Source organism: Schistocerca nitens, chromosome 7 (assembly GCF_023898315.1).
Source record: "Schistocerca nitens isolate TAMUIC-IGC-003100 chromosome 7, iqSchNite1.1, whole genome shotgun sequence".
Lineage (NCBI taxonomy): Eukaryota > Metazoa > Arthropoda > Insecta > Orthoptera > Acrididae > Schistocerca > Schistocerca nitens.
In genome coordinates, this window is record NC_064620.1 from 127,647,510 (window position 1) to 127,791,688 (window position 144,179).

Consider the following 144,179-nt stretch of genomic DNA (forward strand, 5'->3'; position numbering starts at 1 on the left):
TGCACCTCTTCCGGGCCCGTGACGTGCCGTGCGAGAAACCGCGATTCCGCTAATGTTAACAAGAACTCTGCTCTTTTTCTGCTTAATTAGCCATTTCAGTCTTCTAGGGAGACCACCAATGACTGGATTTTTGCAATTTTATATATTTATGGTACGTGTAATTCAGAACTAAAATATCAATAACCCGAAGCAGATCTATGCAGTTCTCAAAGATACTACACTCATGCTCATAAATTAAGCATATTGCAGAATGTGGAGCCACACAACGTGGCACTACATCAAACTGGCGCTAATAGCATAGACACATAGGGAACACACACGACACAGATCTGTAAGGCCACGGTATTAGTGATAAGTTGAGAAAACCGTCCCGAAGCACTTGTACTACAAAACGACACTGTTTCCTGCGCATGTACCCCGACATCAATATGGGATATCATCACCATGCCCACGTACACAGGCCGCACAACGGGTTGGCATACTCTGGATCAGGCAGTCTGGCAGCTGCTGGGGTATAGCCTCCCATTCTTGCACCAGTGCCTGTCGGAGCTCCTGAAGTGTCCTAGGGGTTTGAAGACGTGCAGCGATACGTCGAACGAGAGCATCTCAGGCGTGCTCGATGGGGTTTAGGGCTGGAGAACAGGCGGATCACTCCATTCGCCTGATATCTTCTGTTTCAAGGTACTCCTCCACGATGGCAGCTCGGTGGGGCCGTGCATTATCATCCATCAGGAGGAAGGTGCATACTGGTGCACCTGACCTGTTACAGTTCATCTGTCAAAGACATGCAGGGGTGTACGTGCACCAGTCATAATCCCACCTAACACCATCAAATCACGACCTCCATGTAGGTCGCTTTCAAGGACATTAAGGGCTTGGTATCTGGTTCCTGGTTCACGCCAGATGAAAACCCGTAGAGAATCACTGTTCAGACTATACCTGGCTCATCCGTGAACATAACCTGGGACCACTGTTCCAATGACCATGTAATTAGTTCTTGACACCGGACTTTACAGGCTCTCCTGTGACCAGGGATCAGTGGAATGCACCTTGCAGATCTCTGGGCGAATAAACCATGTCTGTTCATTCGTCTGTAGACTGTGTGTCTGGAGTCAACTGTTCCAGTGGCTGCAGTAAGGTCCCGAGCAATGCTACCTGCAGTACTCCATGGCCGTCTGTGGGCACTGATGGTGAGATATAGGTCTTCTTGTGGTGTTGTACACTGTGGACGTCCCGTACTGTAGCGCCTGGACATGTTTCCTGTCTGCTGGAATCGTTGCAATAATCTTGATATCACACTTTGTGGCACACCGAGGGCCCGTGCTATGACCTGCTGTGTTTGACCAGCCTCCAGTCGCCCTAGTATTCTAACGTCATCAATATGTGTTCTTTGAGCCATTTTCAACACACAGTCACCATTAGCACGTCTGAAAACGTCTGTATACTTACTTGCTGCATCGTACTCTGACATCTACCAACACACCTCTGCATATGTAGACTGCTGCCAGCGCCACCGTGCGACGACCGCATGGTCATACCCTGAGGTGATTTAAATCCGCAAACCGCCCATCACAGCGTTGTTTCACAATGTACCAGCATTATCCTTAATTTATGAGCATGAGTGTAGAAGAAGCCATCGCTGAAGATTTTTGAGTAATTTTCAAGTACAAGAATTTCACAGCGAACCGGTAGCAAATAACTGTTTGGTACAATTGACCTAGGTTTCCACATATACTAAAATAAAATAGGTTCCAGCCTTGTCACGTATGCTTCGCTAGGAACAACATCTGCCAGCTGTTGTTCCTAGCTAGGAATACGTGACTAGGCTGGAACCTATTTTATTTTATTTTTGATTTCAGCATATTTGCTCTAAATTCTGAGCATTGCTTTCTTGCGGTGTAATTTTACGGTTTCTCAAAATTTCATTCTGATGAAGACACCGCAAGTAGGTGCCGAAACATAGGTCACTTGTACCAAACAGTTATTTGCAACCAGTTGACTGTGAAATTTCTGTGTTTGAAAACTGTGTGCGGTTACTGAGAAACAACTACGTTTTCAAACTGTAAGATTTCTGAGCAACTTTGATTCATTAAGAAAATGTCGGTGTTTCGCGAAAGGCCGCTTGACTCACTCTGTAGCGTTGGAGAATGGTGCCTGGGTACTCAAATCTTGCTATCGTCTTTTTTCGTTTTATTTATTTTTCGTTTAGTTCAAATACCAACATCACTTAAATATACAATTCACTGAATACAAGCTCATTGACATATATCTAATCCTCCTTTTTAATGAAAAATATGAATGTTCTTCTTTTACACGTATTCTTAATTATCGATATTTTATAAGTGATTGTTAATAGATTTGAAATGTTTCTTTAACTGAAACATTGTTCTTTAACAATCATTTAAAAATTATCTATAATTAACAATAAAATTAAATTTGCAATGCATGTGAAACTAAAAGACGTGCATTTTCCACAAAAGAAGATGACTAGATATGTGTTAATCACCATACATTTGATGAATTTTATGCTTAAATGATGCAGATATTTTAATAGTAGGAAAAAAAAAATAAGACGAAAAGGAGACGATAGCAAGACTTGAACCAGCGATCCATAGATTAACCAGTTACCATCCTCTAACCTTTCCGACTGAGTCACACGGTCCCTCGTTTAATGAATTAAAGTTACTCAGAAATCTTCAAAGCTGATTTCCTCGAGAACTTTTGAGAATTGCATCGAAATCCTTTGGAATATTGATGTTTGAGTTCTAAACTATTAATTTACTTTGCTTTACATGTGGCAAGGGCCTTATCGACCATACACTTGCTCTATGAGCCTCTTCCACTTCTGTCTGTCCAGTGCGCTATTTGTCCAGTTGCTGCTGCTGTTCATACTAGTTGTGTCCTCACGAATGTTATCCCGCCGTCTGATTCTGGGTCTTCCTCTTCCACTCGTTCCATCTATTGTTCTGCTGAATGCCAATCTAGGTAGTCTGTTCTCTGTCATTATTGCTATATGGCCTGTCTAATTCAATCTTCTCCTCTTGAGCACTTCGACGATGTTACGGTGTTTGTACAGCTCTCTTAATTCTTCATTTCTTCTTATTCTCCCTTCCATGTTATTTTCGTCGTATACAGGTCAAAACATTTTCCTTAGTACTTTTCTTTCGAATATTAACAGTTTTTCTTCATCTTTCTTTCTAAATATTAATGTTTTTACATCCATATAACATCACAGGTATAATGGTCGATTGATATAAGCGGATTTTGAAATTACAGCTAAGTGATCTTTTTCTTAGAATTTTGATGAAACTAAAGTGTCTTGATTGCTGTTGCTAAACGGGCATCTATTTCTATATCTGTTCTGTTGTTATTACTAAAAAGACTTCCTAGGCACTTGAAGTGGTCAACAATCTTGAAATTGAATCCATCTACAGTCTAAGGTGCATCTTTCCTGGCTTTCTTACTTGTGGGCAGATATTCTGTCTTTTCTTCATTGACATATAATCCTGTTTTCTCAGCAATTTTGTAGTAATTTTGCATCATTCTAATTAATTCTGTTGCGGAACTACTTATTAGTGCTACATCATCTGCACAGGCAAGTCTTGTAATGTTCACATCCTGTAGCTGGATCCCTTGTGGACTGGTTTTAGAAAATTCTCTATTGATCTTCTCTAGGACAAGGTTAAATAAAATGGGTGAAATGGTATGCCCTTGTATCAGTCCAGTGTACACATTAAAATTCAGTTTCTCCTACCGGTGTCTTTATGCGACATAAAGTTTAGTCTATACACATTTGAACTAAGCTGATTAATTTTGATGGTATTTTAAATTCCTTCATTATATTTAGGAGTGTCTGTCGGTATATGCTATCACAGGCCTTTTTAAAATCTACTAATATGTGGACATCTACATTGAATTCCCACGTCTTCTCAGCTACTTGTCTTAGGGTGAATATGTGATCTAATGTGGATCTGTTTCTGCGGAAACCGCATTGGTAGTCCCCAATCAGTTCTTCTGTTATTGGAATCAGCCTATTTAATAGGCAACTCGAAGATTTTGTAGGTGACATCCAGTAATGAAATTACTATCAAGCTATCACAAACAAGTGGATCATTCTTCTTAAATATGGGACACACATTTGCAGTTTCTCAATCTGCAGGAAAGGTTTCCGTCTTCCAATTTTTTTTTTGTTTTAACGCCTGTGTTTCTAATTCCATTTGTGGGCCTTCATTCTTTAATATCTCAGCGTATATCTGGTATTCGCCACAAGCCTTGTTATTCTTTAATTCCTTTATTGCTTTCTGTATTTCAGTTACTGTTGGGTTAGTAACTGTATCAGCTGTATCAATTGTATCAGGTTCTTCCAATTTCAAGTAAGAGTTTGGGTTATTGCAGTTGAGAAGTTGTGAAAAGTATGTCTTCCATCTTTTTTGTATGTCACTTTTGTTGGTCCATATTTTCCCACACTGATCCTTTATAAACTGTTGCGTTTTATTGAATTTACCAAAGGATTTTTTTAATATTTTGATACATCTGCCTTGTCCTGTGAAGTTGGAAATCATTCTCTGCTTCTCTGATCATATTGTTATAGTATTCCCTTTTCTCTTGTCTTAGGGTTCTTTGCTTTTCTTGGCGGAGTTTATAGTATCTTTCCTTCAATGTCATATTGTCCCTTTCTTTAATCCACGCGTTCCTCACATTTCTTCTTTCCAGCACTTTTTCAAGACACTTTGTGTTAAACCAAATTTTATTGGGTCGTTTTTTTTACATATGATTTTGGAAGCTGCTTCTTGAATACAGCCCTGCAGGTGTCTCCATCTGCTTTCGACATCCTGTGGTTCTGTAGTGGTCAGTCTCGTTTTTATTAGATTGCTCTCAATTTCTTTTGTAAAATTTTCTTTTGTATTTACTTTCTCTAGGTTTCCTATGTTATATCTTGTAATTTCTTCTCTATTTCTATTTACTTTCCTTTTGAGTTTCACTTTCATTTTTGATATGATTAACATGTGGTCTGTGTCACAATCCGTTCCCCTAAAGGTTCTGACATCTTTAATACTGTTTTGGAATTTTTTTTGGATAGCTACATGATCTATTTGATATCTGAACTATACTTGCTACAAATATAAAAATTACAAAAATCCGTCTGTCTGATAGTGTCTTTGTTAGCCTTTCAATCACTGTTCAGTAAGATGGACAAGCTTCTCGGGAACCTCAAACTCCTTCACTGTCCTAACCAAGCTATAACTAGTCTCTGTATGTCCATCTTTTTAGAGATGGTTGCGGGACTCGGCTGTCGATAGAGGATATCAAATTAAACACCTTACAGCCGTCACGTTTCCAACCTTATTTTATTTGGCAATCCGTTTCAGCGTTTACTATGCCATCTTCAGGCACCTGACCGAGGTGTAGGATCACAACCGAGGTAGATAATTCCTGCACGTCAGTCAGGGGCCTGAAGATGACGTAGTAAAACGCTGAAACTGGCTGCCAAATAAAATAAGGTTGGAAACTTGGCGGCTGTAAGGTGTTTAATTTGATATCCTCTAAACTATAACTATTCTTTTGTATTCTTTTTTATGCTTTCTGGAAGGTTACAAAAAGCCTTTTGCCTCCCCCCAGTAATTTAGAGAGACAGTCGAGGGCATGTATATCTCCCAGGACAGCCAACTGTTGATCACATCTATATCCTAAGACAAATCCTAGAGCAGAGGATAGAATTCGGGATTGGCATGCATCACCTCTTGATAGACTTTGAAGCAGCGTATGACGATATAGATATAGAGCAACATATATCATGCTCTGGCTGAAGTGGGAATCCCTAGAAAGTGGGAAAGTCTAGTGAGAACGACAATGCGCGAGAGATTATGAGCATAAGAACGGGGAAAATGTTGTCTAATACACTAGACATCGAAAACTGGGATAGGCAAGGAGACGCGCTATTCTGCCTCCTTTTTAATGCTGCCGTGGAGCAGATGGTAAGAGATGCAAATCTTTCGAGCAAGGGGACGATCTTGCACAAATCAGTGCAGATACTTGCTTATGCGAATGCCAAAGGTATAGTGGCAAGAATCCGAAAGGCATTGGAAGAGACATGTATCATCCTTGAAAAGTTTACCAGGAATATGGGATTAAACGTCAACCAGCAGAAAACAAAGTATATGGCTGCCCAAAGGCACGCAGGGAGAACGTGCCAGCCTCTGTGATAGTGGTAAACTATACCGGTGCCTTTGGGAGAGTCGAGCAGGGCTCGACAGTCACCTACTCAAACGACGCTTGCTATGAAATCAGAGACTAATAACAGCCAGTAGAGCCTGTTTTAGTCTAATAAGACTCTTATCACGAATGCTCCTGACCCGTACCACCAAGTTACTCGTATGCAAAACACTTACAACACCAGCGCTGACATATGCCTGCGAAACTTGGATCCTAACAGCAAAAGACATCGAAATTCTGCACACATTCGAAAGAAAGATTCTTTGAAGAATCATAAGCCCAGTTTGTGAAAGACGAATAAGAAGTAAATGATGAAATCGTAAGTCGTACATCATTCATAAGGAGCCACCTTTCAGAAGAATAATGAAATTATTTAGACTGAGGTTGCCTGGGCACGTAGCAGGGATGAGTCATACAAAAGTACCCAAAACGATACTTCAAGGAAATCCAGGAGCACCGAGACGGGGTGGTCGGCCGAGAATCATATGGAAGGTTGAAGTCATTGAGGATTTCCAGAGAATGGGTTGTAGAAATTGGAAAGCGCCAGCAATGAACCAAGACTAATGGTGGAAAATTGTGATCAGGTCAAGGAAGAAGACTTGGAATGTCAACCACATGTCTCCTGAAAGGAAAATCTATGGGGCAGTCCAGTAGCCAGGTACTGGTTTTTGGAGAAGAGGGCAAAAATTCAGAGCTGGAACAGCTACACAGAGAACTAAATACTGTGGGACTGATAAAGGCTGGATGAAAAAATGGGTTGACCACGTAAAAAAGATGAGAGATGAAAGGTGACTGAAGACTGCAATGGATGTGGTTCCACCAGAGAGAAGACCAGTACTCAGACCTAGGAATAGATGCCTAGTTCGAATGAGAGACCTACAGCGACTGGGAAAACGGGAAAACGGGTTTAAAATCTCACAGAATATAAAGGTCAAGAAGATACGGGGCAGGCCACAGGCCTAGTACTTTGAAGTGATGATGAAAAAAATGGTTCAAATGGCTCTGAGCACTATGGGACTTAACTTCTAAGGTCATCAGTCCCCTAGAACTTAGAACTACTTAAACCTAACTAACCTAAGGACATCACACACATCCATGCCCGAGGTAGGATTCGAACCTGCGACCGTAGCGGTCGCGCGGTTCCAGACTGTAGCGCCTTTAACCGCTTGGCCACCACGGCCGGCCGAAGTGATGGTGACTAATACAGTAACCGCTGTGCGAGAAGGTGATGTTGACAATAGGATGTAGCGAGCACAATAGTTCAAATGGTTCAAATGGCTCTGAGCACTATGGGACTCAACTGCTGAGGTCATTAGTCCCCTAGAACTTAGAACTAGTTAAACCTAACTAACCTAAGGACATCAAAAACAACCATGCCCGAGGCAGGATTCGAACCTGCGACCGTAGCGGTCTTGCGGTTCCAGACTGCAGCGCCTTTAACCGCACGGCCACTTCGGCCGGCAGCACAATAGTGCTAGCAGAAATGGTTCAAATGGCTCTGAGCACTATGGGACTCAACTGCTGCGGTCATCAGTCCCCTAGAACTTAGAACTACTTAAACCTAACTAACCTAAGGACATCGCACACACCCATGCCCGAGGGAGGATTCGAACCTGCGACCGCAGCAGTCGCACGGTTCCGAACTGCGCGCCTAGAACCGCGAGACCACCGCGGCCGGCTAGTGCTAGCAATGTAAACGTTTTCTGTCTCGGTCACAATTTTTTTTTCAGTAATATATGACCAATTTCAATACCTGTTACGCCATCAAGAAACATAAAATATGAGTCTGCTGGCTTCTTCAAGATTCCACTGGTGTCTCTGGATGGCTGAACTCTGTCTAAAGATAGCGTCGCGTTCGCTTATAAAAGGCTATTTTCCATAGATTTTGCAGAGAAGTGGAGCTAATGGGGAGAAGTCTTCATGCTGCCTTTGGGAGGCCTTCATAATTGGGTAAACACTGAGGGCCGATAGTGAAAGAGAGCAGGAATCCAAAATATTGTTGCTGTTGTCCCGACTCCGTTATTTCCTGGTGGTTGTTTACGTTTCTTGCTTGAGGTGGCTACGTGTTTACTTCCTTGTCTGCGTGTAGCCAGTAAGATGGAAGGCTGTACAGGTCATCTCTACTGAAACTTCACTCACTCTTTGATATTTCAACTGCTTCAGCGGACTTCCCACTTGTAAATGTTACTTTTTTTTGTCCAGCACTCGTGCGTTCTCAAAATCCATAACCTGGTCACATTCTTGCCCGGCTGTGAATAGCACGTCATTGTGAACCACAGTATCACAAGCAGCAGTCCATGCCTTGTGCTGATCACTGCTTTCACTTCCTGCTTGTGGGATCGGATGCGGTCAAGTTTAGCCTCGAGTTCCGATTGCTCTTCATGTTGGCAACCCTTCAGATGGCTGTCAGCTTGTTTGTTGCCCAAATGTAAACAGCAATCCTTGGTCTTGCTCTCTAAAGTGGTTCTTTTGCTGCACCGCCGCGAAATTTTTTGGGCCACCTATAAATGACGTCAGTAAGTTACTTCCATGCCAAACAATGGCTCATAACGGAGTGGTGGGCTCCCATTTTCAAGTTGGCGGGCTCTTACTGATGGCGGTATGCATGAGCAAGTTTCCAAAGCATGTGTAAATCCATCTTAAGAGCAGACAAACTGCATATATATAAAGGTGCAGGTGGTTCACGTTTTTCAAAGCTATCACAGTGGTTCCCAAAACGGAGGTTATTACTCCCAGGGGGGTGAAACGAAATTTTCTAAGGGCTAAAAACAGCAGGGTTCGGTTGTGTTTCGGTCGCTAGACTAAACTATTTGTAAAGATCATTACCATTATTACTATTTTATAAGACTAATACTGATCAGATGAGTTTTCAAGTACTAGCATTAGGCGTGACACAATGTGGTAAAGGTTACATACTCCTCACATAGCCCACCCTCCACACACATACTTTGTAACATGCATGTATGACAGTTATATTGAGATATGTGCATCATATATGCTTACAGATTTCTTGAAATTACTGCAGACAGTCGTCTTTTGTTTTGTACTTGAATTCTTTTACTATCCCATTACCGGTTTCGAACCGCCTAGCGATTCATCATGAGGTGGTATATATTTATTGATCGTCTGCGGCCGTGTGGGAGTCATGTGGAGTCGTTAGTATTCGTTGGTTGGATGTTGGTGTACACAGTATTCTGGAAAACATAATGAACGTTTTCTAGTGACGTGAAAATGGCTCTGAGCACTATGGGACTTAACTGCTGAGGTCATCAGTCCCCTAGAACTTAGAACTACTTAAATTTAACTAACCTAAGGACATCACACACATCCATGCCCGAGGCAGGAGTCGAACCTGCGACCGTAGCGATCGCGCGGCTCCAGACTGTAGCGCCTAGAACCGCTCGACCACTCCGGCCGGCCTAGTGACGTGAACTGTACTGCAGTTTACACCCTTAGCCACAGGTAACACGTTCCACCTGTGGTTAAGTGTGTACAGTGCAGTACAATTCACGTGTTCTCGGCCTTCCAAAAATCATTTCTGTCAGCGAAAAACTTGTGTTCTTCATGAGGAACGTTCCCCACACGTCTCATCCTACTTTTCAGCGGTCACACTCGTAGGTTTAACACAAAACTTGATGGCAAAACGTTGCTCTAAATTCCGCTGTTCCTTTTTCGAAAGACTCAACAAAAAACACAGCTTCACTGATGGCGCTGTCAGCAATCACGTGATAGCTGTACAGTGCTGGGAACTCGGACTGAGGATCTGGAAGAGAAGAACACACCAGTCTATACAACACAGCGTTGCCAGATCGCCTGCAGTGTTGGCAGCTTCATTACTTGTCTCACACACCTTGAATAACAGAAATTGCTAATGTCCTTTGTTATTGTTTCATTCAGTTATGACGTCGAGTGGTACGAAATTGTTGCGGGCTCATGGTGAAGCGTCGAGAGCCTGCGTTTTCGGAATTTCATTCCATTTTGCACTGCTTTTTCCAAAATTAAATAACAGGCTGTAACCATTACCCAAGAAACATCAACACGCACTGTGACTTCGTAGGCTTTCCCGGCGTAATAAGTCTTGAAAGTCTCTTCGGGTTTGCTGCAGGATACTAAAATCAACTCGATTCAATATTTCGACGATCCAACTGCTCGCTGTCTTCAGCAGTGCGCTGCTGCTGCTACTGAGTTCCGCAGTTCTCAGCGGGACTCAGCAACAGTAGCAGCAGCGTTCTGCTGAAGATAGCGAACACTTGGATTGCCGAAATATTTAATCGAGTTGATTTTAGGATCCGCTAGCAATCACCAAGACACTTTCAAGATATTATCACGCAGTGTACCGACGAGCGCTATTTTACCAGACATGTCGATCCCGGGAGGTTCCAGATATCAATTCTTACTGGCTGTATTTACGTACATTACAGCACTTAAATTAAATTGCAAATATTGCACAATAATTGAATGACAAAATACTTAAATAAAAGCCTAGAAAATTTGTTTTTAGACGTATTACAGTATAATTTCCTTTCACGTACAACTTACTAAGTGAGCATCACCTGAATGTCATTCTCTCACACAGAGGCTTAACGACATTCCTTCTTTCCTCGTGCTATTTTTTTAAAAATCTTTATTCTTCAATATATATGATACATAAACAAACCACCATCTTAAACAATTAGTGGGTCCTAATTGATACAATTCAAGTGTTATTACTACAGCTTACTCTATGGTTAGTTCTTCTGCTCACACTATGGGCACTCTTATTATGTCTAGATTATGTTATCCTATTTCTACTTATGCTAATCTACTTCTACCTACAGCATTACAGGTGTGCCAGCGTTGTATAAACCTGCGTTGTTGGCCGTGTTCACCGAGCTAATCCCGGTGAACATGCCCCTGGCACCGGGTTGGCCGGAGTGGTTGATCGCTGCAGTACTATACTAGTGTTGCTATCCTAGCTTATCCTTCATCTAACCTAATGAGATATTCACTTTGCAGCGGAGTGTGCGCTGATATGAAACTTCCTGGCAGTAGAGCTTCTGTAAAGTTTGGAAGGCAGGAGACGAGATACTGGCAGAAGTAAAGCTGTGAGGACGGGGCGTCAGTCGTGCTTGGGTAGCTCAGTTGGTAGAGCACTTGCCTGTGAAAGGCAAAGGTCCCGAGTTCGAGTCTCGGTCTTTCACACAGTTTTAATCTGCCAGAAAGTTTCATCTACCTAATATTTAACCTAGTGTGAGTGTCTGAATCGGTAAGAAAAGCGCATCCTCCCCCTAATCCCAGATGTGGCGGATTCCAGCCGTGAAGCGGCTGGCCAAGTCCACGCCTCGGCGGAACGGGACAAGTGCACGGAGTCAAGTCGGTAGCAATGTGAAGTCTTAATTGTTGTTCCTTAGGAATTCATTTATGACTTTGTGTGAGATCTCGTTTGCCAATTTGTTCAAGATTCAGAAGTGGTCCTCATGCCTGAGCAGGTGGTACGTGTCATGGTTGGGTAACCGATGACGTAATTGTGCCGCTACGTCGTCGAAGAGGTGGCACTCATACACCACATGTTCTGAGGTGCCTGGTGTGGCCCCACAGTCACACGCTGGTGTAGCCCGTTTCCCGAACCGGCATAGGTATGCCGGGTAGGGTCCATGACCCGTAAGAAAGTGCAGCAGTCCTCTTGAAGGTTTGAAATATTTTAATCGTAGTCGCTCCCTGATGTTGGGCGGTAGTTCGTGTGTTCTGCGACCGGTGTCTTCATTGTCCCACTGTTTTCGCCAGAGCTCTTCCCCCCTGCGTTTGATTTCCATTTTGCTTCCCACGTGAATCCCCATTAGTTCGATTATCTTATCCCTGTTTCCCTTTTGTGGTGTGCCTACTGTAAGACCTTTGGTACACACACCATCAGAATATTTGACTTGTCGCTCTAACGAAGTAGACGAGTGTCAGCAATATGTCTCGTGGTCTTATCGTGGTGTGTTTATCTTCTGCCGTTAGGTCAGACGACAGAAATGCCACTTGCACGCTTAGAGTAGCAGATTGACGGTGACCAACTTTAAACAGAACTTGATTAATTTTCACACACATTTATTAAAATAATAAAAATCATAGATATTTCGTAACTTGATTCTGGATGCTGTTTACAATTGACAATCCTAAGTACCTTTGGTCTTGGTACGTTAATCTTATTCTCACATATCTCTGATACCTGACAAATCTTCTATACATTTCTCTTCATGGCTATGTACGGGAATATGATAGTCTTATCAGGCGCAGACTGAAACTTGACTTCAGACTAATGCAGACTAATGCAGACTGAGTAATCGGAGGTCTGTACACTCGTTATAATACCTCGAGCGTTCAGGTATCACTGCGCGAGTGTGATCCGCGAGGAGAAAAGGTTCTACGTTAGCAGCAAACTCATTGGCTGCGTTACATATTAATACGCGGATCGGCGGAAGCAGAATGTGGTCCGTCTCTAATACAGCGCCATCTCGTTGTGCGGAGACGGACGAGCGCTGCGCCTGCGCTGTTGTGCTTAGCGGGGCGCGCTCTAGTTGTGTACGCGCTGACTACGCGGAACTATGTACACAATACCTTTTCAACCCAGTACCACGTCGCTTGTTCTCTGATCTTTATATCGAGCGGACAGAGCCCCATTAGTTCTGTTAGCGCTCCCCCCGGAGTTGTTCTGTATGCCCCTACTGATCTCAGGAGCATATTTCGCTGCACTCTTCTTACAGCCATAGCAGGCATGACCCTCGTGAGCCTGGCTATTTGCGAAAGGGAGAGGAAACAGGTGGACGCGCCACTGGAAGCAGATGCAGAAAGGAACTGAGCAAGTCGTCAGCTACTGCGCATTTCGCTATGTGGCGCAGCCCAAAATGCGGCTGCCAGGTTCCGGGCTGGTGCGCTGGGACAATGCGGGGAGCAGCGGCCGCGGCGACCAACTCTTCCGGCAAAACCTGCCGCGTCGTTTCGGTAATGACGTTACGAGGCGGTGACCAACCGGAATGCTCTCCACGCCGGATGCGGCGCGGGCGGATGTTTAGGCGACACCTTGGGCGCGCCGGCTCGCACGTGGGACGCACGCGGCCGACCACCCACAAAAAGCCTCCAGCCGCCGCGCCGCTGCGGGCGCCACAGCCCGCCGGCGAGCGCTCCCACTAAGACACACACATCTCCCCACACGAGACTGCGCTCTAGAGATGGGTCGTTCGCGAACTAACGGGTCCGAAGGAACTGTTCATCAAGATGAACGGAACGAGCGATGAACGAATTCTAAGGAACGGTTTTTCATAGTTCACTTCGGTTGCGGCTCCAAAGGAACGGTTCATCAAGATGAACAGAACGAGCGATGAACGGATTCTAAGGAACGGTCTTTCATTGCTCACTTCGATTGCGGCTCCAAAGGAACGGTTCATCAAGATAAACGGAACGAGCGATGAACGAATTCTAAGGAACGGTCTTTCATAGTTCACTTCGGTTGCGGCTCCAAAGGAACGGTTCATCAAGATGAACGGAACGAGCGATGAACGAATTCTAAGGAACGGTCTTTCATAGTTCACTTCAGTTGCAGCTCCAAAGGAACGGTTCATCAAGATGAACGGAATGAGCGATGAACGAATTCTAAGGAACGGTCTTTCATAGTTCACTTCGGTTGCGGCTCCAAAGGAACGGTTCATCAAGATGAACGGAACGAGCGATGAACGAATTCTAAGGAACGGTCTTCCATAGTTCACTTCGGTTGCGGCTCCAAAGGAACGGTTCAAAAATGGCTCTGAGCACTATGGGACTCAACTGCTGTGGTTATCAGTCCCCTAGAACTTAGACTACTTAAACCTAACTAACCTAAGGACATCACACACATCCATGCCCGAGGCAGGATTCGAACCTGCGACCGTAGCAGTCGCACGGTTCCGGACTGCGCGCCCAGAACCGCGAGACCACCGCGGCCGGCAGGAACGGTTCATCAAGATGAATGGAACGAGCGATGAACGAATTGTAAGGAACATGTCAGTAGTAAAGCCACTGATGCAGTCGTTTAACTCTGTTGTCTATAATCACTGTTATATAGAAATAAGTGAAAGTCGTTTTGTTTATGGAGGCCCTCATAATAACTCACGAAAGTATAAGAATGCCACAAAGTAGAAATGCCTAGTGAAAGCAGTAAGATATTTGCTTATATGATATTTTTCGTTAGTATTTGCATGGGTAATGGGTGAATTTTAACTTGTAAATTCTTCCAATGCCATACCTGCGCATTATAAACGAGGTTATAAGGAATTGTGGCTGTTTTTGTGTGATTAATGTACTATATACTGTTGCAAACGTCTCAGGAAAATAATCTGTCGTTATTCTTTGTCCTGTCTATTTTTAACCAAAAGATTTATTAATTTCATAAATGTCATTCAAACCATTTTTTTAAAAAAAATAATAATGATGATGTGTATGTTTGTCACAGAGCGGTTATGGAGGAAATAAATTCTGCAGTGTTTCACGGCTTTAAAACGTCGTTCATGCTGTGCTAGCTCTTCTTCCACCCCTAAAACTTTTCAGCAAAACTATTCAGTGAATAACACGCGAAAACAGCCTGGATCGATGTAGCAAGAACAAAGTAATTTTGATGCCCTCTGGAATTATAGTGAACACTGGTTCCTGTTTCGCGTATACTGTCTGAGTTCTGAAACTCGAGTGTCAAGTATACCACGGTTCCTATTTCTCCGAGCAAATTATTCTTTGAGGGTAGGTTTTTCCTGTTTTAGCTTTGGGTGCTTTTTCTCACACAGAAGTATGTTTCTTCATAGGCTATTCATCTGAATACTGATTTCTCGTATTTAAAGAATTCAGTGCTAAATTGTTTTCTCTTTTCTTTGCTGTGGAAGTACGTGGCACAGCTGAGGCCAACTGTGCACGTTTTTTGTAACGTGTCGTTTAACTATGTGGCAAAATTTAAGACCTAGCAAGATATTAATTTAACATTCACTCAGAGCGAGTGCAGCCGCACGCGGTAAATCACGTGGGTCAACTGAAACGATGGCCAGGCGCCGGGTGAAATCCTGGCGCTGATTGCTGGGAACGGGAAAGGGTCGGTCTCGTTCCCGCAACGGCACGTCGGCCGGACTCGTTCCAGACTCGGTCACGTTCCCGTCTGTCTCGCTCGACCGGACTCGCCCTTCTTCCCGTGGCCACTCGTCACGGTTCCACTGCCGACTGCTCATACTAAGTTCAGTATAGAGTTATTCGCTTCGTTCGCTGCGCACGCCCATTCCAGATCTGTTTCAAACCTCTTTTGAACTCTGCACTTCTGGTTCTTTTCGTATTCTATTCAGCGTCCATGACCGGTAATTAAAATTGAAACATCCCCTTAGAAAAATTTTATAAATGGCAGTGCTGGAAAACCTCTACGTTATTTGGTTTTCAAACAGCTGAACAAAACTGAACGTACTCAGACATTACTCTCTTTACTTATTTGATCAACACTAAACTGACACACAATATTTTTAGCAGAACGCAGTCTGACTTTCAAAAATCCCTACAAAAGAATGGCCCTCACTAACAATAACCTATACCTTTCATGAATCACTTACCTCACAAAAATCTTCGTTACTCGAACTACTGCAATACAGCGAGCGCCACTACTGCCAGTTACATAAAAGATTCTAACTACTGAAGTCACTAACTACAGATTGGCATGGTCAGCAAATGAAAGATTTTGATAGAGAACAAACAATGTACTTACCTTAATAGTGTTCATATATATATATATATATATATATATATATATATATATATATATATATCATGATACCCAATGTTACAAATTTACTCTTTCTGGTGGACACACGTCCAGATCGTCCGCTCTTAAAATTCTGCCATCTGTCTCCCCACATCCAACACTGCTGGCGACTCACCTCCAACTGCGCAACGCTACGCGCTGTTCACATCCAACTGCCCAACACTACAATATTCCAACAATGCAAACCTGCCACAGACTGCACACAGCACAGTCAGTGATTTTCATACAGAGCGCTGCGTGGCGTTACCAACATTAAAACCTAAACAGCCTACTTACAAAATGTATTTTATACTTACGTGAATTACATAAAATTACGTTGTAATACATACATCTTTTCAGGTAACGAAACGGCATATCGGCTTACTTCACTACTTCGATATACAGCAGAAGAAATACTTGTAAAAAGGCAAGATTTTTTGTTATTACACATGCGAAGGAAGTCGGCACGGCACATACGAGTGACCATTTTCCGTTTTTTTTTTTTTTTTTGATCCAAGGTAAAAATGCATGTTCATTGTTATGGAAGGCAGACCAACTTACAACCGAATGAAGTCCGCGTTCCATAATGGAGTGTCCGGTGTCACATTTTGTAAAGAGAATATGATAACTTGTACAATATTATTTCAGTGGCGCAGGGTGGCGCACGAAAAATCGGCCCCGAGTACTAGACTGCTTATTGTCGCCTACCAATAGTCATCTATTGTTTCGAAGTCGTTGTTTGCATTAGCTTTATTTGTTATTTCTTCACTCCCTAATTATTACATGTTTATAAAATGGCTCTGAGCACTATGGGACTCAACTGCTGTGGTCATAAGTCCCCTAGAACTTAGAACTACTTAAACCTAACTAACCTAAGGACAGCACACAACTCCCAGCCATCACGAGGCAGAGAAAATCCCTGACCCCGCCGGGAATCGAACCCGGGAACCCGGGCGTGGGAAGCGAGAACGCTACCGCACGACCACGAGATGCGGGCACATGTTTATATATTCTGCTCGTAGCAGTCAACAAATCCTGCGTCACTGAGGAGCAGTCTGTACTCGGGGCCGGTTTCTCGTACGCCACCTTATATTAGTTCACGGCGATCAGCCACATAACGCTATAGTTGACTAAACGAGAGGTTTTGCAGAATCACGAAACTTACAAAAAAAAAAAATCAAAAATGTTCAAATGTGTGTGAAATCTTATGGGACTTAACTGCTAATGTCATCAGTCCCTGAGCTTACACACTACTTAACCTAAATTATCCTAAGGACAAACACACATACCCATGCCCGAGGGAGGACTCGAACCTCCGCCGGGACCAACCGCACAGTCAATGACTGCAGCGCCTTAGACCGCTAAAATTACAAGTGTGTTAGAATTCTTTTATGAATAAAAACTCTGTACTCCAGGGCGGAGGCAAGTGCCTCCTCTTTGCGTCTTCCGTCTTCAGTCACCTACGCTACTGATTTTCAATGTTTCATGAGAAGCGTGTACCAAGCACAAATGAACGGTGAACGAGTAAAAATGAACGGTTCCCAAAAAAGAGCGATCGCCAGTGAACTAGTTCCCAAGGAAGAACGAGTCTGCCCATCTCTACCGCGCTCTATCAATTCTGTCTGCACTGACGTGACAGGAGTCATAGGCTAGCGATATGCACGCATACAGATGACGGTAGTATCGCGGACACAAGGTACACAAGGGCAGCACATTGTCAGAGCTGTCATTTGCACGCAGGAGACTCACGTGGAAAAGTTTCCAACTTGACTAAGGACGCGCGACTGCAATTAACAGACTTTGAACTTGGAATGGTAGTTGGAACTAGACGCATCGGACATTCCATTTCGGAAATCGCTAGGGAACTCAGAATTCCGAGATCCACAGTGTCAAGAGTATGACGAAAATATCGAATTCTATTCATTATATTTCACCACGGACAACGCAGTGGTTCACGGCCTTCACTTAACGACCGAAAGCAGCGGCGTTTGCATAGGGTTGTCAGTGCTAACCGACAAGCAGTGCTGCATCGAGTAGAACAGAAGTGATATCTGGTGTTCCGCAAGGTAGTATCATAGACCCTCTGATGTTTCTGATTTACATAAATGATCTACAGGGTGGCGCACGGAATGTGTTACCAAATGTTTCTTTCACAATTTACGACGCACATTAGATACCCCGCTGGGATCTCTACAGCAGTACCAGCAGAGCTTGGAAAAACGAATGAGTTACGAAATGACGTGTAATTGACGATACTGCCTCTAGGAGACTAGTAAGCAGCAATGGCTGACAGTGGAAGACTGACGACACAGCAACGATCGGCAATTGTGTTACTTTTTCATGAAACGAAAAGCCTTGTTGTGACTCAGAGGCGTTTTCGACAACAGTTTAACACACGATGGGTCCCTTGCAAGAAGACCATCCACAGGTTCTAGATAAATTTGTACAGGAAGGAACAGTATTGGAAGCGAAGCGACCTCGGCCTAAGCCTGTTTGCTCGCCGGAGAATATTGAAGCGGTACGAGTTGCTGTACAGAGAAGTCCCGGGGAATCGCGTAGAAAGGCAGCAGTGCAACTGGGAATATCCAGACGCTTCGTTCAACACATTCTTAAAAGTGACCTCCATATGTACCCATACAAGATGACCTGTGCACAGAAGCTCACTGAAGAACACAAGCAGCACGGGCTGCTGTTTGCTCAGTGGGCGGAGGATAGGGAAGGAACTCTCAACAACATTTGGTTTTCAGACGAGGCGCATTTTCATTTAGACGGTGTGGTTAACAAACAAAATGTACGCTTTTGGGCCACTGAAAACCCACGAGTGCTTCGTGAACGATAACATTATGCTCCGAGGATTACAGCGGGGACAGCAATTTCCAGTCACGGACTTATTGGGCCCTTTTTCTTTGAAGAAACTGTGAACAGCGAGCGTTATTTGAGCATGCTTCGCAATAGCTTCATTCCACAGCTTCTTGCTACTGCCTTGCCCATCAACACTCAGTGGTTCATGCAAGATGGAGCAAGGCCCCATACTGCAAATACTGTATTGGAGTTTTTACGCGAGCATTTCGACATGCGGATCATTTCACTCAGGTTTCCAGGTCTCTACAATGGCCCCCCAATGGTCCAGGCCTGAATCCATGTGACTTTTTTCTTTGGGGGCAAAGGAAAAAATTTTCCCGAAACGTCCGCGTGATTTAATGGAGCTCAGAAGACTTATTCTTCAAGCTTGCAGTGAATTTACGGAAGACATGTGCCGCAGGGTAATTACTAACTTCAGTGTTATTTTGAAGGAAGTTAGGAAACGAAATGGTGGACAAGGCTCTTCATTGTAGTATATGTTGCATTGACAATAAAGTTTATATTCAAAAATAAATGGTAACACATTTCGTGCGCCACCCTGTAGGTGATAATTCGACCAGCCCCCTTAGATTGTTTGCGGATGACGCTGTAATTTACCGTCTAGTAAAATCATCAGACGCCGGCCGGTGTGGCCGTGCGGTTCTAAGCGCTTCAGTTTGGAACCGCGTCACCGCTACGGTCGCAGGTTCGAATCCTGCCTCGGGCATGGATGTGTGTGATGTCCTTAGGTTAGTTAGGTTTAAGTAGTTCTAAGTTCTAGGGGACTGATGACCTCAGTAGTTAAGTCCCATAGTGCTCAGAGCCATTTGAACCAAATCATCAGACGATCAGTTCCAATTACAAAATGATCTAGAGAGAATTTCTGTATGGTGCGAAAAGTGGCAATTGGCACTAAACAAAGAAAAGTGCGAGATCATCCACATGGGTACTAAAAGAAATCCGATAAATTTTGGGTATACGATAAATCGCACAAATCGAAGGGCTGTCAATTCGACTAAATACCTAGGAATTACAATTTCGAGCAACTCAGTGGTTCAAATGGCTCTGAGCACTATGGGACTTAACATCTGAGGTCATCAGTCCCCTAGAACTTAGAACTACATAAACCTAACTAACCTAACATCCATGCCCGAGCAACTTAAATTGGAAAGACCACATAGACAATATTGTGGGGAAGGCGAAACAAAGACTGCGCTTTGTTGGCATAACACTTAGGAGATGCGACAAACCCACTAAAGACACAGCCTACATTACTCTTGTCTGTCCTCTGCTGGAATACTGCTGCGCGGTGTGGGATCCTTACCATGTAGGATTGACGGAGAACACCGAAAAAGTGCAAAGAAGGACAGCTCGTTTCGTGTTATCGCGCAATAGGGGTGAGAGTGTCACTGATATGATACGCGAGTTAGGGTGGCAGTCACTGAAACAAAGACGGTTTTCTTTGCGGCGAGATCTATTTACGAAATTTCAAACTTTCTCTTCCGAATGCGAAAATATTTTGTTGACATTCACCTACGTAGGGAGAAATGATCATCATGATAAGAGGAATCAGAGCTCGAACGGAAAGATTTAGGTGTTCCTTTTTCCCACGCGCCATTCGAGAGTGGAATCGTAGAGAAGTAGTATGAAAATGGTTCGGTGAACCCTCTGTCAGGCAGTTAGGTATGAACTGCAGAGTAACCATGTAGATGTAGGTAGTAGATGTAGAAATCAGTGTGGAACATACGACGAACGTATCCGTTGGGAGAGTGTGGCGAAATTATGCGTGAATGGGCTATGGCAGCAGGCGACCGACGTGAGTGCCTTTGCTAACAGCACGACATCGCCTACAGCGCCTCTCCAGGGCTCGTGATCATATCGGTTGGACTCCAGACACTGGAAAACCGTGGCCTGGTCACACGAGTTTCGATGGTGGTAGGGTTCGAGTGTGGCTCTGACCCCACGAGGCCACGGACCCAAGCTGTCAACAAGGCACTCACTACCCACGCTGGTGAGTCATTCCATAACGGTGTGGGGTGTGTTACCAGGGAACGGAGTGGGTCCTCGGTTATGTTCGGCTACTTGGAGCCCGTTTGCAGCCACTCATGGACTTCATGTTCCCAAACGACGATGGAATTTTTATGGATGACAATGCGCCATGTCATCGGCCGACAATCGTTCGCGATTAGTTTGAATAACATTCTAGACAGTTGGAGCGCATGATCGTGCCACCGAGATCACCAGAGATGAATCCCATCTCGACTACAGGACACAGTCGAGATCTCAGTTCGTGCACAAAATCCTGCACAGGTAACACTTGTGCACTTATTGACGGCTGTTGTTGTTGTTGTTGTGGTCTTCAGTCCTGAGACTGGTTTGATGCAGCTCTCCATGGTACTCTATCCTGTGCAAGCTTCTTCATCTCCCAGTACCTACTGCCCGCATCTCGTGGTCGTGCAGTAGCTTTCTCGCTTCCCACGCCCGGGTTCCCGGGTTCGATTCCCGGCGGGGTCAGGGATTTTCTCTTCCTCGTGATGGCTGGGTGTTGTGTGCTGTCCTTAGGTTAGTTAGGTTTAAGTAGTTCTAAGTTCTAGGGGACTTATGACCGCAGCAGTTGAGTCCCATAGTGCTCAGAGCCATTTGAACCCAGTACCTACTGCAACCTACATCCTTCTGAATCTGCTTAGTGTATGCATCTCTTGGTCTCCCCCTACGATTTTTACCCTCCACGCTGCCCTCCAATACTAAATTGGTGATCCCTTGATGCCTCAGAACATGTCCTACCAACCGATCCCTTCTTCTGGTCAAGTTGTGCCACAAACTCCTCTTCTCCCCAATCCTATTCAGTACCTCCTCATTAGTTATGTGATCTACCCATCTATGACGGCTATGACTCACTATTTCTGCAGGGGATTTCCATCGATTTGTTGAGTCCATGCCACGTCGGTATGCTGCACTACGCTGGGGAAAAGCAGGTTCAACACGATATTACGACGTACCGCATGACGTTTGTCACTTCAGTGCACATCTGTAATTTCAATCATCAAATGGCCAACCTGTTTGAGGTTTTCCGTGGTTTCCCTAAATTAATTATGTAAATGACGGGATGGTTCCTGCTATAAGGCCAAGATCGACTTCCTGTCCCGACCTTCTCACACTAGACCTGTAATTATGGAAATGTATGTACATACATTCTCTAATCAGCGGAATCACGAATGACGGACGCGCCAGCATCAAAAGAGGAAAATGGAAATGAGCGTTTGGCGTCATTGGCCGGGAGGCCCCTTGCAGGGCAGGTCTGGCCGCCTTGGTGAAGGTCTTATTACATACGACGCCACATTGGACAGCCTGCGCACCGGATGGGGATGAAGTCAGTACGACACCCAGTCCCTGAGCGGAGAAAATCCCCGACCCAGCCGGGAATCGAACCCGGGCCTGTAGGATGGCAATCCGTCACGCTGACCACTCAGCAATCGCGGCGGACATCAAAAGAGGAGGGAGTATTGTCAGTAGAGAAACAGTAACTGCAGAATGCGAAGTCATTGGATGTCACCTAAGTAACAAATCCACCAAGCACATTTCAACCATTTTATAGCTGCCAAAGCCGACTGTTAGTGATGTGATTGTGAAGCAAAAACGTGGAGAGGAAACTACGAGGGCCATACTGAAAGTATCGAACTGTCTTTTTTAGGGAAACCAAGTACATCATTGTAATCTAAGGACTTTTCTATTCATTCATTCATTCATTTCATAGTTGCCCTTATGGACAGTGTTTGAACTCGAAAATCACATGATGACACAATTTTCACTTCTTTCCTCTCTTCCTCTTCTCTTCCCAAAATCTCTTCATCCTTTGGCTGTGCTCCTGTTTCCTTTGCTCTGTCCATAATGTTCCTGTCTTCTTTCTCTCCTTTACAATAAATTTTGCACTCCTAACTTTGTTTCTGAAGTATTTCCTGTCTCCTATCATTTGCCTGTTGATCCCTATCTGCCTTAAGTCTTCGTCTATTTCATGATACCAATTTGTTTTCTTGCTTGAGCTGTTTACTACATCAAAAATTTTCTTTGTAAGTCGGTTGTTGTCCATTCTATCTATTACTTTTTAACATAGTCTCCATTTCTGTGCACACATTTTTTTCATCGTTCTGGAAGTTTGAAAATACCCTTTATATAGAACTCCATTCGAGCTGCACAAAGACAGTGACACACTGTTTTCTGAATATCATCCACCGCCTCGTAGTGTTGGCGCCGCATCAGATCTGTAAGTAGGCTGTTTAGGTTCTTATATTGGTAACGCCATCGCCACGTAGCGGTATTGTTGCAATATTTGCCATTGTAGTGTTGGGCAGTTGGCTGTTAACAGCGCGTAGCGTTGCGCAGGTGAGCCGCCAGCAGTGGTGGATGTGGGGAGAGAGATGGTGGAGTTTTGAGAGCAGATGATCTGGGCGTGTGTCCATCAGAGACAGTAAATTTGTAAGACTGGATGTCATGAACTGCTATATATTATGACCTTTGAACACCATTAAGGTAAATACATTGTTTGTTCTCTATCAAAATCTTTCATTTGCTAACTATGCCTATCAGTAGTTAGTGCCTTCAGTAGTTTGAATCTTTTATTTAGCTGGCAGTAGTGGCGCTCGCTGTATTGCAGCAGTTCGAGTAACGAAGATTTTTGTGAGGTAAGTGATTTGTGAAAGGTATAGGCTAATGTTAGTCAGGGCCATTCTCTAGTAGGGATTATTGAAAGTCAGACTGCGTTGCGCTAAAAATATTGGCTATCAGCTTAGTGTTGATCAGAATAGGTAAAGAGCGAAATGTCTGAATACGTTCAGTTTTGCTCAGCTGTTTCAAAATCAAATAACGTAAGAGGTTTACCAGCACAGTAATTCATAAATTTTTGCAAAGGGGATGTTTCAAAGTGTATGGACACGTTTTTCCTAGTGGAGACTATTTGTTGCTATGTAGTTCTAACTTCTAGGGGACTGATGACCATAGATGTTAAGTGCCATAGTGCTCAGAGCTATTTGAACGATTTGACACGTCATCTGCAGTAATGCAGAGGAGGTAAAGGAGGATGATCGTTATTAAAACCAATAATCAATTCATTCTTCCTTTGTTGCCGTAACCTCTATACGTACACTGAAGCCTGGGGTGAATTCTAGCACCAGATTTTTTCTGCTTTAACAACGAATTCAGTGGCAGCACGCTGTCGACACAAAACGTCGATGACCGCCACTTTGGAAGTTCTGCCTATCGTCACGTTACACACGGTAATGGCGCCACAGTTAGGCGTTATGTGGTGGAAATTCTTTAGATTACGATCCTGCAGTCATTTTTGTTACACGGTTTTAATTTGAATTTTAAAGAAGGGTTGCTCACTACTTTCGTACCTCGTACAGCTAAAGAAATCATTCGTGAGTTCCAAAAATGCCACCAACAGTCCAGCTAGGAAGTTAAAACGAATGGAGTACAATGATGGAACAGCTCCTCATAAGCCGCAAGTATTTCTAGTTAGTGCTAAGCAAAGCTGCTGGTGGCGTAAAGAGAAACTCCAGTCGACAGTGGATGACTGGAAACGAGTGATTTGCAGTCATAAATCACACTATAACCTGTGGCAGTCCGATAGAATGGTATAGGTTTGGATGAGTGCATATAGGATCCCACCTGACATCATGTGTAGTACTGACAGTGAGTACACAGGAAGCGGGTGCTTTTTGTGGCTAGCCGGCCGCGGTTATCTAGCGGTTCTGGCGCTGCAGTCCGGGACCGCGGGACTGCTACGGTCGCAGGTTCGAATCCTGCCTCGGACATGGGTGTGTGTGATGTCCTTAGGTTAGTTAGGTTTAAGTAGTTCTAAGTTCTAGGGGACTTATGACCTAAGATGTTGAGTCCCATAGTGCTCAGAGCCATTTGAACCATTTTTTTTTTTTTTTGTGGCTAGGGTGTGGTCCTCTTAGTCCGCGTACGAAAATGCTAACTGCAGAAGGATATGATCACATTTTACAGCATCTGTACCACGCACAGTACAGGAGAAGATCGGAGATGATGAGTGTTAGCGTCAGCGCAACAATGCACCTTGTCGTGAAGCAGAATCTGTGAGCCTATGGGCTGTGAGGATATGGGCGTTGGGCTGGGCTGCCCGAAGACCGAACCTGAACTCAATGGAACACCTTTGGGATGAGTTAGAACCTCGACATTACTCCGGGCTCTATCGTTCAACTGCGCTAGTGTCCAAAATTAAAACAACAAACAGAAATTTTGCAAGGTTAGAAATGTTGGAACACGTGAGGCAATACTGACCTTACGACTTATCTTAGAAGAAAGATTAAGGAAAGGCAAACCTACGTTTCTAGTATTTGTAGACTTAGAGAAAGCTTTTGAAAATGTTGACTGGAATACTCTCTTTCAAATTCTCAAGATTAAAATACAGGGAGCGAAAGGCTATTTACAATTTGTACAGAAACAAGATGGCAGTTATAAGAGTCGAGGGGCATGAAAGGGAAGCAGTGGTTGGGAAGGGAGTGAGACAGGGTTGTAGCCTATCCCCAATGTTATTCAGTCTGTATATTGAGCAAGCAGTAAAGGAAACAAAAGAAAAATTCGGAGTAGGAATTAAAATCTATGGAGAAGAAACAAAAACTTTGAGGTTTGCCGGTGACTTTGTAATTCTGTCAGAGACAGCAAAGAACCTGGAAGAGCAGCTGAATGGAATGGACAGTGTGTTGAAAGGAGGATATAAGATGAACATCAACAAAAGCAAAACGAGGATAATGGAATGTAGTCGAATTAAATCGGGTGATGCTGCGGGAATTAGATCAGGAAATGAGACGCTTAATGTAGTAAATGAGTTTTGTTATTTGGGGAGCAAAATAACTGATGATGGTCGAAGTAGAGAGGATACAAATTGTAGACTGGCAATGGCAAGGAAAGCGTTTCTGATGAAGAGAAATTTGTTAACATCGGGTATAGATTTAAGTGTAGGGAAGTCGTTTCTGAAAGTATTTGTATGGAGTGTAGCCTTGTATGGAAGTGAAACATGGACGATAGATAGCTTGGATAAGAAGAAAATAGAAGCTTTCGAAATGTGGTGCTACAGAAGAATGCTGAAGATTGGATGGGGAGATCACATAACTAATGAGAAGGTACTGAATAGAATTGGGGAGAAGAGGAGTTTGTGGCACAACTTGACAAGGAGAAGGGACCGGTTGGTAGGACATGTTCTGAGACATGAAGGGATCACAAATTTAACATTGGAGGGTAAAAATTGTAGAGCGAGATCAAGAGATGAATACACTAAGCAGATTCAGAAAGATGTAGGTTGCAGTAAGTACTGGGAGATGAAGAAGCTTGCACAGGATAGACTAGCATGGAGAGTTTCATCAAACCAGTCTCAGGACTGAAGACCACAAGAACAACAACGTTTCTTTTGCCACAAAATAGTATAAACAGGTTATAGTAAAATGGAAACAATGTACAGAATACAAACATAATCACTGCAATATGCATAACGGAAGACAAAAATGTTCTTCGGTGTTTTCCAACTTAACGGATTTGCATACACATTCTGAAGACAGGTTAATGTACTGAGTATGGCGTTTGACACCAATACACGCCTGACAACAACGGGGCAGGGTCTAAATGATGTCATCAATCTCATGTTGAGGCAATAATGCCTGTCCTTTCTGCAGAGCCACTCACAAGTCTTTGAGAGTGGTTGGTAGATGATGACGTGATGCAGCTCGTCTCCATAGCGTATCCCAGACATGATCTGAGGGATTCAAATCGGGAGAGCGAGTAGGCCACACTTTGCGTGCAGTATCTTCTTTTTCCATAGGAACATCAACTAACTGTGCTCTATGAGGTCGAGCATTACCGTCCACCAATATGAAGTCTAGGCCCACAGCACCTCGTAAGTCGTGCATGAGATCCCAAGATCTTCTCACGGTACCTGACGGAAGTTAAATCTTGCTCATTCAGCCGCACAGTTTCATGAAGAAGTTTTCGAGTGGTCAACACAATCCCTGCTCACACCACTACGGATCCTCCCCGACATCGGTCTCTTTCCAGAGTATTTGATCCAGAAATCGTGCCCCATGAGCCCTCCAGATGTGAATCCCTCGAGAATCACTCTCCAAACCAAATCACGACTCATCTGTGAAAAGGACGTTGGCCGCCGTTCGACTGTCCAGGTGTCCAGGTACCTTCACTCTAGACAGATAAACAGACAGCAGATCTCCAACAATAAAGGCCACTCTGCTGCAGCCTTCTGTACACCGTTTTCCTCGATACAGCACGTCCAGTGGATGGTTTGAGGTCAGATGCCAGCTGCAGTGCAGTACTAAGGCGGTACCATCGTGCCCTTACAGCCAAAAACGGTCCACTCTTTCTCATGTCACACGTCGTCGGCCCTGTCTGGTCTCTGGGATACAGTTTCGATCTCTAAAAACCGTCGCCTCATACGAGAAACAACAGAACGATTCACATTGAGCCATCGGGACACATCAGTTTCCGACTGTACTGCGTCTGTTCTTCCTATGGCCCTCCATAGCAGAGACTCTGTAGGCGCCTTCTTTGTGCCATACTGCATCATCTGTGACTGTGTACACAGCGATTGTGGATGTGGGACTACCCTGCAAACACTACTACACTTGATAGGTGCCCTGGCGTCATTGCTGGCGTAGTTCTCCATTGATCGGAATGCCATCTTCCTTACAGAGCACGATCGTACGGAGATCAGTTGATAGTGTGTATGACTACATCGTGAATTAGGCACAGGACGGGGAAATGTCAGTTTGTTGCTTTAATTTTGGCTACCGGTGTACACCATTTCCAAAAATGGACGAATGTCTATCAGAGGGATAAGGGAGTAACATCAAAGACTGTACATCCTGGTCAAGTACACTGCTTCCTGCTTCCACCAATCGAAGCAGTGTGTTTGCGTTCCAGTGTAGATGGCAGTATAATCATTGGCCATTCGACAATGGATCATTATGAAACTACTGAGTCTTTACTTATTTTTATCATTTAAACACTGACCTACAGAATTTTCTTTGACAAAGACAACTCAAGCTTAAACTATTCATTTATTACCCACAATATAAAAGCCCAACGCAATCTGTTATACAGTGACAACATGACGTCCAATAACTAACACAAAAGAATGGCCCTGAATTGCAAGAAATCCTAACAATAATAAAATTCCAAAAAATATGAAATTAAAGAAATGTGAAACTACCTCCAACTCTGTTAATTGCCTAAACTCATTTCAATCACGAGTCCCATTTTTTATTATTATAAGTCACTTACCTCACAGAAAATCTTCATAACACGAACTACAGCAATTACAGCAAGCAGCAACTACAGCCAGCTAAATAAAAATATTCCAACTACTATAGGATCTGACTACTAGGAGCTTTATGGTTAGCAAAAGAAAGATTTTGTTGAAGATCAGATAATGTATTTAGAAAATTTTACCTTATTCATGTGACAACCAGTTCTAAAAATTATATGTTGTTGTTTTTGTGTCTCCAGTCCTGAGACTGGTTTGATGCAGCTGTCCATGCTACTCTATCCTGTGCAAGCTTCTTCATCTCCCAGTACCTACTGCAACCTACATCCTTCTGAATCTGCTTGGTGTATTCATCTCATGGCCTCCCTCTACGATTTTTACCCTCCACGCTGCCCTCCAATGCTAAATTGGTGATCCCTTGATGCCTCAGAACATGCCCTACCAACCGGTCCCTTATTATTGTCAACTTGTGCCCAAACACCTCTTCTCCCCAATTCCATTCAATACCCCCTCATGAGTTACATGATCTACCCATCTAATCTTCAGCATTTTTCTGTAGCACCACATTTCTCAAGCTTCTGTTCTCTTCTTGTCTGAACTGTTTATCGTCCATGCTTCACTACCATACATGGCTACACTCCATACAAATACTTTCAGAAACGACTTCCTCACACTCGGTGTTAACAAATTTCTCTTCTTCAGAAACACTTTCCTTGCCATTGCCAGTCTACATTTTATATCCTCTCTACTTCGACCATCATCAGTTATTTTGCTCCCCAAATAGCAAAACTCATTTACTACTTTAAGTGTCTCATTTCCTAATCTAATTCCCTTATCATCACCCGACTTAATTCGGCTACATTCCATGATCCTCGTTTTGCTTTTGTTGATGTTCATCTTATATCCTCCTTTCAAGACACTGTCCATTCCGTTCAACTGCTCTTCCAAGTCCTTTGCTGTCTCTGACAGAATTACAATGTCATCGGCGAACCTCAAAGTTTTTATTTCTTCTCCATGGATTTTAATACCTACTCCAAATTTTTCTTTCGTTTCCTTTACTGCTTGCTCAATATACAGATTGAATAACATCGGGGAGAGGCTACAACCCTGTCTCACTCCCTTCCCAACCACTGCTTCCCTTTCATGCCCCTCGACTCTTATAACTGCCACCTGGTTTCTGTACAAATTGTAAATAGCCTTTCGCTCCCTGTATTTTACCCCTGCTACCTTTTGAATTTGAAAGAGAGTATTCCAGTCAACATTGTCAAAAGCTTTCTCTAAGTCTACAAATGCTAGAAACGTAGGTTTGCCTTTTCTTAATCTTTCTTCTAAGATAAGTCGTAAGGTTAGTATTGCCTCACGTGTTCCAACATTTCTACGGAATCCAAACTGATCTTCCCCGAGGTCCGCTTCTACCAGTTTTTCCATTCGTCTGTAAAGAATTCGCGTTAGTATTTTGCAGCTGTGACTTATTAAACTGATAGTTCGGTAATTTTCACATCTGTCAACACCTGCTTTCTTTGGTATTGGAATTATTATATTCTTCTTGAAGTCTGTGGGTATTTCGCCTGTCTCATACATCTTGCTCACCAGATGGTAGAGTTTTGTCATGACTGGCTCTCCCAAGGCCATCAGTAGTTCTAATGGAATGTTGTCTACTCCCGGGGCCTTGTTTCGAATCAGGTCTTTCAGTGCTCTGTCAAACTCTTCACGCAGTATCTTATCTCCCACTTCATCTTCATCTACATCCTCTTCCATTTCCATAATATTGTCCTCAAGTACATCGCCCTTGTTTAAACCCTCTATATACTCCTTCCAACTTTCTACCTTCCCTTCTTTGCTTAGAACTGGTTTTCCATCTGAGCTCTTGATATTCATACAAGTGGTTCTCTTTTCTCCAAAGGTCTCTTTAATTTTCCTGTAGGCAGTATCTATCTTACCCCTAGTGAGATAAGCCTCTACATCCTTACATTTGTCCTCAAGGCCATCCCTGCTTAGCAGTTTTGCACTTCGTGTCGATCTCATTTTTTAGACGTTTGTATTCCTTTTTGCCTGCTTTATTTACTGCATTTTTATATTTTCTCCTTTCATCAATTAAATTCAATATATCTTCTGTTACCCAAGGATTTCTACTAGCCCTCGTCTTTTTACCTACTTGATCGTCTGCTGCCTTCACTACTTCATCCCTCAAAGCTACCCATTCTTCTTCTATTGTATTTCTTTCCCCCATTCCTGTCAATTGTTCCCTTATGCTCTTCCTGAAACTCTCTACAACCTCTGGTTTAGTCAGTTTATCCAAGTCCCATCTCCTTAAATTCCCTAGTTGTCAATAATTCCACTACCCAAACATTACCAACAACATCCATCCTCATTTCACATTTCCTTTCGTCTCACTTTACAATGCATGTTCTAGCAACAAAGAGTCTCCATTAAGAAAAACGTGTCCATACACTTTGAAACATCTCGTTTGAAAAATTTAATAATTACTGTGCTGGTAAACCTCTTACGTTATTTGATTTTCAAACAGCTGAGCAAAACTGAACGTGCTCCGACATTTCTCTCTTTACTTATTCTGATCATCACTAAACTGACACACAATATTTTTATCGCAACGCAATCTTACTTTCAATAATCCCTTCAAAAGAATGGCCGTGACTAACAATAACCTATACCTTTCATGAATCACTTACCTCACAAAAATCTTCGTTACTCGAACTACTGCAATTCAGCGAGCGCCAATACTGGCAGCTAAATAATAGATTCTAACTACTGTAGGCACTAACTACTGATAGGCATAGTTAGCAAATGAATGATTATGAGAGAACAAACAATATGCTTACCTTAATAGTGTTCAAAAGTCATAATATATATATCAGTTCATGACATCCAGTTTTCAGATTCCCTTTTCTGACGGACACACGTCCAGATAGTCCGCTCTCAAAACTCTGCCATCTCTCTTCCCACATCCACGACTGCTGGCGGCTCACCTCCAACTGCGCAATGCTACGCGCTGTTCATATCCAACTGCCCAACACTACAACAACAAATATTCCAACAATGCAAACAGCCACAGACTGCACACAGCACAGTCAGTGGTTTTCATACAGAGCGCTACGTGGCGTTATCAACATACAAGCCTAAAGAGCCTACTTACACTTTCTTTGAAATTTGGTTTGTTACACTCTTCTTGAATTCTGGGAGTGGGAGTAGATCCCCTAGCTCATACATCTTGCACACCACGTGGAATCAAAGTGGCATAAACGCGACACTAGCTTTCTTAATTTAGTGATATCCGTACATAGTCGCACCATAACGTAAATTATGACAGCTGTACGCTTTCATAAAATTGTCCTGATGAAATCTGAATACAAGTAGAACTGGGGGCAATGTGGGCGTTTATTCTCAAAATCGCCCAGACCTAAATGGTGTTGCTCTAGAGAAGAGTTATTAGACGACAGATAAATTGAGGTTCTCACCCGAGAATAAATCCAAAAATTTTTTGAAAGTTTGATTGATGAGGGAACTGCGCCTCAACACTTCATCACCGGCCGAGTGAGAGAGGGAGGAAGCGAGACGGAGCCGCAAAGTAAATGGTACTAGCGCGGCGGCTGCCGCAGAGGGCCGCTTTTCTTCGTCTTGTTCTTCCACCGGTAAAAGCCCTCGGGAATAAATGGCCGGCCGGTCGATTGGAGGAAGAGTAATGGCTACTTGTTTATTACGGCGGTGTGGGCGCACTGCAGCGCGCGAGGTGACGCCTTGGGAGTGCGGGGCGCATCGGCCGCGCCGCATTAATAAAAGCCGCCGTCGACCACTGTGAACTGTGCGCTGACTGCAGAGCCGAATAGCCGACCAGAGCCACACTTACGTCCCTGTCCGGTTCCCTGCATCCGCGTGGGAGGAAACACCGGTACTCACTCTGACCGCATCGATTTCACCTTTCCGCAGCGCCAAACACTGGTACTTGGATGCACTATATTTGTCCAGAACGGTTACCTGTTACCAAAAGACTTTCTGGTGAGCATTATTTACACTTCTGGCCATTAAAATTGCCACACCAAAAAGATGACGTGCTACAGACGCGAAATTTAATCGACAGGAAGAAGATGCTGTGATATGCAAATGATTAGCTTTTCACAGCATTCACACAAGGTTGGCGCCGGTGGCGACACCTACAACGTGCTGACTTGAGGAAAGTTTCCAACCGATTTCTCATACACAAACAGCAGTTGACCGGCGTTGCCTGCTGAAACGTTGTTGTGATGCCTCGTGTAAGGAGGAGAAATGCGTACCATTACGTTTCCGACTTTGATAAAAGTCGGATTGCAGCCTATCGCGATTGCGGTTTATCGCACCGCGACATTGCTGCTCGCGTTGATCGAGATCCAATGACTGTTAGCAGAAAATGGAATCGGTGGGTTCAGGAGGGTAATACGGAACGCCGTCCTGGATCCCAACGGCCTCGTATCGCTAGCAGTGGAGATGACAGGCATCTTATCCGCATGGCTGTAATGGATCGTGCAGCCACGTCTCGATCCATGAGTCAACAGATGGGGACGTTTGCAAGACAACAACCATCTGCACGAACAGTTCGACGACGTTTGCAGCAGCATGGACTATCAGCTCGGAGATCATGGCTGCGCTTACCCTTGACGCTGCATCACAGACAGGAGCTCCTGCGATGGTGTACTCAACGACGAACCTGGGTGCACGAATGGCAAGATGTCATTTTTCCGGATGAATCCAGGTTCTGTTTACAGCGTCATGATGGTCGCATCCGTGTTTGGTGACATCGCGGTGAACGCACATTGGAAGCGTGTATTCGTCATCGCCATAATGGCGTATCACCCGGCGTGAGGGTATGGGGTGCCATTGGTTACACGTCTCACTCACCTCTTGTTCGCATTGACGGCACTTTGAACAGTGCACGTTACACTTCAGATGTGTTGCGACCCGTGGCTGTACCCTTCATTCGAGCCCTGCGAAACCCTACATTTCAGCACGACCGCATGTTGCAGGTCCTGTACGGACCTTTCTGGATACAGAAAATGTTCGACTGCTGTCCTGGCCACCACATTCTCCGGATCTCTCACCAATGGAAAACGTCTGGTCAATGGTGGCCGAGCAACTGGCTCGTCACAATACGCCAATCACTACTCTTGATGAACTGTGGTATCGTGTTAAAGCTTCATGGGCTGCTGTACCTGTACACGCCATCCAAGCTCTGTTTGACTCAATGCTCAGGCGTATCAAGGCCGTTATTACGGCAAGAGGTGGTTGTTCTGGGTACTGAGTTCTCAGGATCTATGCACCCAAATTGCGAGAAAATGTAATCACATGTCAGTTCCAGTATAATATACTTGTCCAATGAATACCCATTTATCATCTGCATTTCTTCTTGGTGTATTAATTTTAATGGCCAGTAGTGTATAATCCCCGGCAGAGGCGATGGTTCAACGGGGAGGGAAAGCAGACGATGCCGTGACCACAAACAAAGGTTAATTTAAACTGTAGGAGGGGATTTCAAATAGTACGTTAGACGATATTATGGCAGGGCAACTAATTGTTACTGACGCTACACTACACTTTCGAAGTGACACAGATGCATCACCTTGTTTTCCAACATGATCATCAAGAATGAGCGAAAATGTGAAGATCATAGTTTCATGCTTGAAAACATGAGAGGTTCCATGCCCTCTTTTGCATGTCTCCTCTCAATTTCATCAATTTTTTTAATTTTCTATGTCACTGCACGGTAGCAACAGACCGAATACGGTTATTGTAATGATGATATTTGTGCTGAGAGCTAAAAAAATACTTTTCACTTGATTGCTAAACATGTTAGGTTACTTCCCTGGGTGGCCTGTGCGAGGCGAGCATCGGAGGACGCGGCACACTGCGTTTCCGGTTGGGGGCTGCACTTGACTGAATTCTGAGGGGTTCGTACAATAGGCTTAAGCGCCTGGCGGAACTACTGACGTCGGTCGAGTTTCGACTATTGTATGCAGGGCGAATCGACCTGCGAGACGTCTGAGTGTCGCCGCAGTTTATGTGTTTACCGTTCTGGCGCGTCTGGAACGAAGATTCCTGTCAACGAGCGACTGCATTGTCCTCTTGATTCTGAGAATACTTGTGGACCGTGCCCAGCTAGGTGCGACTGTCTGGCGCCGGATGGCCGGTGGTCTAGACAGGTTGTTTTCGTAGCCGGTCAAACGGCAAGTTCAGTGCCTTCAGCTAAATAGCAGAGGCATGATTGGTCAACTTAAACTGAGGCTAGTTGACGTCATAAAGCCCTGCTCGAAATTGGAGGGAACGGTCGCTATTGGCGCGAATGATGTACTGAGACAGTGTGGGGGAATTTTTGAATCAGAACTGAATGCTGATTCACGGTTTTTCGAGGAGAGTAGCGAGTAGAGCAATGTTGACTTCGCTCTTGCGTCGCATCACAGAGGGGGATTCGGGATCTGATCTTCGTCGGATTCGGACGGTCTTGCGACTTGGTCGCTCTTTTTCGGAAGATCTTAGAATTCTCGGACAGCCTTCGAGGCCAGGGGCTGACACAGAGTTGCTGCACAGCAGAAGTCGGCGCCTACATCATCAGGACGCTGCCTACCGACGACGTGCTGCAGATTTCAGTACTGTTACAGTATTTTGCGGCTCCGGCATTGTAGGGTCTTTTCAATTTTATACTGAATCCCTCAGCAGCACGCGCGCTCACTTTGCTACAAGTCCACCTTGCTTGTTTCTCCATGTGATTCCATTTGAACTTTCTTTACTAATTGCGATACTGCTATAAAATCGGGAGATTAATATTCGATTCATTAGGACCTCCAGTCATTATCGTCAATCTATTGCATCACAGGGAGTAGGAGCCCCTTGTTCTCGAGCCAACTCTTATTCTTATAGTATTTCAGTATACCCCATCCTTTAACCTACTGTGTGTGATGACAATCATTGCATTTATGTTCTGATATACAATAAATCTCATTTTATATTTAATCCGCATATCATTTCGTAGATATAGGCAGAATCCCATTTCTTGTTGTTTATTATGATGAAGTTCTCTTTTTTTTGAGTAGATTACGATTTTTATTAAATTATTGTGAGTGTGCATTCCTTATTTTACCAACTAGCATGGTCCACCATCATTTCCTTCCGTTACTATTGTGTGCATAATTAATTAGCTGGTAGGTAAGGAGGGGGGCGAGTGCATGTCTCGTTCTCTTGCAAAATTCGTCTGAATTGAAGAGATACAAACTCTTCTCCACCCCAGCACCTCGCAAATATTTCAGAAAGACGTCCATCAAATGTTATTTGGAAAATGTGATAAATCATTCATGAGATGTAGTTTTGGTTTAGGAAAGGTTTTGCTGCAAGAGAAGCAATAACTGCATTACAAGTTCTAGTTCAAAAATGCTACGTCTGGGTTAAATACGTAGACCTCTGTTCCACTGACAAGTAGCTTTTCCAAGCGACTTCACCTGCGTATGCACTCCACACATTTACTGCTCATATCTCCGCCTCCCATCTCTCTGTGTCCACATGTTCTTATCCCCGCCTCTCTGTCCCCCTCGTCCTTCCACCTCGATCTGTCCTCTCCTCCTCCACTCTTCAACTCGTCCTGCTCCCTCTCTCTGTACCTCTCCAGCACTTCATCTATTCGATCTTCCTCCCCTTCCAGTGATTGTATCTTCCTCCCTCTCTCTCCATCGCCTCATCCTCGTCTTCTGTTTCCACCATTTGCATCTCTCCCCCACCTTCCCCATTTCTCCATCTCCACCTCCCACTCTCTCTGACGATCAGCTCTTTCTTTCTATGCATTTCCTCCATCCCTCTCTGTGTCTGTCTCCTCCTCACCCCACTCTATGTCCCATCTCTTCTGCCCCTCTCTATCTCCACCTCCTCCTCCTTCTCCTTCTCATCCTCCTCCTCCTCCTTCTCCTCAATCTCTGTCCATCTCCTCCTTCCCTCTCTCTCTGTCCATCTTCTGCTCCCCAATCTCTGTCTGTCCATGTGACTCTTCCCCTCTCTTTCTGGCCACCTCTTCCTCCCCTCTCTATCTGTACATCACATCCTCCCTCCTCTGCCAACCTATCCTCTTTCCCCCTCAATGTCTTTCCATCTCCTCCTCCCCATTTCTCTGTACACCTCGTCCCCCCCTCCCAGCTATTGCTACATACCAACCTACCCCACCCCTCCTGTCTCTTCTCAGCCATGCCCATCTATAAGTGTACACCCTGAAAGGTGTGTCTATACTGCTCACACAACATGCCTGTCATGCAGGGCAGCCTAGGTGTCAGAGACTCAAGAAACTTTTTTTGGCTGTATCTCCCCTCGTAACAATGGTTCCAACACCATAATGCTGATTCCTATACAGCAAGCAATATGTCTACCATGTTTGGTTGACTTCGTTCCAGTGGTTTAGGAGGAGATGCTATACATACATACCTAGAAAAATACATCCTATTTTATGTATATAAAGATGAAAAAGCTTGTGATAGAGTACAGCATCATAACTTCTAAAGACTCTCAAAAGAGGGAGTATAGATCAGAAAGACATCTAATGTATAGAGAATTCAATGGTACTGGTTAATATCTGCAGAGGATCCGATAAGGATGCATTCTGTCACCCTTGTGATTTCATTTGTACTCAGAGGAGGCACTTGGTATTATAGTAACAGGTGTAAAGGTTAATAGAGTCTTGATCAACAACAGTCACTATGCTGATGATATAGTCTTGACTCCTATTAACTTAGATGATCTTTCAACAACTTATCAACATACTAACAGAATACAGCAGTAATCTAGGTCTTAATATTAACACCAAAAAGAAACACTTTATGACTGTCTCTCAACTCACCGACTCCTTTACAAATGGAAAGTTATCATTCCATGGCTCCTTAATACAAAGAGTAGATGAGTTGCAGTATCTTTGAAAGTTGCTGTATGAAGATTGGAGATCAGATATGGAGATAAAATCGCGTATGGAGAACGACTGTAAGCTTTAAGTAAGTTCTCACGAGTACAGTTCTAGATCTAAATGTTAGAGTCCGATTTGTAACATGTTACATATAGTTTGTACCTCTGTACGATTCTGAAGGACGGACGCTAAATATGACAACAGAAAAGAAATTCGAAGCCTCTGAAACGTCCGTTTACTGGAGAATGCTTGAAAGGACATGGGCGGCCAGAATAACTAACAATGAAGTATTGCGAAGAATACACAAACAGCGAGAAATGTTAACAACGTTTAAAGGAAGAACGTCGCACCTTGCGGAACACCGACTACATACCTCTACAGTTGATAAGGGAATGGAATATCGAGGTTAAAATAAGAAAAGGACGAACAAGATTAGTTTGGTTAGATAACACAAAGCACTGGACAGGATTACAAAGTGCGGACCAAGAAGTACGTGCTGTGGTTCATAGCATAGAGATGCACGACATCCATTAATGGATAGACAGAAGAAATGGAGTCATCAAGTCTCTGCAAGCGGAGGGTCAGAAAGTTCTGCCAGTCGTTCAGTTCCTTGACGATAGTTATCCGTTCTTTGGAGACGGAGTAATTTGGGAACTGCTGCGTGAATCTCCCCATCATATTCTTTCAGCGCGTCGAATAGATCGAAAGCGCATGGTGTAAGATCTGGACTGCATGACCGATGCTTCTAATCTTTTAATGGGAAAAGGATCCATGCCGAATTCTCCCCAAACGAGTAAAGTGTCTACAGTCAAAATATGGACATTGTCGTGGGCGCCAGGTATCTATTTCGATGCACCACTGCCAGTTTACTGCATCCATCGCACCCTCAAATCGACTAATTAACACAGAAATTGCGTCGCTATTAAATACCTACGGATCCATGCCGACATCTCACCAAGCGAGTAACGCGGCTACAGTCGACTTATGGATCTTCTCCTGGGCGTCAAGTAACTTTTTTTCCGATGGACCATTGCTAGTTTACTGTATCCATCGTACCCTCACATTGATTATTTAACATCGAAATGGCGTCGCTATTAAATAGTAAAGGATCCATGCCGACTTCTCCCCTAGCGAGTAAAGCGACTGCGGTCAAGGTATGGACCTTCTCCTGAAGCGGTGTGGTGCACGTCGTGTGCGTGAAACGTCCCCTTAGAAAAATTATTGAATTACTGTGCTGGTAAACCCCTAACGTTATTTGATTTTCAAACGAGTGAGCAGAACTGAACGTACTCAGACATTTCGCTCTTTACCTATTCTGATCAACACTAAACTGACACACAATATTTTTAGCGCAACGCAATCTGACTTTCAATAATACCTACAAAAGAATGGCCCTGACTAACAATAACCTATACCTTTCATGAATCACTTACCTCACAAAAATCTTCATACTCGAACTACTGCAACACAGCGAGCGCCAATACTGGCAGCTAAATAAAAGATTCTAACTACTGAAGGCACTAACTGCTGACAGGCATAGTTAGCAAATGAAAGGTTATGATAGAGAACAAACAATGTATTTACCTTAACAGTAATCAAAAGTCAAAATAAATATATCAGTTCATGACATCCAGTCTTACAAATTTACTGTCTCTGATGGACACACGTCCAGATCATCCGCTCTCAAAACTCCGCCATCTCTCTCCCCACATCCACGACTGCTGGCGGCTCACCTCCAACTGCGCAACGCTAAGCGCTGTTAACAGCCAACTGCCCAACACTACAATAGCAAATTCCAACTATGAAAACCAGCCACAGGCTGCACACAGCACAGTCAGTGATTTTCATATAGAGCGCTACATGGCGTTACCAACATAAAAAGCTAAACAGTCGACTTACATGCGTTGTTGCATTGTCGCATGGAAGAAAAATGGCTTTGCTTAGTTCTGCACGCCTGCAGGGAGGTCAGTCTTCCTCAGTAAGAATCAGCATTAATGATTGTACCCTATGCCAAAACTCGGTGCACAAAACTCCTTCACAATCGAAGAAAACAGTGGCCATGGCATTCCCTGCAGATGGAGTAACTTGTCCTTTCCTCTGTGAAGACGAGATGTGCATCCCTTCTACTGATGATTTCTTTGCTGCAGCTGTGAAATGAGCAGCCCTTGTCATCGTCCATAACGATGTGTCTTAGGGAGGCGTTGCCGTTCACGGAGTAACGCTCAACGAAGTCCAGAGCCGCCATAAATCTCCCGCCTTGAAACTTAGATGTTTACTTTTTCGTTCCAAAGAGGATTTACAATACTAGAGGCACAAGCCCATCGACACTCACTTTGTGAAGCACTGACAGTAAGTCCGTAGCATTTCCTCCTACCACGACGTTTTATTGAGCTCTACTACATCTGCATCCATCTACATCCATCTACATCCATACTCCGCAAGCCACCTGACGGTGTGTGGCGGAGGGTACCCTGAGTACCTCTATCGGTTCTCCCTTCTATTCCAGTCTCGTGTTGTTCGTGGAAAGAAGGATTCTCGGTATACTTCTGTGTGGGCTCTAATTCTCTGATTTTATCCTCATTGTCTCTTCGCGAGATATACGTAGAAGGGAGCAATATACTGCTTGACTCTTCGGTGAAGGTATGTTCTCGAAACTTTAACAAAAGCCCGTACCGAGCTACTGAGCGTCTCTCCTGCAGAGTCTTCCACTGGAGTTTATCTATCATCTCTGTAATGCTTTCGCGATTACTAAATGATCCTGTAACGAAGCGCGCTGCTCTCCGTTGGATCTTCTCTATCTCTTCTATCAACCCTATCTGGTACGGATCCCACACTGCTGAGCAGTATTCAAGCAGTGGGCGAACAAGCGTACTGTAACCTACTTCCTTTGTTTTCGGATTGCATTTCCTTAGGATTCTTCCAATGAATCTCAGTCTGGCATCTGCTTTACCGACGATCAACTTTATATGATCATTCCATTTTAAATCACTCCTAATGCGTACTCCCAGATATTTTATGGAATTAACTGCTTCCAGTTTCTGACTTGCTAATTTGTTGCTAAATGGTAAAGGATCTATCTTTCTATGTATTCGCAGCACATTACACTTGTCTACATTGAGATTCAATTGCCATTCCCTGCACCATGCGTCAATTCGCTGCAGATTCTCCTGCATTTCAGTACAATTTTCCATTGTTACAACCTCTCGATACACCACAGCATCATCTGCAAAAAGCCTCAGTGAACTTCCGATGTTATCCACCAGGTCATTTATGTATATTGTGAATAGCAACGGTCCTATGACACTCCCCTGCAGCACACCTGAAGTCACTCTTACTTCGGGAGACTTCTCTCGATTGAGAATGACATGCTGCGGTCTGTTATCTAGGAACTCCTCAATCCAATCACACGACAGTCACACTTCTTTTACGCTAGCTGTAGAAGTTTCCGAATACGCGGATAGACTGCTGTTCTTGTAATAGCCTTGAAAAACGTTTTCCTGCAGCTGTAGGCCGCGGCGTTGCAGTAGAAGGGCAGAAGCTGCCGGCACGGTAGCACCGCTGTACCTGGTATCGGCGCGGCTGCCCGGCGATACCATTAACATCGATTAGCGGGCGAGTTATGGAACAGGCCACGCGGCTTTCCTCGCCGTGAATTATTCGCTGTTCCGCAATCGGCGTGGGAAGCAAAGTGTGGCCGGCCGCAGCCGCGAAACCAGGTGGCAGCGGCGGTTTATCTTAATTACGCGCGATCCGATCAACAGCAGTTAGTGATTTTCCTACCGAGACGCGGACCTGTAGAATACACTCCTGTAGAACGAAGGCTGCAAAACCTTGACAAAGACTGCTCTTCATCTTGATCTTTCTGAGCTCCACATCTGACTCTAACATTAATGGTTAATGAAAACAACCACAGCTCTATCGATACTCATTTATTGCAGTACTACAACAATTCATAGTACCTAGGTGTAACTCTGGATACTGACATACGAAACCCACCTCCTGAATGTGACAGCTAAAAATCAAAATTCGGAACAGTTTCCACCAGGAGTTAACCGGAACTGGCAGAGGTGCCGTTGCAACAGTCCTCACTCCATCAGCCTTAACTCTTTCCATCTGGCTAAAATGTGCTCACACGTAAGTAATTGACACACAGCTCTATCAAGTTATGCGTCTCATCGCTCCTGTCAGGATTTCTAGTAAGTTGTTTAAGGCACTGCTTCCTACCACTGTATGCAATTTTGCGACTGCACATTTCCCATGTGTGACACTTTGTAGTCTTCACTAAGTCGGCTATTATTCACCGGCTTAGTCGGCGGTTTCTTTAACAGTAATAATTTAAACTGCTCCGTGCGGGGACTGAATGCAAAGACTTTTGTAAACGTTATGCCTAAACGAACTACGTTTACAATTCGATACAACTTGAGCCCTACAAGCACATTAGTTTTACAGTAGTAAGACCAGGAAAACAAAACTATTTTATTGCTAGATTTATGCTCCTTAAAATTCACAATAATGTAAGGTGAAATTTACGCAAAGGCAAATTTTATAATTTGTAAGTGCTTGACTAAGCCGGTGGCGTAATAATACCCCAGAAAATGAAGACCAAAAAAGGTTGACTTCTTCTTCTTTCTGAAACGTTTCTGCTTCTGCAGACCGTTCGCAGAGCCTCTTTCAAACTTCTCTTTTCTCCGACAGTTTCCTGTTCAGCATTTCGTCCCACTCCAGTCCTCTTCGTTTCCCACGATCCTTCACCTAGTCTCTCAATCTTGTTTGTAGTCTTCCAATTAGTATTCGTCCAGATTCTGTCCATTCTAGGATTGTCATCGGAAGTCCTTTTAGTTCCATTCTTTTGATGAGGCCAAATGATTTGAGCGTATTTCTCTCTATAGTTTCCCTTCTGGGCTTCGTCTGCGGAGTGTTTTGTATTGTCTCATTCCTTGTCCTGTCCCTTCTCGCCTTACCCAGGAGCCCTCACCGAAAGCACATCTCTGTTGCTCGTATTATCCTCAGCTCTTTCTTTTTCCAGTCCAGCATTCTGATCCATAGGTCAAAACTGGCAGATAATGTAACTTGTGCATCGTGATCTTTGCTTTGACAGCTATTTTCCAGTTTCTAATTATGTCCGATACACAATACTAAAACAGTTTTCTATTATTTCTGAAATTTTATCCTTGATGTCTCCTTCCTCTCTTAATTTAGTTCCTAGATAGGTTTTTTCCCTTGCCTATCTGCAGCAGCAGCTATTAAAATGAGTTATTATTGGTTTTTTCCGTCTTGAGCTTCCCGCAGCTCAATTAAAGGGAATTTTAGACCAGACACGTTTCGCTTTTATTTATAATGCATCTTCCCTGGTTATTCTGCAAATTCGATACATATGTTTGTACATGTTTGGTTGTTTTAGATTAAAAACAACTTTTTATTTATGAAGTTGGAGTGCAAATTACGTACTGTGTTTGTTTACATATTCTCCCTCCATGTTAGCAGCGGCTGATGTCGGAAGAATTCGTTTCACATGTACACTTGGCGGTTTTTGTCAAGTGTCTATCTTCGAAAGGATATGCAATATGGACTGGCAGTGGCAAGATAAGCATTTCTGAAGGAGAGAAATTTGTTAACATCGAGTATAGATCTAAGTGTCAGGAAGTGCTTTCTGAAAATATTTGTATGGCGTGTAGCCATGTGTGGAAGTGAAACATGGGTGACAAACAGTGTAGTAGACAAGAAGAGGATAGAAGCTTTTGAAATGTGGAGCTATATCTGTAGAAGAATGCTGAAGATTAGATGGGTAGATTACGTAACTAATAAGGAGGTACTGAATGGAATTGGGGAGATCAGAAATTTGTGGTACAACCTGACTGAAGGAAGGGATCGTTTGGTAGGACACATTCTGAGGCATCAAGGGATCAAAAAAATGGATCAAATGGCTCTGAGCACTATGGGACTTAACATCTGAGGTCATCAGTCCCCTAGAACTTAGAACTACTCAAACCTAACTAACCTAAGGCCATCACACACATCCATGCCCGAAGCAGGATTCGAACCTGCGACCATAGCAGTATCGCGGTTCCAGACTGAAGCGCCTAGAACCGCTCGGCCACCACGGCCGGAATCAAGAGATCACTTATGTAGTACTGGAGGAAAGCATGGGGGGGGGGGTTAAAACTCGTAGAGGGAGACCAAGAGATGAATACAGTAAAGAGATTCAGAGGGATGTAGGCTGAAGTAGTCACTCGGAGATGAAGACGCTTGCGCAGGATAGAGTTGCATGGAGAGCTGCATCAAACCAGTCTTTGGACTGAAGACCACTGGCAGTTGTAGAGCCATTGTTTCATCATATACCAGACAATATGAACAACGTCTTTCAAATGGTAACACTAGGAAACCGATGACTCAAATCGTATAGAACAGCGCGCATAAACTCGTTCCTTCTTTTGATAGGTAATGACAAGGCTTTTTATCAAAATCTGATGATAGCGCCACCATTTCAGATGAATATGTATGTACCGGAGACTGAAGTAAGTGCGAAGGTACTGTTATCACCTCGCCCTAAGGGACGTCGACAAGAACAAGCTGGCGTCGAGTGTCGATAACGAGTGGGTAAATTGCGAAGGTAACCGTCAACCAGTAGACAAGGACGGCGCCTCGGAACTAACTGCTTCGGCGCGAGATAAGAACTTGGGGGGGGGGGGGGGGGAATTCTGCAGCAGCCGGCCAGCCGAGTGCTCCGTCTGTCCCAGTTTCCGAGAATCTACCTACACAGCTGCCTCGGCGCCTACTGCCAAAGGCGCCCGCAACACCACATCTTATGCATTTGCCCTGTCAAGCCAATCACTTCTGACAGGTACATCTCGTTCCTTCTGCGCTTAACGAAGATTACTTATTTGCAAGTTAAGACCTGTCACTTTTACTTTCCTCAGTGCCTCGCCTCCTGGAAGGATGGTAGGAGAGAAGATTGAAGGAGGAATGGATGGAAAGCTAGGGGTGACCTGTCGACAACACGATTAGGGACGGCGAACGAGTTCAGATTGGGAAATGATGCGAAAGTAAATCGGCCATGACCTTTCGAAGGAAAGGCACCATTCGATCATTTGCGTTCCGCGATCTGCTGTAAACACAGGAAACGTATGATAATAATAGGCAATTGTTTGTATGCGTTGATGCAAACATATTTTTTAATTGTCCAAAATAGTCTCGGTAAAATGCCGCCGTCTTCAGTGTGTTTCTCTATTCCAAAGTATGAAAATTAATATTGTTACATTTCAATACGTAAAATTTTATTGTTGTTGTTGTTGTAGTCTTCAGCCCTGGGACTGGTTTGATGCAGCTCTCCGTGCTACTCTTTCCTGTGCAAGCTTCTTCTTCTCCCAGTACCTACTGCAACCTACATCCTTCTGAATCTGCTTAGTGTATTCATCTCTTGGTCTCCCTCTACGATTTTTACCCTCCACGCTGCCCTCCAATGCTAAATTGGTGATCCCTTGATGCCTTAGAACATGTCCTACCAACGGATCCCTTCTTCTAGTCAAGTTGTGCCACAAACTCCTGCCAATTCTATTCAATACCTTCTCATTAGTTATGTGATCTACCCATCTAATCTTCAGCATTCTTCTGTAGCACCACATTTCTAAAGTTTCTATTCTATTTATCGTCCATGTTTCACTTCCATACATGGCTACACTCCGTACAAATACTTTCAGGAAAGACTTCCTGATGCTTAAATCTATACTCGATGTTAACAAATTTCTCTTCTCCAGAAACGCTTTCCTTGCCATTGCCAGTCTACATTTTATATCTTCTCTATTTCGGCCATCATCAGTTAATTTGCTCCCCAAATAGCAAAACTCCTTTACTACTTTAAGCGTCTCATTTCCTAATCTAATTCTCTCAGTATCACCCGACTTAATTCGACTACATTCCATTATCCTCGTTTTGCTTTTGTTGATGTTCATCTTATATCCTCCTTTCAAGACACTGTCCATTCCGTTCAACTGTTCTTCCAAGTCCTTTGATGTCTCTGTCAGAATTACAATGCCATCGGCGAACATCAAAGTCTTTATTTCTTCTCCATGGATTTTAATACCTACTCTTAATTTTATTAAGAGGGTTAATCGGAAACTGCAGTGAAACCTGTAAATTTTATTTAACACAACGTATGCAGCCAACTGATACTGCACACAACAGGTTACTTTTCGGCAGTCTCGATATCCGTTTATGCACTCGTCTCAGCGTGGGTTGAGTTTCTAATATCCTCCTCATAAGCATCCTGTCCTTCCGTGTTCAATCACTCTGTCGAGTGAGCAAGTCGCCTGGATCGAGGTCCGGCCTGATGGGAACGGTGCTCGATGATGCCCGCTGCGATCCACATTGGTGAAATGAAATGAAATGTCGTGTGGCTAGGGCCTCCCGTCGGGTAGACCGTTCGCCTGGTCTTCGGCGACCTGCGCGTCGATGGGGATGAAATGATGATGATTAGGACAACACGACACCCAGTCCCTGAGCCGAGAAAATCTCAGACCCAGACGGGAATCGAACCCGGGCCCTGAGGATTGGACCACTCGTTGAGCAACCATGGACCACATGTTTTCTATCGGCGAAAGATCCGGAGAGCGAGCCGGCCAGGGAAGCAATTCAATCTGGTTATTGACGAAGAACCTTTCGACAATGCGTGCCACGTGTGGTAGCGCATTATCCTGTCGAAATATGGCTGTGGCCGAGCCCTGAAGGTAAGGAAGGACAACTGGCTCCAGCACCTCGGATATGTAGCGCCGGCTATTTAAAGTACCGGCAATGCGTACTAGAGGCGTGCGAGAGTAATATCCAATACCGCCCCATACCATAATACCCGGTGCAAGACCAGTGTTGCGGTGCATAATGCAGCTGTCCAGCATCCTCTCTCCACGGTGTCTCCACACTCGAATCCGACCATCGTGGTGCTGCAGACAGAAGCGTGCCTCGTCAGTAAAGACAACGTCATTCCATTCTGCCGTCCACATCCGTCTGTCATCACACCATTGGCGATGGAGACGTCTGTGGTTCTGCGTCAATGGTAGACGAAGCAGTGGACGTCTTGCGGACAGACCACTCTGCTGTAAACGGCGTCGAATGGTACGCACAGACACTGGATGATGCATTACAGACGCAATGTGCTGTGCTATGGTTCGGGATGTCACTGAGCGATCCGTCACTGCCATGCGCACAATTTGCCGATCAGCACGTGCAGTGGTGCACCGAGGTGAATGCGATCGACCACGTCGGTCCGTCGTACCCTCCTGCATACAACGGTCACATATCCGCATTACAGTTGTTTGGTTTCGTCCAACACGACTAGCGATTTCTCTGTATGATAATCCACAATCTCGGTAAGCCACTATCCTTCCTCTGTCGAACTCGGATACTTGATCAAACGATGTTCGCTGTTGTCTACGAGGCATAACTGATCGTCTTGTGAAACAACCACAAGGTAAACACACGTGCCGAACGTACACTCGTCGAAATCGCCAATCCTTAAATGACGCTATGAGGTGGCGCCACAGGCGCGCGTGATGTGCGTCTGCGCTGAAATTCTAATCACTTGCATATCTCATCGCTGCAAACCCATGGTGTAAATTTCACTTGATTCGGATGCTTCCTTCAGGGTGTTGCATTTACGGTGGCCAGCAGTGTACATGCCAATAATCCTACAGTACTTTTTTAGTTTGTAGTCATGCAAATTTCTATAAATATTATGGCTTTTCGACATATCGCATGTCATCTAAAAAGGCAGCAGCGACTATCTTTAACAAATATAAAAATACGAAATTAAAAACGTCTCTGTTTTAAAAATGAAATTTGCTGTGTATTGTGACACAGTTTTGGTGGGCATTGTGTTATAACGTATTCTTTCGTGTACTTAAGTTAGTTGTCGAGTTAAGTTGCTCCAGAAATCACAGGAAAAACGTAACTTCCGCTTTGGCAACAACTAAAATATTACATCATCTTGCTGTTGGTGTATGTCCTTCCGCTTTGGCAGGAACTAAAATATTACATCATCTTGCTGTTGGTGTATGTCGCGAATCACGACAATTTCAACACTGCAGAGGAATTCTGACGAGTTCAGTTGATACTTGCGTGTGTGTGTGTGTGTGTGTGTGTGTGTGTGTGTGTGTGTGTGTGTATGTGTGTGTGTGATTTATTTCTTTTTGTGTCACTACTTCTAGAACACGGGGTCCCAGATTCGATTTTCGGCCCGATCGAAGATTTTGTTCGCGTCCGGGATTGGATGCTTGTGTTGTTTTTGAGGGGCACCCACATGCCTTGCTCATACTGTGGCATCAAGCAGTCAGGCCTGCAAGATGAGTGGTCTGCTAAGCGAGTGGATTCATTCTTATTTATCGAGTAACATGAACTCTAGTACTCACACTTAAGTTACAAGTTATCCTCCTATATGATTAATACGCAACGGAAACACGCATCTGACTATCAGTAATTTACAGAACTCTGACTGTACACTACGCACTGGCAATACCACATTTTCTTTCTTTTTTTATTTAACGGCTTTTGTCAACACGTGGCCACCGCACTGAATATGAATGGCGCACACATTATAAATTCGGGACATTATGACTACATACAATTCGAAGGAAAAGTCCACCAATCTTTTTCTTTTCACTATCTTATTTATTCCGATAAATTCTCTAACCTAAACACACAAATTCTATAACCTACAACAATAACACATGAGAAATTCCGCCCAGAGGGCATGGCTTTACATTGGTGAATCTCTATATTATGGTCTCGTAATTATTTAACGCTACAGTGCACTTTCTGGATAGGATGGTGGATCTTTTATTATTTCTCACACTTCGACTCTCACAATCATCATCACGAAACTATCCTCCAGACCGAGCAGTACAGAAGGAACAAGCATAACCCACTAATCTTTTGCAACTACCTTGCTACTCTCCCATGCAAACCACACATACCCAAATTACATGACATACTCCACACTACAATATGAAATACTACACAGAGAATAGTCACAACATTATCACTTTCAGCTTTCCCACTTCAATTAATATTTATCCCAGTTTCACACGACACTGCCCCACTTCGTAATTCTACTTTCCTACTATGATCTCTGGAGATATTTGCACGTCTTCCTGTGCAATGCAAGCCAAGTGGCGTTGCTGGATAGACGGCCGACTCACCTTGCTTCTCTCTCAGAGTTTGAATCTAGCGTCACACGGAATCATATCACGCAAAGTAATATTAAGTACGTATTCATCACACACGCGAGTCCTCAACTAATACCATGGACGAGTACTTCTCTTTATCTTTTGTCTCATACACAGTTTGAGACTCACACAGTACTCACCACGTGGAAGTACTTGTCTCTAATTTCAAGTCCTGCACACGCCATTTCTTAAATATTTCAACTTATGGTACATACGCTATTTCTACTCTTAAATATTACACATGCATACCATGTCTCCACTCTTTTGTCATTATGGAGCACAACTAAAAGAAGGTCTTAACAGCACAAGATCCAGCGGCAGAGTGCTGAAACATGGCCGTTGTTCAGGTCCTCTCGCACCTCTGCTGAAGTGGGGGAGCACCTTGCTACCATATTGGTCAGCCACATTTCAGGCACTCAAAGCTCAGGTAAATTTCATCTCTTTGGTCCTACCAAAGGTGGCCAAAGGATCGTCTCAAAGATGATCATATCTTCACATTCACTATCTGCGGTTAGCAGACGACCATACATTCATTCATTTCACAGATCTAACCAAACTGGATGTAGGGATTTACTTTGTGGGAGTGCACATGTGATCAATTAAATAAATAAATTGTCATTCTTTCCCACACTGGTATCCGGCTTTGCTGTATTAATTGAAATTGAGTTATTATTAGAAAAAAATGTGTTGTTCTGACAAAAATAATGAAGTATGTTGTACCTATTTTCAATGTCGGGCGGTACTGTACCCTTTCATTTTAATCAGTTCATCTCATATGCGTCACAAAGACGAAGCAATTCACTGCAGTGGCATTAAATATAAAGATCTGCTCGGAAAAATGCATGATGACACAGTGCTGTCTTACGGAATTATTTATTTACAACCGGTTTCGGTCATAGACGATCTCCACGGTGTTGTACACACGAACAAGACAGAAGAAAAAGCCGTGAATACCGAAACAGAATAAGAGTTCCAAAAAAATGGTAACGTCACATGACATATATATTTCTTCAAGTTTGAACGATGACATTTTAGCTGTATGCACTACACAGCCATAATAGACAAGCTTGTTACAGACATAATGCAAAAGCTTGTGCACGGATCTTTTTTGTATCGTGGCTGTACAGTACATACGGATAAGGAATTCGTTGTCTTGTGCACTTATTTTAATAAAAAATTTCCATATAATTATAAACTGACGGAAAAAATTGCAACACCAAAAAATAATTAATGAAATTCCGGACATACATTTGTCTACGTAACATATGTAAATGATTAACATCGTAAGATCACCGGTTAATGTAAGCGTGAGATAAGTCACTGCAGATGTGAAATGCTGGTACAATAATAATCGGTGTAACTGCCAGAATGTTGAATGCAAGCATGCAAACGAGCATGCATTGTCTTGTGCAGGTGCCGGATGTCAGTTTGTGGGATGGAGATCCTTGCGTGTTGCACTCGGTCTGTTAGTAAAGGGACTGTTACTGCTGGTTGTGAATGACGATGGATTGTGGTCCGATGATGTCCTTTTTGCGTTACAACAGCGGTATGTGGGCGAGCGTTACCCTGTTGGAAAACACCATCTGGAATGCTGTTCGACGGCCGCGGTGGCAGAGCGATTCTAGCTGCTTCACTCCGGAACCGCGCGACTGCTACGGTCGCAGGTTCGAATCCTGCCTCGGGTATGGATGTGTGTGAGTCTTTAGGTTAGGTAGGCTTAAGTAGTTCTAAGTTATAGGGGATTGATGACCTCAGAAGTTAAGTCCCATAGTGCACAGAGCCATTTTTTTGACTTGACTATGTTATCCTCCATATCCGAAGACATGTGTATCATGCGATGCTGCGACTGTAAAATTTTTTGCTTACATAACTCAAGTCCTTGATTGTTTTATTTGTTTGGAAATTGTGTTATGTTTCCGTCTTCATGGCTTTCTTCGCATGAACCAAACCGTGAAGATTGTCTATGATCGAAACCGGTTGTAAATACGTGGGCCACTCCAAAAGAAATGCACACTATCTTTTTTTTAAATCCATCTTTTATTCTACATGTTTGAAAGTTTTACAGTGTGTAGATACATCCTTTAGGAACAATATTTTCGTTTCTCCACACAATTTCCATCCCTTTCAACTGACTTACGCCATCTTGGAACCAGCGCCCGTGTACCCCCACGGTAAAATTCTGGACCAACCTGTTGGAGCCACTGTTTGGCACCGTGCACAAGGTAGTCATCATCTTCAAACCTTGTTCCACGAAGAGAGTCTTTCAGTTTCCCAAAGAGATGATAGTCACATGGAGCCAGGTCAGGACTGTAAGGCGGGTGTTTCAGTGTTGTCCATCCGAGTTTTGTGATCGCTTCCATGGTTTTTTGACTGACATGTGGCAATGCATTGTCGTGCAACAGCAAAACATCCTGCTTTTGCCGATGTGGTCGGACACGACTCAGTCGAGCTTGAAGTTTCTTCAATGTCATCACATATGCGTCTGTCAGCAGTCACCAATTTGTTAACTCTCTGCACATTGTCTGGAGTGTGTGCAGTACGAGGTCTGCCGCTCCGAGGACAATCCTGCCGTACCCGCTTCATCACGTAACCTGCTTGCCCACCGAATAACTGTACTGCGTCGACAGCAGCATCTCCATACACATTTTCAACCTCTTGTGGATGATTCCCACTGTCTTGTTTTCACAGCACAGGAATTCTATGACAGCACGTTGCTTCTGACGAACGTCAAGTGTTGCAGCCATCTTGAAGACATGATGTGACGGCGCCACTCACGGGAACAGGTTGAAGTAAGTTTGAAAACAAGTGGGAAGGATGTATCTACACGCTGGTAAACTTTCACACATGCAGAATGAAAACTGTATTTTTACAAAATGAGTGTGCATTTCATTTGGAGTGACCCTCGTAAATAGTTTCATCTTTACACGTGAAGAACAACAAACTAATTGTGAAATAAACATAGGACTAACAAGAGAACTAGTAAAAGAAGAAATAAAAGGCATAATAAAACAAACAGAGCAGACACACAAAAAGAACTACCAAACAGGAGCAGCCACCATGATAAGGTTAAAACAAAAGTTAACAAACAACATATTAATAACAAGAGCAGACAAGGGAAATGTAACAGTACTCATGGACAAAGAATAATACATCAGAAAAACCAAGGAATACACAAACACCAACGCCATACAAAAACTGAAGTGAGATACAACTACACGATTCCAGGCAAACAGGTAGCGAACACTGAAAAACATTGAACACACATCCACAGGCAAAAAAAAAAAAAAAAAAAAAAAAAAAAAAAAAAAAAACCTACATAACACAGAAAAACCCACAAGCACCAACACTCCGCAGTCAACCAAAGGTACATAAAGATGGGATGCTAATGAGAGCTGTTATCAACTTCAAGAAAGCCCCAACATACCACATAGTCAAACACCTCCAAAAGTTAGTTACAAAACATTATAAAGTAGAAAACAACAGAACAGTGATAAGCACAGGAAACCTAATAGAACACATACAGAACATACAGGTACCACACACAGCATCACTGATTTCATTCGACACAGAAAATGTGTATACCTCCAGCCCTTTCACAAAAACAATAGAAATCATAGAACAAAATATCTCATCCCACAGCAACATCACCACAGAAGCAATAAAAGAAATAACAGATATTCTCAGACTGACAACTGAACAAAACTACTTTCAGTTCAGGAATGAATATTATCTACAACGTGATGGACTGTCCATGGGACCCCAAATATCAGGAACATTAGCAAGCATTTTCATCAGTCATCTAGAATATCAGATATTTCAAAAGATAACCACTAATGAAAGTTTCAAAATCATATATTGGTACAGATATGTGGATGACATTATTTCTCTGGTAGATAGCCAAGCCGAAAAACAGATACACTCCATTCGGAAATCAACAAAGCTCATCACAACATAAAATTCACACTTGAAAAAGAAAATAAAAAAAATTTTCTTGACATTACAATAAAAAAAGAAAATGGCAAACATACCTTTAACATCTTTAGAAAATCAACAGCCACAGGCACAGTAATGCATTCCACGCCTAACCATGCCCACAACCAGGAACTTACAGCACTAAGAAATATGTTACATAGATTAAACAGAATCCCTCTCAACAAGAGAAACTATGAAAAAGAAATGAGTACAACCATATAAATAGCTAGAAGCAATGGGTATAACACACATGTAGTAGACAGGATCAATCAGAAAATAAAAACACAAATACAAAACAAACACAATATTTCTAGAATAAAAGAGAACTCACAAGCTGAAAACTTACAAACACATACAATGAAAACAGCACACAGAAAAGAATCAGATGGTACACCATGACTTACACATATAAACTAACACACAGAGTTGCAAACATCCTAAAGAGACAGGACTTCCAAATAGCATACAACACTGGGCAAACCATCCAATCACACCTAAGCCAACCAACTACAAAGAGGGAGAAATTCCAACAATCAGGAGTATATTAACTTGAATGTCAAAGTTGTGATGCAGTATACATAGGCATGACATGCAGGAATTTTAAAACACGATATAAAGAACATATCAAGTGTTGCACTTACGAAACAAACCATTCCACATTTGCAGAACATTTAAAACACCATAACCATCATCCTACAAACATGGAACAAGAAATGAAAATAATGAGAATAAGCAACCATGAGACAATCATATTATACTAATGCAAGAGAACTTTCACATTCAGAAAGCTATCGCTGATAACAGACATGTGATAAATGAACAAACACACATCAGTACAGGCTCCCTACTACACTTAATAAAAGAAATGAATAGCTAAAAATTGTCCCTCTCACACAACCAATAAAAAAATCTCTCCCCCCCTCACACATACGCATACAAAAACACATACACACACACACACACACACACACACACACACACACACACACAGCCCACACAAAAAAATTATATCACACCAAAACACACACACACACTCACAAATTGAGAGGCACCCACATGCCTTGCTCATACTGTGGCATCAAGCAGTCAGGTCTGCAAGATGAGTGGTCTGCCAAGCGAATGGATTCATTCTTATTTATCGAGTAACATGAACTCTCGTACTCACAATTAAGTTACAAATTATCCTCCTGTATGAATATTACGCAACGGATAACGCACATCTGACTGTTAGTAATTTACACAACTCTGTCTGTTCACTACGCACTGGCGATACCACATTTTCTTTCTCATTCAACGGCTTTGAACAACACGTGGCCATCGCACTGAATATGAATGGCGCACACATTATAAATTCTGGGTATCATGACAACACACTATTCGAAGGAAAAGGCCACCAATCTTTTTCTTTTCACTATCTTTTTTATTCCGATAAATTCTATAACCTAAACACACAAATTCTATAACCTATAACAATAACACATGAGAAATTCCGCCCTGTGGGCATGGCTTTACATTGGTGATTCTCTATCTTATGGTCTCGTAATTATTTAATGCTACAGTGCGCTTTCTGGGTAGGATGGTGGATCTTTTGCTATATCTCACACTTCGACTCTCACACCCATTATTACGAAAATTTCCTCCAGACCGAGCGGTACAACATGGAACATGCATAACCCACTGTCTCTGAAACTATCTTGTTACTCTCCCATGCCAACCACACATACTTAAATTTCATGAAATACATCACACTGGCAACATACAATAGAAAGAATAGTCACAACGTTATAATCACATCACTTTGAGCTTTCCCACTTCAATTAGTATTTATCTCAGTTTCACACGACACTGCCCCACTTCGTAATTTTTCTTTTCTACTATGAACTCTGGAGGATATATGCACGTCTTCCTGCGCAATGCAAGCCAAGTGGCGTTGCTGGATAGACGGCCGACTCACCTTGCTTCTCTCTCAGAGTACTATAGTTTGAATCAAGCGTCACACGGAAACATAACACGCAAGGTAATATTAAGAATGTATTCGTCACACACGCGAGTCCGCAACTGATACCATGGACGAGTACTTCTCTTTATCCTTTGTCTCATACACAGATTGAGACTCACACAGTACTCACCACGTGGAAGTACTCGTCTCTAATTTCAAGTCCTGCACACGCCATTTCTTAAATATTTCCAAGTTATAGTATACACGCTAGTAATTCAGCTTAACTTACGCGCTCGGAAGTATTTCAACTTATTGCTACACGTGGTTTCATTATGACCGTTGGTCACTTCCGAAGATTACTACGATTCCCTTAATATTACCTGCCTGACATTTAATTCTCCCCACAAAAGTTCCTGAAATAGAGAAATTATTATTCCAAACTACTCTTAAGTATTTCACATGCATACCATGTCTCCACTCTTTTGTCTTTACGGAGCACACCTAGGACAGGTCTTACTAACACAAGATCCAGCGCCAGAGTGCTGAAACATGGCCGTTCTTCAGGTCATCTCGCACCTCCGTCGAGGTGGGGGAAGACCATGCTACCCATTGGTCAGCCACATTTCAGGCGCTCAAAGCTCCGGTAAATTTCATCTCTTTGGTTCCACCAAAGGTGACCAAAAGATCGTCTCAAAGATGATCATATCTTCACATTCACTATCTGTGGTTAGCAGACGACCATACATTCATTCATTTCATAGATCTCACCAAACTGGATGTAGAGATTTATTTTGTGGGAGTGCACATGTGATCAATTAAATAAATAAATTGTCATTCTTTCCCACACTGGTATCCGGCTTCGCTGTATTAATTGAAATTGAGTTACTATTAGTAAAAATATGTTGTTCTGACAAGAATAACGAAGAATGTTGTACCTATTTTCAATGTCGGGCGGTACTGCACCCTTTCCAAATGCATACACAGACAGATCACAGATACTTCAATTATTAGACTCGAAAGTCGGCAATAACATCTGACAGTCGGCAACACAAACCAAAAGACTGCATCAAAACAAGTGTTCAATTTTATAGTGCTGTGAAATGTGGGAAAAAACAGCAAACTGGCATTTCTAAGAATAAGAACAACACCAAAAATGTAACAGGAGCGTAATATGTAAAAAATCGTCCACGCGACCTATAAGTACAGTTCAAAATATTACTACATAACAGCAAAACGTAACCACCAGAACTGTTTGTAACTTATAGGTGCAGTGACCAAAATGTAAAGTAAATAGCAAAGATATGTACATATTACAGGCCACTGAAGATGCCTTGCAGAAAATAAAGGTAAAACGCGTATGGTACGTAAGTTGTGTTTCACTCAGTTGCTGTCAGACGGTCTATTAAGTAAAAATTATCAATATACCGTAAATTTCATAAGATACCACTACGCGCTATCATCTAAATAAAAACTGTTATAAGACAGCTCTAAGTACAATTTTTGTCAGTTAGTTTAAACCAGTGAACAGTGTGTTGTTGTAGAGTGTTGTCGGTTCATTTGCAACCTTTTTTTCCTCCCTCTAGAGTGCGACTACCTAACTGGGTGGTAACGTGCTCGCCTCCCACGCAAGCGGGCCCGGGTTCAGTTGCGAGCCAGTTTGGAGACTTGCTCTGCTCGCGGACTGAGTGTTGTGTTGTCCTCATTATCATTTCATCCTCATCACCGGCGTGAAAGTCGCCCAATGTGGCGTCGAATGAAGTAAGACTTGTACTTAGCGGCCGAACTTCCCCGAATAGAGGCTTCCCGGCCATCGATGCCTTACGCTCATTTCCATTTCTCCCACTAGAGCCTCGTGTATGTAGCAGTGAACTTCTAACATTAATTCACGATATAAGCTGTTGCTGTGTTTCAGAACGTGCAAACTGGCATCAAATTTTACGGGGTTATTGTTCTCGCTTAGAAAGTGTTTGAAGAAGTGTTATATAACTTTTCACTCTTTAGAGCCCTTATATGTTCTGCGCACCTTCTTCGGGAATTCCTGTATGTTTGTCCCATGTATTGCGATTGACAGGAGTTGCGTATGAGTTGATATATCTTTGAGTTGCTAAATTTATCTGTAATTCTACTGACTGTTCTAAGAAATGTTGTAAGTCAGCCACAATACAATTGCACCTGGGAATAAGAGCGCTTTGGTCGGCTTATCGTGAGTTTTTATCGTGATATTTCACGAGGACACGGTAAACCACTTGATAGTATACGCACAACTCTCCTGACACCATTCACAGTGCGATGCATTTTCCTTAGTCGCCATTGAACTTGTTTACTGTAACGTCAGCGCGTGTTTCATGTAACGGACACGTGAGACCGAGTGCAATAATATCGCGGCAGGGTAGTATTTTTTTGTACAGTGTGTAAGTAGGCTGTTTAGGTTTTTATGTTGGTAACGCCACGTAGCCCTCTATATGAAAATCACTGACTGTGCTGTGTGAAGTCTGTGGCTGGTTTGCATTGTTGGAATATTTGCTATTGTAGTGTTGGGCAGTTGGATGAGAACAGCGCGTAGCGTTGCGCAGTTGGAGGTGAGCCGCCAGCAGTGGTGGATGTGGGGAGAGAGATGGCGGAATTTTGAGAGCGGACGAACTGGACGTGTTTCCATCAGAAAGAGTAAATTTGTAATAATGTATATCATGAACTCATATATGACTTTTGAACATTATTAAGATAAATACATTGTTTGTTCTCTATCAAAATCTTTCATTTGCTAAGTATGCCTATCAGTAGTTAGTGCCTTCAGTAGTTAGAATCTTTTATTTAGCTGGCAGTATTGGCGCTCGCTGTATTGCAGTAGTTCGAGTAGCGAAGATTTTTGTAAGTGATTCATGAAAGGTATAGGTTATTGTTAGTCAGGGAAATTCTTTTGTAGGGATTATTGAAAGTCAGATTGCGTTGCGCTAAAAATATTGTGTGTGAGTTTAGTGTTGATCAGAATAAGTAAAGAGAGAAATGTCTGAGTACGTTCAGTTCTGCTCAGCTGTTTGAAAATCAAATAACATTGAGGTTTTCCAGCACAGTCATTTACAAAATTTTTCTAAGGGGACATTTCAAGTGTTATTTGTTCATTATCTGCTGGGATCCCTTGCTTCTTCATTATGTTTCCAGTTATACATAATACTTTATTATTATATGTTAATGTGTAGTATTTATTTATTTTTGCAGATGTGATGTGGTCTCTTTGTGATGTGGTCTCTTTTGTTGTCATTGTGTTTCGCATTTGTATTTCTAGCTGTTCAGTTGTGCATTAGGTGTGAGTTACTACACTGGAGCGCCAAAGAAACTGGTATATGCATACGTATTCAAATACAGAGATATGTAAAAACGTAGAATGAGCGCTGCGGCTGGCAACGCCTATATAAGAGAACACATTTCTGGCACAGTTGTTAGAACGGCTACTACTGCTACACTGGGAGGTTACCAAGATGTGAGTGAGTTGGAATGTGGTGTTATAGTCGGCGAACGAGCGATGGGACACAGCATCTCCGAGGTAGCAATGGTGATTTTCCCGGAAGACCACGTCACGAGTGTACCGTGAATATCAGGAATCCGGTAAAACATCAAATCTCCGACATCGCTGCTGCCGGAAAATGATCATTCAAGAACGGGACCAACGACGACTGAAGAGAACCGTTCAACGGACAGAAGTGCAACCCTTCCGCAAATTGCTGTAGATTTCAATGCTGGGCAATCAACAAGTGTCAGCGTGTGAAACATCATCGATATGGGCTTTCGAAGCTGGAGGCCCACTCGTGACCCTTGATGCAGCACGACACAAAGCTTTACGCCTCACCTGGTCCCGTCGGCATGGACATTGGACTGTTGATGACTGGAAACATGTTGCGTGGTCGGACGGCTCTCGTTTCAAATTGTATGGAGCGGATGGACGTGTACGGGTATGGAGACAACCTCATGAATCCATGGACTCTGCATGTCAGCAGGGGACTGTTCGAGCTGGCGGAGGCTCTGGTTGGTTGGTTGGTTGTTTGGGGGAAGAGACCAAACAGCGAGGTTATCGGTCTCATAGGGTTAGGGAAGGATGGGAAAGGAAGTCGGCCGTGCCCTTTCAAAGGAACCATCCAGGCATTTGCCTGGAGCGAATTGGGAAAATCACGGAAAACCTAAATCAAGATGGCCGGACGCGGGATTGAACCGTCGTCCTTCCGAATGCGAGTCCAGTGTGCTAACCACTGCGCCACCTCGCTCGGTGTGCGGAGGCTCTGTAATGGTGTTGAGGGGGGCGGGGGCTGTGCAGTTGGAGTGATATGGGACCCCTGATACGTCTAGATACGACTCTGACAGGTGACACGTACGAGAGCATCCTGTCTGAGCATCTGTATCCATTCATGTCCATTGTGCATTCCGACAGACTCCGGCAATTCCAGCAGGACAATGCAACACCCCACAAGTCCAGAAGTCCTATAGAGTGGCTCCAGGAACACTCTTCTGAGTCTGAACACTTGAGCTGGCCACCAAATTCCCCAGACATGAACCTTATTGAGCATATCTGCGATGCCTTGCAACGTGCTGTTCAGAAGAGATCTCCACCCCCTCGTACTCTTATGGATTTATGGACAGCCCTGCACGATTCATGGTGTCAGTTCCCAACAGCACTACTTCAAACAGTCGAGTCCATTCCGCGTCGTGTTGCGGACCTTCTGCGTCGTCAGGCACCCTACACGCTATTAGGCATATGTACCAGTTTCTTTGGCGCTTCATTGTACTTTAATTACATTTTCACCAATGACAATGAATAAGTAATGTAACACATTCTTTCTCGTCCAGTTTCGGTCGAGAAAACGATGAATTTGTTATGGGACATCGTGGAATATTCCCGCTTAAGCCCCTAGAATTTCATGAAGTTCCGATAGGTGAGGACACTGTACGTAGACTTGAAAAAGGCATTTGTAACAAAGGTGCGTTTCAAAAACAAAAATGCCACTGAGTTTCTTTTGGCGGAAATCCAGAGCATCGCAGATATTCATAGGAGCTTGCAGAATGTGTGCGTAGGTCTGACAGTGAACAAAAGCACGGTGTGTCTTTGGGCGACACGTTTGTCATCGTCGAAACAAGGTCGCGAAAATCTGTCCGGCTTTCCGCATGCTGGCCGACTGCACAGTTCGAACGCGCGGACACTTTCATTCGAGTTGACAGATGCAGACGAATTTCTCCTTCTTCATGACAAGGCAGGCCTCACTCAATTCTGCGCACCCGAGAGGAGCTCAAAAAACTTCACTGAATTGTTCTTCCTCATCCAGCCTACTGCTCGGAGCTCGCTCCTTCCGACTTCCACCCGTTTGGCCCAAAGAAGGACGCACTCCGCGGGATGAAGTACTTGGATGATGGGGAGGTTACTGATGCGGCATGACGTTGGCTCCGGCGTCGACCAGTGGAGTGGTACCATGATGGCATGCAGGACTCCCAGAAAGGTGGCGCAAGGCCGTCGCGTTGAGCGGAGATCACGTCGAAAAATAGGGTTTTGTAGCCAAAACAGTAGGGGATAATATGGTATATTGGAATCCTGCATAAAATCAACCTGCTTTCAGAAAAAAAATAATGTTTAGCATTACTGATTGAGCGCCGGTCGTATTTTGTGGTCGAGTCTGTTAATAGTGTCTGTTTTGTATTCACTTTAGGTCAATTTGTTTGATTACATGTAGTTCATATGTATTAGTTTAAGGTTTGAGAAGTGTTCTCATTAACTTTGCAGCATGTGTGTGAACTTGGCATATTTATTTGGAGTTGGTTGGATGTACTGTGAATAACAGTGATAGTGGCTGTGTGTTTTCTGTAGATAGAACTTCATGTTGTTTGTTGTTTCTCGTTATTGTGAGACGCAGAAAATTCTTTCTTGTTTTCCTCAACTACACTGTGAAGAATATTTGTGAGTGTACTGTGTTGATGTTATTGTGGAGCTCTTCTACCTTGTTTCGGGTGGCTGCACTAGCCTTACAGCGACCATCGTCGACATAAGTTACGTTCAACTAAGGAGACTGTACCCACTTCATTTTCTTATCATTTATCGCTTCCGTTTCCAAAAATGCTCACATCTTTTCGTTACATTATGGATCTTTTTGATTTTTCTTCATTTCACACTTGTTCTCTTAGCTCTTGTATCTTCAAAACCTAACTATAATATTTTACTTCTGAAAACATACATTTCTTCTACTTTCTTGTTGTGCATTTCTAAATCTTTTTTTCTTATTTTTTATTTCCCCAGAAACACCTGAAGATGTGTTAACCTACTGTCATTTATTCTGTACTAACATCGAACAAACATCAGTCTTCTTGTACGTGTCATTTCATTTCTAGCATTCACTCTTAAACAAGCCACCGATTTCCTTTTTGAAATAAGAAATATAATAGCCGCCTTTAGAATAAACCGTCTCACAGTTTAACACCACGTTTAACAATGATCGTACTGAAATACTAATGAATAACTGAAATAAATTTCGCCGCTAATGAGCTTCCTTATCTCACATTATGTCGCTGATACGCCTGACCATTAAATTCTCTCTTCTCAAACAAATCACTCATACGTGACCAGTTAGTGCGTCCATAAAACGACGTATCAGCACAGTTTCACTTCTCTCTCTCTCTCTGTCACACACATACACACACAACATCAAACACTATTGACTCACCGGCTCGGCAATATCTTGTAAGCAGTCCTCTTTGTATTTTTCCATTATCCTACTTACGAAACGAAGCCTGCCAACTATACTTTACCTAAGATTGGGCGTATCTGGTCATTTCATTTCATATCCCCACAAATCGTTGTAACATCGTATTTGCGTGACTTGACTGATTGTAGTTGTGGCTCCTTAGCACTGCACTCTTGGGATACTACAGTTCGCGTTTTTGAAGTGTACAGTTTTATATTTCGCAAAATTTAAAATAAGTTGCCAAGCTCTGCGCAAGTTTGAAAACTTTTCAAGAACTGAATATTTATGCAAATGTTTTTCAAATTTTTGGACTACAGGTAACTGAACTGCATCACCTGGAAAAAATCTGCGGTTGCTATTTATATTATAGGCCAGGTCATTAGTTTATAACAAGAACAGTAAGGGTCCCAAGACACTTCCTCGATCACGTTATCTTTCGCGTGATCGGGGTCCTCACTGCATCCGTGTTGATGCTTAGAGCTGAGGTGTTCATTTACCAAAACAGTAATCAGTTTTTAGCGCTACTCATGGTACATAGTTACAGAAATGAAAGCCGACGATACCGGTCTGTGGGTCTGTTTGTCCTATCTATGTTCTTAAAAATTGAACGAACTTGCTGTTACTACAATAACCTACGCTAAATTACAGTACTGTTAGAAGTAGTAGCAGAAAATCCATGTAATCGATACAAGCGCTGTTATACTTTCTGCCAACTCTCATTTCCTTTCTGTAACTAAATTTTATCTGTGTTGGATGGTGAGAAACGAACTCATTGTTCTTGCACAGCTGTCGTCTAGAAAAGTGAGACCGAAATATGGGATGGACAAAACGCTTTTATCCAATTTTACATGCTTGATCACGCCCGCTTCATCCCTTACACAATGAACTATGGTTTTTCCATTGGCAAGACACCTGTTCACAACTTCATTGACTGGTCTGCTCGTCTGAACGGACATCACGTGCACGTTCAAACGAGCAGATGGTTCAATGAAGAAATTATTGTTTCCACTTTATTTTGCCGAAAAGAGATTACAGTATTTGACGTGTCGTCGAGGACTCACTTACGATTACCTAACCAAATTTGAAAACCCACGCTAGTGAACTCTCATATCTGATGCAAACCGTTCTGCGCGAAGTTTTATCCGAGTAGCGTAGGGAGGTCACGGACGAGGACTGCAGATGGGTGGCATTCGATGGGAGGGTGGGTCGGCCGGGAGGCGGTCCAGTGTCGTTCGCACAGTGCTGATAGCACTGTGTCCGGATGGCGCAGTCGTTAATGTAACTATCTAATAAGCAGAAGATCACGGGGTCAAATCCTGGTCCGGTCAGACGTGACAAAAAAAAAAAAAAAAAAAAAAAAAAACTGGTTCAAATGGCTCTGAGCACTATGGGACTTAACACCGGAGGTCATCAGTCCCCTAGAACTTATAACTACTTAAACCTAACTAACCTAAGGACATCACACACATCCATGCCCGAGGCAGGATTCGAACCTGCGACCGTAGCAGTCGCGCGGTTCCGGACTGCAGCGCCTAGAGCCGCGTGGCCACCGCGGTCGGCACAGAAAGAACAGACAGCACGTATTCGTATAATATTATTCGAGACATGCAGTCTACTGGCTGACCTGCAGGGTAGCCGAGAGCGCTAACGCGCTGCTTCCTGGACTCGGGAGACGCGCCGGCCCCGGATCGAATTCGCCCGGCGGGTTAACGACGACGCCGGTGTGCCGGCCAGCCTGGATGTGGTTTTTAGGCGCCTTTCCACATCCTACTAGGTGAATACCGGGTTGGCCCCCACGTCCCGCCCCAGTTACACGACTCGTAGACATTTGAAACACATTCACACTATTTCACGATTTACACTAGACGCAGACATCTGGGGTACACTCCTTCCGTCCCGCGGGGTATGGGGTGGCGGCAGGAAGGGCATCCAGCCACCCCTTAAAATTAACCATGCCAAATCAGTACTTACCCCTGCCAACCCTGCGCACAATGCGGGATTAAGGCAGTAGCGAAAGAAAGAAAGAAAGAAAGTACTCTACTGGCCGGCCATTAACGAGTTTTTCTATCTTTCTTACAGCCAGCAACATCATAAGCCATAAGGAGACAAACACCAACATTTACTTGCACAAGCACTTGTGACTGCTTTCCATATTTCAAGGATACATCCAAAAATTTCATACCAAGTCAGGGGAAGGCAATAGGAAATCTCTTTAAATGCAAACATTTTAGTTTATGTTTTACCATGAACGTCTGAATAATTTGAGAGTACAGGTTCAAAGTAACGAGCAACAATTTATGTTTATTTCTACTACGCGTTGGAAGGTTAAACCTCCATCGTCAGGTGTACTTTTGTTTTTGAGTCATCAGTCTTCTGACGGATTTGATGTGGCCCACTACGAATTTCTCTCCTGCGCCAAGTTCTTCATCTCAGAGTAGCACTTACAGCTTACGTCCTCGATTGTTTGCTGAATGTACTCCAATTTCTGTCTTCCTCTACAGTTTCTGCCCTCTACAGCTCCCTCTAGTACCATGGAAATCATTCCCTGATGTCTTAACAGATGTCCTGTCGTCATGTCCCTTCTCCTTGCCACTCTTTTCCAATATTCCTTTCCGATTCTGCGCAGAACCTCCTCATTCGTTATCTTGTCCGTCCACCCAATTTTCTAACATTCGTCTGTAGCACCACATCTCAAATGAGACTCAGTCTGATGTTGTTCATTACAAGGTATAGGCACCAAACACTGGAAAATTTTTAACTTTTAATTTCTGACTTGAGCGTGTCTCCTCGTAATTTTGACTATTGCCTTCTCGTAATGTAACTTTATGGTTGTTAAAATTTCATTCTGATGGAGGCATTCTTCTGGGTGTCGAAACCTAGGTTAACGTATTAAAAATGATTTGCCACCGGTTGGCTGTGTAATTTCTCCGTTTAAACATATTCATTTTTCGTTGCTGCAGGATCTTCTCACGAAATTTCAGTCACCAGCTTCTTCCTCAGAGAGTGAAATTTTTTTTTTGGTGTCCACCTACGCAGGGAGAAATGATCATCAAAATAAAATAAGCTGGCACAGAAGGATTTAAGTGTCAGTTTTTCCCGTGCGAAGGTAGCGAAATAGTTTGAAGGTGGTTGAATGGCAGGCTTTTCATCTAAGCTCTTGATATTCATGTGGCTTCTTCTCCTTTTCCCCAAAGGCCTCTCTGATTTTCCTGCAGGCTGTATCTGTTTTTCCCCTATCGAAAAATGCTTCTAAGTCCATACGTATGTCCTCTAGTCATTCCTGCTTACCCATTTTGCACTTCCTGTAGATCTCATTTTTGAGACGTTTGTATTCCCCTTCTTCTGCTTCATTTTCTACATTTTTAAATACGCTCCTTTCATCGGTCATATTCCGTATCCCTTGCGTTTCCTAAGGATTTCTACTAGGCGTCTTTTTACCTATTTGGTCCTGTACTGTCTTCACTATTTCATCTCTTAACGTTTCCCTTTCTTCTTCTACTGTATTCCTTTCCCTTGTTCTAGTCAACCGTTATCCAACGCTCCCTCTGAAACTCTCAACAGTCGCTGGTTCTTTCCACTTACCCAGGTCGCATCTCCCTAATTTTCTACCTTTTTCTAATTTCTTCAGTTTTAATCCATAGTTCATAACCAATATATTGAGGTCAGAGTCCACATCTGCCTCTGGAAATGTTTCACAGTTTAAAATCTGGTTGCTAAATCTCTGTCTAGCCATTACATAACAAATCTGAAACCTTCAAGTGTCTCCAGGTCTTTTCTGTGGTGTCACCGCTAGACACCACACTTGCTAGGTGGTAACTTAAATCGGCCGCGGTCCTGTAGTACATGTCGGACCCGCGTGTCGCCACTGTGTATTCGCAAACGTAGCGCCACCACAGGGCAGGTCACAAGACACGGACTTGACCTCGCCCCAGTTGTACGGACGACATAGCTTGCGACAAGACCTACCAAGTATTCCTCTCATTTGCCGAGAGACAGATTCACTAGCCTTCAGCTAGTCCATCGCTACTACCTAGCAAGGCGCCATGTGTATCATTGCTAATTGCTTACTACTATGCAAGAGATGTATTTCAACAAGAACAAGACTACATTAAAGTTAAGTATATTAAAATCTCTCTTCTTTTCTTTATAGTTTTCATCCAGTCTCCTGTTTCAGAATTTACGCCCGTCTGCGTTAGTTTCGCGTGCACCTAGCCACTCATTGTGTCGAGACCTTAGGGAATCGACACAACAATATTTTGGCGACGAGGATGGGATGCCGCGCCCACGTTGCAGTCTTTGTGTTCTATTTGCTCTAATTTGCTTGTGTCATGGCTTCGCCGCATTCTCCAGATGTACTGTCCGAATTTTTTCGCTTGCAGAATCAGCAGACGCAGGCGTTATTGGAAGCCCTTGGACAGCTCGTCCAGGGTCAACGTGCGCTGCAAACCGATGCGGCACCCGCCGCTTCATCGCTACCGCAGCCACACAACGCTGTCGCACCGCCATTTAGGCCCTTTGAGGCCACAACCGAAAGCTGGACTGAGTGGGCCGATCAGTTCAACTTCCACCTCACTGCTTATGGAATTCAAGGTAAAGAGCGGCAGCCGTTTTTGCTTTCTTGTGTAGGTGTGTCTACCTACCGTGTGATAGTGAAATTGTTTCCCCGACGCGACGTAGCAACTCTGTCCTACGAAGAAATTTTGTCGGCTTTAGATGCCTATTTCAAAGAAACAGTAAATGTAGTTGCAAAACGGTATACGTTTTTTCGTACAAAACGTACGGCCGGTCAGACTAATAGGGAGTGGGTTGCAACTTTGCAAGGCCTTACTAGAGACTGCGCGTTTGCCTGTGAATGTGGCCTCCCATATTCAGATACTATGGTGCGTGATGCAATTGCACAGAACGTTTCTGATGTTCGCATAAGGGAACAGATTTTGAAACTCGTTAATCCCTCCCTGCAACAAGTGATAGACATATTGGACAGTCAAGACACACTTGACTTTGCTCAGGCATCATTTGAAACTTCGCCAGCCGTGTGTCACATTAATCGGCCCGCCCGGCCCGCTGCACGGGACGCTAAGCGGCCCTCGCGCCCGACTTCGCTGCGGCCGCCTAGCTTGCAACCACGTGCGCCGCGTAAGCAAGCAAATGCAGTGAAATCATGCCCGCGGTGTGCAACTAGACATTCGCGTGAAAATTGCCCGTCACGCCAAGCTATTTGCTTTTACTGTCACAAGAAAGGACATGTACAAAGTGTTTGTCAGAAAAAGTTAAGATCAGACAATAACACAAATTCCAGGCCCTTTGCTTCGCGCAGGAATCGAACCCAGGACAATCAGGCTCGTGGACCTTCGCCCATGGACATTCATGTGGTTCATTCCCACCCGTCCAGTGACACTTTAGCTAACAGTGACTGTGTTCGTCCCACCCAAAGTGTGCGTCGACGTCGCCGGAAATCCCGTAAAGTTGCAAGTGCTTCTGGACCTGTATCAGTTCAAATTGCACGAGACAGTCGCTCTTGTCGTCAACAAGACAATAAACTTTTTGTGGACTTAGACTTTGCAGGAAAAGTGATACCATTCCAGCTCGATACCGGAGCTGCAGTTTCGTTGCTCAATCACGACACGTACAAACAACTGGGCGCCCCGCCATTGCGTGCCGCAAATGTTACGTTAACTAGTTACTCAGGACAGCACATACCTGTGTTAGGACAGTGCAGCCTTATTGCAACATACAAGGGACAGACAAAACTTGTGTCATTTTATGTTCTTCGTTCCTCTAGTGCCGTGAACTTGTTTGGTTTAGATTTGTTTCAATTGTTTAATATGTCTATTGTAAATCAGGTCCTATCCGTGACTCAGACTGTGCCTTCCGCCAGTGTTTCTAGTCTTTGTGAAGACTTTGCAGACATTTTTGCACCGGGCCTTGGTTGCGCTCAGAACTATGAAGCGCATTTGGAACTGAAAGACAACGCGCAACCGAAATTTTTCAGAGCGCGCAATGTTCCCCACGCATTGCGTGATGAGGTCGCACGAACATTGGCCGAGTTAGAATCTCAAGGTGTAATTGAACGTGTGCAGGCTTCTCTCTGGGCCTCACCCTTAGTAATTTTGCCGAAACCTTCCGGAAAATTGTGACTTTGCGTGGACTTCAAGGCAACTGTGAATCCACAACTTGTGACTGCTACTTTTCCTTTGCCCCGCCCGGAAGATCTTTTTGACAAACTGTGCCCGGGAAAATATTTTTCAAAATTGGACCTAGCAGATGCGTACTTGCAAATACCTGTGGACGAAGAATCCCAGCGCGTCTTAGTGGTTAACACGCATCTTGGCTTGTATCGCTTCAAAAGACTGCCAATCGGGTGTGCATCCGCCCCTGCTTTATTTCAGCAATATTTACAAACTATTTGTGCGTCGGTCCCTACTGCTGCGAACTATCTGGACGATATTGTGATCTCAGGAAAGACAGAAGCCGAACATCTGCAGAATCTCCGGACCTTATTTCAGGTCTTGCGTCAGAATGGTCTTCGCTTGAGGAAGGACAAATGTGTGTTTTTTGCTCGTGACTTACCGTACCTGGGCCATGTCCTTAACGCCCAAGGTATACATCCGAGTCCAGAGCACCTTCGTGCCATTCAGGACTTGCCGTCACCGCAGAACTTAAAACAGCTACAGAGTGTGCTGGGTAAGGTACATTATTATCATCGGTTTGTGCGCACTGCTTCTTCTATTTCAGCTCCGCTTCATCGCTTACGCCGTAAAGGTGTTCCGTTCGTCTGGACGACGGAATGCGAACGCGCCTTTCGCCAGTTGAAATCGGCGTTACTTTCCAATACTTGCCTTACGCCATTCGATCCCCGAAAACCCCTTTTGTTGATGGTAGATGCCTCGGATTTCGGGATCGGTGCTGTGCTTGCGCACAAGGATGGCTCGCATGATCGCCCTATTGCCTTTGCGTCCAAATTGCTCTCATCTGCGCAAAGAAATTATTCACAAATAGAGAAAGAAGCTTTAGCTCTCGTGTTTGGTGTTACCAAGTTCCATGCCGTCTTGTATGGTCGTCACTTTACCATCATCACGGACCACAAACCGTTGACATCACTTTTTCATCCGAACAAGCCTGTACCTCCACGTACAGCGCAGAAATTCATTCGCTGGTCTTTTTCTCTCGCAGTACCGCTACGATATCTTGTATCGGTCCACTGCTAAGCACGGAAACGCTGATGCGTTGTCCCGTTTGCCTGTTGCTGAGGATAAAGCATTCGATTCTTCCGAACTTGCTTGCATGTTCATTGATTCGGAAGCCGATGACGTGGTCGCATCGTTTCCGATTGATTTTCGTCGTGTAGCTACAGCCACAGCTGCTGACCCTGTCCTTGCTCCCGTTTTGCGTTTTGTTGCTACGCAATGGCCCTTGTCAAAGTCACGGATCGAGGATCCTTTGGTTCGCCGTTTTTTTGCTCACAAGGAGAGACTATTTGTACGACGTGGTGTTTTGTTGTTGCGTTCCGATAATGATCAATCCCGAGTCGTGGTCCCACGTTCGTTACAGTCCTCTGTCTTAAAGCTTCTTCACCAAGGACATTGGGGTATAGTGCGAACGAAACAGCTTGCTCGTCAGCACTGTACTTGGTTCGGAATCGATGCTGCGATTACGAATATGTGCTCCTCTTGCGTGGCGTGTGCCGAACAACAATCCGCACCGCCGCGGAAATTCTTTGCATGGCCGAAAGCCACTTCCCCTTGGCAACGCTTGCACATCGATTTTGCTGGTCCATTCTGGAATGCTCGATGGTTGGTTGTGGTCGATGCTTTCAGTAATTTTCCTTTTGTTGTCCGGATGTCTTCCACGACGTCTTCTGCCACAATCCAAGCCTTGTCTGCTATCTTTTGCATTGAGGGTCTTCCGCAGACTATTGTTTCCGACAATGGCCCACAATTCATGTCCGCAGAATTTCAGTCATTCTGCCAGGCCAATGGTATTCAACATCTGACATCCGCGCCGTTTTCGCCTCCGTCAAACGGTGCCGCGGAACGATTGGTCCGGACTTTCAAGTCACAGATGTTGAAGTTGAAACAGTCGCATTCTCGGGAGGACGCTTTGTTGCTCTTTTTGTCTTCATATCGCTCTCAGCCCCGCGATGGTCGCTCGCCGGCTGAGTTGCTCCATGGTCGTCCTCATCGAACTCTGATGTCTTTGCTGCATCCGCCACATCAGGTTCCTGTGCAGCGGCAGTCTCCTGTTTTTGCTCCTGGCGACGTTGTCTATTATCGCAACTATCGCGGTTCACGGCGTTGGCTCGCAGGGCGCATTCTTCGTTGCCTCGGCCGCGCGATGTATTTGGTTTTGGGGGCCTCTGGTGAGGTGCGTCGGCATCTCAATCAGCTGCGCCTCTGTCGTCGCCTGGGTTCTGCCGCTCCCCGTCTGCTTTCAGCGACGGAGCCGTCCGGTCAGCGCCTTGGGGACCCATCTACTGGCTCGCCTCATCCCCAGGTGTTACCGACGATGCCTTCCATTTTGCCTCATGGCGTCGCGCTGCAGCAGCCGCCGCCGGCGCCGCCAGCAGCGGCCGCTTCGCTGCAGCCGCCTCGCGCCTCCCTGGGTCACGCGCCGCCGCTTGCTTCCCGTGACCAGCCGTCCTCCGCCATGGACCTCTTGCCCGCTCCGGACCAGATGTCGTCTTCGCCCGTCGGGTGCTCCGACCACATGGAGGTCGACCCCGCGGCTCCTCTTATATCATTCCGTGCGCAAACACCTCATGTTGACGTGCACCCTGGACTAGGTTTGCAGGCGTTTCCTAGCTCCCCTCGGACCGAATGGCCGGGTGCGGGTGGCACAGCCTCGCCTGTTGTTAGGCTCCCCACCTCATCGCATACGTCAACATGGGGTCCTCCCCACGGCGGGCGGAAGCCTTATCTCACGACCGTTCGCCGATTTGCGGGGGAGGAATGTGGTGTCACCGCTAGACACCACACTTGCTAGGTGGTAACTTAAATCGGCCGCGGTCCTGTAGTACATGTCGGACCCGCGTGTCGCCACTGTGTATTCGCAAACGTAGCGCCACCACAGGGCAGGTCACAAGACACGGACTTGACCTCGCCCCAGTTGTACGGACGACATAGCTTGCGACAAGACCTACCAAGTATTCCTCTCATTTGCCGAGAGACAGATTCACTAGCCTTCAGCTAGTCCATCGCTACTACCTAGCAAGGCGCCATGTGTATCATTGCTAATTGCTTACTACTATGCAAGAGATGTATTTCAACAAGAACAAGACTACATTAAAGTTAAGTATATTAAAATCTCTCTTCTTTTCTTTATAGTTTTCATCCAGTCTCCTGTTTCAGAATTTACGCCCGTCTGCGTTAGTTTCGCGTGCACCTAGCCACTCATTGTGTCGAGACCTTAGGGAATCGACACAACATTTTCCAAGTATACAGCCTTCTTTAATTATTATTAAACCAAGTGTTAGCGATGGTTAAATTATGCTCTGTGCAAAATTCTACCAGGCGGCTTCCTCTTTCATTCCTTTCTCCCAGTCAATATTCACTTACTACTTTTCCTTCTATTCCTTTTCCTACTATCGAATTCCAGTATCCCGTCACAATTAAATTTTCGTATCCTTTAATCATCTGAATAATTTCTTTTATCTCATCGTACATTTCTTCAATCCCTTCATCTGTGGAGCTAGTTGGCATATAAACTTGTACTACTGTGGTAGGCGTGGGCTTTGTCTTGGCTACGGCAGTGCATTCACTATGCTGTTCATAATAGCTTACACCGCATTCCAGTTTTTCTACTCATTATTAAACCCACTTCCGCATTACCCCTATAAGAATGTGTATTTATAACACTGTATTCACTTGACCCGAAGTCCAGTTCCTGCTGCCACCTAGCTTCACTAATTCCCACTATATCTTACATCGACCTATCCATTTCCCTTTTAAATTTTCTAACCTGCCTGCTCAGTTAATGGATCTAGCATTACACGCTCCAATGCGTAGAATGCCAGTTTTGTTTCTCCTGAGTAGTCCTCGCATGGAAATGCGAATTGGGGGGCTATTTTACCTGCAGAATATTTTCCCAAAGAGGACGCCATCATCATTTGACCACACAGTACAGCTGCATGTCTTCGGGAAAAATTGCGGCTGCAGTTTCCCCTTATTTTCAGGGGTTCGCAACACCAGCAGAGCAAGACAGTTTTGGTTAATGTTACAAGGCCAGTTCAGTCAGCCATCCAGACTGTCGCCCTTCCAACCACTGAAAAAGCTGTCTGTCTGTACAGCTGAGGCACTCAAGTCACCCCACCGACGCCAAGGTCTACAGTTCATGGGGAGAGAAAACTGGTAGATACGGTAATGCGTTTACGCGGAACAAAATTAGTTCCAGTTGTGGCCACAAGGGGCAAATCTAGCGCTGTACACTGTTTGTAGGAAGGGAGAACGTGCGCTTTTACTGAAGCTGTTTTATGTGAACGGTAGAAATTACAATGCTCCATTCAGAGACTATCACCGACTGAAAGATCTGAGGGAAGGCTGAATGTCAGTAAAAGGTTTAAAGAATATGATAATGAAATTCGAAAATACGAGTTAGATTGGTGCGGCACCTGGAACGAAATGGCGTCCTATGGCGGTAAAAGTTGTTGATGAGGTTGCTGTTGCTGCAACTGACCAGGTAGCACGTGCCCCAGGTAGCGGTAGTGCTCATGCAGTGTGACTAGAACCGTCCGTCCCGTGGACAACTGTTCAGAAAGTTTTGCAGACTGTTTTACACAGTTGCAACGCCTATTGTGCCCCGAAAGCCACTGCACTCGCCGTATGTGACTGTGTGGAGTGGATTCACAAGTACCTTTGTTCTAGGTCCGCCCTTCTTTGAAGAGAATACACCCAGAGGACTTGGCAGGTATACCTTGACGTCTGCTCGTTATCGACATCTCCTTATACTACAAGTGATTCCCGCTTTTGGAAAGGGCAGCTGTGTGGCAACCACTGTTCTCATGCAATATGGAACAACACGTCATGTCGCTCACCGAGTGAAAAATCTGCTTAATGCAACCTTCTACGAGCGTTTTACCTCCAGAGGTTTCCTAGATCCACGGCCTGCAAGATCACCCGATCTGAATCCATATGACTTTTGGCTCTGGGGATATCTAAAAGAACGCCTATACCAGGGAGACGTTCACCCTTTATCTGACTGAAGGCCAGAATACATGTATACGTTGCTCAGATTCCACCGGAACTGCTGCGAGAAACTGGTGATCACGTCGTACGTCTGTGGGTCTCATATTGAACAAATTGTGTAAGCGGTGGTTAATAAAAAAATTAGTGTTATGCCTTTCTAATTTGTTTGACCTTTTCCGTCCGCGTCTCGTTCTCAATCTATTACATATGGAAACATTTCTATACGTCGTTCCCACATTCACAGTGCCAGATTTGCACCTGGAGGCCAAAATTGGAACTAATTTTGTTGTAGCGAAAATCGGTTTCGCATTAACGCATTAAAATATCTACCAAGTTTCGCTGCCATACGATCAGTAATTACAGCCCACACTGGACCTCAACGAATAGCTGCACTTTAATTATAACCTCCCGGTAATACGATGTTTTGGGATAGCTGAAATTAATTGCGACTGATACGGATTCTATTTAACACTTCACTGGAGGATGCTCACAGCAGACTGTTCCTCAAGTTAATGCTGGTCCGGAAACGCTGTGTAATCTGTAATTAAAGCAAAATTATTCTCCAATGTAATGTAATGTTTCATCAAATTTTGCATCATTGCACCAACAAATATTAAGATATATGGCTCCAATACGGTGTGACACGCACTAGTGACCGCAGTCCACAGCCAGTCTCAGCATTAGCCGTGTCTCAAGCTTTTGGCGTGAAAAAACCGGCACCATTACTACTTAGATTACATGCTAGATATCGTACGTAACTTACGATGCCTGGACTCCCACGAACTCGTTCGTGGTTCGTGTAATTCCAACTTAATATTCTCCACAGCGGGCGATCGACACACCGCAGCGACTATAAAGCCACCGAGAACCGACTTCATACGCTCTACTCACGTAAAAGAGCACCAGAAAAAAAAGCCGTACTAACACCGAGTGACATAATAAGGTTTCTGAACTCAGTTATTTCTCTAGGTCATCGTAATGTAAAGTCATTAAAGCTTGGGTCTGTGCAAGTAGAAACATAGTACTCGACGATCCGTCATCAATACGTACTTACTTTATTAGTCTCCGAATGTACCGATTGCCAGAAAATTTGTACTTGCCAGGATAGTTGTTATAGTCTGTTTGCCTGTATAGGGTGTATGTTAAGTAAGGGGACAAACATTAGGAGGTTTCTTTTTATCCATAATGGATGCAGCTGAGCAGTCACCATAGGAGGTGGTTTTATTTAGCGCACGACCGGTTTCGGGCTTGTGCTCTTCAAACGGTTTACAATCGTGTACAAGGCAAATTGTACACGGATGTGAACCACATGAAGATGAGCGGTCACGTGTTAAAATAAAATCACCTTCTATTGTGACTGGTAGCGGTTATTATTCTGCACCCTCTTAGGAGGTGTTTCCTGACAGGAAAAGGAACAAGACAGTTTATATATACTAAGATGGTCGGGGCACACATTTTCATCTGTCCCCGTTGACGTATGTCAACGCCTGTAAGCAGCTAAGGGTGTTCATTTCATTGTAATTTCATTCTAACGAGGTGCAAATTGTGTAAGCGGTGGTTAATAAAAAAATTAGTGTTATGCCCTTCTAATTTGTTTGACCTTTCTCTGCCTCGTGATGAATGGGTGTTGTGTGATGTCCTTAGGTTAGTTAGGTTCAAGTAGTTCTAAGTTCTAGGGGACTGATGACCGTAGATGTTAAGTCCCATAGTGCTCAGAGCCATTTGAACACCTACATCTACACCTACATTCGCACTCCGCAAGGTACCATACTGTGTTGGCGGAGGGTACTTTGCACCACCTCTAGTCGTTCCCTATCCTGTTCCAGTCGCTGCTGATAGTGCCGGCAAGCGCTGTAAACGGCACGGAAACAACTCGTTCTCCCGTAGCACTCTCCATATAGTGACGCGGTCAACGTTACCTTGTACAGCAGCAGGCTCACTGGCCACTTGACATCTTCTTCTTCTATGCGAATGCACAAACAGTGCCCGAACTCTTATGGGAATCGGCAATGCGCCGCGTAATGAGTATAATGGGCGGGGGGGGGGGGGGAGGGGGCGGGGGGGGGGAGGGCACTACGAATGTAGTGAAGGACAATATGTTGAGAATGTCGGTTTCGCGGGAGATAAATCCCTGCAGTCACAATATGCTCTGTGTCCTCGGTGGCTCAGATGGATAGAGCGTCTGTCATGTAAGCAAGAGATCCCGGGTTCGAGTCCCGGTCGGTGCACACATTTTCATCTGTCCCCGTTGACGTATGTCAACGCCTGTAAGCAGCTAAGGGTGTTCATTTCACTGTAAGGCAGTTTATACCAAAACATGTCCCGAAAAGAACGGCGCGTCTGAGATCAAGCATTTAGTACTGGTACATTACACACTGTTTCGTATTAATTTCTCATTTAATCAGTGCTTATTAGCTACTGATGAACAACATTATTCCCTGTGTTGTACATTGGGTGATTTGATCTGTTGCAGCAAAATGGTCCGTTATTCATTCCAGGAGCAAGCCGAGATAGTTTTTGTCTACAGTCAAGCATGCAGTAACAGCCGTGGGTTGGAACAACTGGCTCTGCACCATACTGAGGCCAACCCCAGTAGAAGCTCCAACCATGCAACCAGCCAGCGTGGAGTAAGCCAAAGCACGGTGCGTATCCTACATGAAAACTGATTCTATCCCTATCACCTGCAAAGTGTGTAGGGATTGTCGGCAGCGGATTTACCTACACGAGAAGGGTGTTATAGCTAGCAACGGACAGCAATCGCTATGCTGCTTCGGTCGTAAGCACTCTTCACACATAAAACAAGCTTTGCTAGAGATGGCATCATAAACCAATCGTCACCTGTCGGCTATTGAAAAATCCTCGGGTAGGTTGACTCGTTCCATCAGCGACGATTTACCATAAAAGTTTTGGCAGCAATTATGAGCGGTCACTTACTAGCACCAACTCCTTTGCTACAACGTCTTAATGGAAACACGTATGTCGAATTCATGCAGAACAGTCTGCCTCTTCTGTCATGCCTTTAGAAATACGACAGACAGTGCGGCTGTCACATGATGGCACACCAGCCCACTTCCTTATCACTCTTTCACACCTACATCTGCGTCCGCAGCTCGTGGTCGTGAGGTAGCGTTCTCGCTTCCCGCGCCGGGGTTCCCGGGTTCGATTCCCGGCGGGGTCAGGGACTTTCTCTGCCTCGTGATGAATGGGTGTTGTGTGATGTCCTTAGGTTAGTTAGGTTCAAGTAGTTCTAAGTTCTAGGGGACTGATGACCGTAGATGTTAAGTCCCATAGTGCTCAGAGCCATTTGAACACCTACATCTACACCTACATTCGCACTCCGCAAGGTACCATACTGTGTTGGCGGAGGGTACTTTGCACCACCTCTAGTCGTTCCCTATCCTGTTCCAGTCGCAAATGTAGCGAGGGAAATTGACTGTTTGTATGCATCCGTAAGATACCTAAGTTCTTTTGTCTTCGCCGTGCTTTCGCGAAATGGACGCTGGCGGCAGCAGAATCTTTCTGTAGTAAAGAGAACATTTGCACTAAAATGAGGATTGACACATTGTTGGATGAACCATTCGCAGAAGTGTACCCGTGGAGGCCAATCAGCTGCTGATAGTGCCGGCAAGCGCTGTAAACGGCACGGAAACAACTCGTTCTCCCGTAGCACTCTCCATATAGTGACGCGGTCAACGTTACCTTGTACAGCAGCAACTTGTCTGACGCTGACATTAGGGTTATCGTCAACTGCACGAAGAATTGCCTCGTCCATTGCAGATGTCCTCGTCGTTCTAGGTCTTCCCCAGTCGCGAGTCATAGGCTGGAATGTTCCGTGCTCCCCAAGACCCCTATCAATTGCTTCGAACGTTTTCCTGTCGGGACACCTTCGTTCTGGAAATCTGTCTCGATACAAACGTACCGCGCCACGGCTATTGCCCCGTGCTAATCCATACATCAAATGGGCATTTGCCAACTTCGCATTTGTAAACATTGCACTGACTGCAAAACCACGTTCGTGATGAACACTAACCTGTTGATGCTACGTACTGATGTGCTTGATGCTAGTACTGTAGAGCAATGAGTCGCATGTCAACACAAGCACGGAAGTCAACATTACCTTCCTTCAATTGGGCCAACTGGCGGTGAATCGAGGAAGTACAGTACATACTGACGAAACTACAAATGAGCCCTAACATGGAAACGACGCGTTTCCGGACACATGTCCACATAACATATTTTCTTTATTTGTGTGTGAGGAATGTTTCCTGAAAGTCTGGCCGTACCTTTTTGTAACACCCTGTATAGAGAAGAAGAGCGGTCCTGCCACACTTTCCTGGGCATTCTTGACAACACCCTTTTCCTTGACGAACACTCGCCATACAAATCAACGTAGTATTACTTAAGAAGCCTTCGAGACGTTGTTCGTCAACATCTCAATATCGTCTTCCCCGGGAGATGAATATTTAATCATTTATTTTATTTATTCCATTCCATTGTAGCTTGTTGCCTATGATTTAAACAGAGGCTGTATTGATTCTTACAGAAATTATGCGGTTTACATTTATAGTTAATTGTTTCCGATACAGTACTACTTCCCATCACCATAACTAGAGGAGGAGAAGAATGGGACGAGGAGGTACTTTCGCCTTGCTTACTTCCTCTCCACGTGCGTTAAAGTCATATAGGGACTTCCGGTAACACGACCTTGGTTCGCTTCCAGGCCATGTGGAGCGCTGAATCTTTATCAGCGGCTTACCGTCTTCTTTTGTAATTGGATGACTTAAAATATCACATATTTGATTACGTTTAATAGTCTACAGAAGTTTCAATGCGTTGTGTTTCTGGTTACGACATGTTGTGTGTACTGCACTCTTTGAATTGCGTTATTATTATTATTCTCGTGTCAGAAGCATACAGGTACAGGTACATACATTTTACACAGTTATGATTAAATTACTTTTGACCAAAACTTGGCCACTTCCAGTGCATTTCCTGTTGCTTGTTGAAGGTCATCTTCAGTTACAGGAGACTGGACACAATCGACACCGAAGCATGTGCTGGACTATCTGTTCTTCTCCACAGTCACACCGAATATCATTTGGATCAGTGTATCCTCATTTTGCCAGGATAACTTTTGATCTTCCAACTCCGGATCTTAGTCTATTCAGGGACTTCCAAGTTGTCCATTCCCCATCATGGAGTGGAGGTGAAGCTTCAACACTCTTTTCCAACCAGGGGGAGGTAGGTCGCAGCCCTCCATAGTCGTAACCTAGCTTTTTCAGCAGTGGTTCTAAGTTCCTTTGATGTCCTAAGGAAACTCTTCCTTGACTTCAGTCATGGCGGATGCGGTTCATGCACATACAAAGTATGAGTAATTTCCTGTTCCACTGCCTTTCTTTCCTTGTTCGCAGCTATCTCTCTCCAAACAGGTGGTGGTGCTACTCCTGAAAGGTGGTCAAGCCATTCGACTGGATTGGGTTTCAAGCAACCTCTTATAATTCTGCAGGTTTCTTTGAGAGCTACATCCACATGTTTGGCATGAGTTGAATTATACCAAACAGGACAGGCATACTCTGCTGCAGAATAGCATTGTAAATATGTTGCCCGTACTCCGTATGCAACGGTAATAGTGGGCAAAGTAAATGATTCTTTTTTTGTTTTGATTTCATAAAGAAAATCTGGTTTCGTCGTAGTGTTCTGAGGACTTAGGTATATTTGTTAATGCTTAGGAATCCATGTGTGAACCGCTAGATTTAAATACATTGTAAGTATGTGACTCCTATTCTACGTTATTTCTGTTCGTGTCCGTTTTTCGTACTTTCTCACCTTTAAAAGGAGAACGCCGTGATAGTAGCTTTTGACAGAGTTGGTATTCAACTTTATTACATCTTGTCGCGGAATAAATATGTAATTCTGCTTTGAATGGTTTGCAGAATATGGACGTAGATGTAGACGACCATGCTTTGTACTCTTAGTGACTAGAACATTATTCTTCGCAAATGCAAAAAATGCAACAGTAGTTACGCAGATGTGTTCACACGTTATTAACATGCTCTACAAGCAATACGAACAACATACTTCCAATGTAATTCCAACAGTGCAGTATACAGAACAACAAGATCTTAATAAGGAAACTAGATTCTGTGTCACGTCATGTCAGATGATTGTTAAGTTTTGACATGTGCTAAAACACAATTATTTCCAGATGTTAACGAAATTACCATACTGCGTTTCACAAATAAATAATTTTACAGTTAAAAGGAGATCGTGACGTCATTTACAAAATTTTACAGCTTTTTGAACGCCAGCTACAAGAAATTAATCTAGTTTTTGAGTGAGATTTCTGAAATGTGTTACGTTGCAAGGTAACAACAATGTTTCCAGGTACACACTTTAGCAGACTACCAGGCCCACCCACAAAGTACCAATGAAAAATAGTATCATACAATACTCTTATTTCGCAAAGCAAGGATATTTTCTTTGGGGCCATGTTTCCCTTTATTCGTAGTTCACTGCCAGGCCGCTATGAGCGCAGCTGTCGGTTTCTGCTTCCGCATCTTAACATGAGCCTTATACTTCTTGTAATGTGCTGTTCTGTGTTAAACCCTCTTGAGTTTTACTTGTGGGGCAATGTGAAAGGTATTGTATACGCTGAACCAGTTGCTGATCCGCAGGTCCTTGATCAGCGCGTCCTTTTTGCCTGTAATGCCATTCGGCTACAGCCTGTAACATGCCAAAGAGTGAGGCAAGCCACAATGCGATGTGCGAAAGTTTGCATTGCGTCCTATGAATGCCACTACGAACATCTCTTGTAACAAGGGAGAAGTGTAATGTACCAGCAGTAATTGCTTTACTTCGGAGTCACCGTTGATTTGTAGACGTTAAGTTGTTCCTTTTCCTCTCAGGAATTATCTTCTGAAGTTCGTCCCATTACTTAATGATATGAAATGTCGTGTGGTTAGGGCCTCCGGTCGGGTAGACCGTACACCTGGTGCAATTGTTTTCAGTTGACGCCACTTCTGCGTCGATGGAGGTGAGGTGACGATGAGGATTAATGTTCACCCTCTACAAATAATTCAGTGTTTCTTGAACAATGATGTATCAACTCGATTTCAAGGACTCTTATGTTACTCCCATTTTTAACAAGGGTTGAAGCAGAGATGCGTAGGACTTTTGTCTCTAGATTTAACTGATTTTGTCCGTTATAAATGGTTTTATGAAAGCTTACGAGAAGGGAAAACAATGACTTTGTTTGTAAATAACTTTTCTGCTCCGGTCACGGTTTTATTTTATTCATATTTTACACGACGTGTTTCGGGAAATGATCCCCACTTTCAAGTGTGTTTTCTCTTTGTACTATGCCATTTTTACGTAATGTATTCGATGTGTGAGGTTCTGCTATGTTTTTCTTTACTGCAGTCTATAGAAAACGATCGATTTTTAGCTAGTTATCGATTGTTATATGTAATTAGTGGCGAAATTTGGAAGAACTTGTGCTTACAGTTTTCTTATGGTCCATTTATGCAGAGTCGCACACATGTTAAACATCACACGCAATTTTTAGCGCACAGTATACACTGAGAATAATTTACATAAACGGTTACGAAGATGTTTTTGGATGTAGGCTGGCTGAGATAACGTTACACGTCTTCTATAGAGTATGATATGCGTTTGTGTAGAAGGTATTTTTCTTAACAGTATGAATCATAATTTTCTTATATCTATCTTGTCTATTTTACTATTTTTATTTACGTATAGTCTCAAAGCATCTGAAGAAATTCACTGATTCACTTCCAAGTATTTCGTTTAACATATTTTCATATTTTCTGTAATGTAAATATATCTTTAGTTCTTCTAACAAATCCATTTCTTGCCCTTTGTTTAGTCACACGAGAACTTCGACATTTTGCTCTGCTTTTCCAAAATAGTGTCCTTTATCATGTATATGTATAACTATTGCTGATGTTGTGTGTGTGTGTGTGTGTGTGTGTGTGTGTATTAGCTCTGTGTATCTGGTGTTGAAATTTCGGTCTGTTTGTCCTAGGTAAAACGTGGAGCATTCCTGGCATGTTACTTCGTGTATTCCAGAGTCTCATTACAGGTCATGATTACACTTCATAGTATCTATTAGTTTAGTTGTAGTTTATTTGATGTAGAAAACCTAACTTTTGCTTTGTGATTTTTGAAAATATTTGCAATCTTCTGTGATATATTGCCAATGTGTGGGATGCTAAATATACATTTGTTTTTGTCTTTTTCTCCTACGATGCACTTAGTGTTTGGGACTTTCTTCACTTTGTATAGGACTGTGTCAACCATGGTAGCAGTACGATCGTTAGCACCTGCAATTTGTTTCACTATATTTATTTCTTGCTACATGATTACTTGATTCAAAGGTATTTTAGTTGCCCTATGTAGCACTGACCTGTATGCTGCCTGTTTAGGGATGTTCGTGTGACATGAGATTGCAGGGATTGTCGTGTTGGTCACTGTATCTTTCCTACAAATTTTGAATGTGCATGTGTCGTTGGGTCTTGTAATATCTAGGTCCAGGTAATTGACGCTTTTATCTTGTTCATGTTCCACTGCAAACGTAATTTTCTCAATTAGATTACTGAAGCAATTTAAAATGCCTATTATGTCTTTGACATCCCCTTTCACTAACAGTAGCGTGTCATCTACATATTTCATATAAAACTCAATTATCTGAGGCAAGGTTCTTGACTGCTAAATAATTTTTGTTCCAAGAGATATCTACATCTACATCTACATTTATACTCCGCAAGCCACCAACGGTGTGTGGCGAAGGGCACTTTACGTGCCACTGTCATTACCTCCCTTTTCTGTTCCAGTCGCGTATGGTTCGCGGGAAGAACGACTGTCTGAAAGCCTCCGTGCGCGCTCTAATCTCTCTAATTTTACATTCGTGATCTCCTCGGGAGGTATAAGTAGGGGGAAGCAATATACTCGATACCTCATCCAGAAACGCACCCTCTCGAAACCTGGCGAGCAAGCTACACCGCGATGCAGAGCGCCTCTCTTGCAGAGTCTGCCACTTGAGTTTATTAAACATCTCCGTAACGCTATCACGGTTACCAAATAACCCTGTGACGAAACGCGCCGCTCTTCTTTGGATCTTCTCTATCTCCTCCGTCAACCCGATCTGGTACGGATCCCACACTGATGAGCAATACTCAAGTATAGGTCGAACGAGTGTTTTGTAAGCCACCTCCTTTGTTGCTGGACTACATTTTCTAAGCACTCTCCCAATGAATCTCAACCTCGTACCCGCCTTACCAACAATTAAATTTATATGATCATTCCACTTCAAATCGTTCCGCACGCATACTCCCAGATATTTTACAGAAGTAACTGCTACCAGTGTTTGTTCCGCTATCATATAATCATACAATAAAGGATCCTTCTTTCTATGTATTCGCAATACATTACATTTATCTATGTTAAGGGTCAGTTGCCACTCCCTGCACCAAGTGCCTATCCGCTGCAGATCTTCCTGCATTTCGCTACAATTTTCTAATGCTGCATCTTCTCTGTATACTACAGCATCATCCGCGAAAAGCCGCATGGAACTTCCGACACTATCTACTAGGTCATTTATATATATTGTGAAAAGCAATGGTCCCATAACACTCCCCTGTGGCACGCCAGAGGTTACCTTAACGTCTGTAGACGTCTCTCCATTCATAACAACATGCTGTGTTCTGTTTGCTAAAAACTCTTCAATCCAGCCACACAGCTGGTCTGATATTCCATAGGCTATTACTTTGTTTATCAGGCGACAGTGCGGAACTGTATCGAATGCCTTCCGGAAGTCAAGAAAAATAGCATCTACCTGGGAGCCTGTATCTAATATTTTCTGGGTCTCATGAACAAATAAAGCGAGTTGGGTGTCACACGATCGCTGTTTCCGGAATCCATGTTGATTCCTACAGAGTAGATTCTGGGTTTCCAAAAACGACATGATACGCGAGCAAAAAACATGTTCTAAAATTCTACAACAGATCGACGTCTGAGATATAGGTCTATAGTTTTGCGCATCTGCTCGACGACCCTTCTTGAAGACTGGGACTACCTGTGCTCTTTTCCAATCATTTGGAACCTTCCGTTCCTCTAGAGACTTGCGGTACACGGCTGTTAAAAGGGGGGCAAGTTCTTTTGCGTACTCTGTGTAGAATCGAATTGGTATCCCGTCAGGTCCAGTGGACTTTCCTCTGTTGAGTGATTCCAGTTGCTTCTCTATTCCTTGGACACTTATTTTGATGTCAGCCATTTTTTCGTTTGTGCGAGGATCTAGAGAAGGAACTGCCGTGCGGTCTTCCTCTGTGAAACAGCTTTGGAAAAGGGTGTTTAGTATTTCAGCTTTACGCGTGTCATCCTCTGTTTCAATGCCATCATCATCCCGGAGTGTCTGGATATGCTGTTTCGAGCCACTTACTGATTTAACGTAAGACCAGAACTTCCTAGGATTTTATGTCAAGTCGGTACATAGAATTTTACTTTCGAATTCACCGAACGCTTCACGCATAGCCCTCCTTACGCCATCTTTGACATCGTTTAGCTTCTGTTTGTCTGAGAGGTTTTGGCTGCGTTTAAACTTGGAGTGAAGCTCTCTTTGCTTTCGCAGTAGTTTCCTAACTTTGTTGTTGAACCACGGTGGGTTTTTCCCGTCCCTCACAGTTTTACTCGGCACGTACCTGTCTAAAACGCATTTTACGATTGCCTTGAACTTTTTCCATAAACACTCAACATTGCCAGTGTCGGAACAGAAATTTTCGTTTTGATCTGTTAGGTAGTCTGAAATCTGCCTTCTATTACTCTTGCTAAACAGATAAACCTTCCTCCCTTTTTTTATATTCCTATTATCTTCCATATTCAGGGATGCTGCAACGGCCTTATGATCACTGATTCCCTGTTCTGCACTTACAGAGTCGAAAAGTTCGGGTCTGTTTGTTATTAGTAGGTCCAAGATGTTATCTCCACGAGTCGGTTCTCTTTTAATTGCTCGAGGTAATTTTCGGATAGTGCACTCAGTATAATGTCACTCGATGCTCTGTCCCTACCACCCGTCCTAAACATCTGAGTGTACCAGTCTATATCTGGTAAATTGAAGTCTCTACCCAAGACTATAACATGCTGAGAAAATTTATGTGAAATGTATTCCAAATTTTCTCTCAGTTGTTCTGCCACTAATGCTGCTCAGTCGGGAGGTCGGTAAAAGGAGCCAACTATTAACCTAGCTCGGTTGTTGAGTGTAACCTCCACCCATAATAATTCACAGGAACTACTTCACTACAGGATAAACTACTACTAACAGCGACAAAAACGCCACCACCGGTTGCATGCAATCTATCCTTTCTAAACACCGTCTGTGCCTTTGTAAAAATATCGGCAAAATTTGGCTTCAACCAGCTTTCTGTACCTATAACGATTTCAGTTTCGGTGCTTTCTATCAGCGCTTGAAGTTCCGGTACTTTACCATTGCAGCTTCGACAATTTACAATTACAGTGACGATTGTTGCTTGGTCCCCGCATGTCCTGACTTTGACCCGCACCCTTTGAGGCTGTTGCCCTTTCTGTACTTGCCCGAGGCCACCTAACCTAAAAAACCGCCCAGTCCACGCCACACAACCCCTGCTACCCGTGTAGCCGCTTGCTGCGTGTTGTGGACTTCTGACCTATCCAGCGAAACCTGAAACCCCACCACCCTATGGCGCAAGTCGAGGAGTCAGAAGCCCACACGGTCGCAGAACCGTCTCAGCCTCTGATTCAGACCCTCCACTCGGCTCTGTACCAAAGGTCCGCAGTCAGTCCTGTCGACGATGCTGCAGATGGTGATCTCTGCTTTCATCCCGCTAGCGAGACTGGCAGTCTTCACCAAATCAGACAGCAGCCGGAAGCCAGAGAGGATTTCCTCCGATCCAAAGCGACACACATCATTGGTGCCGACACGAGCGACCACCTGCAGATGGGTGCACCCTGTACCCTTCATGGCATCCGGAAGGACCCTTTCCACATCTGGAATGACTCCCCCCGGTATGCACACGGAGTGCACATTGGTTTTCTTCCCCTCTCTTGCTGCCATATCCCTAAGGGGCACCATTACGCGCCTGACGTTGGAGCTCCCAACTACCAGTAAGCCCACCCTCTGCGACCGCCCGGATCTTGCAGACTGAGGGGCAACCTCTGGAACAGGACAAGCAGCCATGTCCGGCCGAAGATCAGTATCAGCCTGAGACAGAGCCTGAAACTGGTTCCTCAGACAAACTGGAGAGGCCTTCCGTTCAGCCCTCCGGAATGTCTTTCGCCCCCTGCCACACCTCGAGACGACCTCCCACTCTACCACAAGTGAGGGATCAGCCTTAATGTGGGCAGTATCCCGGGCAGCCACAGTCGTAGTCCGTAGTGATGCCCATTGGCAACAGCCTCAAGCTGTGTGACCGAAGCCAACACTGCCTGAAACTGGGAGCGAAGGGATGCCAACTACGCCTGCATCCGAACACAGCAGTTGCAGTCCCTATCCATGCTAAAAACTGTTGTGCAAAGAACGTCTGACCTAATGTACAGAGAGCACAAACAATTCGACACAAAATTTAAACGGTTATTAAAATACAAGATTGCCTAATAGATGCAGTAATGCTGCTACTTGCGCACTGCTCGGCGGCGGAAGGAGACTACGCGATTTTACACTATTCAGGTACTAAAAAACGCGATGCTACGCTCTCAAATACTATAATACGCCCGAAATTTATGAATTAAACAATGCAAGTACCAAAAACACGCAAAGAAATTAAGAATTAAACTATGTAACAAATAAGTGAGCTAAGAGTATACGACTTGCTGCTGCAGCTGCTTATCCAACGGCGGAAGGGAGCACATACATACTAAAATGAGAATTAAACGACTTTAATGTTGTCATTGACACATACGTCCACGCTCTGAAGACTTGCTCTTCGTCATCTTCTTTACGTTTTCCCCCTCCCTTCCCCCCCCCCCCCCTCTCGGACCAGGACACGGAATGTGTGTACCACACCTACCTGCGTCTCGAATAAGCCTCATGTGCAAGTGTGAGAACGTTTTTTAAATGTCTGTGCATCGTGTATTTGAGACGGGACATGGGTGCTAGCTCGGATTCGCCTAGTGGGATGTGAGAAAACGCTTAAAAACCACATCCAGGCTGGTCTGCTCACCTGCCCACGTCGATCGATAATCGGCGAGGCGGCTTAGATCCGGAGAAGGCTAGCCTTCCCGTAAGCGGCGCATAAGGCGGTCGGCTATCGGAACCTGTCTCCTATAAACTTGCTCATTTCCAGGAAAAAAATGTATTTGCAATTTAGGGGTAAGTAGGGGATTTGGTGGTATTTAATACACCAATACAATTGGACAACTCATTTCCGAAAGGGGACAACTTACGATTGATAGATTATTCACGGGAAAAGAAAAAAAACATACTACATCAATTGTTTACCAATGTATGGCAAATTTATTTGCACCGTGTGAAACAATTTATTTTCTGAACAGTGAAGGCTCGTATTTCCTCGTTTGAAAAAAATATTTGGAGCTGTTACGGTGATTTTTGTGCCGTGGAGTTCTCCCTCTACAGCAATAAATTATGAAGCAAATGTATTCTAAGGGTGGTAAGGACTTATAATTACTGAGGGTCAGTACTTTGAGTGCAATAAATGTAATGCAAAGTGAATATGTCTGTTTTGAGGGTATTATTAAGCAGAAAATCGCATTATTGCTGCACATAATCATGTTATAAAGTACGTTAACATGATAACATATGACTTACTCTTCCTCATTGCTTTCAACCTAAACCACTGAATATGTTTAATACTAGCTTGGTAATTCTCAACTGTTGAGAAAAGTGCTCAAATTACAAAAACTACTGAAGCTGTCCGCTATTAGGAAAGATTACTGATTCACTCCACACTTTACAAGCGGCAATGCGATGATGGTGTTCCAGTCTAGTTCCGATTGATGCGCCTACGTTTCCATAAACCGAAACCACCAAAATTTGCATTTTCAGTTTTTGAGGAGCTATCCCCATTTACTAATAGATGATTCGACTTTCGCTGCAGTTTTTGATGTACCACTACAGTACATTTTTCAACATTTTGATTCCTATCCGTGATGTATATTGGAACATATTTGCAAATTTTATTTTGGGAGGGGAAATTCTCCACATCGGTATCACAGGATTTGTTTCGCCATTAGTGCTTACAAAATTAGCGATTATTTTTTTCCGTGTGTTGCAGTTCGCTCACACATGTTTCGGTGTCGCTGCACAACAGACCAAAAGCTCAGTAATCCGTAAATAAATTATAATTTTCAAAGGCAACTGCACTCTCCGGGTGCGTTGAGTTAATTTACATTAAAGATAAATACCTGGTCTCTGGTGTTATGCATCGGGCCTCCTGAACGTGTGGCAGATGTGACAAATAAGCCAATTACGTTAATAACGAGAATATTTGTCAAAGAGCCTACAACCAAGTTACAAAGCTCTGCCGATTACAGAGGCATTTTGATTCATCGTTTAGTCAATATTTTTGCGCAACTCTTTAACTAGACAGCATCATTAAACAAGGGGCATGAAAATATTTCCAATAGAGTATCCGATTAAATGCTATTTCCAAACATGGCAAAGTGCAGGTAATTGTTCAGCAACATGAAAGAGAAATGATACACGAGGAGTAAAATACACGAACAAAATAAATCTGTGTCAGGATGATCGAAGAACAAACGTAGGTGTAGCTGTTGCAGACTTGCTACGCATAGATATATGAAATTATAAGTGTTATGCTTAACTGCAAAAGAATAATTGAGTTCAACTTAAATGCCGATAAATAAGTTCCAAGATGCTACTCCAAGCGGATGTAAAATGAATGTGAGCAACGGAAAATAATAAACGCTAAAATGGAGATTTGGCCCTGTCTGACTACCCCCTGAAGGAGATCTTAGGATCTCTTAATGGAATTTAACATATAAATTACAACCTAGACATAAATGAATGATTAAGGCAACTGATACTACTAAATGATAAACGTTGTTCCTGCTTATTCGTTTACTGTAGATAAAAAACCTTTATATTACAAAGTTTACATTTCCTAAGCAAAATTACTAATCAATTGCCCAACTCTGCCCCTTATTATGACTTCGCGATCTAATATCAATAACGCGAAATGACATAATCTATGTTCCAAACACTAGAAGACACTACTTTCAAAGATGATCTATGGTGGTGTGGAACATCAGTGGAAATAAACTAACGTGATCACAGCTGTTTAGCTTTATAGCCCTTATAAGCCGAAGCAGTTTGCGATATCACCGTATGTACTGCGTCCGGCGCGTCGAAGTTATGGTTCTCGTACTCGTCTGCGACGATGGAAGAACTCCAGCCAGAAATAAACTCTTTCAAACACTAGGACGGCAGAAGGCGATCCTCTGACTAATATACTCTAATACCGTCTTCTCCTCTCTGTGTTCTACAGACGAGAAACGTGAACTCCTAACCACAAGGACGGAGTTCAGATAACGTCTCAAGGTAAGTATAGGCAGAGGAAGTGCTCTCAGTTAATGAACGCTGCGTACTCAACGACGACTTCCAACCTGGAGGTTAAGTCCAGAATCGTATAGGTTCGCAACAGTACAGTGCCTAACTGTTCTAACTATAAACTCTCCTGAGAGCAAAGACATCAAGTCCGTCTGTACCAACAAAGCTGATATCGAGCGACCGTCACACACGGGCGCTCACAACGGAAGACCCCGTCTCTCCACCGCTGGCTTCCCAGCAAGGCTCGGCTCCCCACCATCGTAATTCCGAAAACTAATCATATTCCCGAAACCACGGAATATTCTCCCTCTCTACAGATTCTTCCGAACGCCGACCAACCATATTTTAGTCTTTTGTCGTCCAGCGCGGAAAGTTTGCGAGGAAATACCTATCCTCATACAATGGTACGCTTATGAGTAAAAATCCTTGGGAATGTCCCAGCCTGCGTGGTTTCCGAGGTGCCGCTTCTTCGTTACTCTCATCTGCGTCCAAGATTTGCAAAGTTCGGAAGTATTATCCGGTTATCCTTCCGGCCCCTACTACAACAGCAGCCGGTCACCCCTGTATTGTGTCTTCGCCCTCAGGTACCACGACGTTCGTCTAGCTACTTCCTGTGTTTAAGCAGGACCAACACCTGTGCGGGCCTCCAGAGCGTGAGTTCTACCTGCCGTTTTATCTCCACTGGCGTTCAAACCTCTACTAGTATAGGCAATCATTCATTACGCCATTCTGATAATAAAGACACTCCGTCACCTTTCATGCAATAAGTGTTAACAATTACTTACAAGGCGTATGTGACAATGTCAGTCTCCTTTATATATTCATATATACGATGTAAAATCTATCACATGATACCTAATTGTGTTTGTAGATCACGGCAAAGTATGTGGATAATTTCTTGTAAGGTGCGACATTATAGCCACCTTGCAAAGTAAATTTTAGTAACATTAGCATTTTGCCTGTTGGCGTAAGTCCACATCCTCCCAAAAGAACATCCACGATTGCCTAATCAATAAACGAAAAAACGAGCTGCAGTTGCAAATACTGCTATCATTTCGAGAAACTAAGCAGGGCAGCAAAAAGCGGACCTAAAATCTGTAAAGAAAAAAAAAAACCTTGAACAAGATGCTAGAAAATATTTATCAGAAAAATCTGATTTCCCATTTCCCACTTCTCCGGTAGTTCCTTGCGATGCATAATGAAAATGCGTGGCGTATGGTTTGTTTATAAGTTAACAGCGTGGCACCACGAAATGGAAAATCAGATCTTCTAAAAATATTTCAGTTAGACCCTACGTATCTCGCATATGCAGAAAAGTGACCCAACAGACAAGTTCGTCAACCACGCAGTTTAAATTTTCAGAGCGCCTGCAGAACATTTTCGTGTGGACCAGATAATATATTTGCTACAATAGTAACATGTATCTCAATTATTTTGATCTCTTCCGCCAGACCGACTTGATGACGATCTAACCCAGCGAAACAGTTCTCGGGAATACGTGGGAATATGAGAGTTTCTCCTTCCTTATGAACCGTACCACCAAGGAAGCCGAAAACAAGGCCTAAAAACTTTTAAAGAACGAGTCGTAATAGCAACAGTTGAATGCTAAACTTACTGATTTTGAGAAAGGTCTTCCTGTGTTGAGAGTTGACTCCAGTTGCGTTCATGACAGATTTAGTTTATTTACGTTGAACAGTACAGACAAAGAAGACCAGGTTTCAGTTCCTGGCCATTAGAACTGCAGCAGAAGGAAGGATAGGAAATAACGAAAACTGGCTTACTGTTCGTATACAGGGTGAGTCACTAACTATTACCACCTAGAATAACTCCGAAAATATGGGAGTAGCTGAAAAGTTTGAGGATCAAATGTTACATGGGACAACGGGGGCCATAATACGACGTTGGTTTTTTGTTGATAGGTGGGGTCGCCTCAGAGTTATGAAGGTCTGATTTTTTTTTTTAATGGGATGCTATAGTTTGGTCTTATTTTCTGATATCGCCCATCGAGACGAATCCAATAATGTGTAACAGTAAGGTCTTTGAAAGTCAATGAAGGTCAAAAAGGTGCTATCAACGTCCATTTACAGAAGGTGTTCGAAGTGATGACCATTGGTATTAATGCAGCGCTGCAATCTTCTTATCATGGGTTGAGTGGTAATCCTTATCACTTTGGCACTTATCGAAGCACATGTTCTGACAATTCTCTCTCGTATATCGCGCAAATAGTAAATATTACCCGAATATGGCGTGTGCATCTTACATGCCATTGACATGTAAGCATCATTCGACAGTTTCGCAATACAACACTAAAATGACCGGTAAGACTTCTATTGTCGAATCAAGCGAATGTGAATGATGCATTCCTTCGAACAAGTCGATAAGCTTCTCATTTACGGAGAATGCCAACGAAATTCAGTGAGGCCTAGAGACTTACATGCTGAAAGAGATCCTCAGCGTACTCACTCTACACGTCGTACATTTAAAAACGTGTATGATACATTGAGAACTACTGGATCTTTAATGCGTCGGAAACATATCTGGCAAAGGAAAGTTACTAACGAGGAAACGGAAATTAGTCCTTTTGCCACTGTGGTTCGAGATCCTTGTGTTAACAAACTGCCTATTGGCCTCTGTCTCGGGTTCTTGTTGTGTGTGAAATCTTACGGGACTTAACTGCTAAGGTCATCAGTCCCTAAGCTTACACACACACCCATGCCCAAGCGAGGACTCGAACCTCCGACGGGACCAGCCGTGCAGTCCATGACTGCAGCGCCCTAAACCGCTCGGCTAATCCCGCGCGGCTCTCGGGTTCTTCGGCCGACGTTCATCTAATGATTTTTCTGACGTTTCGCCAGCACGAGTGGCTGGCATTGTCAAAGCTTCACCCTCCATTGCCGGTGGTGAACTGGAGGCGAGCTTGCGGCCGCAGACTATATGTACCTGGCGCGCCAACGTCCGGGGGCTTCTCCGCGGTCATTTCCGGTGCGGTTCTCCTCTTGCTACCTGCGACGGTCGTTCGCTGCAGTACGGGAAGCCAGGATCCGTTTACCTTAAGGCTTTCCTCTTTCTTGTTGAAACTGTTCGCGTGTTTTTGGATTTCTACAGCTTCTCTGAACAAGCGCGTGTGATAGTGCTTCTCTACAGCCAGAACTTCCGTGTCGGCGAATTTTATTACGTGGTCGGTCTCATTCAGTGCGTACTCTGCCACGGCCGATTTCTCCTCCTGCCCCAACCTGCAATGTCGCTTATGCTCTTTGATCCTGGTGTTAATGGATCGTCCAGTCATTCCGACATAAACTTTTCCGCATGTGCAAGGTATACGGTATATTCCCGACATTGCAAGTGGGTCTCTTTTCTCCTTCGCCGATCTAAGACACTCTTTGATCTTCCTTGTCGGTTTGAAAATCGTCTTTACGCCGTGTTTGCGCAATATACGGCCGATTCTGTCCGTCACTCTGGGAATGTATGGCAGAAAGACCGTACCCGACATTTCTTTTTCTGGTTCCTTACTTCGCCGAGTGTTTGGCTCCGTTACACTTCTAATGTAATTTGTGGAGTACCCATTGCTCCTCAGAACAGTTTCCAGGTGTTGCATTTCTCGTTTGAGGTGTTGAGGCTCACATATTCGTCCTGCTCTCGTTACGAGCGTACTAATCATGCCTCTTTTCTGGATCGGGTGGTGGTTTGACAGTTTGTGCAGGTATCGGTCCGTGTGTGTCGGTTTTCGATACACGCTGTGTCCCAGGTTTTCGCCGTCCCTTGTGACCAGCACATCTAGAAATGGCAGTTTCTTGTCCTTTTCTACTTCCATGGTAAATATTATGTTGGCATGGAGGCTGTTCAAGTGTCTCAGGATTTCACCGAGCTGTTCTTCACCATGGTTTCACACCACGAAAGTATCATCGACGTACCTGTACCACACCTTAGGTTTGCAAGTCGTCGAGTCCAGTGCCTGTGCTTCGAATTGTTCCATGAAGAAGTTGGCCACCACTGGACTGAGAGGACTGACTACCCATGGCGACGCCTTCCAGCTGTTCGTAGAAATCGCCATAAAATTCGCCGACACGGAAGTTCTGGCTGTAGAGAAGCACTATCACACGCGCTTGTTCAGAGAAGCTGTAGAAATCCAAAAACACGCGAACAGTTTCAACAAGAAAGAGGAAAGCCTTAAGGTAAACGGATCCTGGCTTCCCGTACTGCAGCGAACGACCGTCGCAGGTAGCAAGAGGAGAACTGCACCGGAAATGACCGCGGAGAAGCCCTCGGACGTTGGCGCGCCAGTACATATAGTCTGCGGCCGCGAGCTCGCCTCCACCCACTTCCATAGGGAACAAGTAACACTTCTCTCGCCTTTCGAGAAAAGTAAAATTGTCGTTTCCCTCTTCCCACCCAATATAATCCTAAGTGCGAGATGGCGGACGCTACTAGCACTTCCCCTGCTATCACCCGTAGCAAGACTGCAACACAAGAGGCGCGAGGATCGACTGCACCCGCCGGAACTCGCGCCCCGCCCGCTACCGAAGGCAAGGGAGCGGCTGGCGACGCTCGACAGCTTGGCGCGAAAGCGCAAAAGCAGCTTGAGTCGCGCCGGCTAATCACCGAACTTTTCTGGGCGGACGTCTCTCCCACAAAAACAAGTACACTTAGCATCACGTTACACTCACCTGTCACTGGACAGTCATGCACCATTCTCCCACCGACGCCGCAGCCTCAAGAGATCGAGGCAGTGACGGCGGATGTGGACACAGAAAACTACTACACAGAGCCCTGGCAGGTGGAGGGCCCAAAACGCAGACCCAAAAAAACACCAGCACAAACAAGCGAGCAACCAAACTCGCTAGGCAACCGAAAGGCGCTGTTGCCTACACCCACTAGCTCACCTCAGGCTAGCAACATTAACACACAACAAAACGCAAACACAGTTGTGGCGAACAACAACAAAGCACACAAAGCCACAACAGTGCCCACACAACACAAGACTGGTTTCCCCCCAGTTGTTATACAAAACTACGGGAACCTTAGTGCCCTTAACACTGCATTCGCGGAGAGGCACATAAACAACACATTACATGCAAAGTACTCGGGGGATAGGGCCTCACTGTACGTTGCCACAGACAACGAATACAAAGATCTTCTGACCTTCCTCAAAGATCGGAAGACCGAACATTACACGTACAGAACGCTGGACGAGAGAACCCAGCAGTACGTGATCAAGGGAGTGGACCCCAGCACCCCCAACGAGACAGTACAGGCGGCCCTTTGTTACCTGGTATTCGACTGTAAAAGTGCCTCCCGGATGACAGGGTTCCGTACACACGCACCGCTACCACACTACATGGTTGAGTTAGCCGACACGGCTGATTCCCGCGCCATCCTGCAGATAAAGAGCTTTCTGCGGATGGACGTACGTGTAGAACTTTACGAACCACCCAACGTCCCCCAACAACGCAACAACTGCCAGCGGTTCGGCCACTCGGCCCTCCGCTGCGGCCTGGCAACTCGCTGCCGCGGATGCGCTGGCAACCACAGATCCAACACTTGCACACAAACACAACCAAACCAGCGACGCTGTGCCAACTGCGGTGGGCCCCATGCGTCCAAGTTCAGACAGTGCAACTCATACAAACAGGCGCTGAAGCGAAAGCAAGACAAAAGCAGGGTACTGTACGACATACCACGCCCAAGGCCAGCGCCGAACCCAGTAAGGAACGGCGTAACGTTTGCCACGGTTGCACGCCCTGGCGGAACGGTACAGGCTGCGGAACCTCAGCGCCCTACACACACACGTGAAACAACCGCTGCAACAGCCACACAACAGCCACAGACAACACATGAAACCCATCAAGCATCGGTACCAACACCTATGCCCCCAAACAACACGACGCCACTCCCGGAAATCACGAGCTGCGAAGAAACGCACCATATACAGGAAAACACATCCACACAAGAACCCACCGAACCCCAAGCCCACAGGAGGAATAGACGTACTCGCAAACACAGGGCGGGGAACACGAAATCACCACAACAGGCCACGCAGCAACAACAGAACAGCAACACACAGGAAAACAGTCAACAAGACACCGAGACTGTAACTCACACTACCATCCCCTCACCACAGAAGTAACACAGGCGCCACAACCTCTGTCACAAAACACAAATGCCGCCCCAAACAACACACCAATACCCGCACAAGCGGCCGCTAACCCCACAACAGCACCTCAGGCTGCCACACCCAACACCAACACATCACCTGGGGGAATACTGGAAACACTATTCCCCCGACACACGACCATTGAAATCCTTACCAAGGTGCTGATGGCCGTCATTACACTCATCACCCAGCTCATGAGCGCCGAACCCGGGCAATACTGGGCTGTCATACACACCGCCATCACAACACTCTTTCACACTCTTACATGAATAATACGCCACACCCGGCCCATAACGCAGACCCGCACACACTATCACGGATCCTGTTCTGGAATGCAGACTCGATCCACAACAAAAGGGCAGAATTTGCCGCGTTCATGGAGCGCAAGGGAATCCTTGTCGCGCTACTGAGCGAGACTAAACTTAAACCGCGCAAACAATTAAACTTTCCTGGCTACTGTGTCTATCGTACCGACCGACCGGGCGACGCCGTGGCAGGTGGAACTGCAATCGTCATACACAAAGACATTGGGCACACAAACATAGAGCTCCCTGAACTGGAAAAAATCGAGGCTACGGCCGTCAGAGTCAAGTTCAACGGAGCCTATACCACACTGATATCGGTATACAACAGCCCTGTAGGCATTTCAACACGCGATATCAGCACATTACTCAACATTTCACCGCGAGTAATAGTCGCTGGAGATCTGAACGCAAAACACCCAGAATGGAATTCACGCATACGAAATCCCAACGGCAAAAAACTGTACGAACATTCACTTGGCAGAAACTACATTATACTAGCGCCGACTGAACCGACGCACATTCCCTATCAGAGGGGACACAGGCCAGACGTGATAGACATGGCCCTCATCAAGGGCATTACAACGACACTCAACGTTGCCGTTGAAAACGATCTGCCCTCAAACCACCAACCTGTAATACTATACAATGAGGAAACACTGCAGCACATGGAACAACGCAAGATGTTGGACTACGGGCGCGCGAATTGGATAAGGTTCAAGCAAACGCTCGACAGCCACATCCCGCCTATACACGAAATTAATGAAACAGCACAAATTGACGAGGCAGTAGAAACCCTCACTAACGCCGTCCAGGACGCAATGGCAGGCACCATACCTGATCGCACCTCACAACAACGCAGTGCGGCCCTGCCCCAGGAAATCCTGGGCCTAATCTCAATGAGGAATCGCCTCAGGAGACAATGGCAGCGCACCAGGCGTCCGTACTTCAAACGGCACATTAACAGACTACAGGGCATCATACACGATAAAATACAAACACATAGAACACAACAGTGGAACCAAAAACTCGAAGGGCTGGACACCACACGACCTGGCGTGTGGCAACTAGCCCGACACTTCACCAGGGAGAAAATATACACCCCAACGCTTCAAGGGCCCGACGGACCTGCATACTCAGCGGAAGAGAAAGCAGAACTAATGGCCCGAACACTTGCAGCGTCATTCACACCGAACCTGGTACCATCAGATCCAGTGTTCACACTTGCTTCTGACCAAGAGGTTACACGCATTCTAGCCCAACCATCGCGCGACGACATTCGACATGCTAGCACAGCCGAAGTCTCCTGGGCTATAATGCATTCCGCTGCTAGGAAAGCCCCTGGTCATGATGGCATTCAAAACCGTGTCCTCCAGGAGTTCACGGATAAAGCAACTGAGTACCTGACACACATAACGAATGCCATACTAAAACACCAACACTTCCCCGCCTTTTGGAAGACGGCCAAGGTCCTGATGTTCAGGAAGCCGGGGAAAGACCACAGCCTCCCACAAAATTACCGACCCATCAGCCTTCTGAGCTCGCTCAGTAATATTGTTGAGAAGGTGATTCTCAAACGCATCACTAGGCACTGCATAACAAATGACATCCTGAGACCGGAGCAATTCGGCTTCAGGAATCACCACTCCAAAACACAACAACTCCTACGGGTCGTTGAACATATAACACATGGCTTCAACATAAACAAAGCTACAGGGGCAGTGTTCCTGGACATCGAAAAGGCTTTCGACCGTCTATGGCACAACGGCCTCATCCGCAAACTCAGCGACGCGGGATTCCCCGACGGGCTGCTGCGTCTAATACACTCATACCTCACAGACAGGAGTTTCAACACTGACGTGCAGGGAAAACAACACGACACGGTATACACGCGGGAGTACCCCAGGGAAGCATCCTAGGGCCCCTACTGTTTAACCTTTACATAAACGATCTCCCAACCACACACAACACAATGATGGCAATCTACGCGGATGACACAGCCTTCCTTGCGCAAGATTGGAAACCATCAAACATTACGTCACGCCTACAGACTGTACTCAGAGTGGCCGAGCCTTGGTTGGAGAAATGGCGTGTTAGAGTAAACGTCGACAAGTGCGAAGCCGTTCTGTTCACTAGAAGACCGAAGCAACTGCGCAAACACCGCTACTGCAGACCAATAACCCTACATGCACGTCCAATACGTTTCCGCGAGAAAGTCAAATACCTCGGTGTCTGGCTGGACCGGAAATTACTCTGGGGGGGGGGACCACATACAACACATGACCAACCGAGCTAGCGCGAGGCTCAAACAGCTCTATCCTATGCTCAACAGGCGTAGCACACTGAACAGAAGGGTGTCGAGGTCCATGTACATGACACTTATCCGACCCCTGATGACGTACGCAGCTCCTGTCTGGGGATACGCTGCGCCTACACGCCTGCGCCGTCTGCAGCTCATACAAAACAAAGTACTCAAAATCATAAGCAATGCTCCACGACACACACGCATCGCGGACCTTCACCGGGAATACCGACTTGAGACTCTCACGGAGGTAATCCACAAAGTCACCACAAGACTATACAGAAACTCCAGACATTCGCAGAACCCGTTTATTCTGAATCTGGGGAACTACGACCACAACCCTAGATGGAAACATAAAAGACCAAAAGACATACTTGTAAGGGCATAACATCTATGGCCAAGCATACGCAAACATAACGGCACAGGCGAGCCCCTGTTAATCAGACGCCATTACTGGATATCCAGCTGAAATATACTGCCGAATAACTGGCACCACACAGGGAAGCCGTACCGTACACTGCATGCAAACAAGCTCCACACATCCCCCACACAGTGAGACGATCTATGGCCGATCTCCCACTACTGTATAACGATCTTGATTGTTCCAGGAATGTAGCAGCTGCAGCCACTGGGACACATCGCCATCGCTTGTCACGGTAATGAAGCATGATACCCATACTAACAAATCCAACCTTGCATGAGCTATCGCAGCTAGTAAGCCACTACTGCTCTTACTACCCATCCCACTGTCGCAGAGGTTTTTTTCCCACGGCACGAGCCATGGCACTTTTTTCCCTCTGCTCTTCAAATCGCTACCCTCACTCGCGTTTCGTCCACTATCTATCACCTGATGGACCGTGTTAATGCGTAGTCTTACCCAGACGCACGGACAACATCACAGCCCAGCATCCTGTGATCCACTTACTAGATAACTAACATGTTTACGGAGGTGACAGTAGAACTTTTGGTTTGGTCACCACGTTGGTGCGGGCGTGGAGGGGCCCCATCTCTATTTTTAAAGCTCGCCTCCAGTTCACCACCGGCAATCGAGGGTGAAGCTTTGACAATGCCAGCCACTCGTGCTGGCGAAACGTCAGAAAAATCATTAGATGAACGTCGGCCGAAGATTCCGAGACAGAGGCCAATAGGCAGTTTGTCAACAAGTGGCCACGAAAGCCTTAACAATTTTGTATCCTTGTGTTAGTTCGCTTCAAATCGCAAGGGAATATGGCATGAGCCAGAGTAGTGTTGTTTGTGTTCTGCATCGCCATAAATATCATCCTTACCATATCAGTCTCCACCAAGAATTAAATGGTACGGATTGTATGCGTCGCATTGAATTCTGACGATGGGCTCCACGTCAGACTCAGAGGATGACACATTTATTAATTTGATTTTATTTACTGATGAGGCTACATTCACGAACCATGGAAATGTTAATTTTTACAACATGCATTATTGGGCAACTGAAAATGCGTGTTGGCTGCGGCAAGTTGCACACCAAAAACAGTGGTCGGTGAATGTATGGTGTGGGAATCTTAATGGTAGGAAGTACACCACATTCCTGCAAGAAATATTAGGTCTGTTACTGGAAGACATACCTTTAGGAACAACGAACAGGAAGTGGTATCAACACGATGAGTGTCCGGTACATTTTTCGCTGATGGCTAGAAATGAGCTGCAGAAAAAATTCCCAAATCATTGGATTGGACGTGGAGGGGATGTGTCGTGGCCGACTCTTTCGCCAGACTTGACGCCTCTGGATTTTTTCTTGTGAGGATTCGTAAAACACATTGTTTATAAAGACGTTCCAACTACACCTGAAGATATGCGGGAGAGAATTGTCAGAGCATGTGCTGCGATAAGAGCTGATGTGATAAGGAATACCACTCAACCCATGATAAGACGATTGCAGCACTGCATTGATGCCAATGGTCATCACTTCGAACACCTTCTGTAAATGGACGTTCGTGCCACCTTTGCGACCTTTGTTGACCTTCAAAGATCTTACTGCAGCACATCACTGGATTCGTCTCGATAGGCTCTATCAGAAAATAAGTACCAAACTATATCAACCCACTTAAAAAACGAAGTTGACCTTTTATCTCTGACGTGACCCCACCTAGAAAAAAAAATCAACTTTTGTTCCACAAAGTTTTCAGCTCCTATCATACTTTCGGAGTTATTATACCCTTTATAACACTAACTCTGCCTGGAATACCTTGCAATGCATCTTTTTCCTTGTAAGCAGGTGCACTTACATACAACGTAGACACGTATGCCACATATATTTCACACACACTCACACACACACGCTTACACATACACACACACACTCACACACTCACACACACACACAAACAGACATTTTCATACACAATTACCTTATTTCACACATAACTGTACACATATTTCACCCGAATCTCTGGCTAATTTCGCCCTGTACTTTCATGTGATCATTGATCGTCGTTTCGAGAGGAGGGATTGTCGCTGGCAACTAGTTGATTCTCTGCTGTTATGCACCGCGTGACTCTAGAGATGACGGTATACATACTTGTTGTATGGAGCCGTGTCGCATGATCGTTGGCCAGAAAAAGCGACGATGCATTCAACAACACAAATGAGAGACTGCGTTTCATACATTTAAAATATTCCAAGTCAACCGATTAGAGGAACAAATACCACAAAGTCACTTTCTAAAATTTCTACATGTCACGTCAAAGTCACCCCTGCCCCTAGCGATAATTTTATGCGAACGATGATTCGTGTGCAGCGGTTGTCCCAGGAGGATGGTCAGTATTTCTGAGGTATGAGAGGAACAATTATTCGAAGCAGAAATGTCTACTAAATATGGACTCTGTAATGTATACCTTAAATCTTCGAAACTGCGAAAGAAATCTCTTTACTGGAAGTCCTTTGCTTTCCATATTTTGGGATGTGATAGTATGGAAGAAAACAAGAAAAAAATGTCTGGTCAACATGGGCTGTAAGGTGCAATACCTTAGGAGGTGTGAACACTTGTTCGTCTTTGCTACCGTGAAACACTTCTCTTCTACTGGACAAGTGCTCATAGCTGTTACGGTGCGCGTTTTAGAGCTCACGTGTACTGTTTAACAGTAAGTACTTAGCTCGAATTTATCGTGAATTTCTCGCCAAGCGCACAGTCCCAAGTGACTGGAAAAAAGCGCAGATGGTTCCCGAATATAAGAAGCGTAAAAGGAAGATCCTGGAAAAATATAGACCAGTATCGCTAACATCGGTTTGCTGCAGAATCCTTGAACATATTCTCAATTCGAATATAGTGAACTACCTTGAGAAGGACTTAAGCAAGGAAGTATTCTATCTCCTGCACTTTTTAATGTTGTGATGGAGGGAATGAATAGGGCAGTTAAAGATATGGTAAAAGAAAAAGACAAAAAGATGATTTTTGCAGATGATATGGTAATATGGGGTGATAAAGAGGTAGATGCACAGTTACAACTTGCTGCCTGGAAGGAAATAATGAAAAGGTATGGATTAAAAATAAATAAAGATAAGAGTGAAGTAATGATACTTGGAAGAGAGAAAGGGATCAACGGAAATATTACCTTGAATGGAGAACCCCTCAAAGTGGTAGAAAGTTTCACTTATTTAGGGAGTGAAATATCTAGGGATGGAAGAATAACTAACGTAATTAATAGGAGGTAACAGAAGGGAGGCAATTTCTACCAAACAATAAAAACACCTGATTTGGAATAAGGAAGTTTCAGGAAAAGCAAAACTCCTTAGGTATAAGAATTATTACTTCACTATTGTCACCTATGGTGGAGAAACATGGACAATGACAGAAAGGGTCACATATGGTGGAGAAACATGGACAATGACAGAAAGGGACTGGAGCAGACTGCAAGCAGGGGAAATTTCTCAGAGCAGTTAAGGGAAAAACAAGAATGGACAGAGTAAGGAATTTAGAGATTAGAAAGGACCTTAAAAAAGGAAGTATGAGAGAAGAAATTAAAAAAAAGAGATTAAGATGGTATGGGCATGTTAAGAGGATGCATGGGCAGAGATTCCCCAAAATTATGGAAGAACTAAAGATGGATGGGAAAAGACCTAGAGGGCGCCCAAGAACACGGTGGAAAATGGGGGTGAGAATGTCTGTGGAAAGGAGAGGTGTGACCTGGCAGCAAGTGGAGGAAGAAAAGTGGTGGGAGGACCGAGCCAAATGGAGAGGACTCGTCAGCACCCAGACCCGGCAGTACCTGGAGCGGGATCCGGATATAGATAGATAAACCTTGAGAATGGAAAGCTCCTATCCGCAAATCAACGTGAAATCCTACGAACTATGGATGAAGGGCATATGCCTACACTTCACTGAAAATCGTTTGTCATGAAGCCGTACTGCAGATTGTTAACGAAGGTAAGACCATACGGAATAGGTTCCCAGATATGTGAGTGGCTCGAAGACTTCTTAAGTAATAGAACCCAGTGCGTTGTCCTCGATGGTGAGCGTCCATCAGAGACAAAGGCAATGTCAGGAGTGTCCACGGAAATGTGATAGGACACAAATAACCGTGCAGACAGGGTGGGCAGCAGTCAGCGGTTTTGGCTGATCATAGTGTGATGTACGGCAAGATGTCGTCGTAGAGTGACTGCAGGAGTATAAAATATAACTTAGACAAAACTAAAAGTTTGTATGCTGAATGGCAGCTGGCTCTAAATGTAGAAAAATGTAAGTCACCGCGGATGAGTAGGAAAAACAAACCCTTAATGTTCGACTACAGCATTAGTAGTATGCCACTTGACACATCCACGTCGATTAAATATCTAGGCGTAACGTTCCAGAGCAATATGAAGTAGAATGAGGATGTAAGAATTGTAGTACGGATGACGAACGGCCAACTTTGGTTTACTGGGGGAACTGTAGGAAAGTGTGTTTCATTTGTAAAGGAGACAGGGTGTAGGACACTAGTGCGATCCATTGTTGAATACTGTTGGAGTGTTTGGGGTCTGCATCAGGTCATATTAAAGGAGAACATCGAAGTAGTTCAGTGGCGGGCTGCCAGATTTGATACCGATAGGTTCGAAGAACAGGTAAGTATTACAGAGATGCTTTGGAAACTCAAATGGGAATCACTAGAGGCAACGCGACGTTTTTTCCGAGGAGCACCATTGAGAAAATTTAGAGAACCGGCATTTGAGGCTGACTGAAGAACGATTCTACTACCGCCAACCTACATTTTGCGTAAGGACCATGGAGACAAGATTTGAAAGGTTAGGGATCGAACGAAGCCGTATAGACAGCAGTGTTTCACTCACTTAATTCGCGAGCGGAACAGGATAGGAAATGACTAGTAGTGACACAGGGTGCCCTCCGCCATGCACCTTACGGTAGCTTGTGGGGCATGTAAAGGGTGACAGTTATTGAACTACATGAAAGAAAAGGAAATTATTTACAATCTACGACGTGCAAACACTTTATTCAACACGTAAACATCGCCGCAGATATTCGGATTTACGTTGGGATGTGTTCGGTATGGCTGCATCATTGCCGATGATGTGGTGCAGACGAATAGCGAAATTCTGCATGGCCCGCTGAAGTGTCGGAACATCGATGCTGTCGATGAACTCCTGAATGGCTGTTTTCAGCTCAGCAATGGTTTTTCGGGTCATTGCTGTACGTCTTGTCTTTAATATAGCCCCTCAAAAAGGAGTCACATGTGTTCAGATCCGGAGAATATGGCGGCCAATCGAGGCCCATGCCAGTGGCCTCTGGGTACCCCAGAGCCAGAATGCGGTCCCCAAAGTGCTCCTCCAGAACACTAAACACTCGACGGGGTCGAACCCCGTCTTGCATGAACCACATTTTGCCGAAATCAGGGTCACTTTGGATGATGGAGATGAAATCATCTTCCAAAATCTTCACGTACTTTTCGGTAGCCACCGTGCCATCGAGGAATACCGCACCGATTATTCCGTGACTGGACATTGCACAGCACACAGTCAACCGCTGAGTGTGAAGAGACTTCTCGACTGCGAAATGAGCATTCTCAGTCCAACAAATGCGTCAATCTTGGTTGTTGACGAACCCATCCGAAAGAAAGTGGGCTTTGTCGCTAAAACAAACCATACTGCGCATACTCATTGCCATCATGCCCCGCGGCCAACCGTGCAGTTTGAACTTCCTAACGTAAACCGTTCAGAAGTTATGACGATTTTATTTCATATAATTCAATAATTGTCACCCTGTATGAGGATGTAAGATGAAGTGCTCACAGCTCTTAAGGTATGCATTTTAGAGCCTATGTTTGCTATATATTTCTGTCCCGAACGATCGTTCCTACCAAATCCCTGAATATCGACCATTTATGCTGGGACACCTTGTGTATTGAATTTGGATTAAATTTTTCCAGCCGTTGCTGAGTTAAGCTTCTACATCACCAGCTTTTCACCGTCACTCCTATGGGTAGTTCTTACCCCAACAGAAACCTTCCCAGACGTGAAGCCGCCCGGAGTGGCCATGCGGTTCTAGGCGCTACAGTCTGGAACCGCGTGGCCGCTACGTCGCAGGTTCGGATCCTGCCTCAGGCATGGATATGTGTGATGTCCTTCGGTTAGTTAGGCTTAAGCAGTTCTAAGTTCTAGGGGACTGATGACCTCAGTAGTTAAGTCCTATAGTGCTCAGACCCATTTTGAACCAGACGTGAACACAACTCATTAGAGTTTCATCGGAATCGGATGAATGGTACAGAAACGCGTAGAAGACAAACAAACAAATATTCATTTTTATATGTTAGGTAGGAAGACTGTCCCATGACGAAATTCGCAAGTTATTGGAGGATAATCAGAGCGCGCATTTATTACTGACAGCCGCGCGGGATTAGCCGAGCGGTTTGAGGCGCTGCAGTCATGGACTGTGCGGCTGATCCCGGCGGATGTTCGAGTCTTCCCTCGGGCATGGGTGTGTGTGTTTGTCCTTAGGATAATTTAGGTTAAGTAGTTTGTAAGCTTAGGGACTGATGACCTTAACAGTTAAGTCCTATAAGATTTCATACACATTTGAATATTTATTACCGACATTTGCCACGTCTGGCAGTATCAGTGGCCTTAAGCCAGTTGGGTACCCAGTCGTACTTAGGTTGGTTCATTGACACGGGTACATCATTCAGTGCTGCTTATGCTCTGTGGAGACTTCAGTTGCAGTGCCTGGCACCCGATGAGCGGGTGTTTTCAATGGATGAAGCTCTGCAGAACGCGTTGGTAACGACAGCACCCTGCGTGTCAAGATAGCTCAGGACATCGCGGACAAAGCGGTAAGGTTGTGCTGAAATGCTAATCACTTGTCTATCCAAGCATGTAGCAAACGTAATGCGAATTTGACGTCAGCAACATGTTGCCTTCGTGGCGCTACCGTTTTAATGGTCAGCCGTCGATCTGAGTACCTTCGGGACGAAGATCCATTCCAAACTGTAATTGGTCGAATAATTGGTACGTCAGCGGAGCACCCATGTAAGGCTAGTTTGGTTGCTCAGTACGCTAATTCACGATTCATGGAGAGCACTTCCGACTTTAAATTAACGATAAGTCCTCGTTCAGGACTACGTGTTGGACTCTGTCTATCGAGAATTCTAAGCACTAGTCACATACTTGACCAGTGAATTACTATAATTTTATTTGTAAAGTGGCGTGTAATGTGAAGCAGCATCGAACCCCATTTTTGAAACCTTAATCATCCACCGGTTGCCAGGTATAGGGAGGGAACTACATTTCTCAAAAAGCTTACTTCTGAATGCTCTAGAAAACCTTTAATCTTTTCTTTCTCCATGAAAGTCATTATGCACGACCTTTGAAAGCGTCCTGAAATCACGCCTCAGAAACGAGATATTAGTCCACCATTTTGTCCACTGTTCTTTTATCCTTCTTATAAAAGGGCGCAATTAGCGGTATTTTCAAATCGTACAGTGCCATTAACGCTGCAAGGGATTCTCGGTAAATTCCAAGTTAAGCTGGGCGCTAATTCAGCAGTGGTTTCGGAATACAATAAAACCGGAATTCCGTTAGATCGTGGTACCTTCCCTCGCTACCAACTAATTATTCGCTTTTCAAGACTGGAGATAGTTGTTTCAGTATCACTCTATTAAGCGTTATTCCGTTTAATTAGCCAGGCTCCTAACAGTCACCGAATGCGAGCGATATCTCTCACACAGCGGGGGAATTACGTGAAAGCCAAGTGCTTCCCGAGATACTATAGGCTCGTCCGCTACCCCCACGGCTTGTACCACAACCGCTTCCTTATTACAGCAGCGACTGTGAGAAATTCCTCTGAAAAGAGAAGGAGGGTGGGCGACTGGAACTGAGATCCACGTGTATCACTCTCCAACTGAAAATCTGATAAGAAATTTTCCTAGAATTTATGCATGCTAACTATGAACTTGCTCAAAATATGTGATCGTTTTACAGAGCACATCCTGAGGCACGGGAAGGCAGTGAGTTTATAATAAAACTTCCTTCCATTATAAAATCAGTACTTTTCCGTGCCTCAGGATGTGCTCTGTAAAACGATCACATATTTTGAGCAAGTTCATAGTTTTCTTTTCTCTCCAGTTCAAGCCAGAACCTCCACATTAGCTATTCGATCTACCCAGCTAATCTTCAGTATTCTTCTGTACCACCACATTTGAAATGGTTGGTTCCTCTTGCCGTATGTACCGGTTATCGCCCACGTTCCGGATAAGGCTAGGCTCCACACAAATACTTCCAAAAAAATACGTCGTAACACTTAAATTTGTATCAGATGTTGACAAATTGCTCTCTTTCAGGAAAGCTTTCCTTCTTACTGAAAGTCTGTATTTTATTTCTTCTCTATCTCAGCCTTTGTCAGCTACTTTTCTCCCGAGACAGCAAAATTTTGAGAACTGCTTTCAGTGCCTCATTTCCTAATCTAATTCCATCAGCGTCACCTACTTTTAGTTAACTACAATGCATTACCATTCTTTTATTTGTACTGATGTTCATATTATCATCTTTTCTTCAAAACAGCGTCCATTCCGGTCAACACTCCTTGCAAATCCTTTGTCGTCTCTGTCAGAATTACAGTGTTGTCAGCGAAACCTCAAAGTTTTTATTTCTTCTCCCTGATCTTAAATTCCCTTCCTAAATAGCTACTTTGATTCCTTTACTGCTTGTACAGACTGAAAGACAACTCCCTTCTCAACTACTACTTCCCCTTACGTATTCTAATTATCACAGTCCGAAGTTTTATCTAAGCCTAAAAATGCCGTAGAGGTACTCGTAGGTAAGTTAAGTAATGGGGTACATATTACCTCCTGTGTCCATACATTTCTCCACAACCCAAAGTGACCTTCTCACAGGCTGTTTCTACCTAGCTAGTAGACTGCTAGTATTAACCATTTTGCTGGCCGGGGTGGCCGAGCGGTTCTAGTGAAAGGTGGCATAAGCCTCCTCTCATATTTCTATCTTACGATTTTCCTCTCTAGTTGCATGCGGTGAAAAGTTGCTATTCCTTCACAAGCGGACTTCCCACACAGCGTCTCTCGTCACCTGGGTGGTCCGGTGACAGGCGGACTCTGCTGATCTTGAAAGGGTAAGCCGACAGTGTGAGGGAGTCGACTGAATGCTTTCCAGACGCCGACATTGTAGAATAGCAGCGGAGACACGCTCGCAGGGCCCTGAAGTAGCGGCTGGGCTAGAGGTTCCGTTACTTCGCAGAAACTTAGCGAAAACACTTTCTGGCGGGCTACCAGCGAGGCGTGGGAATGACTTGTGTTCCCAAGCAGCCTTGGTGCGCAAATTCCCGCGTTTTCCGCCGGTTTACGAGTTGTTGATTGGAACGTTTAACCACGGCCACTGTCGTGGGGACGGGAATGTTCTGTGTTTGGTTTGTACGGGTGCTCTTGTAGTAGTCGGCTCTCGCCTTTCGGTCGCAGTAGCTTACAAGACTGAGCTCTCGCTGCTCTGGACAGCCTGCCTTCCGTTGGCTGTCTAATATACTTTTATTTAATTGTAACTGTTTGACGAAGTTGCTGAAGTTTCAACTTCAACGTAACTTTCTGAGTACAGTTGGCAATTGAGCGTTCTGTGTACAAGCAGCCTATGTTGTCTGTCTTGAGCAGTTTTAGCTAAAGTTGACTGTATCGGAGTTACTGTGTGACTTCGCTTGTTAAAATCAATCACTGTACCATCAGTGATTGTGTGGCGAGCCTTCTTCGTCTCCCTCAGAGGCGCATTTCTATTGCTAGGAAGTCTTTAGTCTGGAACAACCAAACCAGGATAATTTGTTTCGGGCTATACTCACGACATTATCATCACCACGACGGGACGTCGAAGCAACCAGCCATCGCCTCCGGTAGGCCAGATCGTGTTCTGGCAGTTAAGAAGACAGTTTGGTAATGTATGTCCGCAGCACTGGCAGATAGGGATTTTCCTAGGTGATAATCAGAGCTCAGCAGAGCGCGCCTGTTCGTCTTTTTCTAACTTTGTTCTGTCTTGGGTAGCAGCAATCAATGTTGGGTTGGCTGTGTGTTTTCTCTTAAGATTTGAGTTGCAAGGAATTGGCTCCACATACCACTTCGTCATAAATGTCACAATCTAGTTTAGGGACAACTTCACCTTCACAGCATTTATCTGAGTAACCAATTTGAGCCAATTTGATGTATTGTAAATGTTTCATGTGTTTTGTTTATTATATTGAGTTTAGTCATAATAAATCATATTGTTATTTTGGACAGAACTTTCATTCTGTTAATCGGTAGAGCAACCCTTTCATTTCTCACTACGTTACTGAAACTTTCCTTTATTTAATTAATGTCTATCAAACTAAATTATTGCAGGTGCCAAACTCTTTTCTACTCCACTTGCAGGGTCGATTACAGTCAGTTCGCGTTTCTTTTTAATCCATGTGCAACAGCAAACGTCGGAGTTAGAATAGGGGGAGCTTAGAGCATCATTTATATATGAAGATTCTCGAAGAATTTAGTGTTAAATACACTGCTAGCCCCGGCACCTCGCACTAGGCGCTACGGTCTGGAACCGCGTGACCGCTACGGTCGCAGGTTCGAATCCTGCATCGGGCATGGATGTGTGTGATGTCCTTAGGTTAGTTAGGTTTAAGTAGTTCTAAGTTCTAAGGGACTGATGACCTTAGAGGTTAAGTCCCATAGTGCTCAGAGCCATTTGAACCATTAACCGTTTTTTGCACATCCTCAAGTTTTGTTAACGTATTTACAAGATCCCTACATGAAATATTAGATGGTGACATCGGAATTATTGCACAATCTTTCTCAACTACCGGTTCTCAAAACTTGCACAACAGGATTCGCGAAAAGAACGTTGCCTTTGTCAGAAGATTACCTGTAACATCCACCAAGCATCTGTCGTGTGGACTATACAGATATTTTTCTATCCTTCTATCTAACCCTCTTCCACTGAACTGCCTGTAGCGGTGTTCGTCCTACTCATGTTACACCAATTTGTGCTGCTATTGCTGTTACACTGTATTCGTCTAACCAGACATCCTTACCGTATTTCCGTTACTTCTGAGTGGCTCCCACCAATCTAGGCTAAGCCTTTGCATTTCCCTTTTCAGAGTTTCTAGTTTTCCTACCACGTTCAGTCTCCTTATATTCCACGCTCAGATGCACAGAACGTTACTCTATTGTTTGTTAATTGGTCTTTTTCTCGTGGTCACCTTCTGCTTGGCAGTGTCCTCTCGGGGAATCGAATGGAGGACTATTCAGGAATCTTTGCCGATGTAGAGACCATCATGACACTTTTCACTTACATGCCACATGTTTTGTGAATACACATTATGTGTATTTCATGCAGCGGTTTCAATTATTTTCTGAATCATCATGGCGACTATCCTTGCTGATTGCCTTTCAGGGGCAATTTCTCACTACAAGGGCAAGAGGGTGCCCTGAAGCTCTGCCCACTCTTCCATCTCTTTGACAAGGCCGCCACTGTTGAAGAAACTTCGTCCATATTTATGCTGCGGCTAAGATCGAATCTGGAACTATGGTGGTTTTTGATTACTAGTTATAGACGCTATCACTAGACCGGTTAGCTTACTCTGTTTGAATGTAGTAATCATGAGCTTGGCCAATATTATGTTATAAGAACTTTGACGCTAAATCTTGACTCTCTTTTGACTGCCATTCGTGTGTTTGACGGTTAAAACCTTATCGTAGTATCGAAGTTGCTTACTGCCCTATCTTGTTCTGTGACACTTATACTTATCGTGGGGCCAAGTAGTTCAAGTCGGCTATTTAACTGTTCATTGGAAGCTTAAGCTGTCAAGCCTGCTGCTAAGTTTGTGATAAGTTGCTTCCAGAGCGAAGACTGTGGTCTTAGTTTCAGGGATGCTGGCGCAACGCATCGCACATTTGGCCTGGGTTCAAGTCCCACCACAGCACCCGACACAGCGGGTGGTCTTCCTGAGGTGGGCAGACAAGATCCAGAGCTCCATCAAGACCGAGACGGTTTTCGCTTCCTATCATCGTACAGTGGCCGTCGGGTGTAGAAAATCCGAGAGAGCTCGTTTCTGTAATTTTTGAAACCCATTCAAGGAAATTAAAAATACTGATTCCATTCCAGCCTCGAGACTAACTAATTCAGCCCTCCAGTCCTACAAAATCGGGAACACCATGAAGCTTGTATATTCGTACAACTCACCATTTGTGTGCAATTAATGTTTTAATGTTCACAAATCTGTAGATTACAGAAGCACACATCACTGACTTCGCCCAGACTCAGTGAATCATCGAACTCACATTAGTACAGAAGACTGTAGCACGACGTTACTAAGCATTACGTAGCGTCAGTGACTTAACGAATTGCATCAGCATTCTAGAGTATTTGTTCTTGTCAAGAACATTCCTCTCATTGATGTAACTCATCAGGATAGAAGGACTTACAGCACTTCAAAGTTATGCTTACCTCAGTTATGAAGTGTACTTATTGTAAATAAACTTGGAACGTTATTTCTATTTTCAAAAGCAATTTCCTTAACCTTTAATATAAAGAGAGTGGAAAGACTTGACCCACACAGTACCCATTACATTTCATCATATTTATATGCATCATAGATAAATCATTAAGAGAATTACAATCATAAATCAGATAATAATTTCTTTAAGGAACGCCATTCAGGCAAACTTTACAAACTGCTTGTTATATAGAACCACAAATGAATTGTTGTTGTTGTTGTGGTCTTCAGTCCTCTGGTTTGATGCAGCCCTCCACGCTAATCTATCCTATGCAAGCTCCTTCATCTCCCAGTACTTACTGCAGCCTACATCCTTCTGAATCTGCTTAGTGTATTCATCTCTTGGTCTCCCTCTACGATTTTTACCCTCCACGCTGCCCTCCAATGCTAAATTTGTGATCCCTTGATGCCTCAGAACATGTCCTACCAACCGATCCCTTCTTCTAGTCAAGTTGTGCCACAAACTTCTGTTCTCCCCAATCCTATTCAATACCTCCTCATTAGTTATGTGATCTGCCCACCTAATCTTCAACATTCTTCTGTAGCACCACATTTCGAAAGCTTCTATTATCTTCTTGTCCAAACTATTTATTGTCCATGTTTCACTTCCATACATGGCTACACTCCATACCAATACTTTCAGAAACGACTTCCTGACATTTAAGTCTATACTCGATGTTAACAAATTTCTCTTCTTCAGAAACGCTTTCCTTGCCATTGCCAGTCTACATTTTATATCCTCTCTACTTCCATCATCATCAGTTATTTTGCTCCCCAAATAGCAAAAGTACTTTACTACTTTAAGTGTCTCATTTCCTAATCTAATTCCCTCAGCATCACCCGACTTAATTCGACTACATTCCATTAACCTCGTTTTGCTTTTGATGTTCATCTTATATCCTCCTTTCAAGACACTGTCCATTCCGTTCAACTGCTCTTCCAAGTCCTTTGCCTTTTCTGACAGAATTACAACGTCATTGGCGAACCTCAAAGTTTTTATTTCTTCTCCCTGGACTTTAATACCTACTCCGAATTTTTCTTTTGTTTCCTTTACTGCGCGCTCAATATACAGATTGAATAACATCGGGGAGAGGCTACAACCCTATCTCACTCCCTTCCCAACCACTGCTTCCCTTTCATGCCCCTCGACTCTTATAACTGCCATCTGCTTTCTGTACAAATTGTAAATAGCCTTTCGCTCCCTGTATTTTACCCCTGCCACCTTTAGAATTTGAAAGAGAGTATTCCAGTCAACGTTGTCAAAAGCTTTCTCTAAAGCTACAAATGCTAGAAACCTAGGTTTGCCTTTCCTTAATCTTTCTTCTAAGATAAGTCGTAGGGTCAGTATTGCCTCACGTGTTCCAACATTTCTACGGAATCCAAACTGATCTTCCCCGAGGTCGGCTTCTACCAGTTTTTCCATTCGTCTGTAAATAATTCGCGTTAGTATTTTGCAGCTGTGACTTATTAAACTGATAGTTCGGTAATTTTCACATCTGTCAACACCTGCTTTCTTTGGGATTGGAATTATTATATTCTTCTTGAAGTCTGAGGGTATTTCGTCAGTTCGTAAATCTTGCTCACCAGATGGTAGAGTTTTGTCAGGACTGGCTCTCCCAAGGCCTTCAGTACTTCTATGGAATGTTGTCTACTCCCGGGGCCTTGTTTCGACTCAGGTCTTTCAGTGCTCTGTCAAACTCTTCACGCAGTATCGTATCTCCCATTTCATCTTCATCTACATCCTCTTCAATTTCCATAATATTGTCCTCAAGTACATTGCCCTTGTATATACCCTCTATATACTCCTTTCACCTTTCTGCTTTCCCCTCTTTGCTTAGAACTGGGTTTCCATCTGAGCTCTTAATATTCATAAAAGTTGCTCTCTTTTCTCCAAAGGTCTCTTTAATTTTCCTGTAGGCAGTATCTATCTTACCCCTAGTGAGATAAGCCTCTACATCCTTACATTTGTCCTCTAGCCATGCCTGCTTAGCCATTTTGCACTTCCTGTCGATCTCATTCTTGAGACGTTTGTATTCCTCTTTGCCTGCTTCATTTACTGCATTTTTATATTTTCTCCTTTCATCAACTGAATTCAATATTTCTTCTGTTACCCAAGGATTTCTACTAGCCCTCGTCTTTTTACCTACTTGATCCTCAGCTGCCTTCACTACTTCATCCCTCAAAGCTACCCATTCGTCTTCTACTGTATTTCTTTCCCCCATTCCTGTCAATTGTTCCCTTATGCTGTCCCTGAAACTCTGTACAACCTCTGGTTTAGTCAGTTTATCCGGGTCCCATCTCCTTAAATTCCCACTTTTTTGCAATTTCTTCAGTTTTAATCTACAGTTCATAACCAATAGATTGTGGTCAGAGTCCACATCTGCCCCTGGAAATGTCCTACAATTTAAAACCTGATTCCTAAATATCTGTCGTAGCATTATATAATCTATCTGATACCTTTTAGTATGTCCAGGATTCTTCCATGTATACAACCTTCTTTTATGATTCTTGAACCAAGTGTTAGTTGTGATTAAGTTATGCTCTGTGCAAAATTCTACCAGACGGCTTCCTCTTTCATTTCTTAGCCCCAATCCATATTCACCTACTATGTTTCCTTCTCTCCCTTTTCATACTGTCGAATTCCAGTCACCCATGACTATTAAATTTTCGTCTCCCTTCACTACCTGAATAATTTCTTTTATCTCATCATACATTTCTTCAATTTCTTCGTCATCTGCAGAGCTAGTTGGCGTATAAACTTGTATTACTGTAGTAGGCGTGGGCTTCGTGTCTATCTTGGCTACCATAATACGTTGACTATGCTGTTTGTAGTTGCTTACCCGCACTCCTATTTTTTATTCATTATTAAACCTACTCCTGCATTATCCCCATTTGATTTTGTATTTATAACCCTGTATTCACCTGACCAAAAGTCCTGTTCCTCCTGCCACCGAACTTCACTAATTTCCACTATATCTAACTTTAACCTATCCATTTCCCTTTTTAAATTTTCTAACCTACCTGCCCGATTAAGGGATCTGACATTCCACGCTCCGATCCGTAGAATGCCAGTTTTCTTTCTCCTGATAACGACGTCCTCTTGTGTAGTCCCCGCCCGGAGATCCGAATGGGGGACTATTTTACCTCCGGAATATTTTACCCAAGAGGACGCCATCATCATTTAACCATACAGTAAAGCTGCATGCCGTCGGGAAAAATTACGGCTGTAGTTTCCCATTGCTTTCAGCCGTTCGCAGTACCACAACAGCAAGGGCGTTTTGGTTAGTGTTACAAGGCCAGATCAGTCAATCATCCAGCCTGTTGCCCCTGCAACTACTAAAAGGCTGCTGCCCCTCTTCAGGAACCACACGTTTGTCTGGCCTCTCAACAGATACCTCTCCGTTGTGGTTGCACCTACGGTCCGGCTATCTGTATCGTTGAGGCACGCAAGCCTCCCCACCAACGGCAAGGTCCATGGTTCATGGAGGGGGGGGGGACAAATTAATTAATCTCTTTAAAAACATTTAAAAACCCGCCACTCAGGCCAATTTTACAAACTGCTTGCTATATGAAACCACAGGCGAATTAATCTCTTTGCAAACATTTAAAAAACAGCCACTTGGGCCAAGTAAATCATTGAAAATAAACTTTACATCAAAGAAGCAGGAAATCAATTATTATTTCCACATAGATTGAAAACCGCCCCTCCCGGGCGAGATATTACCAAACAACTTTACAAGGTTATAGACAGTTTGATCAATAATAATCCAGTTATTTACCCATCAAAACTGACATACGCCACTAAGACTGAATTGTACCGCAATTTTAGAAAACAGTTTCAATAAAGACATGTTCATCTACAAATCCCTCAAAATTCTTAAGACAAATATTTAAAACATTTAACCCGGGCAACCTTGCAGAGCCAGCACAAGTTATAGAAAATTGCAGCTTGAACAATAACTGAGGCCCGAGATTGTGAGGCCGCGACTTAGCCACGAACGGTGGAGGCGACTTGAGTACTTCCACCCCGTAAAGAACACCGAAATCGGAACCAACCAACACACGCGACCTCAGGCGAAGTCCACTGCCCGTAAGCCCGCTGGTAATTTAAAAGGGAGGCTCTGCACTTCGGCCCACTGCTTCCGATCTCTGAAACATAAATCAGAAGAGACAACAGGGAACCAAACACCACTTCCTTCACCTTAATACTCAAACTTATACAGGAAACTACTTCGATAAAATTGACAATAATAAAACTGATTTCATTCCTTTAAGGTGTACCACGTATACGAATGATGCAAACGGAACTGGCTCATTAAAATCCAAGCATCACACGGCAATCTTTAGACACGGAATATAGATCGTTCGGTAAGGCTGCGCTCACGTATCAATGTTTTAGACACTTGCCAGCTGAAGTAAGAAAAATACTATTAAGGAGCGAAGCACACACTTAATAAGAGGCATCACACCACAGTCCTTGCAACGCTTTGCTGCCTCAAGAGCAATCATCATTATATTTCACTAATCGTTGGTTGGACTTGAATCACTTAACTTGATGCCAGCTGCTGGATCGATGTGGCGAAGACACCAGACTTTGCTTAGTCCGACAGTAACAGCGTGTTCCTTCACGGAAGCGAGCACTTGCATAGCTTCACGAGGTTGCCAAGAAGCCACAGCGCCGGCCCGCTGTTACTGACCCCAGTGCGATCAAGCGCTAATTGCCGCCCGTACTCAGGCTCACCGTGCTCGCTGTCGATTCTCCAACGTCTCGCTAATACGCGCACTTCCGCGTGCCGTGCCCAACCTTGTTGTCCCTTTCCACTCCGTACTGCCCGCTATATCCTGAGCCGGCCCAGGCTCCAAACTTCTGCCAGAGGGAATCGATTATGCCTAACCAGAGTACGCGAAGGAACTTGCCCCCCTTCTTGCAGCGGTGTACCGTAGGTCTCTAGAAGAGCGTAGCGTTCCAAAGGATTGGAAAAGGGCACAGGTCATCCCCGTTTTCAAGAAGGGACGTCGAACAGATGTGCAGAACTATAGACCTATATCTCTAACGTCGATCGGTTGTAGAATTTTGGAACACGTATTATGTTCGAGTATAATGACTTTTCTGGAGACTAGAAATCTACTCTGTAGGAATCAGCATGGGTTTCGAAAAAGACGGTCATGTGAAACCCAGCTCGCGCTATTCGTCCACGAGACTCAGAGGGCCATAGACACGGGTTCACCGGTAGATGCCGTGTTTCTTGACTTCCGCAAGGCGTTCGATACAGTTCCCCACAGTCGTTAATGAACAAAGTAAGAGCATATGGACTATCAGACCAATTGTGTGATTGCATTGAGGGGTTCCTAGATAACAGAACGCAGCATGTCATTCTCAATGGAGAGAAGTCTTCCGAAGTAAGAGTGATTTCAGGTGTGCCACAGGGGAGTGTCATAGGACCGTTGCTATTCACAATATACATAAATGACCTGGTGGATGACATCGGAAGTTCACTGAGGCTTTTTGCAGATGATGTTGTGGTGTATCGAGAGGTTGTAACAATGGAAAATTGTACTGAAATGCAGGAGGATCTGCAGCGAATTGACGCATGGTGCAGGGAATGGCAATTGAATCTCAATGTAGACAACTTTAATGTGCTGCGAATACATAGAAAGATAGATCCCTTATCATTTAGCTACAAAATAGCAAGTCAGCAACTGGAAGCAGTTAATTCCATAAAATATCTGGGAGTACGCATTAGGAGTGATTTAAAATGGAATGATCATATAAAGTTGATCGTCGGTAAAGCAGATGCCAGACTGAGATTCATTGGAAGATTCCTAAGGAAATGCAATCCGAAAACAAAGGAAGTAGGTCCCAGTACGCTTGTTCGCCCACTGCTTGAATACTGCTCAGCAGTGTGGGATCCGTACCAGATAGGGTTGATAGAAGAGATAGAGAAGATCCAACGGAGAGCAGCGCGCTTCGTTACAGGATCATTTAGTAATCGCGAAAGCGTTACGGAGATGATAGATAAACTCCAGTGGAAGACTCTGCAGGAGAGACGCTCAGTAGCTAGGTACGGGCTTTTGTTGAAGTTTCGAGAACATACCTTCACCGAAGAGTCAAGCAGTATATTGCTCCCTCCTACGTATATCTCGCGAAGAGACCACGAGGATAAAATCAGAGAGATTAGAGCCCACACAGAAGCATACCGAGAATCCTTCTTTCCACGAACAATACGAGACTGGAATAGAAGGGAGAACCGATAGAGGTACTCAGGGTAACCTCCGCCACACACCGTCAGGTGGCTTGCGGAGTATGAATGTAGATGTAGATGTAGAGATAGCCCTGGCGCCAGTCCCGCCACGGCTCAAATCTTATTAACGTGTTGCCTTTTTGTAGGATGTCCGACTGTCTTTCATGGCCACCTCAACTACCCACGCATCACTTACAGGATAAGATTTCTCGAAACAGTAATTACTCTGTTGTACGTGTTCTCTCATTAGTCACAGTAAATGAAAACGTTGTAGTAGATGAAAACGTAAAATGGGCCGGGCATAGATACAATCTGCATGACACATATCTATAAACCCATCAGCACCTCTCCAAGCTTCACAATCACATAAAAACCTCTTTCCGCTAGACCTGAAAAAGAAACTTCTACAATTAATTGCTCGTAGTTCCAAGTTTTGATTTATGGCCATTTTCTACTGCAAAGGCAGCCTAGGACGCTTGCCGCTGGTGATGAACGGAAAATTTGGAAATTTGTGGTAAGACCTTATGGGATCAAACTGCTGAGGTCATCGGTCCCTAAGCTTACACACTATTTAATCTAACTTAAAACTAACTTACGCTAAGGACGACACACACACACCCATGCCCGAGGGAAGACTCGAAACTCCGACGGGGGGAGTCGCGCGGACCGTGACAAGACACCCTAGACTGCGCGGCTACCCCACGTGGCGGTTATGAACGCCTACGTACGATACATACGATATTACGATGCCTGTGTTGTTCCGAATGCCGATGCAAGGTTACTTTGTGTGGTATCGATAGCCACGATGCCACAGCGTAGGTGCGCTCTGCTAGGTTGGCACTACTACACCGACAACAGCGCCATCTGGCCGGCGCTGTGCAGCTCTACGAGCGCCGCTCCAGATTCTACGCATTTGATTCCGAGCCGACGACCAAGCAACTTGGCTTCTACTTCATAGGGGGCTAGCCACTACAGACTTCGTTACTTTAATGATAGTTTGTCCTACTACTAGTGGCTATTAGCGTCGATGCCTATCCAGATTCGCACCTGAAACTTCCTGGAGATTAAAACTGTGTCGAACTCGGGACCTTTGCCTTTCACGGGCAAGTGCTCTACCGACTGAGCTACCCAAGCGCGACTCACGCCCCGACGGGGCGAAATGCAAAGGTCCAGAGTTCGAGTCTCGGTCCGGCACACAGTTTTAATCTGCAAGGAAGTTTCATATCAGCGCACACTACGCTGTAGAGTGAAAATTTCATTCCAGCTTCGCACCTACGTGCTCTTCAGTAAAAAAAAAAAAAAAAAAAAAAAAATGGCATGTGACGAGAGCCTCCCGTCGCGTAGAAGGCTCGCCTGGTGCAACTCTTTCGAGTTGACGCCACTTCGGCGACTTGCGCGTCGATGGGGATGAAATGATGATGGTTAGGACAACACAACACCCAGTCCCTGAGCGGAGAAAATCTCCGACCCAGCCGGGAATCGAACCCGGGCCCTTAGGATTGACAGTCCGTCGCGCTGACCACTTTTTTTTTTTTTTAAATCTCGTTTTGTTCGTGTTTGTTCGTTGTATCTGCTCGGGGCGGACGTCACAAGACACCCGTTTCAGTTCGTCATTGATCCATTAACTCAGATTGTTTATTACAGAGGTCAGCTAACCCTCTGACCGAACACGCTGAGCTACCGTGCTGGCATCACTCAGCTACCGGGGACGGACTGCTCTTCAGTGCAAAGTTACGTATGTCATTGACTACTATTCTTTATTAAATTCGCCCTACCCTTCAGTTTACAGGAGCAGATCCACGCGCCACCTTCCAGGCGGGATACAAAACTTTGAACATGCACGAATATCCAAAGGAACAGGCACTGCGGCTGCTACAACCGTTACGAACTACACTAAACGAATTCACAGTTGCCGGCCGGAGTGGCCGTGCGGTTCTAGGCGCTACAGTCTGGGACCGAGCGACCGCTATGGTCGCAGGTTCGAATCCTGCCTCGGGAATGGATGTGTGTGATGTCCTTAGGTTAGTTAGGTTTCAGTAGTTCTAAGTTCTAGGTGACTGATGACCTCAGAAGTTAAGTCGCATAGTGCTCAGAGCCATTTGAACCATTTGAATTCGCAGTTGTGAATATCAACAACCACCTGCTGTGTAGTGGAATGACGACGAAGAAAATCTGTGCCGAACCGGGACTCGAACCCTGATATCCAGGTTATCGCGACGCATGGTTGACGACATATGGAAGTTTGGGTCTTGCAGTGAGTCGTGCTCGGATAGCAAAACGCTACGGCGACCGCTCGCGTTAAGCGGGAAATCCGGGTTCGGCACAAGTTTGCATCGTCGTCCTTCCATTCTACAGCTGATGGTTGCCCATATTCGCAATTGCGAATACATTTAATGTACGTATGATACGTGTATAACGTTGATCACATAGCACACTCCTGGAAATGGAAAAAAGAACACATTGACACCGGTGTGTCAGACCCACCATACTTGCTCCGGACACTGCGAGAGGGCTGTACAAGCAATGATCACACGCACGGCACAGCGGACACACCAGGAACCGCGGTGTTGGCCGTCGAATGGCGCTAGCTGCGCAGCATTTGTGCACCGCCGCCGTCAGTGTCAGCCAGTTTAACACTGGTAGCATGCCGCGACAGCGTGGACGTGAACCGTATGTGCAGTTGACGGACTTTGAGCGAGGGCGTATAGTGGGCATGCGGGAGGCCGGGTGGACGTACCGCCGAATTGCTCAACACGTGGGGCGTGAGGTCTCCACAGTACATCGATGTTGTCGCCAGTGGTCGGCGGAAGGTGCACGTGCCCGTCGACCTGGGACCGGACCGCAGCGACGCACGGATGCACGCCAAGACCGTAGGATCCTACGCAGTGCCGTAGGGGAGCGCACCGCCACTTCCCAGCAAATTAGGGACACTGTTGCTCCTGGGGTATCGGCGAGGACCATTCGCAACCGTCTCCATGAAGCTGGGCTACGGTCCCGCACACCGTTAGGCCGTCTTCCGCTCACGCCCCAACATCGTGCAGCCCGCCTCCGGTGGTGTCGCGACAGGCGTGAATGGAGGGACGAATGGAGACGTGTCGTCTTCAGCGATGAGAGTCGCTTCTGCCTTGGTGCCAATGATGGTCGTATGCGTGTTTGGCGCCGTGCAGGTGAGCGCCACAATCAGGACTGCATACGACCGAGGCACACAGGGCCAACACCCGGCATCATGGTGTGGGGAGCGATCTCCTACACTGGCCGTACACCACTGGTGATCGTCGAGGGGACACTGAATAGTGCACGGTACATCCAAACCGTCATCGAACCCATCGTTCTACCATTCCTAGACCGGCAAGGGAACTTGCTGTTCCAACAGGACAATGCACGTCCGCATGTATCCCGTGCCACCCAACGTGCTCTAGAAGGTGTAAGTCAACTACCCTGGCCAGCAAGATCTCCGGATCTGTCCCCCATTGAGCATGTTTGGGACTGGATGAAGCGTCGTCTCACGCGGTCTGCACGTCCAGCACGAACGCTGGTCCAACTGAGGCGCCAGGTGGAAATGGCATGGCAAGCCGTTCCACAGGACTACATCCAGCATCTCTACGATCGTCTCCATGGGAGAATAGCAGCCTGCATTGCTGCGAAAGGTGGATATACACTGTACTAGTGCCGACATTGTGCATGCTCTGTTGCCTGTGTCTATGTGCCTGTGGTTCTGTCAGTGTGATCATGTGATGTATCTGACCCCAGGAATGTGTCAATAAAGTTTCCCCTTCCTGGGACAATGAATTCACGGTGTTCTTATTTCAATTTCCAGGAGTGTATTTCAACTTATTCTGCACAGCTGCCCTGAACAGTGCAGACCACCCAACATACGAGGGTCACTCCAAAAGAAATGCACACTATTTTTGTAAAAATACAGTTTTCATTCTGCATGTGTGAAAGTTTTACAGTGTGTAGATACATCCTTCCCGCTTATTTTCAAACTCAGTTCAACCTGTTCCCGTGAGTGGCGCCGTCACAGCATGTCTTCAAGATGGCTGTTACACTTGACGTTCGTCAGAAGCAACGTGCTGTCATAGAATTCCTGTGCTGTGAAAACGAGACAGTGGGAAACATCCACAAGAGGTTGAAAAAGGCGTATGCAGATGCTGCTGTCGATCGCAGTACAGTTAGTCGGTGGGCAAGCAGGTTACGTGATGAAAGCGGGCACGGCAATATTGAGGACTATCCTCGCAGCGGCAGGCCTCGTACTGCACACTCTCTAGACTCTAGACAATGTGCAGAGAGTTAACGAATTGGTGACTGCTGACAGACGCGTCACAGTGAACGAATTGTCACGCTACGTTGGGATAGGGGAAGGAAATGTTTGCAGAATACTGAAAAAGGTTTGTGCCAGGTGGGTTCCCAGGATGTTGACAATGGCTCACAAAGAAACAAGAAAAACGGTATGCAGCGAACTTTTGGAACAGTAGGAGAATGGTGGGGATGAATTTCTTGGAAGAATTGTGACAGGTGATGAAACATGGCCCCATCATTTTTCACCAGAGACGAAGAGGTAATCAATGGAGTGTCGTCATGCAAATTCACCTGCGAAAAAAAATATTCAAAAACCACACCTTCTGCTGGAAAAGTTATGGCTACGCCGTTTTTCGATTCCGAAGGACTCTTGCTTGTGGACATCGTGCCAAGTGGAACGACCATAAATTCTGATGCATATTGTAACCGACCCACAGAAATGCAAAACAATGATAATGAGCCAAATGTTAACTCCCCACAAAATTAATAAATGAAAATTGACCAAAAACCACAATAATGTCAATTAACTAATGAACCATGTAGGAAATGTAACTTCCTAACAGAAATAATTAAACCTGATAAATCATATAAGGGCAGCAACGCTGACCTTCGTCCCTGTGAAATAATTAAAGCTGATAAATTCTTACCTCAATAAAACTGCGTCTATATCTGCTCTTATTTTTCGGCACAGCTCTGTGCAATGCTGGCGTATATTTAATTTTGATTCTTGGAGGAAATGCATAGGAAATATTCTTTAAATTGAAATGTATGCTTTTTCTTCAAAAGAGTGGAAAAATTCTTTAAATTGAAATGATTACTTTTCTTTAAAAGATTTACTTTATAAAAAATTATTATTGGGGCATTTTTTGAACAAATTAATTACAATTAACATACGTTATTAGCTGAGCGCAATGCTGCTTCATTACCTTCTACAATAATATACATATCGTCCACCACATTCCTGACCAGACTCGTGGGCAGAGCACACCGCGGACGCATGCCGACTCGCCACACACAACTGTATCCGACTTCTACTACAGACAGAGTGCAACTCGCAACTGCTCCTGCCGACTCGGTACACGCAACCGAACTCTCGCGCGGTCAAGCGCAGACTGGCAGCGATAAATAACTCTCTGGTCAGAGATTCTGTCATGCCTCGCCATCGCTGGTAATGAATACATATGAAACGTACGCGTTTCATAACCCTCCACTGGGGGGGGGGGGGGGGGGGGGCAAAATTTGGCAGCGATGGTGAGTCATTTGGACTTGCCATGAACAACAAATTTTATCTTAACTAATTAACTTTACAATTACAGAATATACAGATATATAGATGTAGAACATGAAGTAAATGTAGTGCACATGCGCTGAGTACAGAACATATCAGGCAAAGACAAAATGTATACAATGAGTAGAAAACATACTCACAAATGGCAAAAGTGCACACGCACTGTAGTACAGAACATATCAGCAAATCACAAAAAATATATATGCAATGAGTAGAAAACATGTTAACAAAATGACAAAAGTGCACATGCGTTGTAGTTCATAATATATTTGCAAATCACAAAAAATGTATAGGCCATAAATGCAAATCATGATAACAAAAAATGATTTTTTTTTTACTATGTCACAAGAATTAGGAAAGGAAGGATTGCGTCATGGTTGTAGCAGTCTAGGTTGCACGCAGCTGCACTGAAAGTCCATATCTTTCTACAGAAGCACAACACCAAGTGAGGCAATCTAAAGTTCTTCTCCCAGAAGTATTAATCAGCGTAGCCAAGACACTGAAATGCCGTAGTAATATTCCATGTTATCCTTTTGGTAGTACACTAGGTACACCAAACAGTGGGACCATAATAGCATCTCATCGCTCATTGTGGTGGACAGCATGTCGTGTCAACACCACGTTCTTGTCTGTTACAGCAACGTAGAATTAGTGCAAAAACCAAATATAGTGCTCCATGATCATGAGGATGTACAGGACAAACGGATATTGCAGTAATTCCAGGTAATTAGGTTAGAAGGTGAAGGACATTAAGTCACATACTAGTCTTCATTGAGAATTACACTAGTAATGGGTGGCACTCATTGCCCAGTCATTGAACATTTCTGTACCATGTTCGTACTATTACAGAATAATGTTCATGAGTAACTTTACAGAGAACATTGGCACTCATTGCCTAATTACAAACCATCAGAAGTCATTTACAGAGAACATTGGCACTCATTGCCTAATTACCATCAGAAATCATATACAGAGAACATTGGCATTCATTGCCTAATTACAAACCCTCAGAAGTCATTTATAGAGAACATTGGCACTCATTGCCTAGTTACCATCAGAAATCATTTATAGAGAACATTGGCATTCATTGACTAATTACAAACCATCACAAGTCATTTACTGAGAACATTGGCACTCATTGCCTAATTAACATCAGAAATCATTTACAGAGAACATTGGCATTCATTGTCTAATTACAAACCCTCAGAAGTCATTTATAGAGAACATTGGCACTCACTGCCTAATTACATACCATCAGAAGTCATTTACAAAGAACATCGGCATTCATTGCCTAATTACCATCAGAAATCATTCACAGAGAACATTAGCATTCATTGCCTAATTACAAACCATCAGAAGTCATTTACAAAGAACATTGGCATTCATTGCCTAATTACCATCAGAAATCATTCACAGAGAACATTAGCATTCATTGCCTAATTACATACCATCAGAAGTCATTTACAAAGAACATTGGCATTCATTGCCTAATTACCATCAGAAATCATTCACAGAGAACATTAGCATTCATTGCCTAGTTACAAACCATCAGAAGTCATTTACAAAGAACATTGGCATTCATTGCCTAATTACCATCAGAAATCATTTACAGAAAACATTGGCATTCATTGCCTAATTACAAACCATCAGAAGTCATTTACAAAGAACATTGGCATTCATTGCCTAATTACCATCAGAAATCATTTACAGAGAACATTGGCATTCATTGCCTAATTACAAACCATCAGAAGTCATTTACAAAGAACATTGACATTCATTGCCTAATTACAAACCATCAGAAGTCATTTACAAAGAACATTGGCATTCATTGCCTAATTACCATCAGAAATCATTTACAGAGAACATTGGAACTCATTGCCTAATTACAAACCATCAGAAGTCATCATTGAAAATGTGTTAATAAATGGCATAATTAATCTAATTATAGTAAACATTGTCCTCATAGTTCATCTTATTACACTAATCAGTGGCATTCATTTGCCAGTTACAAAGCATTTTTTTTGTGCTAGCAATGCATTGCGTTGGGTTCGATAATTAATAACAATATTTGCTTTTGAGTTATTGCTGCAAATGAAGATGTGTAACGTCATTCGTCATGAGTCAGCTGTATCAAGATTATGAAACAAGTAGAATGTTAGTAATCACATTCATAAATGACATGGGTTTAAAGAACAACTGCTTATAGTACATTAATTTCATGAATAATTTCTCCTGCAAAATATACAAAAATGGATTATTAGACTGAAAGAAGAAACGCATTTTATGCTGAAAAGTAGTGAACTTCGAATTAACAGGTAGTGTGATGTGTATAAAATGTGTTCCCTAGCTGTCCTTTCCAAAACATTCAGTCATCATACTATGCAATACAACACATACTGTCAAAACGAACTGCAACAAATACTTAAATAACTACAGAGCATAAATACATGAACTTCAACATCATCCTCATCTGTAAAGAAAAAACTTCTGTATCCATCACTTCATTATCATAACTCCATTATTATCATCACCTGTAAAGAAAAACTTCATTATTCATAACTGCATACTCTTCATCATTATTCATCACCATTCATTATCATCTGCAAAAAAAAATCACTTCATTATTCATTACACAACTATTCCTTATTTCTAGCATATTTCCTCACTAAAACTAAGATGTGAAGTTCTGTCTGACAGCCTGTATCAATCGCTTCGTATTCTGAAAGAAAAAATTAGTTAAGACTGCTATTCTACGATGTGTATAGTATATTCTTGTTAATGTTTGTTAATTCTGATCCATTTACTCTTCGTCATAAGGTTTTTGCATCTTCTTTCGTTTATTCCGTAGGTGAAATTCCCATTTCTGTTTAATTTATTTCCTTTACACGTTATTTCTTTCTGAAAATGATGAACAAAGATTAATGTCTTGCATTTAATTCATATACCCATTAGATAAAAACTGGTTTATAGTGATATAATTAAGCTTACTGCATAGCATGACAGAAAACGTATTATGTCAAAAAATATAGACAGTGTTTAGATGCAAAAATGTACACAGAATATCATAATGCAGCAACAAAAAAAAGTGTAAAATAGTCACGATGTTGAGATATCATAAGGCAAAAATGTCAAAGTCAACTGGTGTTTGTTATATCGTAAATATTTCATAGTGCATACAAACAAACAGGAAAACAATCATACATACATAAAAAATGGAAAATGTGCACGGTCTGATGTGTAACGACAAGAAAAGCGACCTGCTAACCTTACCTTGCCGGGCACTTGCCAAGAAAAAATACGATAATCATAAGTAAGTATTCACATAAATATAATTGCGTAAGTGGTCATAAAAAGTGTAAGTTTATTTGGAGAAATGTGCACGGTCTAATGTGTAACGACAAGAAAAGCGACCTGCTAACCTTACCTTGCCGGGCACTTGCCAAGAAAAAAATACAATAATCATCAGTAAGTGTTCATGTGAATGTAATTGCATAAGTGGCCATAAAAAAATTAGGAAATGGCATTACAGTGTGATAAATCATAAAGTATGTTCATTCAATAAAGGGTTTGATGTTGGAGACGTGGTGGTTTCCTTTCGATTTTCTGGTTCTCAAAATTTCGAGGTGTACAACATTGGGGTGAGGAATGCTGCGAATCCGATATGGACCTGCGTATAGAATTTCAAATTTACTGCACCTACCTTTTATTTTGTTGGATAAATAGTGTGTACGTACTAATATCTTCTGTCCAATGTGAAAGTCACGCCGTGTACAAACCTGTTTTTGTTGTCTTCTCCGGCGCTCTGCGGCGCGTTTGATGTTGTTCAGAGCAATGTCAATTATTTCATGGTGTCGTAGTCGACGAGATGTAGGAAATGTTACTAATTCTTTAATTTTGTTAGGTGGTTCAACATTTTTCAGTATAACAGACGGAGGTAGCATAGTGGATTCATTTGGTATGGAATTAATTACATCTTGGAATGAGTGTATGTGTGTGTCCCAATCAATATGTTTTTTATGACAGTAAATTCTACACAGTTTACCAATTTCTTTCATTATTCGTTCACAAGGGTTCGAAGAAGCATGGTACCTGTATATATATATATATCGGAGAAATGTTTCTAGCTCGTAACATACGTGTCCATAGAGCAGATCGAAACTGTGATCCATTGTCGGAAATAACTTTCAACACATGCCCTACATGAAATAGAAAATGTTTTACAAATGCTTTCGAGACAGTTTTAGCAGTAGCTTTGCGTAACGGAGTGAAGGTAACAAATTTTGAAGTGAGTTCAACAGCGACAAAGATGTAGCAAAAACCTCTATTAGTTCTGGGAATCGGACCAAAAATGTCTACAGCGGCCATATGTCTTAATTTAACAGGTACAATGGGATATAATGGAGGAATATGTGAAGTCGTATCCGATTTAGCTTTCTGGCAGATTTTACATGACGCTAAAACTCGTCGTATACCTTTCTCCATGTTGGCAAAATAACAGTTCTGTCTCAGTATAAGAAAACATTTTCTAGCTCCGTAATGTGCGTAACTTAAATGAGTATACCAGATTAATTTGTTAACAAGTTCATCAGGAATGCATAATAACCAATTGTTGCTATCAGGATGAGAGCGGCGAAACAATGTCATTGCGTGCAGTGTAATGGTTTCTAATGGTAACATTATTCCTATCTTGCCAAAGGTGTTTAATTTCTTTCCACACGTTGTCTTTACTTTGCTCTTGTGCTATGTCCTGTAATGACGACGAAATGAAATTTTCAAATGCAACTTGTTGAATGTACATGACGCTGAAATTTGCTTTGGAGAAATTGGTTGCGATGACTTGCTGATTGTTGCCGAGAGAACGAGATAGTGCGTCCGCTACAACGTTTTGTGTGCCGGGAATGTGAACAATTGTAAAATTAAATTCCTGTAGATGAAGTTTCCATCTGCTTAATCTGTCGTGTGTAAATTTAGCCGAAAGTAAAAATTGTATTGCTCTAGGGTCTGTGTAAACGGTGGTGTGTCTTCCATAAAGAAAATGCCTAAATCTCGTAAAAGCCCAAACAACACATAATGTTTCAAGTTCTGTAACAGAGTAATTTCGCTCAGCAGGTGATAGAATGCGACTTGCAAATGCTATGTTTTTAGTTACAGTGGAGACATCTTCTTCAATTTCCTGGAAAATATGTACTGTCTGTGGCAATGGAAAAATTTCTGGTAAGATCTGGGTGTGATAAAAGTGATGCATTCAACAAAGCATGTTTCAAATAACATTCTCGTGAACAAGATTCTGCGTGTCAAAATTATAACTTGCGTTACTGGAATATGCAACCTGTACTGTATTTAATCAAATTCTTTCTGACGTGTTATTATTTTCAGGAGGATGCTGTGGCATTTCAACTATTTGTACTGTTCTGTTAATTCTTCCTGACGTATTACGTTATGGATGATATCTACTATCTGGTTCATTCATGAGAATATGTTCTTGCGGATGATTTTGCTGTTGGTTAGACCGACTGTTATTAGATGTACGCTGAAAATTGTGCTCATTGTTTTTACGTCTGTCGTGATAGTCATTGCTATACGGCGCATTGCGATAGGAATTGAAGTACTGTGTTTTCTGCACGTAGTTATTTCCTTGCTGCCGTGCGTTACTATTTGTTGGAGCTGAGACTATACGTGCACACGGCGAAACATTAAAGTTTGGTTGACCTTGTAGACTGCATTGTTGGTTAGGTATGCTAACCGGCTGGCTTTGATGCTGTTGCAGAGAAAAACCTCTATTGTTACCAAAATGTGTTTGCTGTTGCTGATAATTTTGTACATACTGATGATTAAAATTTTCTCTGATATTAAAGTTCTCGTGGTTGTCATTTCTTGAGCGTCTAATGAAAAAATTGTCACTTTCGGTAAAATTTGTCATATCTGGTTTTCTTTACTCATTTCTTAATTCTAGGTAGAGCAATAGTTGAAGAGCTGTTTTGATAGATGTAAAGGATAGTAGAAGAGAAGGCAGCAGTGCAGAAAACTAAAGATGAAACAGCACTACTACAGCTCGGGGCCCTGTGCACGCTACGGCTCATACTCATTAAAGCGTAATGAATCCCCTGAGGTCTATTACGCGCTGCAGATAAATTTTAGCTTCTGCGTTACAGGCAATGCCGGTGAAAATTCAAAAATAAATTGCTGTATCCATGCTAGTTGTAGTTTCTGCATTACAGGTAATGGTGGTGAAGGTACAAAAATAAATTGTCGAATACGGTTCAAAGTGTGTACCTGTGCTCCGTCATTTACACATACCTTAGATTTTTTTACACATACAAATTGCTTATAATCAACGTTCTCGTCACTGAATTTGAGAACACGTTCAGGTTTGTGTGAGAATCTGTTTGTCTGCGTCATTTCGGATTTCAAGTTGCGTAGCTTTTCAAATTAAGTCGCGTAGCTTTTCGGATTTTAACTCGCGTAGTCTCTGTAAATTGCTTAAGTTACACTGGCTGTACGAATGTGAGAAATGTTCGGAATGGCACGTATGCTGTGCTGTGTTATTGAGCGAAACATTTTTCATTTCTGTTACTTTAATACGTTCGTCATTCTGCTTGTTCTGTTGTTCACATTTCTTATCGACTTCCGTATCCACAGTGTGTGAAAGTTGTGGTGACTTTAAATTAAACTCGTCGTGTACCTGTGTTGCGTTTTTAGGACATTGTTCAGCGACTGCACTAATTTCATCTCTAATTGGTTCTGCTGTCGCTGCATCTGTATTACTTAATTCTTGTACAACAAATGTAATTTCTTCATTACTGTTCCTAGCATGAGCCTTACTTTCTTCACACGGTTGTTCTTTCGTGTCGTGACGTTGCACGGTAACAGCTGTAATCTGTTCACTAACTTGTTCGTTCTGTTCGTAAAGGTTGTCTTGTTTTTCGTTCGTAAGTTTGAAACTTTCATTAAATTGTTTGCGCGATTCGTTAAGTTGTTTGAAATGGTTGGCGAAACTTTCATTCAGTTGTTTATAATGGTTGTCTACTCTTTCATTCTGTTGTTTGAAAATTTCATTCATTTGTCGTAAAAATGCCATAACCTGATCCCAGCTAAAATTAGCATTTCTATTCTCTGTGCTGTTTGATGTTGTACCTGCAATTGTCACGTTTTGTGTATCCATTTGGATATTCTGTGATTCTTGAAAAGGTTTGCTAATCGGATGTGCACTGTTAGTCACTACCTCAGAATCAAATAGATCTGCCGTACTTTGAGTATACTGTTCATTTTCATTAGCAAAATTTATCTGTTTGTCACGTAAAACCTGCAAACCGGGTGTGTCAAGCTGGGCAGCGCTCATTGCAACAGAACGCCCCGCGTCATCAATTGTCGTAAAATTAACAGAGGACACAATTGAATTCGTTTGCTCAACGTTAAGATAAAAATCATTATTAATGGTCGGTACGCACTGATTGTCAGTAAACGGAGGATTGTCATCATTACACTGTGTGTCACAAGTACTATCGTTCAAATTATTAGAATCGGCTATTTCATTCATTACACATCGCGATGTACTGTTAATAGTTTTTCGCGGCATTTTTCTCAAAACAAATTAATCACAAATGAAATAAGCACAATGCAAAAAGCAACAAACACAAATACAACAAAGAGCAACAAATTGCCGATGATCTGTGGAAGGAAGTGACAAAGTTAGTAAAAGCGTTGCGCCAAATGCTAATTATATTAAGTAAATAAGAACAGATATCTGACTACTTATCAGAAGATTCTCAAAGAAATACGATCCTGGTCCGGATGTCGGCACGTGTAACCTCCCCACAGAAAATCGTTAAATGAAAAACATGAAAATGTAGCCAAATATAACCTCCCAACAAAAATAATGTCTAATAAGAATGCAAATTGGAGCCATATATCGTTAAATTGAAATGAAGCCAAGCGTAAACTCCCCACAAAAATTAAGGGATGATGATTGATCATTAAACCCACAATAATGTCAATTAACTAATGAACCATGTAGGAAATGTAACTTCCTAACAGAAATAATTAAACCTGATAAATCATATAAGGGCAGCAACGCTGACCTTCGGCCCTGTGAAATAATTAAAGCTGATAAATTCTTACCTCAGTAAAACTGCGCCTATATCTGCTCTTATTTTTCGGCACAGCTCTGTGCAATGCTGGCGTATATTTAATTTTGATTCTTGGAGGAAATGCATAGGAAATATTCTTTAAATTGAAATGAATGCTTTTTCTTCAAAAGAATGGAAAAATTCTTTAAATTGAAATGATTACTTTTCTTTAAAAGATTTACTTTATAAAAAATTATTATTGGGGCATTTTTTTGAACAAATTAATTACAATTAACATACGTTATTAGCTGAGCGCAATGCTGCTTCATTACCTTCTACAATAATATACATATCGTCCACCACATTCCTGACCAGACTCGTGGGCAGAGCACACCGCGGACGCATGCCGACTCGCCACACACAACTATATCCGACTTCTACTACAGACAGAGTGCAACTCGCAACTGCTCCTGCCGACTCGGTACACGCAACCGAACTCTCGCGCAGTCAAGCGCAGACTAGCAACGATAAATAACTCCCTGGTCAGAGATTCTGTCATGCCTCGCCATCGCTGGTAATGAATACATATGAAACGTACGCGTTTCAATATGTAACGACACTGAAGAAACTTCAAGCTCGGCTGAGTCGTGTTCGACCACATCGGCAAAAGCAGGATGTTTTGGTGTTGCACGACAATGCACGGCCACATGTCAGTGAAAAAACCATGGAAGCGATCACAAAACTCGGATGGACAACACTGAAACACCCGCCTTACAGTCCTGATCTGGCTCCATGTGATTATCATCTCTTTGGGAAACTGAAAGACTCTCTTCGTGGAACAGGGTTTGAAGATGATGACTCCCTTGTGCACACTGCCAAACAGTGGCTCCAACAGGTTGGTCCAGAATTTTACCGTGAGGGTATACAGGCGCTGGTTCCAGGATGGCGTAAGGCAGTTAAGAGGGATGGAAATCGTGTGGAGAAATGAAAATATTGTTCCTAAAGGATGTATCTACACACTGTAAAACTTTCAAACATGTAGAATAAAAGATGGATTTAAAAAAAAGTAGTGTGCATTTCTTTTGGAGTGATCCTCGTATTTCTGCACAGACTCTCTCTTTTACTGTCGTTTCGACTTAAAGTCTCCCGTCTCTTCCCTCGATCTTAACGCTTGTATCTGATCAACACGGCAGAAACTTTCGTTCCGATGAGAGTGGAACGTCTCCCTTCGCTCTCCGTCCATCACAAGGGGACAAATGGCAACAGGTTTTTGTAGCTTTTTAAATATTTTATGGTCCTTGATATTCGGAACTCAAACATCAATCCACAAAAGCAGTTAGATGCGACTCTAAAAAATTCTCGAGAAAATCGACTTTCAAGATTTACGACAGTCCTTAATATGCTGAGATAAGTTCGAGTTTCCACAAGCAGCGCGTCTCTACGGGTAGAGTGCTCGCCTGCCACATTAGGGGGCTGGTTTCTGTTCCCAGCAGATCCAAATTTTTAAACAAAGCTGCATGTTCTACAAACGTTTCTGTGAAGCGCAAAACACATGGAAACAAAAGTCGGTAGTGCTCGAGACTGGTAATCGCTGGATCGGCTCTCGGTTCCGTCATTACTTTTTAGTTTTTTTTTTCCTTTTAGTTCGAATAACTATTCGTTTGGATATGAAATTCATCTAATATATGCTAATTAACACTTTATTTGTAAAGGAGCGTTTTCATCACACAGATTTTACAATTCACTGTTACTGGTTTCGGCTACTGCCATCTTCAGATCTGCTACAAATAATAAAAATAGTGGTGTGAACAACTAAATTCAATTAGCTGAAGCAAAATGTATAACAGGCCCTGTGATAAATACGGAAAAAATATGTAATTAACATAAATGCATTCCAGCCATACATACCATCAGATATTCTGATGTAGGTGTCAAGTTTAATATCTATGCAGGTACATAGTAAGTGTCTGGATGCGTCTGGTATTTATGTAAATAACAGAAACCAGCAGAGGGCAGTATCGTAAATTTAGTAGTTAAAATGCAGTATGTGAAGTCATTAATTAAAATTAGTTAACATGGCAATAAAACATGAACTGACATACAATATGTGGAATTAGATCCATAGTTAAAATCCGCATAAAAGGCGTAAAGAGTAAAATGGGAATGTCCTATCCTGGTAAAGTAAACAACACACAGTTGTGTAAAAGGAAGAATAAAAATTTTAAACATAACATCACATCGATAAATCGAAACCTTCCAGGATGACAAAATATCTATACCATAACCGTTGTAAGGGGTTCATTAGGGGTTCATTATTATTCGCTAGCGCACTTGAGCAGATGTAATTTCGATGGATTGCTCACGCGCTGCCTGCGATATGGAATATCTATGCTACAGCAGAATCGCAGGTCAGAGCAGTGTTGGCAGTATGTCGAGTTTAGTAGCTCTCAAAGAGCAGTCGTGTTTTGCAGCTCGCACAGAGCACTTGAGTTATGGAGTTCGGACAGGGCAGTCGAGCGGTTGACTTGTGTTGGGCCGGTGGTGCAGAACGATGGCAGTGCCTGAGCGATGTAGTATAAGGTAATAAAAAAAATATTATTGTTCTTTGTTGCCACGCGCATATTTTAATTGCCACAACTGATTTAACCACAATTGAATGTTAAAGTCCCATGTAATTCCTTGCAGAAATGTTTCAATAATAACTTTTGTTCTTAAGAGAACTTTACCTGAGTTTAAAGATTTTATGAATTTTTTCCTGTGCATACTCACGTTGTCTAAGCAAAAGAAAATCGGTTGTTTTCCTACAAATGAAAATCTAGTGGCCAGCATCGCACTGGGTTGTTCAAAAAATGGCTCTGAGCACTATGGGACTTAACATCGGAGGTCATCAGTCCCCTAAAACTTAGAACTACTTAAACCTAACTAACCTAAGGACATCACACACAATCATGCCCGAGGCAGGATTCGAACCTGCGACCGTAGCAGTTGCGCGGTTCCAGACTGTAGCGACTAGAACCGCTCGGCCACCCTGGCCGGCCACTAGGCTGTGCCAAAAATTTCTTATAGGAGCAGATATTTAGATAGCGTTATCCGGCGACATCGTTGTGAAGTAAGAATTTTTCATTTTATTCAGGATGATTTCACAGGGCCATGGCGCGGCGCTGCTGACGTCAAAATTAATTTATCTCAATATGCAGTCGTCTTTAATGGAAGGTCACATTAAAACTTGAAATTTTATTATTGGGAAGAAATTTTTCTATTGGGAACTTAAATGTGATTTTTCTTCGTCTACATCTACAACTACATGACTAGTATGCAATTCACATTTAAGTGCTTGGCAGAGGGTTCGTCGAACCATAATCATACTATCTCTCTATCATTCCACTCCCGAACAGCGCGCGGGAAAAACGAACACCTAAACCTTTCTGTCCAAGCTCTGATTTCTCTTATTTTATTTTGATGATCATTCCTACCTATGTAGGTTGGGCTCAACAAAATATTTTAGCATTCGGAAGAGAAAGTTGGTGACTGAGATTTCGTAAATAGATCTCGCCGCGACGAAGAACGTCTTTGCTGTAATGATTTCCATCCCAATTCGCGTATCATATCTGCCACACTCTCTCCCCTACTACGTGATAATACAAAACGAGCTGCCCTTTTTTCCACCCTTTCGATGTCCTCCGTCAATCCCACCTGGTAAGGATCCGACACCGCGCAGCAATATTCTAACAGAGGACGAACGAGTATAGTGTAAGCTGCCTCTTTAGTGGACTTGTTGCATCTTCTAAGTGTCCTGCCAATGAAACGCAACCTTTGGCTCGCCTTCCCCACAATATTATCTATGTGGTCTTTCCAACTGAAGTTGTTCGTAATTTTAACACCCAGGTACTTAGTTGAATTGACAGCCTTGAGAATTGTACTATTGATCGAGTAATCGAATTCCAACGGTTTTCTTTTGGAACTCATGTGGATCACCTCACACTTTTCGTTATTTAGCGTCAACTGCCACCTGCCACACCATACAGCAATTTTTTCTAAATCGCTTTGCAACTGATACTGGTCTTCGGATGACCTTACTAGACGGTAAATTACAGCATCATCTGCGAACAACCCAAGAGAACTGCTCAGATTGTCACCCAGGTCATTTATATAGATCAGGAACAGCAGAGGTCCCAGGACGCTTCGCCGGCCAGAGTGGCCGAGCGGTTCTAGGCGCTACAGTCTGGAACCACGCGACCGCTACGGTCGCAGGTTCGAATCCTGCCTCGGGCATGGATGTGTGTGCTGTCCTTAGGTTAGTTAGGTTTAAGTAGTTCTAAGTTCTAGGGGACTGATGACCACAGCAGTTAAGTCCCATAGTGCTCAGAGCCATTTTTGAGCCAGGACGCTTCCCTGGGGAACACCTGATATCATTTCAGTTTTACTCGATGATTTGCCGTCTATTACTACGAACTGCGACCTTCCTGACAGGAAATCACGAATCCAGTCGCACAACTGAGACGATACCCCATAGGCCCGCAGCTTGATTAGAAGTCGCTTGTGAGGAACGCTGTCAAAAGCTTTCCGGAAATCTAGAAATACGGAATCAACTTGAGATCCCCTGTCGATAGCGGCCATTACTTGGTGCGAATAAAGAGCTAGCTGCGTTGCACAAGAACGATGTTTTCTGAAACCAAGCTGATTACGTATCAATAGATCGTTCCCTTCGAGGTTGGTAGGTTACGCTAAATGTTGCTGGGAGGTTACACCGTAAGTGTAAGATAATTAACAAAATAGTGGCTATTAGTTACAAACTCGATAGCTGATAACACACCCGGAGTAGGATCTCAATGGCGCCGCCTCGGGGCTTTTTGTTTTCCTGTGGCGAAGCTTTCAGAAGAAGGCCCAGTCTCCCCGCCGCTGGTGGTCGGTGCACACGACCGCACGCCTAGCTGCTTTGGTTGATATTTGAGGTCTGAACTTCACGTGTCATAAATGTAAAAAACACAAAAATCCTCTCGTTGTCTGCTGCATTCTGTCCTCTTGTGTACCAATAGCCCAACTCTGTAATGATCTTCTTCACTGTTTCATGGAACTAAACAACGTCTCTAGCTTCAAAAGACAGGTACAGACATTTATGTTAAACCAACAAAAACTTCTGCCTTTGCTGTGTACGCTCCCTGTACCCTATTACAGCTAAGTACCCTTCTTTGCCTCAAGAACTTCATTTCTCCAAAGGCCCTAACTGGCGTAGTGTACCCGAATTTCTCTCCGTTTCCTACATCGATAAATATGTAGACGATCTGTGGCGCAAACACAACAAATTTCGCTTATAAAATACTTCAAGAACATTATTTGGTCTCCTCTTGTTTCACATGCGATAAAATATCCGTATATTTTATTGAGAACTATGAAGAAGCAGGAAGGAAAATGCATGTCAGTGGTTTAAATAAAGGTTCTTGGCAGAGGAGCTTGGTTTTAGTGCAAGGTTAGTGGGAGGAGAAACAGATATTTTAACAATGTCTGAATCGTGTAATTGTCCGCAGTTGGAGAGGAAAACTTCGCTTAAAGGCGAACACACTCCAGTTAAACCCTACCGCGGGTCGGAATAAAAGACTTTTGGTAAAGTTTACAGAGCAGAGCCCCGATCAAGTGGAAGTAGAGATATACTGGCTGGGAATTTCTCTGTGCTAGATTCCCTAGAGTAGCGCTTGGCAAAGTTTTTCGTTTGTAGAAACCAGTCAGTCTCCACGGAACCTAAACTACGCCTCCTGCTTTTAATTATACCAGCGAAACCTCAAAGGGCTTTTGAACTGACTGTATTATCATAACAAGTCCTTCGAAGAGTTTTTACGGGTAGCAGAAAAGTCGGTTTCTGTCAGCGTAGTTCGTTGAGCAAGTACGATTCTTTTTTCCGACCTCTTTTTCTGCGAAGGTCCTGCGGGGATCTTGTGGAAGCGCAGTTACAGAGCAGCACTACGAGAGATAATACTGAATGTAATGTTACTTACAGTCCGCCTTGATTGCAAAAATGTTTATTCACATGACCGGTTTCGGTTCCTCTACAACCATCTTCAGATCTGCAATTTCGGTTACAGGAGTAACCCGTCCACATACAGCAAACTTCACGTTTCGGTTACAAATTACAGATCTGAAGATGGTTGTAGAGGAACCGAAACCGGTCATGTGAATAAACATTTTTGCAATCAAGACGGATTATAAGTAACATTGTATAACCAGTGATTGCGGTATCCCATCAGACATTATGTCTGTTTTTGCAAAATTCTGAATACTGCTGTCAGTGTTAGCGTCTAAGAATTGATAGGGCGATATGACATCTTCTTCTGTCTGATCACGAGATTCTTCGTGAAAAAGAAAAGTGATATTAACAATCTTTCCTTAGTTGTAACCGTTTTTCTTTCATGGGCGGCTGCTGTATGCCATTGGTAAAAAGTATTTTCTGTTGCCTCATTTCGTCAACACGTTGGTGTAATTCGGCTACATGATGGGTTTTGGGATCTGGAGGCCCGCCATTAGCATGCTCGATTGCGACGTCATAGCTAGGAATCGTATGTCTAGACCAGTTTTATTTAGAAACTAAATTAAAGTATTGAACTTACCACAAAAAAGGAAATTATTAGAAATATAGCAGTATTCTATACTCATCATTCTAGCACAATATTCTTCTTATTGAGCAAAATAGAAAATGAAATAAAGGGGACTTACAGATCTTATACTTCACCAAGCACAAATTGGAAATCTTCCTAATCCATGCCATGAAAGCAGACATAAGGTAAACCGGTAGCAATGGAATTTATGCTATATCTCGCCCATCTGATAGCCAAAGAAACTCTTTTGTTTACGTACATAATCTATGAATAAATATTTGTTGATTTTGTTGTATTTCGGTTTTTCAGGTTCTTATTTCTGACGTATTTCCGATTAGAAACTTGTAATCTCCCTATTCCTTCCTTTTATATGAATTTGCGGCGATCCGACAGGAGTGGAGGATGATCAACAGAGGAAATAATTTTCGTTGCAAAAGAAACTAAACTGTGTTGTCTTAAAGGTGGAAAACTGTACCTTTGAAAGGATGAAAGTACAACTCCCAAGATCGTGTCCCCAAGGTCCTCGTTTCAGACAGTAAATAGCGTAAAATACGTATTCCAAGTTTCCAAATCAGATTACAGGTGGTACGAACTCTCAAATCGTTTGGAAATGATTCATTGTGGCGAAATTTACGAGGGGCCTTCAATAAGTAAAGCAACGCTAATTTTTCTCGGCCGATTTCGCTTGGAAAAAAAAGCAGAATTTGTTGTGGGACATCATGGAATACTCCCGCTTCAGCCCCTGGAGTCTCACAAAGTTCCGATAGGTGTCTGTAAACACGTGTGTTCCAAGCAGAAAGCTGTCATTGAGTTTCTTTTGGCGGAAAAGCAGAGCATCGCAGATATTCATATGCGCTTGCAGAATGTCTACAGAGGCATGGCAGTGAACAAAAGCACGGCGAGTAGTTGAGCGAGACGTCTGTCATCATCGTTACGAGGCTGATCTTGAAAATTTTTTGTCGAACACAGTGGGCGATGAAACATAGGTACATCACTTCGAAAGGCAAATGAACCGCCAATCCACAGAGAGGCGTCACATCACCTCTCCTCCGGAGAAAATATTCGAAGCCACACTATCAGCCGGAAAAAAAAGACGTTCAAATGGCTCTGAGCACTATAAGACTTAACTTCTGAGTTCATCAGTCCCCTAGACTTAGAACTACTTAAACCTAACTAACCCAAGGGCATCATACACATCCATGTCCGGGGCAGGATTCGAACCTGCGACCGTAGCAGTTGCGCGGATCCGGACTGAAGCGCCTAGAACCGCTCGGCCACAGCGGCAGGCTCAGCCGGCAAAGTCGTGGTGACTGTCGTCTGGTAATCTGAAAGGTTTGTTAGGTTTTATGTCCTTCCTCATGATGCAACGATCAACTTCGAAGAGTATTGTGCTGTACTCAGGATATATTTAATAAAAAATTGTAAATAACATATTAATACCATTTTTATTTAGATTTAAGCAAATTACTGCTCCGTCTGGGACTGGCTGGAAGTTGTTCCGATGCCCTACCACCTGTAACAGCCAGGTAATGGGACACTTTCTTCCATCAAAAACCTGTATTGTCAACCATTAGCTTCTTCTTAAATTTGTAAACTGTTTCTGTTTTCTTTTCCCCAATTTATGTATATTTTACTCCAGTAACAACTCATTATTATTACTCTTGTTTTATTGCTCAAGAAAAAAGTGTTTGAAATATGGAACAACGTATTGTAACATGAAAATTTGTAAAATGTACGACCTACTTTCAATATGCAATAAATGAAATGAAATGTTCTCAGAAGTTCTCCTCCTCCATGACACCCGAGAGAAACTCACGAAACTTTCCTTCCTTATCCATCCTGCAGCCGAGATCTCGCACCTTCCGACTTTCACCTGTTTGGTGCAATGAAAGATGCACTCTGTGGGTAGCAGTACGTGGATGAGGGGGGGGGGGGGTTATTAATGCAGCGACATGGTGGCTCCGACATCGACAGTCCAGTAGGCCTTAAGTGCACGATGTCGGCATACAGGCTCTGCCAGTAAAGTGGTGCAAGGTCGTTGCACTTAATGGGGTTATGCTGAAAAATAGGCTTTTGTAGACAGAATTACGGGAATAATATGGTTTATTGGAATCCTGACTAAAACCAACCTCGTTTCCGAAAAAGAAAGTGTTGTCTAACTTACAGAACACCCATGGGTGGAGAGAAAATAAACTGGAGGAAATGAACAAAGATATTTTCAGTCGAGCTGCCACGATTCTGCTGCTGTTGACTCGCAACTCTCGATCCACCTTGGGAGTCCATTAGCAACCACGTGCCCACTAAGCTAAGTAGTTGACGACTGCATTCAGACACTCGTCGAGCCATGTTCGCAGGTCTAACAATGTTGTGCGTACGTGTGTGTGTGACGGCACACAGCGGGAAGCTGTGTAGCGCCGCGGCGTTGCACAACCTGTCGCTGCCGGGGTGTAATTGGCGCTGCGCCGGACGTGCTGACGGGCGCAGCCGCTCAGCGGGTAGCGCCGAGTCGCGTGCACAGTGCAAAAGCAGGGCTGCCACCCGCCGCGCTCCCGCTTGACATGTTGCCAGCGGGCGGCGCCACAATTACCTGGTCAGGCTCCACTTACCAGCTAATTACCGCCCCGCCGCACCCCCGCGGTTGCCTTATCGCCGAACACTGCTTCTGCTGAGGACCCATGTATTTTGTCACTTCGAATCACAGTTTAAGATCGTCACGCACAATACGTTTCTAAAATTACTCCAGACAGGCCTTCGACCTCAGTTTTACAACAGACGCCATTTTCTTCTACCTTTGCGAGACTGTATTGCATTCTCTTTCTTCTCGTCAGCTCCCGGGTTCGATTCCCGGCGGGGTCAGGGATTTTCTCTGCCTCGTGATGACTGATGTGATGTCCTTAGGTTAGTTAGGTTTAAGTAGTTCTAAGTTCTAGGGGACTGATGACAATAGTGCTCACAGTCATTTGAACCATTTTTTTCTTCTCGTCACCCTCCACCTACCTGTTCCTCTGCCTCCAGCTGCTATTGACACTAATAGGCGATCACTTGCAAACGCTTATGCTGATTACCTAATGATGAGGTGGTACGTGTAATCCGGTCTGTCTACAGTGTGTCCATAAAATTCCGTTATCAGTTCAAACAAATCATAACTTGGAAACTATTGGGGGGGGGGGGTATTCTTGAAGTAATTACCATAAAAAGTCTCGTAGACTTCTAAGCAACAAATTCCGTGGGAGATGGATAGGTAGTGGTGCACCAGTTGCTTCGCTTCCCGCTGTCGGAACCTAAATCCACTAGACTTTCTTTTTGCGGACATTTGATCGCTCTGGTGTACTTAATCAAGATGCACGATATACCGAGTCTTCGTGCCCGTATTGTGGAAGACTGTGAAACAAAACGCATTTCTCCAGGGATACATCAGCGCTTCGGCATGTTGATGCAAGCGTCCTTGCTAACGGAAGGCATTTTGAACAAATCATTTAGGAAAGAGCTCCATACAGTGCTGATACGTGCTTTTCCTGTGCGATTTTCAAAAATGGTTCAAATGGCTCTGAGCACTATGGGACTTAACATCTATGGTCATCAGTCCCCTAGAACTTAGAACTACTTAAACCTAACTAACCTAAGGACAGCACACAACACCCAGCCATCACGAGGCAGAGAAAATCCCTGACCCCGCCGGGAATCGAACCCGGGAACCCGGGCGTGGGAAGCGAGAACGCTACCGCACGACCACGAGATGCGGGCGTGCGATTTTCCATGATTAATTTGTCGAAGAGCTGTAGAAACTGAGCCCTAAGATGGAAATTAAGTGCTTGCAGATCCATGTCCATATAACATAAAGGTATTTTCTTCTTCTACCTGTGAGGAATGTCTCCTGAAAGGATGGGTTTCCTTCTTGTTACATCCTGTATCAGAGACAGAGAATTGAGGTTTGTTGTAAAATGCTTAGCAGCACTCAAAGTCTGGTTCCTTTCCCTTTATCCTACGCCGCAGATTTTACTTGGAATGCATCGAAATGGCAACAGATCAGTAGAAGGAGCAATGTGTCATCTGGTGTGTAGGTTCCATATCTGTGACGACAGTACTGCGAAATTATCGCCGCCGGTGTGGGACAGCACGATAGGCAAATACAAATATTAAGAGGCGGTTCAAAAACTTTGAAGAGAATGGCCATGTCAAAGACTTCTTTCGAATTTGACATCCCCACGTATCTAAAGCAAGTGTTGGCGGAGTGTAGCTACTTTTCACCGCAGTCCTCAGAAGTCATGTAGAGTTTATGACCGTTCCATTCGCGTATGGAGCGTGCGAAGAATGGTGCCCCTGTGAGTGTTGTGACTAGTCAAATCTTGTATTCGCCTTCTCTATGACGGCGACTCGTAGGACGGTTCTCCACTTAACGCTGATTACTGATACTTTAAGGTTGCGCAGAATAGTTGGCGTCTCCCTTCGAGCGTGTGGCAGCTCCGGTTTTACATCACCGCCTTGACAGTCTCCCATAAGTCAAATGAACCAATCACAATTTGTGCTGCATTTCCATGTACAAAGATTACCACGAAAGTTTTGCAATATAGCTCTATTTATTTAATTTATTCGAAGTAATTTCCGCCACACTGAATACACCTCTCCGAAACAAATCCCTAAACCAGTCCTCTGAAGTTTCTGTTGGGGGTAAGGCACACTCGTTGTCCCAAGCCCTCAGGAGGTCCTCATCACTTGAAAACTGCACTCCTTTAAGCTTCATTTTCACATGCGGGAACAGTGCAAAGTCACAAGGAGCTAGGTCTGGATTGTAAGGAGGCTGCTCAAGAAGTTTCAGACCTGTACAGCGGAAATATTCGGTACATGCTTTTCGGGGCGGCGAGCTGGAGCTTTGTCGTGATGGAAGAACAGAGGTCCGTTCTTGACTTGGGTTGCAGGTTCTTAAATAATCGATAACTTTGGGCAGGCACTGCTCAGTGTACCATTTAGCTGTGACGGTCTTCTGTGTGTCCAAAACAACACGCTCCACAATTCCACTCGGTTTGAAAAAAAGAGCTATCAATTTCTTCTTAACTGATCGAGCTTTTCTGACAGCTACGGGTGTGTCGTCATCCTCAAAGACTCAAACTTTTTTTCGAGTCTCAGTCGGCACGTCATAACATTACATCCAAGTCTCGTCACTGATCAGGAAATTATTCACATACCGAGAATGTCGCTTAGAAAATTTCTTTAACATCTCCTGGCACCGAGCCACACATCGTGTCATCTGCAAGTCCGTCAGTCTATGCGGCACCCACAAGCAACAAAGTTTCTTTGTCAGCAAATGATCATGCAGAATCGAACTAATTGCTGGTGCATTTAGCCCTAAGGTATCCTCTATCTGCTTATAGTCACTCGCCTGTCTTCATCTAACATTTTGCTCACAGCATCAATGTTTGCCTCCGTAACTGACGATCGTGGTCTTCCCGTCCTGTCAGCGTCCTCTAGAACGAAATTACGTCTTTGGAATTTTCTGTACCATTTGAATACAGTTTACGATGTGGACACAAATCATCGAGTGCAAGAGTCATTTCTTGAAAGCACTGGTCTCTGTGCGAATTACGCTCGAAGTTGTACCACAAAAATTGCCCGAATCTCACTTCGTGACCACGATGCCATAGCATGCTGGGAGCTAAAATCCCCAAAGATGTTTGGGCTCACATGCGGCTCCTCTTCGTCGAAATGTCTTGGCTCAAACTCGTCTAAGGGTTGAACCGCACGTGTCGCATTACACGCCCTAAACTAGACACTTGTGACCCTTTGGTTAAATTGTCTGGCTGATGGCTAGTTTGCGAAATTCAAAGTTAGCATAACACATAATAATAGCGACAATAATATCGGGAACTAAATTAACGACTCATAAATGATGTGGGCTACACAGTTGCGATTTGGTTAGAATAATGTTTACTGAGAAAGCAAACAAATAGCGAAATTGGTCGTATTTAGAATTACTATTACACTCGAGCGCATATCTATTTGACACAGTTCGATCATCCACAATCTCGTCGTGAATTTGTAGTCCAACACTCTACCTCGTTAACTACGCAAAAAGGTAGAATTCACACCAGGTGCGTGGCTGCTCACCGCCCAGAAATTGTCCTGCGATGACACGCAACGCGAAATTTTCACTTCCTAGCTGCCTAAAGACCGACTGTCCGCTTTCGCGTCTCAATCCGAACTTTACCCTTTGGTGTCTCCAGCCGAACCATACCTTTTCGTGTCTGCACCAGCACTGTCCCTCTGCCCATCCCCGGCCGCGTTTCCCGCGCGCCGAATATCCTCATTCAACTGACTAGGGCAGTTCCCTTTCCTGAAGCCGACCATCTGATTGGCTACTTTACATTTTAACATATTTAAATAATCAAAACTTGACCACTTTCACGTTCTACATAAAGTAACAATAATATCCATTACATAATAAACGTTAAATTCTTTTACATAAAACCAAAATAATTTCCTTCTTAGCTTTGAATGTCACGGCCAGCAGCATAGCACCAATCTGCTTGCTGATAAATAAATAAAGAACAAAAGTAACTATTATGCGCTAAACTTTACAACAAATATTCTATTACCTACTTATTTAATAAGGTGTCATGCTGTCATCATTCAATGTGTTTTGTGTGGAGGAAATGACGATCTGATGCTATATGAAAATACTGATGATTTACATTTACTACATCTTTTCAAGAAATCGCCGGCCGCGGTGGTCTCGCGGTTCTAGGCGCGCAGTCCGGAACCGTGCGACTGCTACGGTCGCAGGTTCGAATCCTGCCTCGGGCATGGATGTGTGTGATGTCCTTAGGTTAGTTAGGTTTAAGTAGTTCTAAGTTCTAGGGGACTTATGACCACAGCAGTTGAGTCCCATAGTGCTCAGAGCCATTTGAACCATTTTTTTTTCAAGAAATCAAGTAAAATGAAGTAACAGAGTTGATACTTACAACATTTGTCATTTTAATGATGCGCTTCTATATGAAAAGTCGAGCGTGAAGATCGACCAAAGAGTTCAGATTTTAGCAAAAAATGGTTCAAATGGCTCTGAGCACTATGGGACTTAACAGCTATGGTCATCAGTCCCCTAGAACTTAGAACTACTTAAACCCAGCTAACCTAAGGACATCACACAACACCCAGCCATCACGAGGCAGAGAAAATCCCTGACCCCGCCGGGAATCGAACCCGGGAACCCGGGCGTGGGAAGCGAGAACGCTACCGCACGACCACGAGATGCGGGCAGATTTTAGCATTCAGGTCTTTGTTACAAAACTTGTTAATTTCATTTTAACAGTAAATCCTAGACTGATGTAGATATGATCAATATTCAAATCTTTTTGGGATCACCATGAAAATTAATGAAGGATGGTAGATTAAAATTACTGTTGCTTCATTCCCTGCATTACTAGAGAATTAAGTAGTTTTCATAAATGTTTCCCTTTATGGCCGATCTTAGGTCCGACATATTTAACACTGCTACGTATCCCTGGCCACAAACGGCTTCTACTGGGTTTCCATATGACATAGGTTCTCGTCCGTCTCACTCGCACACTACATCGCTTAGACCTCAATAGACGCCTGTGAGTTTCCCCTTCTGTGGTGAATGTGCGCCCTTTGTGGCACGCGGTCCTGGACGACAGGGTTCGTTTCACAATTCCTGTAGGCTGACTCTTTCGGCCATATATGTAAATGAGAGAGAAATGCTCGTTAACTCACAACGCACTTCAAACTAACCCTGCTAGTGAACGAATGCGTCGACAGACTGGGTACAGTGGCTACAACCCAAGTGTGAAGTATTCTCAGAGCACAGCAACAATCAGTACCCTGCGACTTATTGTTGCGTCATATTGTAAAACTTTCCTAGTCCACTTGTATACGTCCAGGATCCTCTAGGTGCCACACAGTTGAGCAGTGTACTAGGACAATAACAACAATGTGTAACGTGACTGCCTTATGACTGTGATTAATTTTTTTCTATTTCAAATATCTCTTCTCAAGCAGCAAATCGATTTTCTTTGTAATAATAATAGTGTTGTTTATTTCAATTGATTCAACTGTGGGTTCTCGGTGAAACTGAGCTGTGTTGCGGCTCGTGTTGGTGTCACGTGTAGGTTTCTGCCAGACTGTACCGTTTAGTTGGCATGGTTGCGCTGTTTGTCTTCTTCTCGTGTTCACCGGCGCCACTCACTTTCGTAAGCGTTGCCTGTCCGCTAGTGGCAGCAGCGGCGCTTATCGATATGTAGTAACTGCTGCCATATCTTTGGGGCGACCTCGTGCTTCTTCCGTGTGGTGTAAGTGTGGCAGTTCGATTGGGGACGCAGAAGCAGCAAGGTCCGC